The sequence below is a fragment of the Meriones unguiculatus genome, chromosome 5 (genome assembly GCF_030254825.1).
Source record: "Meriones unguiculatus strain TT.TT164.6M chromosome 5, Bangor_MerUng_6.1, whole genome shotgun sequence".
In the NCBI taxonomy this organism is placed as follows: domain Eukaryota; kingdom Metazoa; phylum Chordata; class Mammalia; order Rodentia; family Muridae; genus Meriones; species Meriones unguiculatus.
Genome location: NC_083353.1, coordinates 74,423,300 through 74,567,478, shown reverse-complemented (window position 1 = coordinate 74,567,478; position 144,179 = coordinate 74,423,300).

Here is a 144,179-nt window from a genome sequence, read left to right as displayed (position 1 = left end):
CAAAAAATTTTCTTCCAAGGAAATTACTCCAGAACACAAAAAATTCACTTGCAACGAAATCTTCTGAGAACACAAATATTCGCTTCCAACGAAATCACCCCAGAGCACAAAAAATTTGCTTCCAACGAAAGGACTCCAGAGCACAGAAAACACGCTTCCAACAAAATGACCTCCTACCTCAAAAATTTGCTTCCATCGAAAAAACCAGAAAACACAAAAAATTCTCTTCCAACGATATTACCCCATAAGACAAAAACTTCTTTTCCAATGAAACCTCCTGAGAACACAGATATTCGCTTCCAAAGATATCATCCCAGAGGACAAAAAATTGGCTTCCAACGAAATAACCCTAGAACACAAAAATTCTCTATCATGGAAATCACCCAAGAACACAAAAAATTCGCTTCCAAAGAAATTATCGCAGAACACAAAAAATTCGCTTCCAACGTAATGACTCCAGAGCACAGAATACACACTTCCAACGAAATGACCCCCTACTTCAAAAATTTGCTTCCATCGAAAAAACCGGAGAACACAAAAAATTCTCTTCCAATGATATTACCCCAGAAGGCAAAAAATTCTTTTCCAACGAAATCTCCTGAGAACAAAAATATTCGCTTCCAAAGATATCATCCCAGAGCACAATATATTCGCTTCCAACAAAATTACACTAGAATACAAAAATTCCCTTTTCAACGAAATCACCCTGAGAACACAAAAATTCACTTTCAATGAAATCACCCGAGAATACAAAAAATTGACTTCCAACGGAATCATCCCAGAGCACAAAAATTCGCTTCCAACAAAATTATCCTAGAACACAAAATTTCCCTTTCAACGAAATGACCTGAGAACACAAAAAATTCGCTTCCAACGATATTACCCCAGAAGACAAAAAATTGTTTTCAAACGAAATCTCATGAGAACACAAATATTCGCTTCCAAAGATATCATCCCAAAGCACAAAAAATTCAATTCTAATGAAATGACTCCAGAGCACCAAAAACATGCTTCCAACGAAATAACCCCCATCTTCAAAAATTTGCTTCCATCGAAAAAACCGGAGAACACAAAGAATTCTCTTCCAACGATATTACCCCAGAAGGCAAAAAATTCTTTTCCAATGAAATCTTCTGAGAACACAAATATTCGCTTCCAAAGATATCATCCCAGAGCACAAAAAATTTGATTCCAACGAAATCACCCTAGAACACAATAATTCCCTTTCAACAAAATCACGCGAGAACACAAAAAATTCGCTTCCAAAGAAATCACCCCAGAACACAAAAAATTCGCTTCCAACGAAATCACCACAGAGCACAAAAAATTCATTTCCAACGAAATGACTCCAGAGCACAGAAAACACGCTTCCAACGAAATGACCCCCTATTTCAAAAATTTGCTTCCATCGAAAAAAACGGAGAACACAAAAAATTCTCTTCCAACTATATTACCCCAGAAGGCAAAAAATTCTTTTCCAATGAAATCTTCTGAGAACACAAATATTCGCTTCCAACGAAATCACCCCAGAGCACAAAAAATTCGCTTCCAATGAAATCACCCTACAACACAAAAACTCCCTTTCAACGAAATCACCCGAGAAAACAAAAAACTCGCTTCCAACAAAATTACACCAGAACACAAAAAAATCGCTTTCAACGAAATTGTTCCAGAGCACAGAAAACATGCTTCCAACTAAATGACACGTTACTTCAAAATTTGTTTCCATCGAAAAAACCGGAGAACACAAAAAAATCTCTTCCAACGATATTACCCCAGAAGGCAAAAAATTCTTTTCCAACGAAATCTCCTGAGAACACAAATATTCGCTTCCAAAGATATCATCCCAGAGCAAAAAAATTCACTTCCTATGAAATCACCCTAGAACACAAAAATTCCCTTTCATGGAAATCACCCGAGAACACAAAAAATTTTCTTCCAAGGAAATTACTCCAGAACACAAAAAATTCACTTGCAACGAAATCTTCTGAGAACACAAATATTCGCTTCCAACGAAATCACCCCAGAGCACAAAAAATTTGCTTCCAACGAAAGGACTCCAGAGCACAGAAAACACGCTTCCAACAAAATGACCTCCTACCTCAAAAATTTGCTTCCATCAAAAAAACCAGAAAACACAAAAAATTCTCTTCCAACGATATTACCCCATAAGACAAAAAATTCTTTTCCAATGAAACCTCCTGAGAACACAGATATTCGCTTCCAAAAATATCATCCCAGAGGACAAAAAATTGGCTTCCAACGAAATCACCCTAGAACACAAAAATTCTCTATCATGGAAATCACCCGAGAACACAAAAAATTCGCTTCCAAAGAAATTATCGCAGAACACAAAAAATTCGCTTCCAACGTAATGACTCCAGAGCACAGAATACACACTTCCAACGAAATGACCCCCTACTTCAAAAATTTGCTTCCATCGAAAAAACCGGAGAACACAAAAAATTCTCTTCCAACTATATTACCCCAGAAGACAAAAATTCTTTTCCAACGAAATCTCCTGAGAATATAAATATTCGCTTCCAAAGATATCATCCCAGAGCACAAAAAATTCGCTTCCAACGAAATCATCCCAGAGCACAAAAAATTTGCTTCCAAAGAAATGACTCCAGTACACAGAAAACACGCTTCCAGTGAAATGACCCTAGAAAACAAAAATTTCGCTTCCATCGAAATCACCGCAAAACACTAAAATTCACGTCCAACGAAAAGACTCCAGAGCACGTAAAAAAACACGCTTCCAACGAAATGACCCCCTATTTCAAAAATTTGCTTCATTCGAAAAAACCGGAGACACAAAGAATTCGCCTTCCACGAAATCACCCCAGAACACAAAAAATTCGCTTCCAACGATATTACCCCAGAAGAAAAAAAAATTTGCTTCCAATGAAATCACCTAAGAACACAAATATTCGCTTCCAAAGAAATCACCCTTAGCACAAAAAATTTGCTTCCAAAGAAATCACCCCAGAGTACAAAAATTCCCTTCCAACAAAATCACCCGAGAACACAAATATTGGCTTCCTTTGAAATCACCCCAGAACACAAAAATTTCTCTTGCAACGAAATGACTCCAGAGCACAGAAAACACGCTTGCAACGAAATGACCCCCTACTTCAAAAATTTCCTTTAATCAAAAAAACCGGAGAACACAAAAAATTCTCTTCCAACGATATTACCGCAGAAGACAAAAAATTCTTTTCCAAAGAAATCTCCTGAAAACACAAATATTCGTTTCCAAAGATATCATCCCAGAGCACAAAAAAATTCGCTTCCAACAAAATCACCCGATGACACAAAAAATTCAAGTCCAACGAAATTATCACAGAACAGAAAATTTTGCTTTCATCGAAATCACCCCATAATACAAAAAATTTGCTTCCAACCAAATCATGCTAGAACACAAAAAATTAGCTTTTTCAACGAAATCACCCGAGAACACAAAAAATTCACTTGCAATGAAATCACCCGAGAGCACAAAAAATTCCCTTAAAAGGAAATGACTCCAGGGCACAGAAAATACGCTTCCAACGAAATGACCCCCTACTTCAAAAATTTGTTTTCATCGAAATCACCTGAGAACAGAAAAAATTCACTTCCAACGAAATCACCTCAGAACACAAAAAATTCGCTTGCAACGAAATCTCCTGAGAACACAAATATTCGCTTCCAGCGAAATCACACCAAAGCACAAAAAATTCGCATCCAACGAAGTGACTCCAGAGCACAGAAAACACGCTTGCAACGAAATGACCAACTACTTCAAAAATTTGCTTCCAGCGAATAAACCGGAGAACACAAAAAATTCTCTTCAAAAGAGATTACCCCAGAAGACAAAAAATTCTTTTCCAATGAAATCTCCTGAGAACACAAATATTCGCTTCCAAAGAAATAATCCCAGAGTACAAAAAAATTCGCTTCCAACGAAAGCACCCGATAACACAAAAAATTCACGTCCAACGAAATTATCACAGAACAGAAAAAAATTTGCTTCCATCGAAATCACCCCAGAATAAAAAAAATTTGCTTCCAACAAAATCACGCTAGAACACAAAAAATTAGCTTTTTCAACGAAATCACCCGAAAACTCAAAATTTCCTTTCAAAGAAATCACGTGAGAACACAAAAAATTCGCTTGCAATGAAATCTCCTGAGAACACAAAAATTCGCTTCCAACGAAATCGTCCCAGAGCACAAAAAATTCGCTTCCAACGAAATTACCCTAGAACACAAAAATTCCCTTTCAATGAAATCACCCAAGAACACAAAAAATTCGCTTCCAATGAAAACACCATAGAACAAAAAAAAAAAAAAAAAAAAAATAGCTTCCATCGAAATCACCACAGAAGACAAAAAATTCTCTTCCAATGATATTACCCCAGAAGACAAAAACTTCTTTTCAAACGAAATCTCGTGAGAACACAAATATTCGCTTCCAAAGATATCATCCCAGAGCACAAAAAATTCCCTTCGAACGAAATCACCCAAGAGCACGAAAAATTCGCTTCCAAAGAAATGACTCCAGAGCACAGAAAATACGCTTCCAATGATATGACCCCATACTTCAAAAATTTGCTTCAATCGAAATCACCCCTGAACACAAAAAATTAGCTGCCAACGAAATCACCCTAGAACACAAAACATTCCCTTTCAACGAAATCACCCGAGAACACAAAAAAAATAGCTTCCAACGAAATGACTCCAGAGCACAGAAAATTCGCTTCCAAAGAATTCACCCTAGAACACAAAAAATTTCCTTTCAACAAAATCACCTGAGAACACAAAAAAGTCACGTCCAACGAAATTACCACAGAACAGAAAAAATTTGCATCCATCGAAATCACCCGAGAACACAAAAAATTCTCTTCCAAAGAAATTACGCTAGAACCCAAAAAATTAGCGTTCAATGAAATCACCCCTGAGCACAAAAAATTCTCTTCCAACGAAATGACTCCAGAGCACATAAAACACGAATCCAACGAAATGACCCCCTACTTAAAAAATTTGCTTCCATCGAAAAAGCGGAGAACATAAAAAATTCGCTTTCAAAGAAATTACCCCAGAACACAAAAAATTCGCTTGCAACGAAATTTTCTGAGAACACATATATTCGCTTCCAACGAAATCACCCCAGAACAAAAAAATTCGAAAATTTCTGAGAACACAAATATTCGCTTCCAACGAAATTACCACAGAACACAAAAAATTCGCTTGCAACGAAATTTTCTGAGAACACAAAAATTTGCTTCCGACGAAATCACACCAGAACACAAAAAATTCGCTTCCAACGAAATTACTCCAGAGCACAGAAAACATGCTTTCAACAAAATGATCTCATACTTCAAAAATTTGCTTCCATCGAAATCACCAGAGAACACAAAAAATTCGCTTCCAACGAAATGACTCCAGAGCACAGAAAACACGCTTCAAACGAAATGACCCCCTACTTAAAAAATTTGCTTCCATCGAAAAAACCGGAGAACACAAAAATACGCTTCCAACGAAATTACCCCAGAACACAAAAAATTCGCTTGCAACGAAATCTCCTGAGAACACAAATATTCGCTTCCAAAGCAATCACCCCAGAGCACAAAAAATTCGCTTTCAACGAAATCTTCTGAGGACACATATATTCGCTTCCAACGAAAGCACCCGATAACACAAAAAATTCACGTCCAACGAAATTATCACAGAACAGAAAAAAATTTGCTTCCATCGAAATCACCCCAGAATAAAAAAAAATTTGCTTGCAACGAACTCACGCTACAACACAAAAAATTAGCTTTTTCAAATAAATCACCCGAAAACACAAAATTTCCTTTCAAAGAAATCACCCGAGAACACAAAAAATTCGCTTCCAATGAAATCACCCCAGAACACAAAAAATTCGCTTCCAACGAAATCACCACAGAGCACAAAAAATTCGCTTCCAATGAAATCACCCTAGAACGCAAAAATCCCCTTTCAATGAAATCACCCGAGAACACAAAAAAATTGCTTCCTACGAAATCACTCCAGAGCACAAAATATTCCCTTCCAACGAAAGGACTCCAGAGCACAGAAAACACGATTCCAACGAAATGTCCCCCATTTCATATATTTGCTTCCATCGAAATCACCCGAGAACACAAAAAATTCGCTTCCAACGAAATTACCCCCGAAGACAAAAATTTCTTTTCCAATGAAACCTCCTGAGAACACAAATATTCGCTTCCAACGAACTCACCCCAGAGCACAAAAAATTCGCTTCCAAAGAAATCACCCTAGAATAAAAAAATTCGCTTTCAACGATATCACCTGAGAACACAAAAAATTCGCTTCCAAAGAAATTACCCCAGAACACAAAAAATTCGCCTGCAACGAAATCGTCTGAGAACACATATAATCGCTTCCAACGAAATCACCCCAGAACACAAAAAATTCGCTTCCAATGAAATGACTCCAGAGCACAGAAAACACACTTCCAATGAAATGACCCCCTATTTCAATAATTTGCTTCCATTGAAAAAACCAGAGAACACAAAACATTTGCTTCCAACGAATTTAACCCAGAACACAAAAAATAGGCTTCAAATGAAATGACTCCAGAGCAAAGAAAACGAGCTTCCAACGAAATGATCCCATACTTCAAAAATTTGCTTCCATTGAAATCACCCGAGAACACAAAAAATTCCCTTCCAACGAAAGGACTCCAGAGCACAGAAAACACGATTCCAACGAAATGACCCCCTATTTCAAATATGTTTCCATCGAAATCACCCGAGAACACAAAAAATTCGCTTCCAACGAAATTATCCCAGAACACAAAAAATTCGCTTGCAATGAAATCTCCTGAGAACACAAATATTCGCTTCCAGCGAAATCACACCAAAGCACAAAAAATTCGCATCAAAAGAAATGACTCCAGAGCACAGAAAACACGCTTGCAACGAAATGACCCCCTAATTCAAAAATTTGCTTCCATCGAATAAACCAGAGAACACAAAAAATTCTCTTCCAACGAGATTACCCAAGAAGACAAAAAATTCTTTTCCAACGAAATCTCCTGAGAACACAAATATTCACTTCCAAAGAAATCATCCCAGAGCACAAAAAATTCGCTTCCAACGAAAGCACCCCAGAGCACGAAAAATTCGCTTCCAAAGAAATGACTCCAGAGCACAGAAAACATGTTTCCAACGATATGACCCCATACTTCAAAAATTTGCTTCCATCGAAATCACCCGAGAACACAAAAAATTCGCTTCCAAAGAAATCATCCCAGAGCACAAAAAATTCGCTTCCAACGAAATCACCATAGAACACAAAAAATTCCCTTTCAACGAAATCACCCGAGAACACAAAAAATTCACGTCCAACAAAATTACCACAGAACAGAAAAAATTTGCTTCCATCGAAATCACCCCAGAGCACAAAAAATTCCCTTCCAACGAAATGACTCCAGAGCACAGAAAACACGATTCCAACGAAATGACCCCCTACTTCAAAAATTTTCTTCCATCGAAAAACCAGAGAACATAAAAAATTCGCTTCCAACGAAATTACCCCAGAACACAAAAAATTCGCTTGCAACGAAATTTTCTGAGAACAAAAATATTCGCTTCCAACGAAATCTCCCCAGAACACAAAAAATTTGCTTCCAACGAAATTACTCCAGAGCACAGAAAACAAGCTTTCCACGAAATGACCCGATATTTCAAAAATGTGCTTCCATCGAAATCACCCAGGAACACAAATAATTCCCTTCCAACAAAATTACCCCAGAACACAAAAAAATTCGCTTCGAACGAAATCTCCTGAAAACACAAATATTCGCTTCCAAACAAATCATTCCAGAGTACAAAATTATTCGCTTCCAATAAAATCACCCTCTAACACAAAAAATTCCCTTTCGACGAAATCACCTGAGAACACAAACGATTCACATCCAACAAAATTACCATAGAACAGAAAAAATTTGCTTCCATCGAAATCACCCAGGAACACAAAAAAATCGCTTCCAAGGAAATCATGCTAGAACACAGAAAATCAGTTTTCAACGAAATCACCCAAGAACACAAAAAATTCGCTTCCACCGAAATCACTACAGAGCACGAAAAAATTCACTTCCAAAGTAATCAACCCAGAACACAAAAAATTCTCTTCCAAACAAGTGACTCCAGAGCACAGAAAACACGCTTCCAACAAAATGACCCCCTACATCAAAAATTTGCTTCCATCAAAAAAACCGGAGAACATAAAAAATTCTATTCAAACAATATTACCCCAGAAGACAAAAAATTCTTTTCCAACGAAATCTCCTGAGAACACAAATATTCCCTTCCAAAGATATGATCCCAGAGTACGAAAAATTCGCTTCCAAAGAAATTACCCTAGAACACAAAAAATTCGCTTGCAATGAAATCTCCTGTGAACACAAATATTCGGTTCCAACAAAATCACCCAAGAGCACGAAAAATTTGCCTGCAACGAAATCTCCTTAGAACACCAATATTCGCTTCCAACGAAATCACCCGAGAACACAAAAAATTCGCTTCCAACGAAATCACCGTAGAACATAAAAAATTCGCTTCCATCGAAATCACCCCAGAACACAAAAAATTTGCTTCCAATGAATTTATCCCAGAACACAAAAAATTCCCTTTCAACGATATCACCCAAGAACACAAAAAATTCCCTTCCAACGAAATCACCGCAGAACACAAAAAATTTGCTTGCAACAAAATCTCCTGAGAACACAAATATTTGCTTCCAACAAAATGACCTCAGAGCACTAAAAATTCGCTTCCAACGAAATGACTCCAGAGCACAGAAAACATACTTCCAACGAAATGACCTCCTATTTCAAAAATTTGCTTCCATCAAAAAGACCCGAGAACACAAAAACTTCGCTTCCAACGAAATCACCGTAGAACATAAAAAATTCCCTTCCATCGAAATCACCACAGAAGACAAAAAATTTGCTTCCAACCAAAGCACCCCACAGCAGAAGAAATTCACTTCCATCGAAATCACCCGAGAACACAAAAAATTCGCTTCCAAATAAAATACCCCAGAACACAAAAAAATCGCTTCCAACGAAATCTCCTGGGAACACAAATATTCGCTTCCAAAGAAATCATCCCAGAGCACAAAAAAATCGCTTCCAACGAAATCACCCTAGAACACAAAAAAATTCCCTTTCAACGAAATCACCGGAGAACACAAAAAATTCACGTCCAACGAAATTACCACAGAAGAGAAAATATTTGCTTCCATCGAAATAACCCAACAACACAAAATTTCGCTTCCAATGAAATCACGCTAGAACACAAAAAATTCGCTTCCAAAGAAATCAGCCCAAAGCACAAAAAATTCCGTTCCAACGAAATTACTCCAAAGCATAGAAAACAAGCTTCCAACGAAATGACCCCCTACTTCAAAAATTTGCTTCCATCGAAAAAACCTGAGAACTCAAAAAATTCGCTTGCAACAAAATCGTCTGAGAACACAAATATTCGCTTCCAACAAAATGACTCCAGAGCATAGAAAACACGCTTCGAACGAAATGATACCATACTTCAAAAATTTGCTTCCATTGAAATGACCCGAGAACACAAAAAATTGCTTCCAACGAAATTACCCCAGAACACTAAAAATTTGCTTCCATGAAATCACCCCAAAACACAAAAAATTCGCTTCCAACGAAATGACTCCAGAGCATAGAAAACACACTTCCAACGAAATGAACCCCTGATTCAAAAATTTGCTTCCATTGAAAAAAACAGAGAAAACAAAACATTCGCTTCCAACGAAATCTTCTGAGAACACGAATATTCGCTTCCAACGAAATCACCCCAGAACACAAAAAATTCGCTTTTAAACGGAATGACTCCAGAGCACAGAATACACGCTCCCAAAGAAATGATCCCATACTTCAAAAATTTGCTTCCATTGAAATCACCTGGGAACACAAAAAATTTGCTTTCAACGAAATCACCCCAGAACACAAAAAATTTGCTTCCAACGAAATCACACCAGAACACAAAAAATTCTCTTCCAACAAAATGACCCCAGACACAAAAAAATCGCTTCTATCGAAATTACCCCAGAACTCACAAAATTCGCTTCCAACGAAATCACCCCAGAACACAAAAAAATCGCTTCCAACGAAATCACTCCAGAGCACCAAAATTCTCTTCCAACCAAGTGACACCAGAGCACAGAAAACACGCTTCCAACAAATTGACCCCCTACTTCAAAAATTGGCTTCCATCGAGAAAACCGGAGAACACAAAAAATTTGCTTCCAACAAAATTTCCACAAAACACAAAAAATTCGCTTCCAACGAAATCACCCCAGAACAGAAAAAATACGCTTCCAACGAAATGACTCCAGAGCACAGAAAACAGGCTTCCAAAGAGATGACCCCAGAACACAAATAATTCCCTTTCAACGAAATCACCCGAGAACACAAAAAATTCACTTCCAACATAATCACCACAGATACAAAATATTCGCTTCCAACGAAATGACTCCAGAGCACAGAAAACATGCTTCCAACGAAATGACACACTATTTCAAAATTTGCTTCCATCGAAAAGACCAGAGAACACAAAAAATTCTCTTCCAACCATATTACCCCAGAAGACAAAAAATTCTTTTCCAACGAAAACTCCTGAGAACACAAATATTCGCTTCCAAAGATATCATCCCAGAGCACAAAAAATTCGCTTCCAACGAAATCACCCTAGAACGCAAAAATTCCCTTTCAACGAAATCACCCTAGAACACAAAAATTTCGCTTCCAATGAAATGACTCCAGTGGACAGAAAACAATATACCAATGAAATGACCCGAGAACACAAAAAATTCGCTTCCAAAGAAATCACTGTAGAACATAAAAAATTCGCTTTCAACGAAATCACCCAAGAATAGAAAAAATTCGCTTCCAACGTATTCACCCCAGAGCACAAAATATTCACTGCCAAAGAAATGACTCCAGAGCACAGAACACACGCTTCCAACGAAATGACCCTCTACTTAAAAAATTTGCTTCCATCGAAAAAACCGGAGAACACAAAAAATTCGCTTCCAACGAAATTACCCCAGAACACAAAAAATTTGCTTGCAACGAAATATCCTGAGAACACAAATATTAGCTTCCAATCAAATCACCCCAGAGCACAAAAAATTCGCTTCCAACGAAATCACCCCAGAACACAAAAAATTCGCTTCCAACGAAATGACTCCAGAGCACAGAAAACTCGTTTCGAACGAAATGACCCCTTACTTCAAAAATTTGCTTCCATTGAAGAAACCGGAGAACACAAAAAATTCTCTTCCAACGATATTACCCCAGAAGAGAAAAAGTTCTTTTCCAACGAAATCTCCTGAAAACACAAATATTCGCTTCCAAAGATATCATCCCAGAGCACAAAAATTTCGCTTCCAACGAAATCACCCTAGAACACAAAAATTCCCTTTTAAAGAAATCACCCAAGAAAACAAAAAATTCTCTTCCAACGAAATCACCCCAGAGCACAAAAAATTCGCTTCCAACGAAATGACTCCACAGCACACAAAGCACACCTCCAACGAAATGACCCCCTGCTTCAAAAATTTGCTTCCATCAAAAAAACAGGAGAAAACCAAAAATTCACATCCAACCAAATTACCACAGAACAGAAAAAAATTGCTTCCATCGAAATCACCACAGAACACAAAAAATTCGCTTCCAACAAAATCACCCTAGAAGACAAAAAATTCCCTTTCAACGAAATCACACAAGAACACAAAAAATTCGCGTCCAAAGAAATCAGCCCAAAGCACAAAAAATTCCTTTCCAACGAAATTACTCCAGAGCACAGAAAACAGGCTTCCAACGAAATGAAACCCTACTTCAAAAATTTGCTTCCATCGAAAAAACCGGAGAACACAAAAAAGTCGCTTGCAACGAAATCGTCTGAGAACACAAATATTCGCTTCCAACGAAATGACTCCAGAGCACAGAAAACACGCTTCGAACGAAATGATACCATACTTCAAAAATTTGCTTCCATTGAAATGACCCGAGAACACATAAAATTCACTTCCAACGAAATTACCCCAGAACACAAAAAATTTGCTTCCAACGAAATGACCCCAGAACACAAAAAATTCGCTTCCAACGAAATTACCCCAGAACACAAAAAGTTTGCTTCCATGAAATCACCCCAGAACACAAAAAATTCGCTTCCAACGAAATGACTCCATAGCACAGAAAACACACTTCCAATGAAATGACCCCCTGCTTCAAAAATTTGCTTCCATCGAAAAAACCGGAGAAAACAAAAAATTCGCTTCCAACGAAATCACCCCAGAATACAAAAAATTCGCTTTTAAACGGAATGACTCCAGAGCACAGAAAACACGCTTCGAACGAAATGATACCATACTTCAAAAATTTGTTTCCGTTGAAATCATCTGAGAACACAAAAAATTCGCTTCCAACGAAATGACCTCCTACTTCAAAAATTTACTTCCATCGAAAAAACCGGAGAACAGAAAAAATTCGCTTGCTACGAAATCTTCTGAGAACACAAATATTCGCTTCCAACGAAATCTCCCCAGAACACAAAATATTCGCTTCCAACGAAATGACTCCAGAGCACAGAAAACACGCTTCGAACGAAATGATACCATACTTCAAAAATTTGTTTCCCTTGAAATCATCTCAGAAAACAAAAAATTCGCTTCCAAAGAAATGACTCCAGAGCACAGAAAACTCGTTTCGAACGAAATGACCCCTTACTTCAAAAATTTGCTTCCATTGAAGAAACCGGAGAACACAAAAAATTCTCTTCCAACGATATTACCCCAGAAGAGAAAAAGTTCTTTTCCAACGAAATCTCCTGAAAACACAAATATTCGCTTCCAAACAAATCATTCCAGAGTACAAAATTATTCGCTTCCAATAAAATCACCCTCTAACACAAAAAATTCCCTTTCGACGAAATCACCTGAGAACACAAACGATTCACATCCAACAAAATTACCATAGAACAGAAAAAATTTGCTTCCATCGAAATCACCCAGGAACACAAAAAATTCGCTTCCAAGGAAATCATGCTAGAACACAGAAAATCAGTTTTCAACGAAATCACCCAAGAACACAAAAAATTCGCTTCCAACGAAATCACTACAGAGCACGAAAAAAATTCACTTCCAAAGTAATCAACCCAGAACACAAAAAATTCTCTTCCAAACAAGTGACTCCAGAGCACAGAAAACACGCTTCCAACAAAATGACCCCCTACATCAAAAATTTGCTTCCATCAAAAAAACCGGAGAACATAAAAAATTCTATTCAAACAATATTACCCCAGAAGACAAAAAATTCTTTTCCAACGAAATCTCCTGAGAACACAAATATTCCCTTCCAAAGATATGATCCCAGAGTACGAAAAATTCGCTTCCAAAGAAATTACCCTAGAACACAAAAAATTCGCTTGCAATGAAATCTCCTGTGAACACAAATATTCGCTTCCAACAAAATCACCCAAGAGCACGAAAAATTTGCCTGCAACGAAATCTCCTTAGAACACCAATATTCGCTTCCAACGAAATCACCCGAGAACACAAAAAATTCGCTTCCAACGAAATCACCGTAGAACATAAAAAATTCGCTTCCATCGAAATCACCCCAGAACACAAAAAATTTGCTTCCAATGAATTTATCCCAGAACACAAAAAATTCCCTTTCAACGATATCACCCAAGAACACAAAAAATTCCCTTCCAACGAAATCACCGCAGAACACAAAAAATTTGCTTGCAACAAAATCTCCTGAGAACACAAATATTTGCTTCCAACAAAATGACCTCAGAGCACTAAAAATTCGCTTCCAACGAAATGACTCCAGAGCACAGAAAACATACTTCCAACGAAATGACCTCCTATTTCAAAAATTTGCTTCCATCAAAAAGACCCGAGAACACAAAAACTTCGCTTCCAACGAAATCACCGTAGAACATAAAAAATTCCCTTCCATCGAAATCACCACAGAAGACAAAAAATTTGCTTCCAACCAAAGCACCCCACAGCAGAAGAAATTCACTTCCATCGAAATCACCCGAGAACACAAAAAATTCGCTTCCAAATAAAATACCCCAGAACACAAAAAAATCGCTTCCAACGAAATCTCCTGGGAACACAAATATTCGCTTCCAAAGAAATCATCCCAGAGCACAAAAAAATCGCTTCCAACGAAATCACCCTAGAACACAAAAAAATTCCCTTTCAACGAAATCACCGGAGAACACAAAAAATTCACGTCCAACGAAATTACCACAGAAGAGAAAATATTTGCTTCCATCGAAATAACCCAACAACACAAAAAATTCGCTTCCAATGAAATCACGCTAGAACACAAAAAATTCGCTTCCAAAGAAATCAGCCCAAAGCACAAAAAATTCCGTTCCAACGAAATTACTCCAAAGCATAGAAAACAAGCTTCCAACGAAATGACCCCCTACTTCAAAAATTTGCTTCCATCGAAAAAACCTGAGAACTCAAAAAATTCGCTTGCAACAAAATCGTCTGAGAACACAAATATTCGCTTCCAACAAAATGACTCCAGAGCATAGAAAACACGCTTCGAACGAAATGATACCATACTTCAAAAATTTGCTTCCATTGAAATGACCCGAGAACACAAAAAATTGCTTCCAACGAAATTACCCCAGAACACTAAAAATTTGCTTCCATGAAATCACCCCAAAACACAAAAAATTCGCTTCCAACGAAATGACTCCAGAGCATAGAAAACACACTTCCAACGAAATGAACCCCTGATTCAAAAATTTGCTTCCATTGAAAAAAACAGAGAAAACAAAACATTCGCTTCCAACGAAATCTTCTGAGAACACGAATATTCGCTTCCAACGAAATCACCCCAGAACACAAAAAATTCGCTTTTAAACGGAATGACTCCAGAGCACAGAATACACGCTCCCAAAGAAATGATCCCATACTTCAAAAATTTGCTTCCATTGAAATCACCTGGGAACACAAAAAATTTGCTTTCAACGAAATCACCCCAGAACACAAAAAATTTGCTTCCAACGAAATCACACCAGAACACAAAAAATTCTCTTCCAACAAAATGACCCCAGACACAAAAAAATCGCTTCTATCGAAATTACCCCAGAACTCACAAAATTCGCTTCCAACGAAATCACCCCAGAACACAAAAAAATCGCTTCCAACGAAATCACTCCAGAGCACCAAAATTCTCTTCCAACCAAGTGACACCAGAGCACAGAAAACACGCTTCCAACAAATTGACCCCCTACTTCAAAAATTGGCTTCCATCGAGAAAACCGGAGAACACAAAAAATTTGCTTCCAACAAAATTTCCACAAAACACAAAAAATTCGCTTCCAACGAAATCACCCCAGAACAGAAAAAATACGCTTCCAACGAAATGACTCCAGAGCACAGAAAACAGGCTTCCAAAGAGATGACCCCAGAACACAAAAAATTCCCTTTCAACGAAATCACCCTAGAACACAAAAAATTCACTTCCAACATAATCACCACAGATACAAAATATTCGCTTCCAACGAAATGACTCCAGAGCACAGAAAACATGCTTCCAACGAAATGACACACTATTTCAAAATTTGCTTCCATCGAAAAGACCAGAGAACACAAAAAATTCTCTTCCAACCATATTACCCCAGAAGACAAAAAATTCTTTTCCAACGAAAACTCCTGAGAACACAAATATTCGCTTCCAAAGATATCATCCCAGAGCACAAAAAAATTGCTTCCAACGAAATCACCCTAGAACGCAAAAATTCCCTTTCAACGAAATCACCCTAGAACACAAAAATTTCGCTTCCAATGAAATGACTCCAGTGGACAGAAAACAATATACCAATGAAATGACCCGAGAACACAAAAAATTCGCTTCCAAAGAAATCACTGTAGACATAAAAAATTCGCTTTCAACGAAATCACCCAAGAATAGAAAAAATTCGCTTCCAACGTATTCACCCCAGAGCACAAAATATTCACTGCCAAAGAAATGACTCCAGAGCACAGAACACACGCTTCCAACGAAATGACCTTCTACTTAAAAAATTTGCTTCCATCGAAAAAACCGGAGAACACAAAAAATTCGCTTCCAACGAAATTACCCCAGAACACAAAAAATTTGCTTGCAACGAAATATCCTGAGAACACAAATATTAGCTTCCAATCAAATCACCCCAGAGCACAAAAAATTCGCTTCCAACGAAATCACCCCAGAACACAAAAAATTCGCTTCCAACGAAATGACTCCAGAGCACAGAAAACTCGTTTCGAACGAAATGACCCCTTACTTCAAAAATTTGCTTCCATTGAAGAAACCGGAGAACACAAAAAATTCTCTTCCAACGATATTACCCCAGAAGAGAAAAAGTTCTTTTCCAACGAAATCTCCTGAAAACACAAATATTCGCTTCCAAAGATATCATCCCAGAGCACAAAAATTTCGCTTCCAACGAAATCACCCTAGAACACAAAAATTCCCTTTTAAAGAAATCACCCAAGAAAACAAAAAATTCTCTTCCAACGAAATCACCCCAGAGCACAAAAAATTCGCTTCCAACGAAATGACTCCACAGCACACAAAGCACACCTCCAACGAAATGACCCCCTGCTTCAAAAATTTGCTTCCATCAAAAAAACAGGAGAAAACCAAAAATTCACATCCAACCAAATTACCACAGAACAGAAAAAAATTGCTTCCATCGAAATCACCACAGAACACAAAAAATTCGCTTCCAACAAAATCACCCTAGAAGACAAAAAATTCCCTTTCAACGAAATCACACAAGAACACAAAAAATTCGCGTCCAAAGAAATCAGCCCAAAGCACAAAAAATTCCTTTCCAACGAAATTACTCCAGAGCACAGAAAACAGGCTTCCAACGAAATGAAACCCTACTTCAAAAATTTGCTTCCATCGAAAAAACCGGAGAACACAAAAAAGTCGCTTGCAACGAAATCGTCTGAGAACACAAATATTCGCTTCCAACGAAATGACTCCAGAGCACAGAAAACACGCTTCGAACGAAATGATACCATACTTCAAAAATTTGCTTCCATTGAAATGACCCGAGAACACATAAAATTCACTTCCAACGAAATTACCCCAGAACACAAAAAATTTGCTTCCAACGAAATGACCCCAGAACACAAAAAATTCGCTTCCAACGAAATTACCCCAGAACACAAAAAGTTTGCTTCCATGAAATCACCCCAGAACACAAAAAATTCGCTTCCAACGAAATGACTCCATAGCACAGAAAACACACTTCCAATGAAATGACCCCCTGCTTCAAAAATTTGCTTCCATCGAAAAAACCGGAGAAAACAAAAAATTCGCTTCCAACGAAATCACCCCAGAATACAAAAAATTCGCTTTTAAACGGAATGACTCCAGAGCACAGAAAACACGCTTCGAACGAAATGATACCATACTTCAAAAATTTGTTTCCGTTGAAATCATCTGAGAACACAAAAAATTCGCTTCCAACGAAATGACCTCCTACTTCAAAAATTTACTTCCATCGAAAAAACCGGAGAACAGAAAAAATTCGCTTGCTACGAAATCTTCTGAGAACACAAATATTCGCTTCCAACGAAATCTCCCCAGAACACAAAATATTCGCTTCCAACGAAATGACTCCAGAGCACAGAAAACACGCTTCGAACGAAATGATACCATACTTCAAAAATTTGTTTCCCTTGAAATCATCACAGAAAACAAAAAATTCGCTTCCAAAGAAATGACTCCAGAGCACAGAAAACTCGTTTCGAACGAAATGACCCCTTACTTCAAAAATTTGCTTCCATTGAAGAAACCGGAGAACACAAAAAATTCTCTTCCAACGATATTACCCCAGAAGAGAAAAAGTTCTTTTCCAACGAAATCTCCTGAAAACACAAATATTCGCTTCCAAAGATATCATCCCAGAGCACAAAAATTTCGCTTCCAACGAAATCACCCTAGAACACAAAAATTCCCTTTTAGAGAAATCACCCAAGAAAACAAAAAATTCTCTTCCAACGAAATCACCCCAGAGCACAAAAAATTCGCTTCCAATGAAATGACTCCAGAGCACAGAAAATTCGTTTCGAACGAAATGACCCCTTACTTCAAATATTTGCTTCCATTGAAGAAACCGGAGAACACAAAAAATTCTCTTCCAACGATATTACCCCAGAAGAGAAAAAATTCTTTTACAATGAAATCTCCTGAGAACACAAATATTCGCTTCCAAAGATATCATCCCAGAGCACAACAAATTCCCTTCCAACGAAATCACCCTAGCACACAAAAATTCCCTTTTAGAGAAATCACCCTGGAACACAAAATATTCCCTTTCAACGAAATCACCAGAGAACACAAAAAGTTTATGCCCAACGAAATTACCACAGAACAGAAAATATTTGCTTCCATTGAAATCAAAGCAGAACACAAAATATTTATTTCCAAAGACATCACCCTAGAACACAAAAAATTCCCTTTCAACGAAATCACCAGATAACACAAAAAATTCGCTTCCAACGAAATTACCCCAGAACACAATAAATTCGCTTCCAAAGAAATCACCCCAGAACACAAAAAATTTACTTCCAACGAAATGACTCCAAAACACAGAAAACACGCTTCCAACGAAATGACTCCCTACTTTAAAAATTTGCTTCCATCGAAAAATCCTGAGCACACAAAAATTTCTCTTCCAACGAAATTACCCCAGAACACAAAAAATTTGCTTCCAACGAAATTTCCTGAGAACACAAATATTCGCTTCCAAAGAAAACATCCTGGGGCACGAAAAATTTGCTTCCAACGAAATCACCCCAAACACAAAAAATTCCCTTTCAACGACATCACCCCAGAACACAAAAAATTCGCTTCCAACGAAACCAACCCAGAGCACAAAAAATTCGCTTCCAACGAAAAAACTCCAGAGCACAGAAAACATGCTTCCAACGAAATGACCACCTACTTCAAAAATTTACTCCCATTGAAAAAAACGGAGAACACAAAAGTTCTCTTCCAACGATATTACCCCAGAACACAAAAAATTCACTTGCAACGAATTCTCCTGAGAACACCAATATTCGCTTCCAACGAAATCACCCCAGAGCACAAAAAATTCGCTTCCAACGAAATGACTCCAGAGCACAGAAAACACACTTCTAACGAAATGACCCCCTACTTAAAAAATTTGCTTCCATCGAAAAAACTGGAGAACACAAAAAATTCTCTTCCAATGATATTACCCCAGAGGACAAAAATTCTTTTCCAACGAAATCTCCTGAGAACACAAACATTCGCTTCCAAAGATATCATCCCAGAGCACAAAAAATTCGCTTCCAACGAAATCACCCTATAGCACAAAAATTCCCATCCAACGAAATCACCCGAGAACAAAAAAATTCGCTTCCAACGAAATCACCCCAGAACACAAAAAATTCGCATGCAACGTAATCTCCTGAGAACGCAAATATTCGATTCCAACGAAATCACCCCAGAGCACAAAAAATTTGCTTCCAACGAAATGACTCGAGAGCACGGAAAACGAAATATCGTTGAGAACACAAATATTTGCTTCAAACGATATCATTCCAGAGTAGAAAAAATTCGCTTCCAACGAAATCACCCTAGAACATAAAAAATTCGCTTCCATCGAAATCACCACAGAAGACAAAAAATTCCCTTCCAACCAAATCACCCCAGAACACAAAAAATAAGCTTGGAACGAAATCAGCCTAGAACATAAAAAATTCGCTTTCAACGAAATCACCCGAGAACACAAAAAATTCGCTTCCAACGAAATCACCCCAGAGCACAAAAAATTCCCTTCCAACGAAATGACTCCAGAGCACAGAAAACACATTCCAATGAAATGACCCCAGAACACAAAAATTTCCCTTCCAACGAAATCACCCTAGAACATAAAAAAATCGCTTCCATCGAAATCACCACAGAGACAAAAAATTCGCTTCCAACCATATCACCCCAGAGCACAATAAATTCGCTTCCAACAAAATCACCCCACAGCAGAAAAAATTTGCTTCCAACGAAATGACCGTATACTTCAAATATTTGCTTCCATTGAAATCACATGAGGAAACAAAAAATTCGCTTCCAAATCAATTTCCCCAGACCACAAATAAGTCGCTAGCAACGAAATCTTCTGAGAACACAAATATTTGCTTCCATCGAACTCACCCCAGAACACAAAAAATTCGCTTCAAACGAAATGACTCCAGAGCACAGAAAACACACTTCCAACGAAATGATCCCATACTTCAAAAATTTCCTACAATCGAAATCACCCCAGAACACAAAAAATTCGCTTCCAACGAAGTTACCCCAGAACACAAAAAATTTGCTTCCAACGAAATGACTCCAGAGCACAAAAACACGCTTCCAAGGCAATGACCCCATATTTTAAAAATTTGCTTCCATCGAAATACCGGAGAACACAAAAAATTCTCTTCCAACAAGATTACCCCAGAAGACAAAAAATTCTTTTCCAACGAAATCTCCTGAGAACAAAAATATTCGCTTCCAAAGATATCATCCCAGAGCACAAAAAATTCGCTTCCAACGAAAGCACCCTTGAACACAAAAATTCCCTTTCAAAGAAATCATCCGAGAACAAAAAAAATTCGCTTCCAACGAAATTACCCCAGAACACAAAAAATTCGCTTGCAACGAAATCACCCGAGAACACAATAAATTCGCTTCCAACGAAATTACCCCAGAACACAAAAAATTTGCTTCCAACGAAATGACTCCAGAGCACAGAAAACATGCTTCCAACGCAATGACCCCCTACTTCAAAATTTGCTTCCATCGAAATACCGGAAAACACAAAAAAAAATTCTTTTCTAATGATATTACCCCAGACGACAAAAAATTCTTTTCCAACGAAATCTCCTGAGAGCACAAATATTTGCTTCCAAAGATATCATCCCAAAGCACAAAAAATTTGCTTCCGACGAAATCACCCTAGAACACAAAAAATTCGCTTGCAACGAAATCTCCTGAGAACACATATATTCGCTTCCAACGAAATCACCCCAGAGCACAAAAAAATTCGCTTCCAACAAAATGACTCTAGAGCACAAAAAACAGGCTTCCAACGAAATGACCCCCTACTTCCAAAATTTGCTTCCATCGAAAAAACCGGAGAATACAAAAATTCGCTTCCAAAGAAATTACCCCAGAACACAAAAAATTCGCAACCAACCCAATGACCCCGGAAAACAAAAAATTCGCTTGCAACGAAATCTTCTGAGAACACATATTCACTTCCCAAGATATCATCCCAGAGCACAAAAAATAAGCTTCCAACGAAATCACCCTAGTACACAAAAATTCCCTTTTAACGAAATCACCCCAGAACACAAAAAATTCGCTTCCAACGAAATTACCCCAGAACACAAAAAATTTGATTCCAACGAAATTACCCCAGAACACAAAAAATTCGATTCCAACAAAATCACCCCAGAACACAAAAAATTCGCATGCAACGTAATCTCCTGAGAACACAAATATTCGATTCCAACGAAATCACCCCAGAGCGCAAAAAATTTGCTTCCAACGAAATGACTCGAGAGCACGGAAAATGAAATATCGTGAGAACACAAATATTTGCTTCAAAAGATATCATTCCAGAGTAGAAAAAATTCGCTTCCAACGAAATCACCCCAGAACATAATAAATTCGCTTCCATCGAAATCACCACAGAAGACAAAAAATTCGCTTCCAACCAAATCACCCCAGAGCACAAAAAATAAGCTTGGAACGAAATCAGCCAGGAACATAAAAAATTGGCTTTCAACGAAATCACCCGAGAACACAAAAAATTCCCTTCCAACGAAATGACTCCAGAGCACAGAAAACACACTTCCAATGAAATGACCCCAGAACACAAAAAATTCCCTTCCAACGAAATCACCCTAGAACATAAAAAAATCGCTTCCATCGAAATCACCACAGAGACAAAAAATTCGCTTCCAACCAAATCACTCCAGAGCACAATAAATTCGCTTCCAACAAAATCACCCCACAGCAGAAAAAATTTGCTTCCAACGAAATGACCATATACTTCAAAAATTTGCTTCCATCGAAATCACATGAGGACACAAAAAATTCGCTTACAAATCAATTTCCCCAGATCACAAAAAAGTCGCTAGCAACGAAATCTTCTGAGAACACAAATATTTGCTTCCATCGAACTCACCCCAGAACACAAAAAATTCGTTTCAAACGAAATGACTACAGAGCACAGAAAACACACTTCCAACGAAATGATCCCATACTTCAAAAATTTCCTACAATCGAAATCACCCCAGAACACAAAAAATTCGCTTCCAACGAAGTTACCCCAGAACACAAAAAATTTGCTTGCAACGAAATCACCCGAGAACACAATAAATTCGCTTCCAACGAAATTACCCCAGAACACAAAAAATTCGCTTCCAATGAAATGACTCCAGAGCACAGAAAACATGCTTCCAACGCAATGACCCCCTACTTCAAAAATTTGCTTCCATCGAAATACCGGAAAACACAAAAAAATTCTTTACTAATGATATTACCCCAGAAGACAAAAAATTCTTTTCCAACGAAATCTCCTGAGAGCACAAATATTTGCTTCCAAAATTATCATCCCAAAGCACAAAAAATTCGCTTCCGACGAAATCACCCTAGAACACAAAAAATTCGCTTGCAACGAAATCTCCTGAGAACACATATATTCGCTTCCAACGAAATCACCCCAGAGCACAAAAAAATTCGCTTCCAACAAAATGACTCTAGAGCACAGAAAACAGGCTTCCAACGAAATGAACCCCTACTTCAAAAATTTGCTTCCATCGAAAAAACCGGAGAACACAAAAAAAATCTTCCAACAATATTACACAAGAAGACAAAAAATTCTTTTCCAACAACATCTCCTGAGAACACGAATATTCGTTTCCAAAGATATCATCACAGAGCAGAAAAGAATCGCTTCCAAAAAAATCACCCTAGAACACAAAAATTCCCTTTCAACAAAATCCCCCGAGAACACAAAAAATTTCCTTCCAACGAAATCACCCCAGAGCACAAAAATTCGCTTCCAAAGATATGACTCCAGAGCACAGAAAGCACGCTTCCAATGAAATGACCCCTGAACACAAAAAATTCGCCTCCAACGAAATCACCCTAAAACATAAAAAATTCGCTTCCATAGAAATCACCACAGAACACAAAAAATTCGCTTCTAACGAAATCTCCTGAGAACACAAATATTCGCTTCCAAAGAAATCATCCCAGAGCCCAAAAATCAGTTCCAAAGAAATCAGCCCATAGCGCAAAAAAATTCCCTTCCAAAGAAATGATACCAGAGCACAGAAAACACGATTCCAACGAAATGACCCCCTACTTCAAAAATTTGCTTCCATCGAAAAAACCGGAGAATACAAAAAATTCGCTTCCAAAGAAATTACCCCAGAACACAAAAAATTCGCTTCCAACCCAATGACCCCTGAAAGCAAAAAATTCGCTTGCAGCGATATCTTCTGAGAACACATATTCGCTTCCCAAGATATCATCCCAGAGCACAAAAAATTAGCTTCCAACGAAATCACCCTAGTACACAAAAATTCCCTTTCAACGAAATCACCCCAGAACACAAAAAATTTGCTTCCAACGAAATTACCCCAGAACACAAAAAATTCGATTCCAACGAAATTACCCCAGAACACAAAAAATTTGATACCAACAAAATCACCCTAGAAAACAAAAAATTCCCTTTCAACGAAATCACCTGGTAACACAAATATTCACGTGCAACGAAATTACCACAGAACAGAAAAAAATTTGCTTCGATCGAAATCACCCCAGAGCATAAAATATTTGCTTCCAACGCAATCACGCTAGAACACAAAAAATTAGCTTTAAACGAAATCACCCTAGAACACAAAAATTCCCTTTCAACAAAATCCCCCGAGAACACAAAAAATTTCCTTCCAACGAAATCACCCCAGAGCACAAAAATTCGCTTCCAAAGATATGACTCCAGAGCACAAAAAACACGCTTCCAATGAAATGACCCCTGAACACAAAAAATTCACCTCCAACGAAATCACCCTAAAACATAAAAACTTCGCTTCCATCGAAATCACCAAAGAAGACAAAAAATTCGCTTCCAACCAAATCACACCAGAGCACAAAATTCGCTTCGAACGAAATCACCCCAGAGCATAAAAAATTCGCTTCCAACGAAATGACTCCAGAGCACAGAAAACACGCTTCCAATGAAAAGACCATCTACTTCAAAAATTTGCTTCCATTGAAAAAACAGGAGAACACAAAAAATTCTCTTCCAAAGATATTACCCCTGAAGACAAAAATTCTTTTCCTACAAAATCTCCTGAGAACACAAATATTCACTTCCAAAGATATCATCCCAAAGCACAAAATATTTGCTTCCAACAAAATCACCCTAGAACAAAAAAATTCCCTTTCATGAAATCACCCGAGAACACAAAAAATTCACGTCCAACGAAATTACCACAGAACAGAAAATATTTGCTTCCATCGAAATCACCTGAGATCACAAAGAAATCGCTTTCAACGGAATCAAGACAGAGCACAAAATATTCGCTTCCAATGAAATTACTCCAAAGCACAGAAAACACGCTTCCAATGAGAGGATCCCAGAACACAAAAAAATCGCTTGCAACGAAATCTTCTGAGAACACATATATTCACTTCCAACCAAATCACCCCAGAACACAAAAAATTCACTTCCCACAAAATGACTCTAGATCACAGAAAACACGCTTCCAACGAAATGACCCCCTACTTCAAAAATTTGCTACCATCGAAAAAACCGGAGAACACAAAAAAATCTTCCAACAATATTACCCCAGAAGACAAAAAATTCCTTTCCAACGAAATCTCCTGACAACAAAAATATTCACTTCCAATGATATCATCACAGAATAGAAAAAAATCGCTTCCAACGAAATCACCTTAGAACACAAAAATTCCCTTTCAATGAAATCCCCCAAGAACACAAAAAATTACTTCGAAAGAAATCACCCCAGAACAGAAAAAATTTGCTACCATGGAAATCACCCCAGAACACAAAAAATTCGCTTCCAACGAAATTACCCCAGAACACAAAAAATTCGATTCCAACCAAATCACCGCAGAACACAAAAAATTCATTTCGAACGGAATGACTCCAGAGCAGAGAAAACACGTGTCCAACGAAATGACCCTTAACTTCAAAAATTTGCTTCCATCGAAAAGACCGGAAAACACAAAAATGTCTCTTCCAACGATATTACCCCAGAAGAAAAAAAAATTCTTTTCCAACGTAATCTCCAGAAAACACAAATATTCGCTTCCAAAGATATCATCCCAGAGTGCAAAAAATTCGCTTCCAACGAAATCACCCTAGAACACAAAAATTCCCTTTCAAGAAAATCACCCGAGAACACAAAAAATTCGCTTCCAACGAAATCTCCCCAGAACACAAAAAATTCGCTTTCAACAAAATCAACCCAGAACACAGAAAATACGCTTGCAATGAAATCTCCGGAGAACACAAAAATTCGCTTCCAACGAAATCACCACAGAGCACAAAAAATTCGCTTCCAACGCAATCACGCTAGAGCACAAAAAATTAATTTTAAACAAAATCACCTGAGAACACAAAAAATTCGCTTCCAACGGAATCACCACAGAGCACAAAAAAATTCACTTCCTCGAAATCACCCTGGAACACAAAAAATTCGCTTCCAATGAAATGACTCCATAGCACAGAAAACATGCTTCCAACGAAATGACCCCCTACTTCAAAAATTTGCTTCCATCGAAAAGACCGGAGAACACAAAAAATTATCTTCCCACAATATTACCCCAGAAGACAATAAATACTTTTCCAACGAAATCTCCTGAGAACACAAATATTCGCTTCCAAAGATATCATCCCAGAGCACAAAAAATTTGCTTCCAACAAAATCACCCTAGAACACAAAAATTCCCTTTCCACGAAATCACCCGAGAACACAAAAATTTTGCTTCCAAGGAAATCAACCCAGAACACAAAAAATTCGCTTGCAACGAAATCTCTTGAGAACACAAATATTGGCTTTCAACGAAATCACCCCAGAGCACAAATATTCACTTCCAAAGATTTCATCCCAGAGCACAAAAAATTTGCTTCCAACGAAATCTCCCCAGAGCACAAAAAATTCGCTTCCAACGAAATGACTCCAGAGCACAGAAAACACGCTTCCAAAGAAATGACCCCCTACATCAAAACTTTGCTTCCTTCGAAAAGACCGGAGATCACAAAAAATTTTCTTCCAACGAATTTACCCCAGAAGACAAAAAATTCTTTTCCAACGAAATCTCCTGAGAACACAAATATTCGCTTCCAAATATATCATTCCCTAGTACAAAAAATTTGCTTCCAAAAAAATCACCCTAGAACACAAAAATTTCCTTTCAACGAAATCACCCGAGAACACAAAAATTTTGCTTCCAAGGAAATCACCCCAGAACACAAAAAATTCGCTTGCAACGAAATCTTCTGAGAACACATATATTCACTTCCAACCAAATCACCCCAGAACACAAAAAATTCGCTTCCATAGAAATGACTCCAGAGCACAGAAAACACGCTTCCAACGAAATGACCCCCTACTTCAAAAATGATATCTTTGGAAGCGAATATTTGTCTTCTCAGGAGATTTCGTTGGAGAAGAATTTTTTGTGTTCTGGGGTAATATCGTTGGAAGCGAATTTTTTGAGTTCTCCGGTTTTTTCGATGGAAGCAAATTTTTGAAGTAGTGGGTCATTTCGTTGGAAGCGTGTTTTCTGTGCTCTGGAGACATTTCGTAGGAAGGGAATTTTTTGTACTCTGGGTTGATTTCGTTGGAAGCGAATGTTTGTGTTCTCAGGAGATTTCGTTGCAAGTGAATTTTTTGTGTTCTGGGGTAATTTCGTTGGAAGCGAATTCTTTGTATTCTCACGTGATTTCTTTGAACGGAAATTTTTGTGTTCTAGGGTGATTTCGTTGGAAGCCAAATTGTTGTGCTCTGGGATGATATCTTTGGAAGCAAATATTTGTGTTCTCAGGTGATTTCGTTGGAAAAGAATTTTTTTGTCTTCTGGGGTAATGTCGTTGGAAGAGAATTTTTTGTATTCTCTGGTTTTTTCGATGGAAGCAATTTTTTGAAGTCGGGGGTCATTTCGTTGGAAGCATGTTTTCTGTGCTCAGGAGTCATTTCGTTGGAAGCGAATTTTTTGTGCTCTGGGGTGATTTCATTGGAAGCGAATTTTTTGGGTTCGGGTGATTTCGTTGAAAGGGAATTTTGTGTTCTGGAGTAATTTTGTTGGAAGTGAATTTTTTGTGTTCTCGGGTGATTTCGTTGAAAGGGAATTTTTGTGTTCTAGGGTGATTTCGTTGAAAGAGAATTTTTTGTGCTCTGGGATGATATCTTTGGAAGCGAATATTTGTCTTCTCAGGAGATTTCGTTGGAGAAGAATTTTCTGTGTTCTGGGGTAAATTCGTTGGAAGCGAATTCTTTGTATTCTCACGTGATTTCTTTGAACGGAAATTTTTGTGTTCTAGGGTGATTTCGTTGGAAGCGAAATTGTTGTGCTCTGGGATGATATCTTTGGAAGCAAATATTTGTGTTCTCAGGTGATTTCGTTGGAAAAGAATTTTTTGTCTTCTGGGGTAATGTCGTTGGAAGAGAATTTTTTGTATTCTCTGGTTTTTTCGATGGAAGCAATTTTTTGAAGTCGGGGGTCATTTCGTTGGAAGCATGTTTTCTGTGCTCAGGCGTCATTTCGTTGGAAGCGAATTTTTTGTGCTCTGGGGTGATTTCATTGGAAGCGAATTTTTTGGGTTCGGGTGATTTCGTTGAAAGGGAATTTTGTGTTCTGGAGTAATTTTGTTGGAAGTGAATTTTTTGTGTTCTCGGGTGATTTCGTTGAAAGGGAATTTTTGTGTTCTAGGGTGATTTCGTTGAAAGAGAATTTTTTTGTGCTCTGGAATGATATCTTTGGAAGCGAATATTTGTCTTCTCAGGAGATTTCGTTGGAGAAGAATTTTTTGTGTTCTGGGGTAATATCGTTGGAAGCGAATTTTTTGTGTTCTCCGGTTTTTTCGATGGAAGCAAATTTTTGAAGTAGTGGGTCATTTCGTTGGAAGCGTGTTTTCTGTGCTCTGGAGACATTTCGTAGGAAGGGAATTTTTTGTACTCTGGGTTGATTTCGTTGGAAGCGAATGTTTGTGTTCTCAGGAGATTTCGTTGCAAGTGAATTTTTTGTGTTCTGGGGTAAATTCGTTGGAAGCGAATTCTTTGTATTCTCACGTGATTTCTTTGAACGGAAATTTTTGTGTTCTAGGGTGATTTCGTTGGAAGCGAAATTGTTGTGCTCTGGGATGATATCTTTGGAAGCAAATATTTGTGTTCTCAGGTGATTTCGTTGGAAAAGAATTTTTTGTCTTCTGGGGTAATGTCGTTGGAAGAGAATTTTTTGTATTCTCTGGTTTTTTCGATGGAAGCAATTTTTTGAAGTCGGGGGTCATTTCGTTGGAAGCATGTTTTCTGTGCTCAGGCGTCATTTCGTTGGAAGCGAATTTTTTGTGCTCTGGGGTGATTTCATTGGAAGCGAATTTTTTGGGTTCGGGTGATTTCGTTGAAAGGGAATTTTGTGTTCTGGAGTAATTTTGTTGGAAGTGAATTTTTTGTGTTCTCGGGTGATTTCGTTGAAAGGGAATTTTTGTGTTCTAGGGTGATTTCGTTGAAAGAGAATTTTTTTGTGCTCTGGAATGATATCTTTGGAAGCGAATATTTTTCTTCTCAGGAGATTTCGTTGGAGAAGAATTTTTTGTGTTCTGGGGTAATATCGTTGGAAGCGAATTTTTTGTGTTCTCCGGTTTTATCGATGGAAGCAAATTTTTGAAGTAGTGGGTCATTTCGTTGGAAGCGTGTTTTCTGTGCTCTGGAGACATTTCGTAGGAAGGGAATTTTTTGTACTCTGGGTTGATTTCGTTGGAAGCGAATGTTTGTGTTCTCAGGAGATTTCGTTGCAAGTGAATTTTTTGTGTTCTGGGGTAAATTCGTTGGAAGCGAATTCTTTGTATTCTCACGTGATTTCTTTGAACGGAAATTTTTGTGTTCTAGGGTGATTTCGTTGGAAGCGAAATTGTTGTGCTCTGGGATGATATCTTTGGAAGCAAATATTTGTGTTCTCAGGTGATTTCGTTGGAAAAGAATTTTTTGTCTTCTGGGGTAATGTCGTTGGAAGAGAATTTTTTGTATTCTCTGGTTTTTTCGATGGAAGCAATTTTTTGAAGTCGGGGGTCATTTCGTTGGAAGCATGTTTTCTGTGCTCAGGCGTCATTTCGTTGGAAGCGAATTTTTTTGTGCTCTGGGGTGATTTCATTGGAAGCGAATTTTTTGGGTTCGGGTGATTTCGTTGAAAGGGAATTTTGTGTTCTGGAGTAATTTTGTTGGAAGTGAATTTTTTGTGTTCTCGGGTGATTTCGTTGAAAGGGAATCTTTGTGTTCTAGGGTGATTTCGTTGAAAGAGAATTTTTTGTGCTCTGGGTTGATGTCTTTGGAAGCGAATATTTGTCTTCTCAGGAGATTTCGTTGGAGAAGAATTTTTTGTGTTCTGGGGTAATATCGTTGGAAGCGAATTTTTTGAGTTCTCCGGTTTTTTCGATGGAAGCAAATTTTTGAAATAGGGGGTCATTTCGTTGGAAGCGTGTTTTCTGTGCTCTGGAGACATTTCGTAGGAAGGGAATTTTTTGTACTCTGGGTTGATTTCGTTGGAAGCGAATGTTTGTGTTCTCAGGAGATTTCGTTGCAAGTGAATTTTTTGTGTTCTGGGGTAATTTCGTTGGAAGCGAATTCGTTGTATTCTCACGTGATTTCTTTGAACGGAAATTTTTGTGTTCTAGGGTGATTTCGTTGGAAGCAAAATTGTTGTGCTCTGGGATGATATCTTTGGAAGCAAATATTTGTGTTCTCAGGTGATTTCTTTGGAAAAGAATTTTTTGTCTTCTGCGGTAATGTCGTTGGAAGAGAATTTTTTGTATTCTCTGGTTTTTTCGATGGAAGCAATTTTTTGAAGTCGGGGGTCATTTCGTTGGAAGCATGTTTTCTGTGCTCAGGCGTCATTTCGTTGGAAGCGAATTTTTTGTGCTCTGGGGTGATTTCATTGGAAGCGAATTTTTTGGGTTCGGGTGATTTCGTTGAAAGGGAATTTTGTGTTCTGGAGTAATTTTGTTGGAAGTGAATTTTTTGTGTTCTCGGGTGATTTCGTTGAAAGGGAATTTTTGTGTTCTAGGGTGATTTCGTTGAAAGAGAATTTTTTGTGCTCTGGGATGATATCTTTGGAAGCTAATATTTGTGTTCACTGGAGATTTCGTTTCAAGCGAATTTTTGTGTTCTGGGGTAATTTCTTTGGAAACCAATTTTTTGTGTTCTCTGGTGATTTCGTTGAAAGGGAATTTTTGCATTCTAAGGGGATTTTGTTGAAATGATTTTCTTGTGCTCTGGGATGATATCTTTGGAAGTGAATATTTGTGTTCTCAGGAGATTTCGTTGGAAAAGAATTTTTTGTCTTCTGGGGTAATATCGTTGGAAGCTAATTTTTTGTGCTCTGGGATGATATCTTTGGAAGCGAATATTTGTGTTCTCAGGAGATTTCGTTGGAAAAGAATTTTTTGTCTTCTGGGGTAATGTCGGTGGAAGAGAATTTTTTATGTTCTCCGGTTTTTTCGATGCAAACAATTTTTTGAAGTAGGGGGTCATTTCTTTGGAAGCATGTTTTCTGTGCTCTGGAATCATTTCGTTGGAAGCGAATATTTGTGTTCTCAGGAGATTTCGTTGCAAGCGAATTTTTTGTGTTCTTTGGTTTATTCGATGGAAGCAAATTTTTGAAGTAGGGGGTCATTTCGTTGTAAGCGTGTTTTCTGTGCTCAGGAGTCATTTCGTAGGAAGCAAATTTTTTGTGCTCTGGGATGATATCTTTGGAATCGAATATTTGTGTTGTCAGGTGATTTCCTTGGAAAAGAATTTTTTGTCTTCTGGGGTAATGTCATTGGAAGAGAATTTTTTGTGTTCTCCGATTTTTTCGATGGAAGCAATTTTTTGAAGTAGGGGGTCATTTCGTTGGAAGCATGTTTTCTGTGCTCAGGAGTCATTTCGTTGGAAACGAATTTTTTGTGTTCTTGAGTGATATCGTTGAAAGGGAATTTTTGTGTTCTAGGGTGATTTCGTTGGAAGCGAATTTTTTGGGTTCTCGGGTGATTTCGTTGAAAGGGAATTTTTGCGTTCTAAGGTGATTTTGTTGAAATGATTTTTTTGTGCTCTGTGATGATATCTTTGGAAGTGAATATTTGTGTTTTCAGGAGATTTCGTTGGAAAAGAATTTTTTCTCTTCTGGGGTAATTTCTTTGGAAGTGAATTTTTTGTGTTCTCGGTTGATTTCCATGGAAGCAAATTTTTGAAGTATGGGATCATTTCGTTGGAGGGATGTTTTCTGTGCTCTGGAGTCATTTCGTTGGAAGCGAATTTTTTGTATTCTCAGGGGATTTTTTTGAAAGGGAATTTTTTTGTTCTAGTGTGATTTCGTGGGAATTAAATTATTTGTGCTCTGGGATGATATCTTTGGAAGCGAATATATGTGTTCTCAGGAGATTTCGTTGGAAAAAATTTTTTGTCTTCTTGGGTAATATCGTTGGAAGAGAATTTTTTGTGTTCTCTTTTTTTTTTCGATGGAAGCAAATTATTGAAGTAGGGTTCATTTCGTTGGAAGCAAATTTTTTTGTGCTCTGGGGTGATTTCATTGGAAGCGAATATGTGTGTTCTCAGGAGATTTCGTTGCAAGCGATTTTTTTGTGTTTTGGGTTCATTTCGTTGGAAGCGAATTTTTTGTGTTCTCGGGTGATTTCGATGGAAGCAAATTTTTGAAGTAGGGTTTCATTTTGTTGGAAGTATGTTTTTTGTGCTCTGGAGTCATTTCGTTGGAAGCGAATTTTTTGTGTTCTTGGGTGATTTCGTTGAAAATTAATTTTTTGTGTTCTACCATAATTTCGTTGGAAGCGAATTTTTGTGTTCTGTGGTGATTTCGAAGGAAGGAAATTTTTTCTGTTCTGTGGTAATTTCGTTGGACGTGAATTTTTTGTGTTCTCAGGAGAATTCGTTGAATGGGAATTTTTTATGTTCTAGGGTGATTTGTTTTAAGTGAATTTTTTTTTTCTCTGGGATGATTTTTGGAAGCAAACATTTGTGTTCTCAGGAGATTTCGTTGGAAATGAATTTTTTGTGTTATGGGGTAATATCGTTTAAAGAGAATTTTTTGAGTTCTCCGGACTTTTCGATGGAAGCAAATTTTTGAAGTAGGGGGTCATTTCGTTGGAAGCGTGTTTTCTGTGCTCTGGGGTCATTTCGTTGGAAGCAAATTTTTTGTGCTCTGTGGTGATTTCGTTGGAAGCGAATATTTGTGTTCTCAGGAGATTTCGTTCCAAGCGAACTTTTTGTGTTCTGGGGTGATTTCGTTGAAAAATAATTTTGTGTTCTAGCATGATTTCGTTGGAAGCGAATTTTTTGTGTTCTGGGGTGATTTCGAAGGAAGGAAATTTTTTCTGTGCTGTGGTAATTTCGGTGGACGTGAATTTTTTGTGTTCTCGGGAGATTTCGTTGAAAGGGAATTTTTTGTGCTCTGGGATGATATCTTTGGAAGTGAATATTTGTGATCTCAGGAGATTTCTTGGGAAAAGGATTTTTGTCTTCTGGGGTAATATCGTTGGAAGAGAATTTTTTGAGTTCTCCGGTTTTTTCGATGGAAGCAATTTTTTGAAGTAGGGGGTCATTTCGTTGGAAGCGTGTTTTCTGTGCTCTGGAGTCATTTTGTTGGAAGCGAATTTTTTGTGCTCTGGGGTGATTTCGTTGGAAGCGAATTTTTTGTGTTCTCGGGTGATTTCTTTGAAAGGGAATTTTTGTGTTCTAGGGTGATTTCGTTGGAAGGGAATTTTTTGTGCTCTGGGATGATATCTTTGGAAGCGAATATTTGTGTTCTCAGGAGATTTCTGTGGAAAAGAGTTTTTTGTGTTCTCCGGTTTTACGATAGAAACAAATTTTTGAAGTAGGGGGTCATTTCGTTGAAAGCGTGTTTTCTGTGTTCTGGAGTCATTTCGTTGGAAGCCAATTTTTTGTACTTGGGGTGATTTCGTTGGAAGCCAATATTTGTGTTCTCAGGATATTTCGTTGGAAGTGAATTTTTGTGTTCTGGGGTGATTTCGTTGGAAGCGAATTATTTGTGTTCTCATGTGATTTTTTTGAAAGGGAATTTTTGTTTTCTAGGGTGATTTCATTGGAAGCGAATTTTTTGTGCTCTGGGATGATATCTTTGGAAGCGAATATTTGTGTTCTCAGTAGATTTCGTTGGAAAAAAAATTTTTGTCTTCGGGGGTAATTTCTTTGGAAGTGAATTTTTTGTGTTCTCGGGTGATTTCCATGGAAGCAAATTTTTGAAGTATGGGATCATTTCGTTGGAGGCATGTTTTCTGTGCTCTGGAGTCATTTCGTTGGAAGCAAATTTTTTGTATTCTCAGGGGATTTTTTTGAAAGGGAATTTTTTTGTTCTAGTGTGATTTCGTGGGAATTAAATTATTTGTGCTCTGGGATGATATCTTTGGAAGCGAATATATGTGTTCTCAGGAGATTTCGTTGGAAAAAATATTTTGTCTTCTTGGGTAATATCGTTGGAAGAGAATTTTTTGTGTTCTCTTTTTTTTTTCGATGGAAGCAAATTATTGAAGTAGGGTTCATTTCGTTGGAAGCAAATTTTTTTGTGCTCTGGGGTTATTTCGTAGGAAGCGATTTTTTGTGTTCTCGGGTGATTTCGTTGAAAGGGAATTTTTGTGTTCTAGGGTGATTTCGTTGGAAGGGAATTTTTTGTGCTCTGGGATGATATCTTTGGAAGCGAATATTTGTGTTCTCAGGAGATTTCTGTGGAAAAGACTTTTTTGTGTTCTCCGGTTTTACGATAGAAACAAATTTTTGAAGTAGGGGGTCATTTCGTTGGAAGCGTGTTTTCTGTGTTCTGGAGTCATTTCGTTGGAAGCGAATTTTTTTGTTCTTGGGTGATTTCTTTGAAAGGGAATTTTTGTTTTCTGAGGTGATTTCGTTGGAAGCAAATTTTTTGGGTTCTCAGGTGATTTCCTTGAATGGGAATTTTTGTGTTCTAGGGTGATTTATTTGGAAGCGAAGTTTTTGTGCGCTGGGATGATATCTTTGGAAGCAAGTATTTGTGTTAACAGGAGATTTCGTTGGAAAAGAATTTTTTGTCTTCTGGGGTAATATCGTTGGAAGAGAATTTTTTGTGTTCTCCAGTCTTCTCGATGGAAGCAAATTTTTGAAGTAGGGGGTCATTTCGTTGGAAGCGAGTTTTCTGTGCTCTGGAGTCATTTCTTTGGAAGCAAATTTTTTGTGTTCTGGGGTAATTTCGTTGGAAGCGAATTTTTTCTGTTCTCGGGTGATTTCGATGGAAGCAAATTTTTGAAATATTTCATCATTTCGTTGGAAGCGAATTTTTTGTGTTCTGGGGTGATTTCGATGGTATAGAAATATTTATGCTCTCAGGATTTTTCGATGGAAGCAAATTTTTGAAGTAGGGAGTCATTTCGTTGGAAGCGTGTTTTCTGTGCTCTGGAGTCATTTCGTTGTAAGCGAATTTTTTGTGCTCTGGGGTGATTTCGTTGGTAGCGCATTTTCTGTGTTCTGGGATAATTTCGTTAGAAGTGAATTTTTTGTGTTCTCGGGTGATTTCGATGGATGCCATTTTTTGAAGTATGGGAACATTTCCTTGGATGCGTGTTTTCTGTGCTCTGGAGTCATTTCGTTGGAAGAGAATTTTTTGTGGTTTGTGATGATTTTGTTGGAAGCGAAATTTTTGTGTTCTAGGGTAATTTCGTTGGAAGCAAATTTCTTGTGTTCTGGGTTAATTTAGTTGGACGTGAATTTTTTGTGTTCTCGGGTGATTTCTTTGAAAGGAAATTTTTTATGTTCGAGGGTGATTTTGTAGGAAGAGAATTTTTTTGTGCTCTGGGATGATTTCTTAGAAGTGAATATTTGTGTTCTCAGAAGATTTCGTTGGAAGCAAATTTTTTTGTGTTCTGGGGTCATTTCTTTGGAAATGAATTTTTTGTGTTCACCGGTTTGTTTGATGGAAGCAAATTTTTGAAGGAAGGGGTCATTTCGTTGGAAGCATGTTTTCTGTGCTCTGGAGTCATTTCATTGGAAGTGAATTTTTTGTCCTCTGGGGTGATTTCGTTGGAAGTGAATTTTTTGTGTTCTCGGGTGATTTCCTTGAAAGGGAATTTTTTGTGTTCTGGGGTCATTTCGTTGGAAGCGAATTTTTTGTGCTCTGGAGTGATTTCGTTGGAAACGAATATTTTGTTTTCTGGGGAGATTTTGTTGGAAGCGAATTTTTTGTGCTCTGGGATGTTTTCTTTGGAAGCGAATATTTGTGTTCTCAGGAGAATTCTTTGAAAACGAAATTTTTGTGTTCTGGGGTAATTTCATTGAAAGGGAATTTTATGGAGTGATTTGGTTGGAAGCGATTTTTTTGTCTTCTATGGTGATTTCGATGGAAGCGAATATTTTATGTTCTAGAGTGATTTCGTTGAAAGCGAATTTTTTGTGTTCTGGGGTCATTTCATTGGAAGCATGTTTTCTGTGCTCTGGAGTCAATTTGTTGGAAGCGAATTTTTTTTGCTCTGGGTTGATTATGTTGGAAGCGAATTTTTTGTATTCTTAGGTGATTTCGTTGAAAGGGCATTTTTTGTGTTCTAGGGTGATTTTGTTGGAAGCGAATTTTTTGTGCTCTGGGATGATTTCTTTAGAAGTGAATATTTGTGTTCTCAGAAGATTTCATTGGAAGCGAATTTTTTGTGTTCTGGGGTAATTTCGTTGATGGAAGCAAATTTTTGAAGTAGGGAGTCATTTCGTTGGAAGCGTGTTTTCTGTATTCTGGAGTGATTTCGTTGGAAGCGAATATTTTGTGTTCTGGGGAGATTTCGTTGGAAGCGAATATTTGTGTTCTCAGAAGATTTCTTTGCAAGCGAATTTTTTCTGTTCTCCGTTTTTTTCGATGGAAGTAAATTTTGAAGTAGGAGGTCATTTCGTTGGAAGCATGTTTTCGGAGCTCCGGAGTCATTTCGTTGGAAGCGAATTTTTTGTGATCTGGGATGTTTTCTTTGGAAGCGAATATTTGTGTTCTCAGGAGATTTCGTTGCAAGCGAATTTTTTGTGTTCTCGGTAATTTAATTGAAAGGGAATTTTTTGTGTTCTAGGGTGATTTCGTTGGAAGCGAATTTTTTGTGCTCTGGGATGTTTTCTTTGGAAGCGAATATTTGTGTTTTCAGGAGATTTCGCTGGAAGCGAATTTTTTGTGTTCTGGGGTAATTGCGTTGGAATAGAAATTTTTGTGCTCTCAGGATTTTTCGATGGAAGCAAATTTTTGAAGTAGGGAGTCATTTCGTTGGAAGCGTGTTTTCTGTGCTCTGGAGTAATTTCGTTGGAAGCGAATTTTTTGTGCTCTGGAGTCATTTCGTTGGAAGCGAATTTTTTGTGTTCTGGGGTGATTTCGTTGGAAGCGAATATTTTGTGTTCTCGGGTGATTTCAGTGGAAACAAATTTTTGAAGTATGGTATCATTTCGTTCGAAGCGTGTTTTCTGTGCTCTGGAGTCATTTCGTTGGAAGCGAATTTTTTGTGTTCTTGGGTGACTTCCTGGAAGCGAATATTCGTGTTCTCAGAAGATTTCGTTGCAAGCGAATTTTTTTGTTGATCTGGGGTAATGTTGTTGGAAGCGAATTTTTTGTGTTCTCAGGTTTTTTCGATGGAAGCAAATTTTTGATGTACGGGGTCATTTCGTTGGAAGCGTGTTTTCTGTGCTCTGGATTCACTTCGTTCGAAGGGAATTTTTGTTGCTCTGGGGTGATTTCGTTGGAAGTGAATTTTTTGTGTTCTCGGGAGATTTCGTTAAAAGGGAATTTTTTGTGTTTTGGGGTCATTTCGTTGGAAGCGTGTTTTCTGTGCTCTGGAGTCATTTCGTTGGAAGCGAATTTTTTGTGTTCTGGGGTGATTTCGTTGGAAGCAATTTTTGTCTTCTGGGGAAATTTCGTTGGAAGCGAACTTTTTGTGTTCTCGGGTGATTTCGATGGAAGCAAATTTTTGAAGTATGGTATCATTTCGTTGGAAGCATGTTTTCTGTGCTCTGGAGTCATTTCGTTGGAAGCGAATTTTTTGTTTTCTCGGGTGATTTTGTTAAAAGGGAATTTTTGTGTTCTGTGGTCATTTCGTTGGAAGCCTGTTTTCTGTGCTCTGGAGTCATTTCGTTGGAAGCGAATTTTTTGTGCTCTGGGGTGATTTTGTTGGAAGCTCAATTTTTGTGTTCTCGGGTAATTTCGTTGGAAGCGATTTTCTTGTGTTCTGGGGTAATTTCGTTGGACGTGAATTTTTTTTGTTCTAGGGTGAATTTTTGTGTTCTAGGGTGATTTCGATGGAAGCGAATTTTTTGTGGTCTGGGATGATATCGTTGTTAGCGAATTTTTTGAAGTATGGGGTGATTTATTTGGAAGCGTGTTTCCTGTGCTCTGGAGTCATTTTGATGGAAGCGAATTTTTTGTGTTCTGGGTTGATTTCTATCGAAGCGATTTTTTTGTGTTCTGGGGAGGTTTCCGTGGGAGCAAATTTTTGGTGTTCTGGGGTAATTTTGTTGGAAGAAAGTTTTATGTCCTTTGTAGTCATTTCATTGGAAGCGAATTTTTCTCTGTTCTGGTGTGATTTTGTTGGAAACGCATTTTTTTTGCTCTGGAATGTTTTTGTTGTAAGAGAATGTTTTGCGTTCTGGGGTAATTTCATTGGAAGCGAATTTTTTTGTGTGTGTGTTCTGGGGTGATTTCATTGGAAGGGAATTTTTTGTGATCGGGGGTAATTTTGTTGGAAGCAGGTTTTATGTCCTTTGGAGTCATTTCGTTAAAAGTGAATTTTTCTCTGTTCTGGTGTGATTTCGTTGGAAATGAAGATTTTGTGATCTGGGGTGATTTCGTTGGTAGCGAATTTTTTGTGGTCTGGTGTGATTTCTTTGGCAACAAACTATTTGTGTTCTAGGGTGATTTTGATGGAAGCGAATTTTTTGTGTTCTGGGGTCATTTCTTTGGTAGCGTGTTTTCTATGCTCAGGAGTCATTTCGTTGGAAGCGAATTTTTTGTGTTCTCGGTTGATTTCGATGGAAGCATATTTTTGAAGTATGGTATCATTTTGTTCGAAGCCTGTTTTCTGTGCTCTGGAGTCATTTCGTTGGAAGCGAATTTTTTTGTGTTCTTGGGTAATTTCGTTGGAAGCAAATTTTTTGTGTTCTAGGGTGATTTTGATGGAAGCAAATTTTTGAAGTAGGGGGCCATTTTGTTGGAAGCGTGTTTTCTGTGCTCTGGAGTCATTTCGTTGGAAGTTAATTTTTTGTGCTCTGGGGCAATTTCGTTGGAAGCAAATAGTTTGTGTTCTCGGGTTATTTCGTTGGAAGCCAATTTTTTGTGTTCTTGGGTGATTTCCATGAAAGCAAATTTTTTGTGTTCTGGGGTAATTTCGTTGGAAGCGAATTTTTTGTGTTCTCGGGTGTTTTCGATGGAAGCAAATTTTTGAAGTATGGGATCATTTTGTTGGAAGCGTGTTTTCTGTGCTCTAGAGTCATTTCGTTGGAAGCGAATTTTTTGTGTTCTTGGGTGATTTCGTTGGAAGCGAATATTCATGTTCTCAGAAGATTTCATTGCAAGCGAATTTTTTTGTGTTCTGGGGTAATTTCGTTGGAAGCGAATTTTTTGTGTTCTACGGTTTTTTCGATGAAAGCAAATTTTTGAAGTAGGGGGTCATTTCGTTGGAAGCGTGTTTTCTGTGCTCTGGAGTCACTTCATTGGAAAGGAATTTATGGTGCTTTGGTGTGATTTCTTTGGAAGCAAATTTTTTGTTTTCTGGGGTAATTACGTTGGAAGCGAATTTTTTGTGTTCTAGGGTGATATCGTTGAAAGGGAATTTTTAGTGTTCTGGTGTCATTTCGTTGGAAGAGTGTTTTCTGTGCTCTGGATTCATTTCTTTGGAAGCAAATTTTTTGTTTTCTGGGGTGATTTCGTTGGAAGCGAATTTTTGGTGGTCTGGGGTGATATAGTTGGAAGCGTGTTTTCTCTGGTCTGGGGTGATTACTTCGGAAGCGAATATTTGTGTTCTCAGGAGATTTCGTTGGAAGCGAATATTTTGTGTCCTGGGGGTGATATTGTTGGAAGCGAATTTTTTGTGTTCTGGGGTGATATAGTTGAAAGTGAATTTTTTGTTTTCTGTGGTAATATTCTTGGAAGCGTGTTTTATGTCCTTTGGAGTCATTTTGTTAAAAGCGAATTTTTCTCTGTTCTGGTGTGATTTCTTTGGAAATGAAGTTTTTGAGATCTGGGGTGATTTCATTGGAAGTGAATTTTTTGTGTTCTGGGGTAATATCTTTGGAAGCAAATTTTTTGTGTTCTCTGGTGATTTCGTTGAAAGGGAATTTTTAGTGTTCTGGCGTCATTTCGTTGGAAGCGTGTTTTCTGTGCTCTGGATTCATTTCGTTAGAAGCGAATTTTTTGTGCTCTGGGGTGATTTTGTTGGAAACAAATTTTTTGTGTTCTGTGGTGATTTCGTTGAAAGGGAATTTTTTGTGTTCTGGGGTCATTTCGTTGGAAGCGTGTTTTCTGTGCTCTGGAGTCATTTTTTTGGAAGCGAATTTTTTGTGTCCTGGGGTGATTTCGTTAGAAGCGAATTTTTCTGTTCGGGGGTAATTTCGTTGGAAGCGAATTTTTTGTGTTCTGGGGTGATTTCCTTGGAAGCGAATTTGTTCTGTTCTGGGGTAATTTCTTTGGAAGCGAACTTTTTGTGTTCGGGTATGATTTCGATGGAAGCGAATATTTTGTGTTCAGGGTTGATTTTTTTGGAAGAGAATTTTTTGTGTTCTGGGGCAATTTCGTTGGAAGCGAATTTTTTGGAAGTATGGGGTGATTTCGTTGAAAGCGTGTTTTCTGTGCTCTGGAGTCATTTCATTGGAAGCAAATTTTTTATGTTCTGGGTTGATTTCATTGGAAGCAAATTTTTTGTGTTCTGGAGTGATTTCGTTGGAAGCGTGTTTTCTGTGCTCTGGAGTCATTTCGTTGGAAGCGAATTTTTTGTGCTTTGGGCTGATTTCGTTGGAAGCGAATTTTTTGTGTTCTCGGGTCATTTCAAAATGGAAGCAAATTTTTGAAGTATGGTATCATTTCGTTCGAAGCGTGTTTTCTGTGCTCTGGAGTCATTTCGTTGGAAGCGAATATTTGTGTTCTCAGACGATTTCGTTGCAAGCGAATTTTTTGTGTTCTCCGGTTTTATCGATGGAAGCAAATTTTTGAAGTAGGTGGTCATTTCGTTGGAAGCTTGTTTTCTGTGCTCTGGAGTCATTTCGTTGGAAGCGAATTTTTTGTGCTTTGGGCTGATTTCGTTGGAAGCGAATTTTTTGTGTTCTAGTGTGATATCGTTGAAAGGGAATTTTTTGTGTTCTAGGGTGATTTTGTTGGAAGCGAATTTTTTGTGTTCTGTGGTGATTTCGATGGAAGCAAATTTTTGTGTTCGGGGGTAATTTCGTTGGAAGCGAATTTTTTGTGTTCTCGGGTGATTTCGATGGAAGCAAATTTTTGAAGTATGGTATCATTTCGTTCGAAGCGGGTTTCCTGTGCTCTGGAGTCATTTCGTTGGAGCGAATTTTTTGTGTTCCTGGGTGATTTCGTTGGAAGCGAATTTTTGGTGTTTTGCGGTGATTTAGATGGAAGCAAACTTTTTCTGTTCTCTGGTAATTTCGTTGGAGGTGAATTTTTTGTGTTCTCGGGTGATTTCTTTGAAAGGGAATTATTTGTGTTCTAGGGTGATTTCGTTGGAAGCGAATTTTTTGTGCTCTGGGATGTTTTCTTTGGAAGCGAATATTTGTGTTTTCAGGAGATTTCGCTGGAAGCGAATTTTTTGTGTTCTGGGGTAATTGCGTTGGAATAGAAATTTTTGTGCTCTCAGGATTTTTCGATGGAAGCAAATTTTTGAAGTAGGGAGTCATTTCGTTGGAAGCGTGTTTTCTGTGCTCTGGAGTAATTTCGTTGGAAGCGAATTTTTTGTGCTCTGGAGTCATTTCGTTGGAAGCGAATTTTTTGTGTTCTGGGGTGATTTCGTTGGAAGCGAATATTTTGTGTTCTCGGGTGATTTCAGTGGAAACAAATTTTTGAAGTATGGTATCATTTCGTTCGAAGCGTGTTTTCTGTGCTCTGGAGTCATTTCGTTGGAAGCGAATTTTTTGTGTTCTTGGGTGACTTCCTGGAAGCGAATATTCGTGTTCTCAGAAGATTTCGTTGCAAGCGAATTTTTTTGTTGATCTGGGGTAATGTTGTTGGAAGCGAATTTTTTGTGTTCTCAGGTTTTTTCGATGGAAGCAAATTTTTGATGTACGGGGTCATTTCGTTGGAAGCGTGTTTTCTGTGCTCTGGATTCACTTCGTTCGAAGGGAATTTTTGTTGCTCTGGGGTGATTTCGTTGGAAGTGAATTTTTTGTGTTCTCGGGAGATTTCGTTAAAAGGGAATTTTTTGTGTTTTGGGGTCATTTCGTTGGAAGCGTGTTTTCTGTGCTCTGGAGTCATTTCGTTGGAAGCGAATTTTTTGTGTTCTGGGGTGATTTCGTTGGAAGCAATTTTTGTCTTCTGGGGAAATTTCGTTGGAAGCGAACTTTTTGTGTTCTCGGGTGATTTCGATGGAAGCAAATTTTTGAAGTATGGTATCATTTCGTTGGAAGCATGTTTTCTGTGCTCTGGAGTCATTTCGTTGGAAGCGAATTTTTTGTTTTCTCGGGTGATTTTGTTAAAAGGGAATTTTTGTGTTCTGTGGTCATTTCGTTGGAAGCCTGTTTTCTGTGCTCTGGAGTCATTTCGTTGGAAGCGAATTTTTTGTGCTCTGGGGTGATTTTGTTGGAAGCTCAATTTTTGTGTTCTCGGGTAATTTCGTTGGAAGCGATTTTCTTGTGTTCTGGGGTAATTTCGTTGGACGTGAATTTTTTTTGTTCTAGGGTGATATCGTTGAAAGGGAATTTTTGTGTTCTAGGGTGATTTCGATGGAAGCGAATTTTTTGTGGTCTGGGATGATATCGTTGTTAGCGAATTTTTTGAAGTATGGGGTGATTTATTTGGAAGCGTGTTTCCTGTGCTCTGGAGTCATTTTGATGGAAGCGAATTTTTTGTGTTCTGGGTTGATTTCTATCGAAGCGATTTTTTTGTGTTCTGGGGAGGTTTCCGTGGGAGCAAATTTTTGGTGTTCTGGGGTAATTTTGTTGGAAGAAAGTTTTATGTCCTTTGTAGTCATTTCATTGGAAGCGAATTTTTCTCTGTTCTGGTGTGATTTTGTTGGAAACGCATTTTTTTTGCTCTGGAATGTTTTTGTTGTAAGAGAATGTTTTGCGTTCTGGGGTAATTTCATTGGAAGCGAATTTTTTTGTGTGTGTGTTCTGGGGTGATTTCATTGGAAGGGAATTTTTTGTGATCGGGGGTAATTTTGTTGGAAGCAGGTTTTATGTCCTTTGGAGTCATTTCGTTAAAAGTGAATTTTTCTCTGTTCTGGTGTGATTTCGTTGGAAATGAAGATTTTGTGATCTGGGGTGATTTCGTTGGTAGTGAATTTTTTGTGGTCTGGTGTGATTTCTTTGGCAACAAACTATTTGTGTTCTAGGGTGATTTTGATAGAAGCGAATTTTTTGTGTTCTGGGGTCATTTCTTTGGTAGCGTGTTTTCTATGCTCAGGAGTCATTTCGTTGGAAGCGAATTTTTTGTGTTCTCGGTTGATTTCGATGGAAGCATATTTTTGAAGTATGGTATCATTTTGTTCGAAGCCTGTTTTCTGTGCTCTGGAGTCATTTCGTTGGAAGCGAATTTTTTTGTGTTCTTGGGTAATTTCGTTGGAAGCAAATTTTTTGTGTTCTAGGGTGATTTTGATGGAAGCAAATTTTTGAAGTAGGGGGCCATTTTGTTGGAAGCGTGTTTTCTGTGCTCTGGAGTCATTTCGTTGGAAGTTAATTTTTTGTGCTCTGGGGCAATTTCGTTGGAAGCAAATAGTTTGTGTTCTCGGGTTATTTCGTTGGAAGCCAATTTTTTGTGTTCTTGGGTGATTTCCATGAAAGCAAATTTTTTGTGTTCTGGGGTAATTTCGTTGGAAGCGAATTTTTTGTGTTCTCGGGTGTTTTCGATGGAAGCAAATTTTTGAAGTATGGGATCATTTTGTTGGAAGCGTGTTTTCTGTGCTCTAGAGTCATTTCGTTGGAAGCGAATTTTTTGTGTTCTTGGGTGATTTCGTTGGAAGCGAATATTCATGTTCTCAGAAGATTTCATTGCAAGCGAATTTTTTTGTGTTCTGGGGTAATTTCGTTGGAAGCGAATTTTTTGTGTTCTACGGTTTTTTCGATGAAAGCAAATTTTTGAAGTAGGGGGTCATTTTGTTGGAAGCGTGTTTTCTGTGCTCTGGAGTCACTTCATTGGAAAGGAATTTATGGTGCTTTGGTGTGATTTCTTTGGAAGCAAATTTTTTGTTTTCTGGGGTAATTACGTTGGAAGCGAATTTTTTGTGTTCTAGGGTGATATCGTTGAAAGGGAATTTTTAGTGTTCTGGTGTCATTTCGTTGGAAGAGTGTTTTCTGTGCTCTGGATTCATTTCTTTGGAAGCAAATTTTTTGTTTTCTGGGGTGATTTCGTTGGAAGCGAATTTTTGGTGGTCTGGGGTGATTTCGTTGGAAGCGTGTTTTCTCTGGTCTGGGGTGATTACTTCGGAAGCGAATATTTGTGTTCTCAGGAGATTTCGTTGGAAGCGAATATTTTGTGTCCTGGGGGTGATATTGTTGGAAGCGAATTTTTTGTGTTCTGGGGTGATATAGTTGAAAGTGAATTTTTTGTTTTCTGTGGTAATATTCTTGGAAGCGTGTTTTATGTCCTTTGGAGTCATTTTGTTAAAAGCGAATTTTTCTCTGTTCTGGTGTGATTTCTTTGGAAATGAAGTTTTTGAGATCTGGGGTGATTTCATTGGAAGTGAATTTTTTGTGTTCTGGGGTAATATCTTTGGAAGCAAATTTTTTGTGTTCTCTGGTGATTTCGTTGAAAGGGAATTTTTAGTGTTCTGGCGTCATTTCGTTGGAAGCGTGTTTTCTGTGCTCTGGATTCATTTCGTTAGAAGCGAATTTTTTGTGCTCTGGGGTGATTTTGTTGGAAACAAATTTTTTGTGTTCTGTGGTGATTTCGTTGAAAGGGAATTTTTTGTGTTCTGGGGTCATTTCGTTGGAAGCGTGTTTTCTGTGCTCTGGAGTCATTTTTTTGGAAGCGAATTTTTTGTGTCCTGGGGTGATTTCGTTAGAAGCGAATTTTTCTGTTCGGGGGTAATTTCGTTGGAAGCGAATTTTTTGTGTTCTGGGGTGATTTCCTTGGAAGCGAATTTGTTCTGTTCTGGGGTAATTTCTTTGGAAGCGAACTTTTTGTGTTCGGGTATGATTTCGATGAAAGCGAATATTTTGTGTTCAGGGTTGATTTTTTTGGAAGAGAATTTTTTGTGTTCTGGGGCAATTTCGTTGGAAGCGAATTTTTTGGAAGTATGGGGTGATTTCGTTGAAAGCGTGTTTTCTGTGCTCTGGAGTCATTTCATTGGAAGCAAATTTTTTATGTTCTGGGTTGATTTCATTGGAAGCAAATTTTTTGTGTTCTGGAGTGATTTCGTTGGAAGCGTGTTTTCTGTGCTCTGGAGTCATTTCGTTGGAAGCGAATTTTTTGTGCTTTGGGCTGATTTCGTTGGAAGCGAATTTTTTGTGTTCTCGGGTCATTTCAAAATGGAAGCAAATTTTTGAAGTATGGTATCATTTCGTTCGAAGCGTGTTTTCTGTGCTCTGGAGTCATTTCGTTGGAAGCGAATATTTGTGTTCTCAGACGATTTCGTTGCAAGCAAATTTTTTGTGTTCTCCGGTTTTATCGATGGAAGCAAATTTTTGAAGTAGGTGGTCATTTCGTTGGAAGCTTGTTTTCTGTGCTCTGGAGTCATTTCGTTGGAAGCGAATTTTTTGTGCTTTGGGCTGATTTCGTTGGAAGCGAATTTTTTGTGTTCTAGTGTGATATCGTTGAAAGGGAATTTTTTGTGTTCTAGGGTGATTTTGTTGGAAGCGAATTTTTTGTGTTCTGTGGTGATTTCGATGGAAGCAAATTTTTGTGTTCGGGGGTAATTTCGTTGGAAGCGAATTTTTTGTGTTCTCGGGTGATTTCGATGGAAGCAAATTTTTGAAGTATGGTATCATTTCGTTCGAAGCGGGTTTCCTGTGCTCTGGAGTCATTTCGTTGGAAGCGAATTTTTTGTGTTCTTGGGTGACTTCCTGGAAGCGAATATTCGTGTTCTCAGAAGATTTCGTTGCAAGCGAATTTTTTTGTTGATCTGGGGTAATGTTGTTGGAAGCGAATTTTTTGTGTTCTCAGGTTTTTTCGATGGAAGCAAATTTTTGATGTACGGGGTCATTTCGTTGGAAGCGTGTTTTCTGTGCTCTGGATTCACTTCGTTCGAAGGGAATTTTTGTTGCTCTGGGGTGATTTCGTTGGAAGTGAATTTTTTGTGTTCTCGGGAGATTTCGTTAAAAGGGAATTTTTTGTGTTTTGGGGTCATTTCGTTGGAAGCGTGTTTTCTGTGCTCTGGAGTCATTTCGTTGGAAGCGAATTTTTTGTGTTCTGGGGTGATTTCGTTGGAAGCAATTTTTGTCTTCTGGGGAAATTTCGTTGGAAGCGAACTTTTTGTGTTCTCGGGTGATTTCGATGGAAGCAAATTTTTGAAGTATGGTATCATTTCGTTGGAAGCATGTTTTCTGTGCTCTGGAGTCATTTCGTTGGAAGCGAATTTTTTGTTTTCTCGGGTGATTTTGTTAAAAGGGAATTTTTGTGTTCTGTGGTCATTTCGTTGGAAGCCTGTTTTCTGTGCTCTGGAGTCATTTCGTTGGAAGCGAATTTTTTGTGCTCTGGGGTGATTTTGTTGGAAGCTCAATTTTTGTGTTCTCGGGTAATTTCGTTGGAAGCGATTTTCTTGTGTTCTGGGGTAATTTCGTTGGACGTGAATTTTTTTTGTTCTAGGGTGATATCGTTGAAAGGGAATTTTTGTGTTCTAGGGTGATTTCGATGGAAGCGAATTTTTTGTGGTCTGGGATGATATCGTTGTTAGCGAATTTTTTGAAGTATGGGGTGATTTATTTGGAAGCGTGTTTCCTGTGCTCTGGAGTCATTTTGATGGAAGCGAATTTTTTGTGTTCTGGGTTGATTTCTATCGAAGCGATTTTTTTGTGTTCTGGGGAGGTTTCCGTGGGAGCAAATTTTTGGTGTTCTGGGGTAATTTTGTTGGAAGAAAGTTTTATGTCCTTTGTAGTCATTTCATTGGAAGCGAATTTTTCTCTGTTCTGGTGTGATTTTGTTGGAAACGCATTTTTTTTGCTCTGGAATGTTTTTGTTGTAAGAGAATGTTTTGCGTTCTGGGGTAATTTCATTGGAAGCGAATTTTTTTGTGTGTGTGTTCTGGGGTGATTTCATTGGAAGGGAATTTTTTGTGATCGGGGGTAATTTTGTTGGAAGCAGGTTTTATGTCCTTTGGAGTCATTTCGTTAAAAGTGAATTTTTCTCTGTTCTGGTGTGATTTCGTTGGAAATGAAGATTTTGTGATCTGGGGTGATTTCGTTGGTAGTGAATTTTTTGTGGTCTGGTGTGATTTCTTTGGCAACAAACTATTTGTGTTCTAGGGTGATTTTGATAGAAGCGAATTTTTTGTGTTCTGGGGTCATTTCTTTGGTAGCGTGTTTTCTATGCTCAGGAGTCATTTCGTTGGAAGCGAATTTTTTGTGTTCTCGGTTGATTTCGATGGAAGCATATTTTTGAAGTATGGTATCATTTTGTTCGAAGCCTGTTTTCTGTGCTCTGGAGTCATTTCGTTGGAAGCGAATTTTTTTGTGTTCTTGGGTAATTTCGTTGGAAGCAAATTTTTTGTGTTCTAGGGTGATTTTGATGGAAGCAAATTTTTGAAGTAGGGGGCCATTTTGTTGGAAGCGTGTTTTCTGTGCTCTGGAGTCATTTCGTTGGAAGTTAATTTTTTGTGCTCTGGGGCAATTTCGTTGGAAGCAAATAGTTTGTGTTCTCGGGTTATTTCGTTGGAAGCCAATTTTTTGTGTTCTTGGGTGATTTCCATGAAAGCAAATTTTTTGTGTTCTGGGGTAATTTCGTTGGAAGCGAATTTTTTGTGTTCTCGGGTGTTTTCGATGGAAGCAAATTTTTGAAGTATGGGATCATTTTGTTGGAAGCGTGTTTTCTGTGCTCTAGAGTCATTTCGTTGGAAGCGAATTTTTTGTGTTCTTGGGTGATTTCGTTGGAAGCGAATATTCATGTTCTCAGAAGATTTCATTGCAAGCGAATTTTTTTGTGTTCTGGGGTAATTTCGTTGGAAGCGAATTTTTTGTGTTCTACGGTTTTTTCGATGAAAGCAAATTTTTGAAGTAGGGGGTCATTTTGTTGGAAGCGTGTTTTCTGTGCTCTGGAGTCACTTCATTGGAAAGGAATTTATGGTGCTTTGGTGTGATTTCTTTGGAAGCAAATTTTTTGTTTTCTGGGGTAATTACGTTGGAAGCGAATTTTTTGTGTTCTAGGGTGATATCGTTGAAAGGGAATTTTTAGTGTTCTGGTGTCATTTCGTTGGAAGAGTGTTTTCTGTGCTCTGGATTCATTTCTTTGGAAGCAAATTTTTTGTTTTCTGGGGTGATTTCGTTGGAAGCGAATTTTTGGTGGTCTGGGGTGATTTCGTTGGAAGCGTGTTTTCTCTGGTCTGGGGTGATTACTTCGGAAGCGAATATTTGTGTTCTCAGGAGATTTCGTTGGAAGCGAATATTTTGTGTCCTGGGGGTGATATTGTTGGAAGCGAATTTTTTGTGTTCTGGGGTGATATAGTTGAAAGTGAATTTTTTGTTTTCTGTGGTAATATTCTTGGAAGCGTGTTTTATGTCCTTTGGAGTCATTTTGTTAAAAGCGAATTTTTCTCTGTTCTGGTGTGATTTCTTTGGAAATGAAGTTTTTGAGATCTGGGGTGATTTCATTGGAAGTGAATTTTTTGTGTTCTGGGGTAATATCTTTGGAAGCAAATTTTTTGTGTTCTCTGGTGATTTCGTTGAAAGGGAATTTTTAGTGTTCTGGCGTCATTTCGTTGGAAGCGTGTTTTCTGTGCTCTGGATTCATTTCGTTAGAAGCGAATTTTTTGTGCTCTGGGGTGATTTTGTTGGAAACAAATTTTTTGTGTTCTGTGGTGATTTCGTTGAAAGGGAATTTTTTGTGTTCTGGGGTCATTTCGTTGGAAGCGTGTTTTCTGTGCTCTGGAGTCATTTTTTTGGAAGCGAATTTTTTGTGTCCTGGGGTGATTTCGTTAGAAGCGAATTTTTCTGTTCGGGGGTAATTTCGTTGGAAGCGAATTTTTTGTGTTCTGGGGTGATTTCCTTGGAAGCGAATTTGTTCTGTTCTGGGGTAATTTCTTTGGAAGCGAACTTTTTGTGTTCGGGTATGATTTCGATGAAAGCGAATATTTTGTGTTCAGGGTTGATTTTTTTGGAAGAGAATTTTTTGTGTTCTGGGGCAATTTCGTTGGAAGCGAATTTTTTGGAAGTATGGGGTGATTTCGTTGAAAGCGTGTTTTCTGTGCTCTGGAGTCATTTCATTGGAAGCAAATTTTTTATGTTCTGGGTTGATTTCATTGGAAGCAAATTTTTTGTGTTCTGGAGTGATTTCGTTGGAAGCGTGTTTTCTGTGCTCTGGAGTCATTTCGTTGGAAGCGAATTTTTTGTGCTTTGGGCTGATTTCGTTGGAAGCGAATTTTTTGTGTTCTCGGGTCATTTCAAAATGGAAGCAAATTTTTGAAGTATGGTATCATTTCGTTCGAAGCGTGTTTTCTGTGCTCTGGAGTCATTTCGTTGGAAGCGAATATTTGTGTTCTCAGACGATTTCGTTGCAAGCAAATTTTTTGTGTTCTCCGGTTTTATCGATGGAAGCAAATTTTTGAAGTAGGTGGTCATTTCGTTGGAAGCTTGTTTTCTGTGCTCTGGAGTCATTTCGTTGGAAGCGAATTTTTTGTGCTTTGGGCTGATTTCGTTGGAAGCGAATTTTTTGTGTTCTAGTGTGATATCGTTGAAAGGGAATTTTTTGTGTTCTAGGGTGATTTTGTTGGAAGCGAATTTTTTGTGTTCTGTGGTGATTTCGATGGAAGCAAATTTTTGTGTTCGGGGGTAATTTCGTTGGAAGCGAATTTTTTGTGTTCTCGGGTGATTTCGATGGAAGCAAATTTTTGAAGTATGGTATCATTTCGTTCGAAGCGGGTTTCCTGTGCTCTGGAGTCATTTTGTTGGAGCGAATTTTTTGTGTTCCTGGGTGATTTCGTTGGAAGCGAATTTTTGGTGTTTTGCGGTGATTTAGATGGAAGCAAACTTTTTCTGTTCTCTGGTAATTTCGTTGGAGGTGAATTTTTTGTGTTCTCGGGTGATTTCTTTGAAAGGGAATTATTTGTGTTCTAGGGTGATTTCGTTGGAAGCGAATTTTTTGTGCTCTGGGATGTTTTCTTTGGAAGCGAATATTTGTGTTTTCAGGAGATTTCGCTGGTAGCGAATTTTTTGTGTTCTGGGGTAATTGCGTTGGAATAGAAATTTTTGTGCTCTCAGGATTTTTCGATGGAAGCAAATTTTTGAAGTAGGGAGTCATTTCGTTGGAAGCGTGTTTTCTGTGCTCTGGAGTAATTTCGTTGGAAGCGAATTTTTTGTGCTCTGGAGTCATTTCGTTGGAAGCGAATTTTTTGTGTTCTGGGGTGATTTCGTTGGAAGCGAATATTTTGTGTTCTCGGGTGATTTCAGTGGAAACAAATTTTTGAAGTATGGTATCATTTCGTTCGAAGCGTGTTTTCTGTGCTCTGGAGTCATTTCGTTGGAAGCGAATTTTTTGTGTTCTTGGGTGACTTCCTGGAAGCGAATATTCGTGTTCTCAGAAGATTTCGTTGCAAGCGAATTTTTTTGTTGATCTGGGGTAATGTTGTTGGAAGCGAATTTTTTGTGTTCTCAGGTTTTTTCGATGGAAGCAAATTTTTGATGTACGGGGTCATTTCGTTGGAAGCGTGTTTTCTGTGCTCTGGATTCACTTCGTTCGAAGGGAATTTTTGTTGCTCTGGGGTGATTTCGTTGGAAGTGAATTTTTTGTGTTCTCGGGAGATTTCGTTAAAAGGGAATTTTTTGTGTTTTGGGGTCATTTCGTTGGAAGCGTGTTTTCTGTGCTCTGGAGTCATTTCGTTGGAAGCGAATTTTTTGTGTTCTGGGGTGATTTCGTTGGAAGCAATTTTTGTCTTCTGGGGAAATTTCGTTGGAAGCGAACTTTTTGTGTTCTCGGGTGATTTCGATGGAAGCAAATTTTTGAAGTATGGTATCATTTCGTTGGAAGCATGTTTTCTGTGCTCTGGAGTCATTTCGTTGGAAGCGAATTTTTTGTTTTCTCGGGTGATTTTGTTAAAAGGGAATTTTTGTGTTCTGTGGTCATTTCGTTGGAAGCCTGTTTTCTGTGCTCTGGAGTCATTTCGTTGGAAGCGAATTTTTTGTGCTCTGGGGTGATTTTGTTGGAAGCTCAATTTTTGTGTTCTCGGGTAATTTCGTTGGAAGCGATTTTCTTGTGTTCTGGGGTAATTTCGTTGGACGTGAATTTTTTTTGTTCTAGGGTGATATCGTTGAAAGGGAATTTTTGTGTTCTAGGGTGATTTCGATGGAAGCGAATTTTTTGTGGTCTGGGATGATATCGTTGTTAGCGAATTTTTTGAAGTATGGGGTGATTTATTTGGAAGCGTGTTTCCTGTGCTCTGGAGTCATTTTGATGGAAGCGAATTTTTTGTGTTCTGGGTTGATTTCTATCGAAGCGATTTTTTTGTGTTCTGGGGAGGTTTCCGTGGGAGCAAATTTTTGGTGTTCTGGGGTAATTTTGTTGGAAGAAAGTTTTATGTCCTTTGTAGTCATTTCATTGGAAGCGAATTTTTCTCTGTTCTGGTGTGATTTTGTTGGAAACGCATTTTTTTTGCTCTGGAATGTTTTTGTTGTAAGAGAATGTTTTGCGTTCTGGGGTAATTTCATTGGAAGCGAATTTTTTTGTGTGTGTGTTCTGGGGTGATTTCATTGGAAGGGAATTTTTTGTGATCGGGGGTAATTTTGTTGGAAGCAGGTTTTATGTCCTTTGGAGTCATTTCGTTAAAAGTGAATTTTTCTCTGTTCTGGTGTGATTTCGTTGGAAATGAAGATTTTGTGATCTGGGGTGATTTCGTTGGTAGCGAATTTTTTGTGGTCTGGTGTGATTTCTTTGGCAACAAACTATTTGTGTTCTAGGGTGATTTTGATGGAAGCGAATTTTTTGTGTTCTGGGGTCATTTCTTTGGTAGCGTGTTTTCTATGCTCAGGAGTCATTTCGTTGGAAGCGAATTTTTTGTGTTCTCGGTTGATTTCGATGGAAGCATATTTTTGAAGTATGGTATCATTTTGTTCGAAGCCTGTTTTCTGTGCTCTGGAGTCATTTCGTTGGAAGCGAATTTTTTTGTGTTCTTGGGTAATTTCGTTGGAAGCAAATTTTTTGTGTTCTAGGGTGATTTTGATGGAAGCAAATTTTTGAAGTAGGGGGCCATTTTGTTGGAAGCGTGTTTTCTGTGCTCTGGAGTCATTTCGTTGGAAGTTAATTTTTTGTGCTCTGGGGCAATTTCGTTGGAAGCAAATAGTTTGTGTTCTCGGGTTATTTTGTTGGAAGCCAATTTTTTGTGTTCTTGGGTGATTTCCATGAAAGCAAATTTTTTGTGTTCTGGGGTAATTTCGTTGGAAGCGAATTTTTTGTGTTCTCGGGTGTTTTCGATGGAAGCAAATTTTTGAAGTATGGGATCATTTTGTTGGAAGCGTGTTTTCTGTGCTCTAGAGTCATTTCGTTGGAAGCGAATTTTTTGTGTTCTTGGGTGATTTCGTTGGAAGCGAATATTCATGTTCTCAGAAGATTTCATTGCAAGCGAATTTTTTTGTGTTCTGGGGTAATTTCGTTGGAAGCGAATTTTTTGTGTTCTACGGTTTTTTCGATGAAAGCAAATTTTTGAAGTAGGGGGTCATTTCGTTGGAAGCGTGTTTTCTGTGCTCTGGAGTCACTTCATTGGAAAGGAATTTATGGTGCTTTGGTGTGATTTCTTTGGAAGCAAATTTTTTGTTTTCTGGGGTAATTACGTTGGAAGCGAATTTTTTGTGTTCTAGGGTGATATCGTTGAAAGGGAATTTTTAGTGTTCTGGTGTCATTTCGTTGGAAGAGTGTTTTCTGTGCTCTGGATTCATTTCTTTGGAAGCAAATTTTTTGTTTTCTGGGGTGATTTCGTTGGAAGCGAATTTTTGGTGGTCTGGGGTGATTTCGTTGGAAGCGTGTTTTCTCTGGTCTGGGGTGATTACTTCGGAAGCGAATATTTGTGTTCTCAGGAGATTTCGTTGGAAGCGAATATTTTGTGTCCTGGGGGTGATATTGTTGGAAGCGAATTTTTTGTGTTCTGGGGTGATATAGTTGAAAGTGAATTTTTTGTTTTCTGTGGTAATATTCTTGGAAGTGTGTTTTATGTCCTTTGGAGTCATTTTGTTAAAAGCGAATTTTTCTCTGTTCTGGTGTGATTTCTTTGGAAATGAAGTTTTTGAGATCTGGGGTGATTTCATTGGAAGTGAATTTTTTGTGTTCTGGGGTAATATCTTTGGAAGCAAATTTTTTGTGTTCTCTGGTGATTTCGTTGAAAGGGAATTTTTAGTGTTCTGGCGTCATTTCGTTGGAAGCGTGTTTTCTGTGCTCTGGATTCATTTCGTTAGAAGCGAATTTTTTGTGCTCTGGGGTGATTTCGTTGGAAACAAATTTTTTGTGTTCTGTGGTGATTTCGTTGAAAGGGAATTTTTTGTGTTCTGGGGTCATTTCGTTGGAAGCGTGTTTTCTGTGCTCTGGAGTCATTTTTTTGGAAGCGAATTTTTTGTGTCCTGGGGAGATTTCGTTAGAAGCGAATTTTTCTGTTCGGGGGTAATTTCGTTGGAAGCGAATTTTTTGTGTTCTGGGGTGATTTCCTTGGAAGCGAATTTGTTCTGTTCTGGGGTAATTTCTTTGGAAGCGAACTTTTTGTGTTCGGGTATGATTTCGATGGAAGCGAATATTTTGTGTTCAGGGTTGATTTTTTTGGAAGAGAATTTTTTGTGTTCTGGGGCAATTTCGTTGGAAGCGAATTTTTTGGAAGTATGGGGTGATTTCGTTGAAAGCGTGTTTTCTGTGCTCTGGAGTCATTTCATTGGAAGCAAATTTTTTATGTTCTGGGTTGATTTCATTGGAAGCAAATTTTTTGTGTTCTGGAGTGATTTCGTTGGAAGCGTGTTTTCTGTGCTCTGGAGTCATTTCGTTGGAAGCGAATTTTTTGTGCTTTGGGCTGATTTCGTTGGAAGCGAATTTTTTGTGTTCTCGGGTCATTTCAAAATGGAAGCAAATTTTTGAAGTATGGTATCATTTCGTTCGAAGCGTGTTTTCTGTGCTCTGGAGTCATTTCGTTGGAAGCGAATATTTGTGTTCTCAGACGATTTCGTTGCAAGCGAATTTTTTGTGTTCTCCGGTTTTATCGATGGAAGCAAATTTTTGAAGTAGGTGGTCATTTCGTTGGAAGCTTGTTTTCTGTGCTCTGTAGTCATTTCGTTGGAAGCGAATTTTTTGTGCTTTGGGCTGATTTCGTTGGAAGCGAATTTTTTGTGTTCTAGTGTGATATCGTTGAAAGGGAATTTTTTGTGTTCTAGGGTGATTTTGTTGGAAGAGAATTTTTTGTGTTCTGTGGTGATTTCGATGGAAGCAAATTTTTGTGTTCGGGGGTAATTTCGTTGGAAGCGAATTTTTTGTGTTCTCGGGTGATTTCGATGGAAGCAAATTTTTGAAGTATGGTATCATTTCGTTCGAAGCGGGTTTCCTGTGCTCTGGAGTCATTTCGTTGGAGCGAATTTTTTGTGTTCCTGGGTGATTTCGTTGGAAGCGAATTTTTGGTGTTTTGCGGTGATTTAGATGGAAGCAAACTTTTTCTGTTCTCTGGTAATTTCGTTGGAGGTGAATTTTTTGTGTTCTCGGGTGATTTCTTTGAAAGGGAATTATTTGTGTTCTAGGGTGATTTCGTTGGAAGCGAATTTTTTTGTGCTCTGGGATGATTTCTTTCGAAGCGAATATTTGTGTTCTCAGGAGATTTCGTTGGAAGCGAATATTTTGTGTTCTGGGGTAATTTCGTTGAAAGCGAATTTTTTGTGTTCTCGGGTGATTTCAATGGAAGCAAATTTTTGAAATATGGGGTCATTTCGTTGGAAGCTCGTTTTCTGTGCTCTGGAGTCATTTCGTTGGAAGCAAATTTTTGGTGCTCGTGGGTGATTTCGTTGGAAGCGAATTTTTTGTGTTCTTGGGTGATTTCGTTGAAAGTGAATTTTTTAGTGTTCTGGCATCATTTCATTGGAAGCGTGTTTTCTCTGCTCTGGAGTCATTTCGTTGGAAGCGAATTTTTTTGTGCTCTTGGGTGATTTCGTTGGAAGCAAATTTTTTGGGTTCTCAGGTGATTTCGTTGAAAGGGAATTTTTTGTTTTCTGGGCTCATTTCGGTGGAAGCGTGTTTTCTGTGCTCTGGAGTCATTTCGTTGGAAGGGAATTTTTTGTGCTCTGGGGTGATTTCGTTGGAAGCGAATATTTTGTGTTCTCGGGTGATTTCATTGAAAGGGAATTTTTTGTGTTCTAGGGTGATTTCGTTGAAAGTGAATTTTCTGTGTCCTGGGGTGATTTCGATGGAAGTGAATTTTTTGTGTTCTCCGGTTTTTTCGATCGAAGCAAATTTTTGAAGTAGCAGGTCATTTCGTTGGAATCGTGTTTTCTGTGCTCTGGAGTAATTTCGTTGGAAGGGAATTTTTTGTTCTCCGGGGTGATTTCGTTGGAAGCAAATTTTTTTGTTCTCGGGTGATTTCGTTGAAAGGGAATTTTTCGTGTTCAAGGTTGATTTCGTTGGAAGCGAATTTTTTGTGTTCTGGGGTAATTACATTGGAAGCGAAATTTTTATGTTCTCGGGTGATTTCTTTGGCCGCGAATTTTTAGTGTTCTGGGGTCTTTTATTTGGAAGCGTGTTTTCTGTGCTCTGGAGTCATTTCGTAGGAAGCGAATATTTTGTAATCTGGGGTGATTTCGTTGGTAGCAAATTTTTTGTGTTCTGGGGTGATTTCGTTGGCAACGAATTTTTTGTGTTCAGGGGTGATTTCGATGGAAGCAAAATTTTTGGGTTCTGTGGTAATTTGGTTGGACTTGAATTTTTTGTGTTCTCGGGTGATTTGTTTGAAAGGGAATTTTTTGTGTTCCAGGGTGATTTTGTTGGAAGCGAATATTCGTGTTCTCAGAAGATTTCATTGCAAGCGAATTTTTTTTCTGTTCTGGGGTAATTTCGTTGGAAGCGAATATTTTGTTTTCTCCGGTTTTTTCTATGGAAGCAAATTTTTGAAGCAGGGGGTCATTTCGTTGGAAGTGTGTTTTCTGTGCTCTGGAGTCATTTCGTTGGAAGCGAGTTTTTTGTGTTCTGGGGTGTTTTCATGGAAGCAATTTTTTTGTGTTCTGGGGTAATTTCGTTGGAAGCGAATTTTTTGTGCGCTGGAGTGATTTGATTGGAAGCTAATATTTGTGTTCTCAGGATATTTCGTTGCAAGCGAATTTTTATGTTCTGGGGTAATTTCTTTGGAAGCGATTATTTTGTGTTCTCCGGTTTTTCGATGGAAGCAAATTTTTTAAGTAGAGGGTTTTTCGTTGGAAGCGTGTTTTCTGTGCTCTGGAATCATTTCTTTGGCAGTGAATTTTTTGTGTTCTTGGGTGATTTCGTTGGAAGCGAATTTTTTCTATTTTCGGGTGATTTCGTTGAAAGCTAATTTTTTATGTTCTAGGGTGATTTCGTTGGAAGCGAATTTTTTGTGCTCTGGGGTGATTTGGTTAGAAGGGAATTTTTTGTCTTCTGTGGTTATTTCGATGGAAGAAAATTTTTTATGTTCTACGGTGATTTCGTTGGAAGCGAATTTTTTGTGCTCTGGGATGATATCTTTGGAAGCGAATATTTGTGTTCTCAGGAGTATTCGTTGAAAAAGAATTTTTTGTCTTCTGGGGTAATATCGTTGGAAGAGAATTTTTTGTGTTCTCCGGTCTTTTCGATGGAAGCAAATTTCGAAATAGTGTGTCATTTCGTTGGAAGCATGTTTTCTGTGCTCTGGTGTCATTTCGTTGGAAGCGAATTTTTTGTGTTCTGGGGTGATTTCGTTGAAAGCGAATTTTTTGTGTTCTGTGGAAATTTTGTTGGAAGCGAATTTTTTGTGTTCTCCGGTTTTTTCGATGGAAGCAAATTTTTGAAGTAGGGGGTCATTTTGTTGGAAGCATGTTTTCTGTGCTCTGGAGTCACTTTGTTGGAAGAGAATTTTTTGTGCTCTGGGGTGATTTCGTTGGAATCAAATTTTTTGTTTTCTCAGATGATTTCGTTCAATGGGAATTTTTTGTGCTCTTGGGTGATTTCGTTGGAAGCCAATATCCGTGTTCTCAGGAGTTTTCATTGCAGGCAAGTTTTTTGTGTTCTGGGGTGATTTCCGTGAAAGCAAATTTTTTGTGTTCTCAGGTGATTTCGTTGAAAAAGAATTTTTGTGTTCTAGGGTAATTTCTTTGGAAGCGAATTTTTCGTACTCTGGGATCATATCTTTGGCAGGGAATATTTGTGTTCTCAGGAGATTTCGTTGGAAAAGAATTTTTTGTCTTCTGGGGTAATATCGTTGGAAGAGAATTTTTTATGTTCTCCGGTTTTTTCGATGGAAGCAAATTTTTGATGTAGGGGGTCATTTCGTTGGAAGCGTGTTTTCTGTGCTCTGGAGTCATTTCGTTGGAAGCGAACGTTTGTGTTCTCAGGAGATTTCGTTGCAAGCAAATTTTTTGTGTTCTGGGGTAATTTCGTTGGAAGCGAATTTTTTGTGTTCCTGGGTGATTTCGATGGAAGCAAATTTTTTCTGTTCTGTGGTAATTTTGTTGGACGTGAATCTTTTGTGTTCTCAGGTGATTTCGTCGAAAGGGAATTTTTTGTGTTATGGGTGATTTCGTTGGAAGCCAATATTTGTGTTCTCAGGAGTTTTCATTGCAGGCAAGTTTTTTGTGTTCTGGGGTGATTTCGTTGAAAGCAAATTTTTTGTGTTCTCAGGTGATTTCGTTGAAAAAGAATTTTTGTGTTCTAGGGTAATTTCTTTGGAAGCGAATTTTTCGTACTCTGGGATCATATCTTTGGAAGGGAATACTTGTGTTCTCAGGAGATTTCGTTGGAAAAGAATTTTTTGTCTTCTGGGGTAATATCGTTGGAAGAGAATTTTTGTGTTCTCCAGTTTTCTCGATGGAAGCAAATTTTGAAGGAGGGGGTCATTTTGTTGGAAGCGTGTTTTCTGTGCTCTGGAGTCATTTCGTTGGAAATAAATTTTGTGTGTTCTCGGGTGATTTCGTTGAAAGGGAGCTTTTGTGTTCTGGGGTGATTTCTTTGGAAGTGAATTTTTCTTGCTCTGGGATGATATCTTTGGAAGCGAATATTTGTATTCTCAGGAGATTTCGTTGTAAAAGAATTTTTTGTCTTCTGGGATAATATCGTTGAAAGGGAATTTTTTATGTTCTCCGATTTTTTTGATGGAAGCAAATTTTTGAATTAGGAGGTCGTTTCGTTTGAAGTATGTTTTCTGTGCTCTGGAGGCATTTCTTTGGAAGCGAATTTTTTGTGCTCTGGGGTAATGTCGTTAGAAGCGAGTATTTGTGGTCTCAGGAGATTTCGTTGCAAGTAAATTTTTGTGCTCTGGGGTGAATTCGTTGGAAGCAAACTTTTTGTGTTCCCGGGTGATTTCATTGAAAGGGAATTTTTGTGTTTTACGGTGATTTTGTTCGAAGCGAAATTTTTGTGCTCTGGGATGATATCTTTGGAAGCGTATATTTGTGTTCTCAGGAGATTTCATTGGAAAAGAATTGTTTCTCTTCTATGGTAATATCGTTGGAAGAGAATTTTTGTGTTCTCCGGTCTTTTCGAAAGAAGCAAATTTTTGAAGTACGGGGTCATTTTGTTGGAAGCATGTTTTCTGTGCTCTGGAGTCATTTCGTTGGAAGCGAATTTTTTGTGCTCTTCGGTGATTTGGTTGGAAGCGAATTTTTTTTCTTCTGTGATGATTTCGATTCAAGCGAGTTTTTTATATTCTAGGATGATTTTGTTGGAAGGTAATTTTTTGTGTTCTGGGGTCATTTCATTGAAATGGAATTTTTTTTTTCTAGGGCGATTTCGTTGTAAGCGAATTTTTTTGCTCTGGGATGATATCTTTGGGAGCGAATATTTGTGTTCTCAGGAGATTTCGTTGGAAAAGAATTTTTTGTCTTCTGGGGTAATATCGTTGGAAGCTAATTTTTTGTGTTCTCCGGTTTTTTCGATGGAAGCAAATTTTTGAAGGAGGGGGTCATTTCGTTGGAATCGTGTTTTCTGTGCTCTGGAGTCATTTCGTTTCAAGGGAAAGTTTTGTGCTCTGGGGTGATTTCATTGGAAGTGAATTTTTTGTGTTCTCGGGTGATTTCGTTGAAAAAGCTAATTTTTTCTGTTCTAGCATGATTTGGTTGGAAGCAAATTTTTTGTATTATGGGGTGATTTTGATGGATGCAAATTTTTCTGTTCTATGATAATTTCGTTGGACGTGAATTTTTTGTGTCATCGGGTGATTTTCTTGGAAGCGAATTTTTTTGTGCTCTTTGATGATTTCTTTGGAAGCGAATATTTGTGTTCTCAGGAGATATCGTTGGAAAAGAATTTTTTGTCTTCTGGGGTAATCTCGTTGGAAGAGAATTTTTTGTGTTCTCCGGTTTATTCGATGGAAGCAAATTTTTGAAGTAGGGGGTTATTTCGTGGCAAGCGTGTTTTCTGTGCTCTGGAGTCATTTCTTTGGATGCGAATTTTTTGTGCTTTGGCGTGATTTCGCTGGAAGCGATTATTTGTGTTCTCAGGAGATTTCGTTGCAAGCGAATTTTTTGTGTTCTGGGGTTATTTCGTTGGAAGCAAATTTTTTGTGTTCTCCGGGTTTTTCGATGGAAGCAAATTTTTGAGATAGGGGGTCATTTCGTTGGAATCGTGTTTTCTGTGCTCTGGAGTCATTTCGTTTCAAGGGAATTTTTTGTGCTCTGGGGTGATTTCATTGGAAGTGAATTTTTTGTGTTCTCGGGTGATTTCGTTGAAAAAGCTAATTTTTTCTGTTCTAGCATGATTTGGTTGGAAGCAAATTTTTTGTATTATGGGGTGATTTCGATGGATGCAAATTTTTCTGTTCTATGATAATTTCGTTGGACGTGAATTTTTTTGTGTCATCAGGTGATTTCGTTGGAAGCGAATTTTTTTGTGCTCTGGGATGATATCTTTGGAAACGAATATTTGTGTTTTCAGGAGATTTCATTGGAAAAGAATTTTTTGTCTTCTGGGGTAATATTGTTGGAAGAGAATTTTTTGTGTTCTTCGGTTTTTTCGATGGAAGCAAATTTTTGAAGTAGGGGGTCATTTCGTTGCAAGCGTGTTTTCTGTGCTCTGGAGTCATTTCGTTGGATGCGAATTTTTTGTGCTTTGGTGTGATTTCGTTGGAAGCGAATATTTGTGTTCACAGGAGATTTCGTTGCAAGTGAATTTTTTGTGTTCTGGGGTGATTTCGTTGGAAGGGTGTTTTTCGAGCTCTGGAATGATATCTTTGGAAACGAATATTTGTGTTTTCAGGAGATTTCATTGGAGAAGAATTTTTTGTCTTCTGGGGTAATCTCGTTGTAAGATAATTTTTTCTGTTCTCCGGTTTTTTCGATGGAAGGACATTTTTGAAGTAGGGGGTCATTTCGTTGCAAGCGTGTTTTCTGTGCTCTGGAGTCATTTCGTTGGAAGAGAAATTTTTGTGTTCTGGGGTGATTTCAATGGAAGCCAATATTTGTGTTCTCGGGTGATTTTGTTGGAAGGGAATTTTTGTACTCTGGGGTGATTTCTTTGGAAGCAAATTTTTTGTGCTCTGGGATGATTTCTTTGGAAGCCAATATTTGTATTCTCAAGAGATTTCTTTAGAAGTGAATTTTTTGTGTTCAGGGGTAATTTCGTTGGAAGCGAATTTTATCTGTTCTCTGCTCTTTTCGATGGAAGAAAATTTTTGAAGTCTGAGGTCATTTCTTTGGAAGCGAATTTTTTGTGCTTTGGGGTGATTTTGTTGGAAGCGAATTTTTTGTGTTTTCGGGTGATTTCGATAGAAACAAATTTTTGAAGTATGGGGTCATTTCTTTGCAAGCGTGTTTTCTGTGCTCTGGAGTCACTTCGTTGTAAGCGAATTTTTTGTGCTCTGGTGTGATTTCTTTGGAAGCGAATATTTGTGTTCTCCGGAGATTTGGTTGCAAGCGAATTTTTTGTTTTCTTGGGTAATTTCGTTGGAAGCGAATTTTTTGTGTTCTACTGTTTTTCGATGGAAGAAAATTTTTGACGTAGGGGGTCATTTCGTTGGAAGAGAATTTTTTGTTCTCTGGGGTGATTTCGTTGGAAGCGAATTTTTTTGTATCCCCTGTTCATTTTCTTGAAAGCGAATTTTTTATGTTCCAGGGTGATTTCGTTGTAAGCAAATTTTTTGCGCTCTGGGGTGATTTGGTTGGAAGCGCATATTTTGTCTTCTCTGGTGATTTCGATTTAAGCGAATTTTTTATGTTCTAGGGTCATTTTACGGGAAGCGAATTTTTTGTGCTCTGTGGTGATTACGTTGGAAGTGAATTTTTTTTTCTCGGGTGATTTTGTTGAAAGCGAATTATTTGTGTTCGAGGTGATTTTGTTGGTAGCGAATTTTTTGTGTTCTGGGGTCATTTCTTTGGAAGCGTGTTTTCTGTGCTCTGGAGTCATTTCGTTGGAAGCTAATTTTTGTGCTCTGGTGTGATTTTGTTGAAAGCGAATTATTTGTGTTCGAGGTGATTTTGTTGGCAGCAAATTTTTTGTGTTCTGGGGTGATTTCGTTGAAAGAGAATTTTTTGTGTTCTCGGGTGATTTCGTTGAAAGGGAATTTTTTGTGTTGTAGGGTGATTTCGTTGGAAGCGAGTTTTTTGTGCTCTGGGGTGAGTTCGTTGGAAGCGAATATTTGTGTTCTCAGGAGGTTTCGTTGGAAAATAAATTTTTGTCTTCTGGGGTAAATTCATTGGAAGCGAATTTTTTGTGTTCTCGAGTGATTTCGATGGAAGCAAGTATTTGAAATAGGGGGTCATTTCATTGGAATCGCGTTTTCTGTGCTCTGGAGTCCTTTCGTTGGAAGTGAATATTTATGTTCTCAGGAGATTTCATTGCAAGCTAATTTTTTGTGCTCTGGGGTGATTTCATTATAAGCGAATTTTTTGTGTTCTCGGGTGATTTCGTTGAAAAAGCTAATTTTTTGTGTTCTAGCGTGATTTCATTGGAAGCGAATTTTTTGTGTTCTGGTGTGATTACATTGGGAACGAGTATTTCGTGCTCTGTGGTGACTACGATAGAAGCATATTTTTTCTCTCCTGGGATAATTTCGTTGAAAGGGAATTTTTTGTGTTCTAGGATGATTTCGTTGATATCGAATTTTTTGTGCTTTAGGGTGATTTCGTTGGTAGCGAATTTTTTATGCTCTGGAGTGATTTCGTTGGAAGCAAATGTTTTCTGCTCTGGGATAATTTCGTTGGACGAGAATATTTTTAAGTATGGGGTGATTTCGTTAGAAGCGTGTTTTCTGTGCTCAGGAGTCATTTCGTTGGAAGCGAATGTTTTATGTTCTGGGGTGATTTCGTTGGAAGCGAATTTTTTGTGTTCACAGGTGATTTCGATGGAAGCAAATGTTTGAAGTAGGGGGTCATTTCGTTCGAAGCGTGTTTTCTAGCTATGGAGTCATTTCGTTGGAAGCAAATTTTTTGTGCTCTGGGGTGATTTCGTTGGAAGCTAATTTTTTGTGTTCTGGGGTAATTTCGTTGGAAGCAAATTTTTTTTTGTTCACGGGTGATTTTGTTGAAAGCGAATTTTTTGTGTTCCAGGGTGATTTCGTTGGAAACGAATTTTTTTGTGTTCTGGGGTGATTTCGTTGAAAGGAAAAGATGTTGTTCTGGGGTGATTTTGTTGGAAGCGAATTTTTTTGAAGTATGGGGTTCTTTCGTTGGTAGGGTGTTTTCTCTAGAGTAATTTTTTGGAATCAAATTTTTTGTGTTCTGGGGTGATTTTGTTGGAGGCGAATTCTTTGTGTCTCCGGTTTTTTTGAATGAAGCAAATTTTTGAAATAGGGGGTCATTTCGTTGAAAGCATGTTTTCTGTGCTCTGGAGTCTTTTCGTTGGATGTGAATTTTTGGGTTTTACGGTGATTTCGATGGAAGCTAAATTTTTGTTTTCTGGGGTCGTTTCATTGGAAGCATGCTTTCTGTGCTCTGGAGTCATTTCGTTCGATGCGAATTTTTTGTGTTCTAGGATGATTTCGTTGGAAGCGAATTTTTTGTGTTCTCGGGTGATTTCGTTGGTAGCGGTTTTTCTGTGTTCTGGAGTCATTTCGTTGGAAGCGAAATTTTTGTGTTCTGCGGTGATTTCTTTGGGAGCAAATTCTTTGTGTTCTGGGGTGATTTTGTTGGAAGCAAATTTTTGTGTTCTGGGGTGATTTCTTTGGAAGCAAAGTTTTGTGTTCTGGGGTGATTTCGATGGAAGCAAATATTTTCAGCTCTGGGGTAATTTCGTTGGAAGCCAATATTTGTGTTCCTGGGTGATTTTGTTGGATGGGAATTTTTTGCGGTCTGGGTTGATTTGGTTGGAAGTAATTTTTTTCTATTCTGGGTTAATTTCGTTGGATGCGAATTTTTTGTGTTCTTCGGTGATTTCGTTGGAAACGAATATTTGTGTTCTCAGGAGATTTCGTTGCAAGCTAATTTTTTGTGTTTTGCCGTAATTTCATTGGAAGCGAGTTTTTTGTGTTCTCCGGTTTTTTCGATGGAAGCAAATTTTTAAATACGGGGTCATTTCTTTGGAAGCGTGTTTTCTGTGCTCTGGAGTCATTTCGTTGGATGCGAATTTTTTGTGCTTTGTTGTGATTTCGCTGGAAGCGAATATTTGTGTTCTCAGGAGATTTCGTTGCAAGCGAATTTTTTGTGTTCTGGGGTGATTTCGTTGGAAGCGAATTTTTTGTGTTCTCAGGTGATTTCGATGGAAACAAATTTTTGAAGTAGGGGGTAATTTCGTTGGAAACGTGTTTTCTGTGCCCTGGAATCATTTCGTCGGAAACGAGTTTTTTGTGCTCTGGGGTTTTTTCATTGGAAACGAATATTTGTGTTCTCAGGAGATTTCGTTGGAAAAGAAATTTTTGTCTTCTGAGGTAATTTCAGTGGAAGCAAATTTTTGAAGTATGGGATCATTTCTTGGAAGCTTGTTTTCTGTGCTCTGGAGTTATTTCGTTGGAAGCCTATTTTTTGTGTTCTGGGGTAATTTCGTAGGAAGTTAATTTTTTGTGTTCTTCGGTTTTTTCAATGGAAGCAAATTATTGAAATAAGGGGTCATCTCGTTGGAAGCGTGTTTTCTGTGCTCTGGAGTCATTTCATTGGAAGCGAATTTTTTGTGTTCTGGGGTAATTTCTTTGGAAGCGAAATTTTTGTGTTCTCGGTTGATTTCGTTGAAAGGGAATTTTTGTGTTCTAGGGTGATTTCGTTGGAAGTGATTTTTTTCTACTTTGGGATGATATCTTTGGAATCGAATATTTGTGTTCTCAGGAGATTTCGTTGGAAAAGAATTTTTTGTCTTCTGGGGTAATATCGTTGGAAGAAAATTTTTTGTGTTCTCCGGTGTTTTCGATGGAAGCAAATTTTTGAAGTAGGGGGTCATTTCGTTGGAAGCATGTTTTAAGTGTTCTAGAGTCATTTCGTTGGAAGCAAATTTTTTGTGTTCTTGGGTAATTTCTTTGGAAGCGAATTTTTTGTGTTCTTGGGTAATTTCGTTGAAAGGGAATTTTTGTGTATTAGGGTGATTTCGTTGGAAGCGAATTGTTTTTTGCTCTGGGATGATTTCTTTGGAAGCAAATATATATTTTCTCAGGAGATTTCGTTGGAAGCGATTTTTTTGTGTTCTCGGGTGATTTCGATGGAAGCAAATTTTTGAAGTGTAGGGTCATTTCGTTGGAATCGTGTTTTCTGTTCTCTGGAGTCATTTCGTTGGAAGTGAATTTTTTGTATTCTCAGAAGATTTCGTTGCAAGTGAATTTTATGTGTTCTGGGGTAATTTGTTAGAAGCGAATTTTTTCTCTTCTCTGGTGATTTCAATGAAAGCAAATTTTTGAAGTATGGGGTCATTTTGTTGGAAGCATGTTTTCCATGCTCTGGAGTCATTTCGTTGGAAGCAAATTTTTTGTGTTCTGGAGTGATTTTGATGGAAGCAAATTTTTTCTGTTCTGTGGTAATTTCGTTAGACGTGAATTTTTTTGTGTTCTCCGGTGTTTTCTTTGAAAGGGAATTTTTTGTGTTCTAGGATGATTTTTTTGGAAGCGAATTTTTTTGTGCTCTGGGATGATTTCTTTGGAAGCGAATATTTGTGTTATCAGGAGATATCGTTGGAAGCGAATTTTTTGTATTCTGGGGTAATTTCGTTGGAAGCAAATTTTTTGTGTTCTCGGGTGATTTCAATAGAAGCACATTTTTGAAGTATGGGGTCATTTCGTTGGAAGCGTGTTTTCTGTGCTCTGGACTCATTTCGTTGGAAGCAAATTTTTGTGCTCTGGGGTGATTTCGTTGGAAGTGAATTTTTTGTCTTCTGTGGTGATTTCGATGGAAGCGAATATTTTATGTTCTAGGGTGATTTAGTTGGAGGCGAATTTTTTGTGTTCTGGGTCATTTCATTGGAAGCGTTTTTTCTGTGCTCTGGAGTCATTTCGTTGAAAGCGAATTTTTTGTGCTCTGGGGTGATTTCGTTGGAAGCAAATTTTTTTTTGTTCTCGGGTGATTTCGTTGAAAGGGAATTTTTTGTGTTCTAGGGTCATTTCTTTGGAAGCCTATTTTCTGTGCTCTGGAGTCATTTCGTTGAAAGCGAATTTTTTGTGCTCTGGGGTGATTTCGTTGGAAGCAAATTTTTTTTTGTTATCGGATGATTTCGTTGAAAGGGAATTTTTTGTGTTGTAGGGTGATTTCGTTGGAAGTGAATTTTCTCTGTTCTGGGATGTTTTCGTTGGAAGCGAATATTTGTGTTCTCAGGAGATTTTGTTGGAAGCGAATTTTTTGTGTTTTGGGGTAATTTCGTTGGAAGCGAATTTTTTGTTTTCTCCGGTTTTTTCGATGGAATCAAATTTTTTAAGTAGGGGTCATTTCTTTGGAAGCGTGTTTTCTGTGCTCTAGAGTCATTTCGTTCGAAAATATTTTTTTGTGCTCTGGGATTAATTTCATTGGAAGTGAATATTTGTGTTCTCAGAAGATTTCGTTGCAAGCGAATTTTTTGTGTTCTCGAGTGATTTCCATGGAAGCAAATTTTTGAAGTATGGGATCATTTCGTTGGAAGCGTGTTTTCTGTACTCCTGAGTCATTTCGTTGGAAGCGAATTTTTTGTGTTCTCAGGTGATTTCGTTGAAAGGTAATTTTTGTGTTCTAGGGTGATTTCATTGGAAGTGAATTTTTTCTACTTTGGGATGATATTTTTGGAAGTGAATATTTGTGTTCTCAGGAGATTTCGTTGGAAAAGAATTTTTTGTCTTCTGCGGTAATATCGTTGGAAGAAAATTTTTTGTGTTCTCCGGTGTTTTCAATGGAAGCAAATTTTTGAAATAGTGGGTCATTTCGTTGGAAGCGTGTTTTAAGTGTTCTGGAGTCATTTCGTTGAAAGGGAATTTTTTGTGCTCTGAGGTGATTTCGATGGAAGCCAATATTTGTCTTCTCACGAGATTTCATTGCAAGCGAATTTTTTGTGTTCTGGGGTGATTTGCATGGTAGCAAATTTTTGAAGAATGGGGTCATTTCGTTGGAAGCGTGTTTTCTGTGCCCTGGAGTCATTTCGTTGGAAGCGAATTTTTTGTGCTCTGAGTTGATATCGTTGGAAGCGAACTTTTTGTGCTCTGGGATGTTTTCTTTGGAAGTGAATATTTGTGTTCTCCGGAGATTTCATTGCAAGCGAATTTTTTGTGTTCCGGGGTAATTTCATTGGAAGTGAATTTTTGTGTTCTCAGAAGATTTCATTGCAAGCGAATTTTTTGTGTTCTTGGGTGATTTTGATGGAAGCAAATCTTTGAAGTAGGCGGTCATTTCGTTGGAAGCGTTTTTTCTGTGCTCTGGGGTGATTTCGTTGGACGCGAATATTTGTGTTCTCAGGAGATTTCATTGGAAAAGAATTTTTTGTGTTCTGGGGTAATTTCGTTGTATGCGAATTTTTTGTGCTCTGGGGTGATTTCGTTGGAAGCGAATATTTGTGTTCTCAGGAGATTTCGTTGCAAGCGAATTTTTTGTGTTCTGTGGTGATTTCCATGGTAGCAAATTTTTGAAGTATGGGGTCATTTCGTTGGAAGCGTGTTTTCTATGCTCTGGAGTCATTTCTTTGGAAGCAAAATTTTTGTTCTCTGGGGTGATTTCGTTAGAAGCGAATATTTGTGTTCTCAGGAGATTTCGTTTCAAGCGAATTTTTTGTGTTTTGTTGTAATTTCGTTGGAAGCGAATTTTTGGTGTTCTCAGGTGATTTCAATGGAAACAAATTTTTGAAGTAGGGGGTCATTTCGTTGGAAGCGTGTTTTCTGTGCCCTGGTAGTCATTTCATTGGAAGCGAATTTTTTGTGCTCTGAGTTGATTTCGTTGGAAGCGAATTTTTTGTGTTCTCGGGTGATTTCGTTGAAAGGGAATTTTTTGTGTTGTAGGGTGATTTCGTTGGAAGCGAACTTTTTGTGCTCTGGGATGCTTTCTTTGGAAGCGAATATTTGTGTTCTCAAGAGATTTCATTGGAAGCGAATTTTTTGTGTTCTGTGTTAATTTCCTTGTAAGTGAATTTTTTGTGTCTTGGGTGATTTTGATGGCAGCAAATTTTTGAAGTATGGGGTCATTTCGTTGGAAGCGTGTTTTCTGTGCTCTGGAGTCATTCCTTTGGAAGCGAATTTTTTGTGTTCTGGGTTGATTTTGTTGGAAGCGAATTTTTTGTGTTCTCTGGTGATTTCGTTGAAAGCGAATTTTTTATGTTCTAGTGTGATTTCGTTGGAAGTCAATTGTTTGTGTTCTGGGGTCCTTTCATTGGAAGTGTGTTTTCTGTACTCTGGAGTCATTTCATTGGAAGTGAATTTTTTGTGCTCTGTGGTGATTTCGTTGGGAGCGAATATTTTATGTTCTCAGGTGATTTCCTTTAAAGTTAATTTTTTGTGTTCTAGCGTGATTTCATTTGAAGCGAATTTATTGTGTTCTGGGGTGATTTCGATGGAAGCAATTTTTTCTGTTCTGTGGTAATTTCGTTGTACGTGAATTTTTTGTGTTCTCGGCTGATTTCGTTGAAAGGGAATTTTTTGTGTTCTGGGGTAATTTCATTGGAAGCGAATTATTTTGTGTTCTTCGGTGATTTCGATGGAAGCAAATTTTTGAAATATCGGTCATTTCTTTGGAAGCATGTTTTCTGTGCTCTGGAGTCATTGCGTTGGAAGCAAATTTTTGGTGCTCCGGGGTGATTTCGTTGGAAGTGAATTTTTTGTGTTCTCGGGGTATTTCGTTGAAAGCGAATTTTTTAAGTTCTAGGGTGATTTCGTTGGAGTCGAATTTTTTGTGTTCTGGGGTCATTTCATTGGAAGCGTGTTATTTGTGCTCTGGAGTCCCTTTGTAGCAAGCAAATTTTTTGTCCTCTGGAATTATTTCGTGGAAGCGAATTTTTTTGTGTTCTCGGGTGATTTCATTGAAAGGGAATTTTTGTGTTCTAGGGTGATTTCATTGGATGCGATATTTTCTACTCTTGGATGATATCTTTGAAAGCGAATATTTGTGTTCTCAGGAGATTTTGTTGGAAAAGAATTTTTTGTCTTCTGGGGAAATATTGTTGGAAGAGAATTTTTTGTGTTCTCCGGTTTTTAAGATGAAAGCAAATTTTTGAAGTAGGGGGTCATTTTTTAGGAAGCGTGTTTTGTGTGCTCTGGAGTCACTTCATCGGAAGCGAATTTTTTGTGCTCTGGGGTTTTTTTGTTGGAAGCGAATATTTGTGTTCTCAGGAGATTTCGTTGCAAGCGAATTTTTTCTCTTCTGGGGTAATTTCGTTGGAAGTGAATTTTTTGTGTTTCCCGGTTATGTCGATGGAAGCAAATTTTTGAAGTATGGGGTCATTTCGTTGGAAGCGAATTTTTGTGGTTTGGGGTGATTTCTTTGGAAGCAAATTTTTTTGCTCTGTGGTGATTTCGTTGGAAGGAATTTCTTGTGTTCTGGGGTAATTTCGTTGGCATCGAAATTTTTGTGTTCTCGGGTGATTTCGTTGAAAGGGAATTTTTTGTGTTATAGTGTGATTTGTTTGGAAACGAATTTTTTGTGTTCTGGGGTGATTTCGTTGGAAGCGAATATTTGTATTCTCAGAAGATTTCGTTGCAAGCGAATTTTTTCTCTTCTGGGGTAATTTCGTTGGAAGTGAATTTTTTGTGTTGTCCGGTTTTTTCGATGGAAGCAAATTTTTGAAGTATGGGGTCATTTCTTTGGAAGCGTGTTTTCTGTGCTCTGGAGTCATTTCGTTGGAAGCGAATTTTTTGTGCTTTGGGGTGATCTCGTTGGAAGCAAATATTTGTGTTCTCAGTAGATTTCGTTGCAAGCGAATTTTTTTGTGTTCAGGGGTAACTTCGTTGGAAGCACTTTTTTTGTGTTCTCATGTGATTTCGATAGAAACTAATTTTTGAAGTAGGGGGTCATTTCATTTGAAGCGTGTTTTCTGTGCGCTGGAGTCATTTCGTTGGAAGCGAATTTTTTGTGCTCTGGGGTTTTTTCGTTTGAAGCGAATATTTGTGTTCTCAGGAGATTTCGTTGCAAGCGAATTTTTTGTGTTCTGAGGTGATTTTTTTGGAAGCGAATTTTTTTTCTCTGGTATGATTTCTTTGGAAGCAAATATTGGTGTTATCAGGAGATTTCGTTGGAAAAGAATATTTTGTTTTCTGGGGTAATATCGTTGGAAGCGAATTTTTTGTGTTCTCGGGTGATTTCGATGGAAGGAAATTTTTGAAATATGGTTTCCTTTCGTTGGATGTGTGTTTTCTGTGCTCTGGAGTTATTTCGTTGGAAGCGAATTTTTTGTGCTCTGAGGTGATTTCGTTGGAAGCGAATATTTGTGTCCTCACAAGATTTCGTTGCAAGCGAATTTTTTTGTGTTCTGGGGTGATTTCCATGGTAGCAAATTTTTGAAGTATGGGGTCATTTCATTGGAAGCGTGTTTTCTGTGCTCTGGAGTCATTTCGTTGGAAGCGAATTTTTTGTGCTCTGGGGTGATTTCGTTGTTAGCGAATTTTTTGTGTTCTCGGGTGATTTCGATTGAAGCAAATTTTTGAAGTATTGGGTCTTTTCGTTGGAAGCGTGTTTTCTGTGCTCTGGAGTCTTTTCGTTGGAAGCGTATTTTTTCTGCTCTGGGGTGATTTTGTTGGAAGCAAATTTTTTGTGTTCTGGGTTAATTTCGTTGGAAGCGAATTTTTTGTGCTCTGTGGTGATTTCGGAGGAAGCGAATTTTTTGTGTTCTGGGATAATTTCGATGGAAGCGAATATTTTGTGTTCTGGGGTGATTTCGTTGAAAGCGAATTTTTTATGTTCTAGGGTGATTTCATTGGAAGCGAATTTTTTGTGCTCTGGGGTGATTTGGTTGGAAGCAAATTTTTTGTCTTCTGTGGTGATTTCGATGGAAGCGATTTTTTTATGTTCTAGGGTGATTTGGTTGGAAGTGAATTTTTTGTGTTCTGGGATGATATTTTTGGAAGCTAATATTTGTGTTCTCGGGTGATTTCGATGGAAGCAAATTTTTGAAGTAAGGGGTCATTTCGTTGAAAGCGAATTTTTGTGGTTTGGGGTGATTTCTTTGGAAGCAAATTTTTTTGCTCTGTGGTGATTTCGTTGGAAGGAATTTCTTGTGTTCTGGGGTAATTTCGTTGGCATCGAATTTTTTGTGTTCTCGGGTGATTTCGTTGAAAGGGAATTTTTTGTGTCATAGTGTGATTTGTTTGGAAGCGAATTTTTTGTGCCCTGAGGTGATTTCGTTGGAAGCAAATATTTGTGTCCTCACAAGATTTCGTTGCAAGCGAATTTTTTGTGTTCTGGGATGATTTCCATGGTAGCAAATTTTTGAAGTATGGGGTCATTTCGTTGGATCGTGTTTTCTGTGCTTTGGAGTCATTTCGTTGGAAGCGAATTTTTTGTGCTTTGGGGTGATTTCGTTGGAAGCGAATTTTTTGTGTTCTCGGGTGATATCGTTCAAAGTGAATTTTTTGTGTTCTAGGATGATTTTTTTGGAAGCGAATTTTTTTTTCTCTGGTATGATTTCTTTGGAAGCAATTATTGGTGTTATCAGGAGATTTCGTTGGAAAAGAATTTTTTGTGTTCTGGGGTAATATCGTTGGAAGCGAATTTTTTGTGTTCTTGGGTGATTTCGATGGAAGGAAATTTTTGAAATATGGGGTCCTTTCGTTGGATTGTGTTTTCTGTGCTCTGGAGTTATTTCGTTGGAAGAGAATTTTTTGTGCTCTGAGGTGACTTCGTTGGAAGCGAATATTTGTGTCCTCACAAGATTTCGTTGCAATCGAATTTTTTGTGTTCTGGCGTGATTTCCATGGTAGCAAATATTTGAAGTATGGGGTCATTTCGTTGGAAGCGTGTTTTCTGTGCTTTGGAGACATTTCGTTGGAAGCGAATTTTTTGTGCTCTGGGGTGATTTCGTTGGAAGCGAATTTTTTGTGTTCTCGGGTGATTTCGATTGAAGCAAATTTTTGAAGTATGGGGTCTTTTCGTTGGAAGCGTGTTTTCTGTGCTCTGGAGTCTTTTCGTTGGAAGCGAATTTTTTCTGCTCTGGGGTGATTTTGTTGGAAGCAAATTTTTTGTGTTCTGGGTTAATTTCGTTAGAAGCGAATTTTTTGTGCTCTGTGGTGATTTCGGAGGAAGCGGATTTTTTGTGTTCTGGGATAATTTCGTTGGAAGCGAATATTTTGTGTTCTGGGGTGATTTCGTTGAAAGCGAATTTTTTATGTTCTAGGGTGATTTCATTGGAAGCGAATTTTTTGTGTTATGGGGTGATTTCTTTGGAAGCAAATTTTTTGTCTTCTGTGGTGATTTCGATGGAAGCGATTTTTTTATGTTCTAGGGTGATTTCTTTGGAAGCGAATTTTTTGTGTTCTGGGATGATATCTTTGGAAGCTAATATTTGTGTTCTCAGGTGATTTCGATGGAAGCAAATTTTTGAAGTATGGGGTCATTTCGTTGGAAGCGAATTTTTTGTGCTTTGGGGTGATTTCTTTGCAAGCAAATTTTTTTGCTCTGTGGTGATTTCATTGGAAGGAATTTCTTGTGTTCTGGGGTAATTTCGTTGGCATCGAATTTTTTGTGTTCTCAGGTGATTTCCTTGAAAGGGAATTTTTTGTGTTATAGTGTGATTTGTTTGGAAGCGAATTTTTTGTGTTCTGGGGTGATTTCGTTGGAAGCAAATATTTGTATTCTCAGAAGATTTCGTTGCAAGCGAATTTTTTCTCTTCTGGGGTAATTTCGTTGGAAGTGAATTTTTTGTGTTGTCCGGTTTTGTTGATGGAAGCAAATTTTTGAAGTATGGGGTCATTTCTTTGGAAGCGTGTTTTCTGTGCTCTGGAGTCATTTCGTTGGAAGCGAATTTTTTGTGCTCTGGGGTGATCTCGTTGGAAGCAAATATTTGTGTTCTCAGTAGATTTCGTTGCAAGCGAATTTATTTGTGTTCAGGGGTAATTTCGTTGGAAGCAAATTTTTTGTGTTCTCATGTGATTTAAAACGAAAATAATTTTTGAAGTAGGGGGTCATTTCATTTGAAGCATGTTTTCTGTGCCCTGGAGTCATTTCGTTGGAAACGAATTTTTTGTGCTCTGGGGTGATTTCGTTGGAAGCGAATATTTGTGTTCCCAGGAGAATACGTTGGAAAAGAAATTTTTGTTTTCTGGGTAATTTCGTTGGAAGCGAATTTTTTGTGTTCTCCGGTTTTTTCGATGGAAGCAAATTATTGAAATAGGGGGTCATTTTGTTAGAATCGTGTATTCTGTGCTATTGAGTCATTTCGTTGGAAGCGAATTTTTTGTGTTCTGGGGTGATTTCGTTGGAAGCGAATTTTTTGTGTTCTTGGGTGATTTCGATGGAAGCAAATTTTTGAAATATGGGGTCATTTCTTTGGAAGCGTGTTTTCTGAGCTCTGGAGTCATTTCGTTGGAAGCAAATTTTTTGTGCTCTGGGGTGATTTCGTTGGAAGCAAATTTATGTGTCCTTGGGTGATTTCGTTGAAAGGGAATTTTTGTGTTCTAGGGTGATTTTGTTGGAAGCGATATTTCTACTCTGGGATGATACCTTTGGAAGCTAATATTTGTGTTCTCAGGAGATTTCATTGGAAAAGAATTTTTGTCTTCTGTGGTAATATTGCTGGAAGAGAATTTTTTGTGTTCTCCGGTTTTTTCAATGGAAGCAATTTTTTGAAGTAGGGTGTCATTTCGTTGGAAGCGTGTTTTCTGTTCTCTGGAGTCATTTCGTTTGCAGCGAAATTTTGTGCTCTGGGGTTTTTTCGTTGCAAGCGAATATTTGTGTTCCCAGGAGATTTCGTTGCAAGCGAATTTCTTGTGTTCTGAGGTGATTTCTTTGGGAGCGAATTTTTTGTGTTCTAGGATGATTTCTTTTGAAGCGAATTTTTTTTACTCTGGGATGATTTCTATGGAAGCAAATATTTGTGTTATCAGGAGATTTTGTTGTAAAAGAAATTTTTGTGTTCTGGGGTAATATCGTTGGAAGCGAATTTTTTGTGTTCTCAGGTGATTTCGATTGAAGCAAATTTTTGAAGTATGGGGTCTTTTCGTTGGAAGCGTGTTTTCTGTGCTCTGGAGTCATTTCATTGGAAGCGAATTTTTTGTGCTCTGGTGTGATTTTGTTGGAAGCGAATTTGTTGTGTTCTGGGTTAATTTCGTTGGAAGCGAATTTTTTGTGCTCTGTGTTGATTTCGGAGGAAGCGAATTTTTTGTGTTCTGGGATAATTTCGTTGGAAGCGAATATTTTGTGTTCTGGGGTGATTTCGTTGAAAGCGAATTTTTTATGTTCTAGGGTGATTTCATTGGAAGTGAATTTTTTGTGCTCTGGGGTGATTTGGTTGGAAGCAAATTTTTTGTCTTCTGTGGTGATTTCCATGGAAGCGATTTTTATATGTTCTAGGGTGATTTCGTTGGAAGCAAATTTTTTTGTGTTCTGGGATGATATCTTTGGAAGCGAATATTTGTGTTCTCGGGTGATTTCGATGGAAGCAAATTTTTGAAGTATAGGATCATTTTGTTGGAAGCGTGTTTTCTGTGCTCCTGAGTCATTTCGTTGTAAGCGAATTTTTTGTGTTCTGGGGTGATTTCGTTGAAAGGGAATTTTTGTGTTCTAGGGTGATTTCGTTGGAAGCGAATTTTTTCTACTCTGGGATGATATCTTTGGAAGCGAATATTTGTGTTCTCTGGAGATTTCGTTGGAAAAGAATTTTTTGCCTTCTGGGGTAATATCGTTGGAAGAAAATTTTTTGTGTTCTCCGGTTTTTTCGATGGAAGCAAATTTTTGAAGTAGGGGGTCATTTCGTTGGAAGCGTGTTTTCTATGCTCTGGAGTCATTTCGTTGGAAGCGAATTTTTTGTGCTCTGAGGTGATTTCGCTGGAAGCGAATATTTGTGTTCTCACGAGATTTCGTTGCAAGAGAATTTTTTTGTGTTCTGGGGTGATTTCCATGGTAGCAAATTTTTGAGGTATGGGGTCATTTCGTTGGAAGCGTGTCTTCTGTGCCCTGGAGTCATTTCGTTGGAAGCGAATTTTTTGTGCTCTGAGTTGATTTCTTTGGAAGCGAATTTTTTGTGTTCTCGGGTGATTTCGTTGAAAGGGAAATTTTGTGTTGTAGGGTGATTTCGTTGTAAGCGAAGTTTTCGTGCTCTGGGATGCTTTCTTTGGGAGCGAATATTTGTGTTCTCAAGAGATTACAATGGAAGCGAATTTTTTGTGTTCTGGGGTAATTTCGTTGGAAGAGAAATTTTTGTGTTCTCAGGATTTTTCGATGGAAGCAAATTTTTGAAATAGGCGATCATTTCGTTGGAAGCGTGTTTTCTGTGCTCTGGGGTGATTTCGTTGGATGCGAATATTTGTGTTCTCAGGAGATTTCGTTGGAAAAGAATTTTTTGTGTTCTGGGGTAATTTCATTGGATGCGAATTTTTTATGCTCTGGGGTTATTTCGTTGGAAGCGAATATTTGTGTTCTCAGGAGATTTCGTTGCAAGCGAATTTTTTGCGTTTTGTTGTAATTTCGTTGGAAGCGAATTTTTGGTGTTCTCAGGTGATTTCAATGGAAACATATTTTTGAAGTAGGGTGTCATTTCGTTGGAAGCGTGTTTTCTGTGCCCTGGAGTCATTTCGTTAGAAGCGAATTTTTTGTGCTCTGAGTTGATTTCTTTGGAAGCGAATTTTTTGTGTTCTCGGGTCATTTCGTTGAAAGGGAATTTTTTGTGTTGTAGGGTGATTTCGTTGTAAGCGAAGTTTTCGTGCTCTGGGATGCTTTCTTTGGAAGCGAATATTTGTGTTCTCAAGAGATTTCAATGGAAGCGAATTTTTTGTGTTCTGAGGTAATTTCGTTATAAGTGAAATTTTTGTGTCTCGGGTGATTTCGATTGAAGCAAATCTTTGAAATATGGGGTCATTTCGTTGGAAGCGTGTTTTCTGTGCTCTGGAGTCATTTCTTTGGAAACGAATTTTTTGTGTTCTGGGTTGATTTGGTTGGAAGCGAATATTTTGTGTTCTCGGGTGATTTCGTTGAAAGCGAATTTTTTATGTTCTACTGTGATTTCGTTGGAAGTGAACTTTTTGTGTTCTGGGGTCCTTTCATTGGAAGTGTGTTTTCTGTGCTCTGGAGTCATTTCATTGGAAGTGAATTTTTTGTGCTCTGGGGTGATTTTGTTGGAAGCGAATTTGTTGTGTTCTCAGGTGATTTCCTTTAAAGCTAATTTTTTGTGTTCGGGGTAATTTCGTTGGAAGCGAATATTTTGTGTTCTCGGGTGATTTCGTTGAAAGCAAAATTTTTGTGCTCTGGATGATTCCTTTGGAAGCGAATATTGGTGTTATCAGGAGATTTCGTTGGAAGCGAATTTTTTGTGTTCTGGGTTAATTTCGTTGGAAGCGAATTTTTTGTGTTCTTGGGTGATTTCGTTGGAAGCGAATATTTGTGTTCTCAGGAGATTTCGTTGGAAAAGAATTTTTTGTGTTCTGGGGTAATTTCGTTGGATGCGAATTTTTTATGCTCTGGGGTTATTTCGTTGGAAGCGAATATTTGTGTTCTCAGGAGATTTCGTTGCAAGCGAATTTTTTGTGTTTTTTTGTAATTTCGTTGGAAGCGAATTTTTGGTGTTCTCAGGTGATTTCAATGGAAACATATTTTTGAAGTAGGGGGTCATTTCGTTGGAAGCGTGTTTTCTGTGCCCTGGAGTCATTTCGTTGGAAGCGAATTTTTTGTGCTCTGAGTTGATTTCTTTGGAAGCGAATTTTTTGTGTTCTCGGGTGATTTCGTTGAAACGGAATTTTTTGTGTTGTAGGGTGATTTCGTTGTAAGCGAAGTTTTCGTGCTCTGGGATGCTTTCTTTGGAAGCGAATATTTGTGTTCTCACGAGATTTCAATGGAAGCGAATTTTTTGTGTTCTGGGGTAATTTCGTTGGAAGAGAAATTTTTGTGTTCTTAGGATTTTTCGATGGAAGCAAATTTTTGAAATAGGCGATCATTTCGTTGGAAGCATGTTTTCTGTGCTCTGGGGTGATTTCGTTGGAAGCGAATATTTGTGTTCTCAAGAGATTTCGTTGGAAAAGAATTTTTTTGTGTTCTGGGGTAATTTCGTTGGATGCGAATTTTTTATGCTCTGGGGTTATTTCGTTGGAAGCGAATATTTGTGTTCTCAGGAGATTTCGTTGCAAGCGAATTTTTTGTGTTTTGTTGTAATTTCGTTGGAAGCGAATTTTTGGTGTTCTCAGGTGATTTCAATGGAAACATATTTTTGAAGTAGGGGGTCATTTCGTTGGAAGCGTGTTTTCTGTGCCCTGGAGTCATTTCGTTGGAAGCGAATTTTTTGTGCTCTGAGTTGATTTCTTTGGAAGCGAATTTTTTGTGTTCTCGGGTGATTTCGTTGAAAGGGATTTTTTTGTGTTGTAGGGTGATTTTGTTGTAAGCGAAGTTTTCGTGCTCTGGGATGCTTTCTTTGGAAGCGAATATTTGTGTTCTCAAGAGATTTCAATGGAAGCGAATTTTTTGTGTTCTGAGGTAATTTCGTTATAAGTGAATTTTTTGTGTCTCGGGTGATTTCGATGGAAGCAAATCTTTGAAATATGTGGTCATTTCGTTGGAAGCGTGTTTTCTGTGCTCTGGAGTCATTTCTTTGGAAACGAATTTTTTGTGTTCTGGGTTGATTTGGTTGGAAGCGAATTTTTTGTGTTCTCGGGTGATTTCGTTGAAAGCGAATTTTTTTGTGTTCGGGGTAATTTCGTTGGAAGCGAATATTTTGTGTTCTCGGGTGATTTCGTTGGAAGCGAATTTTTTGTGTTCTTGGGTGATTTCGTTGAAAGGGAATTTTTGTGTTCTTGGGTGATTTCGTTGGAAGCGAATTTTTTGTGTTCTGTGTTAATTTCGTTGGAAGCGAATTTTTTGTGTTCTTGGGTGATTTCGTTGGAAGCGAATTTTTTGTGTTCTTGGGTGATTTCGTTGAAAGGGAATTTTTGTGTTCTAGGGTGATTTCATTGGAAGCGATATTTTCTACTCTGGGATGATACCTTTGGAAGCAAATATTTGTGTTCTCAGGAGATTTTGTTGGAAAATAATTTTTTGTCTTCTTGGGTAATATTGTTGGAAGAGAATTTTTTGTGTTCTCCGGTTTTTTCGATGGAAGCAAATTTTTGAAGTATGGGGTCTTTTCGTTGGAAGCGTGTTTTCTGTGCTCTGGAGTCTTTTCGTTGGAAGCGAATTTTTTCTGCTCTGGGGTGATTGTGTTGGAAGCAAATTTTTTGTGTTCTGGGTTAATTTCGTTAGAAGCGAATTTTTTGTGCTCTGTGGTGATTTCGGAGGAAGCGAATTTTTTGTGTTCTGGGATAATTTCGTTGGAAGCGAATATTTTGTGTTCTGGGGTGATTTCATTGAAAGCGAATTTTTTATGTTCTAGGGTGATTTCATTGGAAGCGAATTTTTTGTGTTATGGGGTGATTTCTTTGGAAGCAAATTTTTTGTCTTCTGTGGTGATTTCGATGGAAGCGATTTTTTTATGTTCTAGGGTGATTTCTTTGGAAGCACATTTTTTGTGTTCTGGGATGATATCTTTGGAAGCTAATATTTGTGTTCTCAGGTGATTTCGATGGAAGCAAATTTTTGAAGTATGGGGTCATTTCGTTGGAAGCGAATTTTTTGTGCTTTGGGGTGATTTCTTTGGAAGCAAATTTTTTTGCTCTGTGGTGATTTCATTGGAAGGAATTTCTTGTGTTCTGGGGTAATTTCGTTGGCATCGAATTTTTTGTGTTCTCGGGTGATTTCGTTGAAAGGGAATTTTTTTGTGTTATAGTGTGATTTGTTTGGAAGCGAATTTTTTCTCTTCTGGGGTAATTTCGTTGGAAGTGAATTTTTTGTGTTGTCCGGTTTTGTCGATGGAAGCAAATTTTTGAAGTATGGGGTCATTTCTTTGGAAGCGTGTTTTCTGTGCTCTGGAGTCATTTCGTTGGAAGCGAATTTTTTGTGCTCTGGGGTGATCTCGTTGGAAGCAAATATTTGTGTTCTCAGTAGATTTCGTTGCAAGCGAATTTTTTTGTGTTCAGGGGTAATTTCGTTGGAAGCAAATTTTTTGTGTTCCCATGTGATTTAAAACGAAAACAATTTTTGAAGTAGGGGGTCATTTCATTTGAAGCGTGTTTTCTGTGCCCTGGAGTCATTTCGTTGGAAACGAATTTTTTGTGCTCTGGGGTGATTTCGTTGGAAGCGAATATTTGTGTTCCCAGGAGAATACGTTGGAAAAGAAATTTTTGTTTTCTGGGTAATTTCGTTGGAAGCGAATTTTTTGTGTTCTCCGGTTTTTTCGATGGAAGCAAATTATTGAAATAGGGGGTCATTTTGTTAGAATCGTGTATTCTGTGCTATTGAGTCATTTCGTTGGAAGCGAATTTTTTGTGTTCTGGGGTGATTTCGTTGGAAGGGAATTTTTGTGTTCTAGGGTGATTTTGTTGGAAGCGATATTTCTACTCTGGGATGATACCTTCGGAAGCTAATATTTGTGTTCTCAGGAGATTTCATTGGAAAAGAATTTTTTGTCTTCTGTGGTAATATTGTTGGAAGAGAATTTTTTGTGTTCTCCGGTTTTTTCAATGGAAGCAATTTTTTGAAGTAGGGTGTCATTTCGTTGGAAGCGTGTTTTCTGTGCTCTGGAGTCATTTCGTTTAAAGCGAAATTTTGTGCTCTGGGGTTTTTTCGTTGCAAGCGAATATTTGTGTTTTCAGGAGATTTCGTTGCAAGCGAATTTCTTGTGTTCTGAGGTGATTTCGTTGGGAGCGAATTTTTTGTGTTTTAGGAAGATTTCTTTGGAAGCGAATTTTTTTTTCTCTGGGATGATTTCTATGGAAGCAAATATTTGTGTTATCAGGAGATTTCGTTGTAAAAGAATTTTTTGTGTTCTGGGGTAATATCGTTGGAAGCGAATTTTTTGTCTTCTCGGGTGATTTCGATTGAAGCAAATTTTTGAAGTATGGGGTCTTTTCGTTGGAAGCGTGTTTTCTGTGCTCTGGAGTCATTTCGTTGGAAGCGAATTTTTTGTGCTCTGGTGTGATTTTGTTGGAAGCGAATTTGTTGTGTTCTGGGTTAATTTCGTTGGAAGCGAATTTTTTGTGCTCTGTGGTGATTTCGGATGAAGCGAATTTTTTGTGTTCTGGGATAATTTCGTTGGAAGCGAATATTTTGTGTTCTGGGGTGATTTCGTTGAAAGCGAATTTTTTATGTTCTAGGGTGATTTCATTGGAAGTGAATTTTTTGTGCTCTGGGGTGATTTGGTTGGAAGCGAATTTTTTGTGTTCTCGGGTGATTTCGTTGAAAGCGAATTTTTTATGTTCTACTGTGATTTCGTTGGAAGCGAATTTTTTCTACTCTGGGATGATATCTTTGGACGAGAATATTTGTGTTCTCTGGAGATTTCGTTGGAAAAGAATTTTTTGCCTGTGGGGCAATATCGTTGGAAGAAAATTTTTTTTGTTCTCCGGTTTTTTCGATGGAAGCAAATTTTTGAAGTAGGGTGTCATTTCGTTGGAAGCGTGTTTTCTGTGCTCTGGAGTCATTTCGTTTGAAGTGAATTTTTTGTGCTCTGAGGTGATTTCGTTGGAAGCGAATATTTGTGTTCTCACGAGATTTCGTTGCAAGCGAATTTTTTGTGTTCTGGGGTGATTTCCATGGTAGCAAATTTTTGAGGTATGGGGTCATTTCGTTGGAAGCGTGTTTTCTGTGCCCTGGAGTCATTTCGTTGGAAGCGAATTTTTTGTGCTCTGAGTTGATATAGTTGGAAGCGAACTTTTTTTGCTCTGGGATGTTTTCTTTGGAAGCGAATATTTGTATTCTCAGGAGATTTCATTGTAAGCGAATTTTTTGTGTTCTGGGGTAATTTCGTTGGAAGAGAAATTTTTGTGTTCTCAGGATTTTTCGATGGAAGCAAATTTTTGAAATAGGCGATCATTTCGTTGGAAGCGTGTTTTCTGTGCTCTGGGGTGATTTCGTTGGAAGCGAATATTTGTGTTCTCAGGAGATTTCGTTGGAAAAAAATTTTTTGTGTTCTGGGGTAATTTCGTTGGATGCGAATTTTTTATGCTCTGGGGTTATTTCGTTGGAAGCGAATATTTGTGTTCTCAGGAGATTTCGTTGTAAGCGAATTTTTTGCGTTTTGTTGTAATTTCGTTGGAAGCGAATTTTTGGTGTTCTCTGGTGATTTCAATGGAAACATATTTTTGAAGTAGGGTGTCATTTCGTTGGAAGCGTGTTTTCTGTGCCCTGGAGTCATTTCGTTGGAAGCGAATTTTTTGTGCTCTGAGTTGATTTCTTTGGAAGCGAATTTTTTGTGTTCTCCGGTGATTTCGTTGAAAGGGAATTTTTTGTGTTGTAGAGTGATTTCGTTGTAAGCGAAGTTTTCGTGCTCTGGGATGCTTTCTTTGGAAGCGAATATTTGTGTTCTCAAGAGATTTCAATGGAAGCGAATTTTTTGTGTTCTGGGGTAATTTCGTTATAAGTGAATTTTTTGTGTCTCGGGTGATTTCGATGGAAGCAAATCTTTGAAATATGGGGTCATTTCGTTGGAAGCATGTTTTCTGTGCTCTGGAGTCATTTCTTTGGAAACGAATTTTTTGTGTTCTGGGTTGATTTGGTTGGAAGCGAATTTTTTGTGTTCTCGGGTGATTTCGTTGAAAGCGAATTTTTTATGTTCTACTGTGATTTCGTTGGAAGTGAACTTTTTGTGTTCTGGGGTCCTTTCATTGGAAGTGTGTTTTCTGTGCTCTGGAGTCATTTCATTGGAAGTGAATTTTTTGTGCTCTGGGGTGATTTTGTTGGAAGCGAATTTGTTGTGTTCTCAGGTGATTTCCTTTAAAGCTAATTTTTTGTGTTCGGGATAATTTCGTTGGAAGCGAATATTTTGTGTTCTTGGGTAATTTCGTTGAAAGCAAAATTTTTGTGCTCTGGATGATTCCTTTGGAAGCGAATATTGGAGTTATCAGGAGATTTCTTTGGAAGCAAATTTTTTGTGTTCTGGGTTAATTTCGTTGGAAGCGAATTTTTTGTGTTCTTGGGTGATTTCGTTGGAAGCGAATTTTTTGTGTTCTTGGGTGATTTCGTTGAAAGGGAATTTTTGTGTTCTAGGGTGATTTCATTGGAAGCGATATTTTCTACTCTGGGATGATACCTTTGGAAGCGAATGCTTGTGTTCTCAGGAGATTTTGTTGGAAAAGAATTTTTTGTATTCTTGGGTAATATTGTTGGAAGAGAATTTTTTGTGTTCTCCGTTTTTTTCGATGGAAGCAAATTTTTGAAGTAGGGGGTCATTTCGTTAGAAGTGTGTTTTCTGTGCTCTGGAGTCATTTCGTTGGAAGCGAATTTTTGTGCTCTGGGGTTTTTTTCGTTGCAAGTGAATATTTGTGTTCTTAGGAGATTTCGTTGCAAGCGAATTTTTTGTGTTCTGAGGTGATTTCGTTGGGAGCAAATTTTTTGTTTTCTAGGATGATTTTTTGGAAGCGAATTTTTTTTTCTCTGGGATGATTTCTATGGAAGCAAATATTTGTGTTATTAGGAGATTTCGTTGTAAAAGAATTTTTTGTGTTCTGGGGTAATATCGTTAGAAGCGAATTTTTTGTGTTCTTGGGTGATTTCGATGGAAGGAAATTTTTGAAATATGGGGTCCTTTCGTTGGATGTTTGTTTTCTGTGCTCTGGAGTTATTTCGTTGGAAGCGAATTTTTTGTGTTCTGTGGTAATTTTGTTGGATGTGAATATAGGTGTTCTCAGAAAATTTCGTTGCAAGCGAATTTTATGTGTTCTGGGGTAATTTCGTTAGAAGCAAATTTTTTGTGTTTTCGGTTGATTTCGATGAAAGCAAATTTTTGAAGTATGGGGTCATTTCGTTGGAAGCATGTTTTCTGTGCTATGGAGTCATTTCGTTGGAAGCAAATTTTTTTTGCTCTGGGGTGATTTCATTGGAAGCGAATTTTTTGTGTTCTCGGGTGATTTCGATTGAAGCAAATTTTTGAAGTATGGGGTCTTTTCGTTGGAAGCGGGTTTTCTGTGCTGTGGAGTCATTTCGTTGGAAGCTAATTTTTTGTGCTCTGGGTTAATTTCCACGCATCCAAGGAAATGACCCCAGAACACAAAAAATTCCCTTCAAACTAAATCACCCTGAAACATAAAAAAAATCGCTTCCATCGAAATCACCACAGAAGACAAAAAATTAGCTCCGAACCAAATCACCCCTGAACACAAAAAATTCGCTTCCAACAAAAATACCCCAGAACACAAAAAATTCGCTTCAAACGAAATCACCCTAGAACATAAAAAAATCCCTTCCATCGAACTCACCACAGAAGACAAAATACTCGCTTCCATCGAAATCACCCCAGAGCACAAAAAATTCGCTTCCAACGAAATGACTCCAGAGCACAGAAAACACGCTTCCAACGAAATGACCCACTACTTCAAAAATTTCTTTTCATCGAAAAAAACCAGAGAACACAAAAATTCTCTTCCAACGATATTTCCCCAGAAGACAAAAAATACTTTTCGAACGAAATCTCCGGAGAACACAAATATTCGCTTCCAAAGATATCATCCCAGAGCACAAAAAATTCGATTCCATCGAAATCACCCTAGAACACAAACATTCCCTTTCAATGAAATCACCCGAGAACACAAAAAATTCCCTTCCAACGAAATCACCCAGAGCACAAAAAAATTCGCGTCCAAAGAAATGACTCCAGAGCACAGAAAACACGCTTCCAATGAAATGACCCCAGAACACAAAAAATTCCCTTCCAACGAAATCACCCTAGAACATAAAAAACTCGCTTCCATCGAAATCACCATAAAAGACAAAAAATTCGCTTCCAAAGAAATCACCCTAGAACATAAAAAATTCGCTTTCAACGAAATCACCGGAGAACACAAAAAATTCACTTCCAAAAAATCACCCCAGAATACAAAAAATTCGCTTTCACTGAAATGACTCCAGAGCACAAAAAACACGCTTCCAACGAAATGACCCCATACTTCAAAAATTTGCTTCCATCGAAATCACATGAGAACAAAAAAAATTCGCTTCCAAAGAAATCACCCCAGAGCACAAAAAATTCCCTTTCAACAAAATCACCCCAGAAGACAAAAATTTCACTTGCATCGAAATCTCCTGAGAACACAAATATTCGCTTCCAACAAAATCACCGCAGAGCACAAAAAATTCGCTTCCAACGAAATGACTCCACAGCACAGAAAACACGCATCCAAGGAAATGACCGCAGAACACAAAAAATTCCCTTCAAACGAAATCACCATGAAACATAAAAAAAATCGCTTCCATCGAAATAACCACAGAAGACAAAAAATTCGCTCCGAACCAAATCACCCCTGAACACAAAAAATTCGCTTTCAACGAACTCACCCGAGAACACAAAAAATTCACTTCCAACGAAAATACCGGAGAACACAAAAAATTAGCTTTCAATGAAATGACTCCAGAGCACAGAAAACATGCTTCCAACAAAATGATCAGATACTTCAAAAATTTGCTTCCATCGAAATCACACGAGAACACAAAAAATTCGCTTCCAAAGAAATTAACCCAGAAAACAAAAAATTCTTTTCAAGGAAATCTCCTGAGAACACAAATATTCGCTTCCAAAGATATCATCCCAGAGCACAAAAAATTCGCTTCCAACGAAATCACAACAAAGCACAAAAAATTCGCTGCTTACGAAATCACCCTAAAACACAAAAAAATTGCTTTCAACAAAAATCACCCGAGAACACAATAAATTCACTTCCAAGGAAATCGCCCCAGAGCACAAAAATTCCCTTCCAACGAAACGACTAAAGAGGACAGAAAACACACTTCTAACTAAAGCCCTCCAGAACACAAAAAATCGCTTCCAACAAAATCACCCGGGAACACAAACATTCGCTTCCAACGAAATCACCACAGAGCACAAAAAATTCGCTTCCAAAGAAATCACCCTAGAACATAAAAAATTCGCTTCCATCAAAATCACCCCAGAACAAAAAAATTTGCTTCCAAAGAAATTACCCCAGAACACAAAAATTCCCTTTCAACGAAATCACCCTAGAACACAAAAAATTCTCTTTCAACGAAATCAACCGAGAACACAAAAAATTGGCTTCCAAGTTAATTACAACAGAATACAAAAAATTCGCTTCCAAAGAAATCATCCCAGAACACAAAAAATTTGCTTCCAAAGAAATCACCCCAGAACACAAAAATGTCCATTCCATCGAAATGAATCCAGAACAGAGAAAACAGGCTTCCAACGAAATCATCCCAGAACACAAAAAATTCGCTTCCAAAAATATTACCCCAGAACACAAAAAATTTGATTCTAACAAAATTACCCCAGAACACAAAAAAATTCGCTTCCAAAGAAATTACCCCAGAACACAAGAAATTCGCTTCCAACGAAATCACCACAGAACCCCAAAAATTTGCTTCCAACGAAATGACTCCAGAGCACAGAAAACACGCTTCCAACGAAATGACCCCCTACTTCAAAAATTTGCTTACATCGAAAAAACTGAAGAACACAAAAAAATTCTCTTCCAACGATATTACCCAAGAAGACAAAAATTCTTTTCCAACGAAGTCTCCTGAGAACACAAATATTCATTTCCAACGAAATCACCCCAGAGCACAAAAAATTGGCTTCCAAACAAATGACTCCAGAGCACAGAAAACACGCTTCCAATGAAATGACCCCAGAACACAAAAAATTCACTTCCAAAAAATCACCCCAGAACACAAAAAATTCGCTTTCACTGAAATGACTCCAGAGCACAAAAAACACGCTTCCAACGAAATGACCCCATACTTCAAAAATTTGATTCCAACGAAATCACCCGAGAACACAAAAAAATTGCCTCCAAAGAAATCACCCCAGAGCACAAAAAATTCCCTTTCAACTAAATCACCCCAGAGCACAAAAAATTCCCTTTCGACGAAATCATTATAGAACACAAAAATTCCCCATCAACGAAAACACCCGATAACACAAAAAATTCTCTTCCAACAAAATCACCCCAGAAGACAAAAATTTCGTTTGCATCGAAAATTCCTGAGAACACAAATATTCGCTTCCAACAAAATCACCGCAGAGCACAAAAAATTCGCTTCCACCGAAATGACTCCAGAGCACAGAAAACACGCATCCAAGGAAATGACCCCAGAACACAAAAAATTCCCTTCAAACGAAATCACCATGAAACATAAAAAAAATCGCTTCCATCGAAATCACCACAGAAGACAAAAAATTCGCTCCGAACCAAATCACCCCTGAACACAAAAAATTCGCTTTCAACGAACTCACCCGAGAACACAAAAAATTCGCTTCCAACGAAAATACCGGAGAAGACAAAAAATTAGCTTTCAATGAAATGACTCAAGAACAAAAAAATTTGCTTCCAAAGAAATTACCCCAGAACACAAAAATTCGCTTCCAATGAAATCACCCCAAAACACAAAAATTCGCTTCCAAAGAAAACACCCTAGAACACAAAAATTTCGCTTCCAACTAAATCACCCCAGAGAACAAAAAATTCGCTTCCAACGAAATGTCTCTAGAGCACAGAAAACACGCTTCCAATGAAATGACCCCATATTTCAAAAATTTGCTTCCAACGATATCACCCGAGTACACAAAAAATTCGCCTCCAACGAAATCACCCCAGAACACAAAAAAATTCCCTTTCAACAAAATCACCCGAGAACAAAAATATTGGTTTCCAATGAAATTACCCCAGGACAGAAAAAAATTGCTTCCATCGAAATCACCCCAGAACACAAAAAATTCACTTCCAAAGAAATTACCCCAGAACACAAAAATTCCCTTTCAACGAAATCACCCTAGAACACAAAAAATTCTCTTTCAACGAAATCAACCGAGAACACAAAAAATTGGCTTCCAAGTTAATTACAACAAAATACAAAAAATTCGCTTCCAACGAAATCATCCCAGAACAGAAAAATTTGCTTCCAAAGAAATCACCCCAAAACACAAAAATTCCCTTTCAACGAAATCACCCTAGAACACAAAAAATTCTCTTTCAACGAAATCAACCGAGAACACAAAAAATTGGCTTCCAAGTTAATTACAACTGAATACAAAAAATTCGCTTCCAACGAAATCATCCCAGAACACAAAAAATTTGCTTCCAAAGAAATCACCACAGAACACAAAAATTTCCATTCCATCGAAATGAATCCAGAACAGAGAAAACAGGCTTCCAACGAAATCATCCCAGAACACAAAAAATTCGCTTCCAACAATATTACCCCAGAACACAAAAAATTTGATTCCAACAAAATTACCCCAGAACACAAAAAAATTCGCTTCCAAAGAAATTACCCCAGAACACAAGAAATTCGCTTCCAACGAAGTCACCCCAGAACCCCAAAAATTTGCTCCCAACGAAATGACTCCAGAGCACAGAAAACATGCTTCCAACGAAATGACCCCCACTTCAAAAATTTGCTTACATCGAAAAAACCGAAGAACACAAAAAAATTCTCTTCCAAAGATATTACCCAAGAAGACAAAAAATTCTTTTCCAACGAAGTCTCCTGAGAACACAAATATTCATTTCCAACGAAATCACCCCAGAGCACAAAAACTTGGCTTCCAAACAAATGACTCCAGAGCACAGAAAACACGCTTAGAACGAAATGACCCCCTACTTCAAAAATTTGCTTCCATCGAAATCACCCGAGAACACAAAAAATTCGCTTCCAAAGAAATTACCCCAGAACACAAAAAATTCGCTGCCAACGACATCATTGTAGAACACAAAAAATTCGCTTTCAACAAAATCACCCGAGAATACAAAAAAATTGCTTCCAACGTAATTACCTCAGAACACAAAAAATTCGCTTCCGACAAAATCACCTGGGAACACAAACATTCGCTTCTAACGAAATAACCCGAAAGCACAAAAAAATTCGCTTCCAAAGAAATCACCCTAGAACATAAATAATTATCTTCCATCGAAATCACCCCAGAACCAAAAAATTTGCTTCCAAAAAATTACCCAGAACACAAAAATTCGCTGCCAATGAAACCGCCCTACAACACAAAAAATTTGCTTCCAAAGAAATCACCCTAAAACACAAAAATTTCGCATCCAACGAAATGACTCCAGAACACTGAAAACACAATTCCAACGAAATCACCCCCGAGCACAAAAAATTTGCTTCCAACAAAATTAACCCAGAACACAAAAAAATTCGCTTCCTTAGAAATTACCCCAGAAGACAAGAAAGTCGCTTCCAACGAAATCACCCCAGAGCACAAATTATTCGCTTCCAAAGAAATGACCCCATACTTCAAAAATTTGCTTCCATCGAAATCACATAAGAACACAAAAAATTCGCTTCCAACAAAATTACCCCAGAACACAAAAAATTCGCTTCCAACGAAATGACCCAAGAATCCCAAAAAATTGCTTCCAATGAAATGACTCCAGAGCACAGAAAACCCGCTTCCAACGAAATGACCCCCTACTTCAAAAATTTGCTTTCATCGAGAAAAATGGAGAACACAAAAAATTCGCTTCCAAAAAAAATCACCTGGAAACACAAACATTCGCTTCCAACGAAATCACCCCAGAAAAAAAAATTTGCTTCCAAAGAAATTACCCCAGAACACAAAAATTCGCTTCCAACGAAATCACCCCAGAACAGAAAAAATTCGCTTCCAAAGAAATCACCCTAGAACACAAAAATTTCTCTTCCAAAGAAATGACTCCATAACACTGAAAACACGCTTCCAACGAAATCACCACAGAACACAAAAAATTCTCTTCCAAGGAAATTACCCCAGAACACAAAAAATTCGCTTCCAACGAAATCAATCCAGAAAACAAAAAAATTTCCTTCCATCGAAATCACCTGAGAACAGAAAAAATTCGCTTCAATCGAAATCACCAGAGAACACAGAAAAATTCAATTCCAACAAAATTACCCCAGAACACAAGAAAATCGCTTCCAACGAAATGACCCCATACTTCAAAACTTTGTTTCCATCGAAATTACCTGAGAACACATAAAATTCGCTTCCAACGAAATTACCCCAGAAAACAAAAAATTCGCTTCCAACGAAATTACCCCAGAACACAAGAAAATCGCTTCCAATGAAATCACCCCAGAGCACAAAAAATTCGCTTCCAACGAAATCACCCTCGAAAACAAAAAAATTCGCTTTCAATGAAATAACCCAAAAAAAACCAAAAAATTTGTTTCCAAATAAATCACCCCAGAGCACAAAAAATTTGCTTCCAACGAAATGACTCCAGTGCACAGAAAACACGCTTCCAAGGAAATGACCCACTACTTCAAAAATTTGCTACCATCGAAAAAAACGGCGAACACAAAAAATTCGCTTCCAACGAAATTACCCCAGAACACAAAAAATTCGCTTGCAACGAAATCTCCTGAGAACACAAATATTCGCTTCCAACGAAATCACCCCAGAGAACAAAAAATTCGCTTCCAACGAAATCACCCCAGAGAACCAAAAATTCGCTTCCAACGAAATGTCTCCAGAGCACAGAAAACACGCTTCTAACGAAATGACCCCATACTTCAAAATTTTGCTTCCATCGAAATCACCCGAGAACACAAAAAATTCGCTTCCAACAAAATTACCGGAAACACAAATATTCGCTTCCAACGAAATCACCAGAGAACACAAATATTGCCTTCCATCGAAATCACCCCAGAAGACAAAAAAATTCGCTTCCAAAGAAATTAACCCAGAACACAAAAATTCACTTCCAACGAAATAGCCCCAGAAATCAAAAATTTCGCTTCCAACGAAATTACCACAAAACACAAAAAATTCCCTTCCAACGAAATCACCGGTGAACACAAATATTTGCTTACAAAGAAATCACCGCAGAACACAAAAATTTAGCTTCCAATGACATGACTCCAGAGCACAGAAGACACGCTTCCAAGGAAATTACCGGAAACACAAATATTCGCTTCCAACGAAATCACCAGAGAACACAAATATTGCCTTCCATCGAAATCACCCCAGAACACAAAAAATTTGCTTCCAAGAAATCACCCCAGAACACAAGAAATTTGCTTCCAACAAAATCACCACAAAGCACAAAAAATTTGCATCCAACGAAATCCTCCGAGAACATAAAAAATTCGCTTGCAACGAAACGACTCTAGAGCACAGAAAACATGCTTCCAACCAAATGACCCCCTACTTCAAAAATTTCCTTCCATCAAAAAAACCGGAGAACACAAAAAATTCGCTTCCAACAAAATTACTAAGGAACACAAATATTCGCTTCCAATGAAATCACCACAGAGCACAAAAAATTCACCTCCAACGAAATCCCCCTAAAACATAAAAAATTCGTTTCCATCGAAATCACCCGAGAACACAAAAAATTCGCTTCCAAAGAAATTACCTCAGAAGTCAAGAAATTCGCTTCCAAAAAATCACACCAAAGTACAAAAAATTCGCTTCCAACGAAATAACCCTAAAACACAAAAAATTCGCTTTTAATCAAATCACCCGAAAACACAATAAATTCGCTTCCAAAGAAATAACCCCAGAGCACAAAAAATTCCCTTCCACCAAAATCACTCGAGAACACAAATATAGACTTCCAACGAAATTACCCCAGAACACATAAAATTTGCTTCCAAAGAAATCACCCCAGAACACAAAATATTCGCTTCCAAAGCAACGATTCCAGAGCACAGAAAACACGCTTCCAACAAAATGACCCCCTACTTGAAAAATTTGCTTCCATCGAAATCACCCGAGAACACAAAAAATTCGCTTCCAAAGAAATTACCCCAGAACACAAAAAATTCGCTGCCAACGACATCATTGTAGAACACAAAAAATTCGCTTTCAACGAAATCACCCGAGAATACAAATAAATTTGCTTCCAACGTAATTACCTCAGAACACAAAAAATTCGCTTCCTACAAAATCACCCAGGAACACAAACATTTGCTTCTAACGAAATCACCCCAAAGAACAAAAAATTCGCTTCCAAAGAAATCACCCTAGAACATAAAAAATTATCTTCCATCGAAATCACCACAGAACAAAAAAAATTTGCTTCCAAAAAATTACCCCAGAACACAAAAATTGGCTTCCAACAAAACCTCCCCAGAAAACAAAAAATTTGCTTCCAAAGAAATCACCCTAGAACACAAAAATTTCGTGTCCAACGAAATGACTCCAGAACACTGAAAACACGCTTCCAAGGAAATCACGCCAGAACACAAAAAATTCGCTTCCAACGAAATCACCCCCGAGCACAAAATATTTGCTTCCAACAAAATTAACCCAGAACACAAAAAAATTCGCTTCCTTAGAAATTACCCCAGAAGACAAGAAATTCGCTTCCAACGAAATCACCCCAGAGCACAAATTATTCCCTTCCAAATAAATAACCCCATACTTCAAAAATTTGCTTCCATCGAAATCACCCGAGAACACAAAAAATTCGCTTCCAACGAAATTACCCCAGAACACAAAAAAATTCGCTTGCTACGTAATGTCCTGAGAACACAAATATTTGTTTCAAACAAAATCAGCCCAGAGCACAAAAAATTCGCTTCCAACGAAATCAATCCAGAAAACAAAAAAATTTCCTTCCATCGAAATCACCTGAGAACAGAAAGAATTCGCTTCAATCGAAATCACCAGAGAACACAGAAAAATTCAATTCCAATGAAATTACCCCAGAACACAAGAAATGCGCTTCCAACGAAATGACCCCATACTTCAAAACTTTGTTTCCATCGAAATCACCCGAGAACAGAAAAAATTCGCTTCCAACGAAATTACCCCAGAACACAAAAAATTCGCTTTCAACGAAATCACACTAGAACACAAAAAATTTGCTTTCAACGAAATCACCTGAGAACACAAAAAATTGGCTTCCAACGTAATTATCCCAGAATAGAAAAAATTTGCTTCCATCCAAATCACAACAGAACACAAAAAATTCGCTTCCAACGAAATCACCCCAGAACAGAAAAAAATCACTTCCAAAGAAATCACCCTAGAACACAAAAATTTTGCTTCCAACGAAATGACTCCATAACACTGAAAACACGCTTCCAAAGAAATCACCCCAGAACACAAAAAATTCGCTTCCAACGAAATCAATCCAGAAAACAAAAAAAATTCCTTCCATCGAAATCACCTGAGAACAGAAAAAATTCTCTTCAATCTAAATCACCAGAGAACACAGAAAAATTCAATTCCAATGAAATTACCCCAGAACACAAGAAATTCGCTTCCAACGAATAGACCCCATACTTCAAAACTTTGCTTCCCTCGAAATCACCCGAGAACAGAAAAAATTAGCTTCCAACGAAATTACCCCAGAACACAAAAAATTCGCTTCCAACGAAATTACCCCAGAACACAAGAAAATCGCTTCCAATGAAATCACCCCAGAGCACTAAAAATTCGCTTCCAACAAAATCACCCTCGAACACAAAAAATTTGCTTTCAATGAAATCACCCAAGAAACAAAAAATTCGCTTCCAAATAAATCACCCCAGAGCACAAAAAACTCGCTTCCCACGAAATGACTCCAGAGCACAGAAAACACGCTTCCAATGAAATGACCCCCTACTTCAAAAATTTGCTTCCATCGCAAAAAACGGCGAACACAAAAAATTCGCTTCCAACGAAATTACCACAGAACACAAATAATTCGCTTGCAACGGAATCTCCTGAGAACACAAATATTCGCTTCCAACGAAATCACCCCAGAGAACAAAAAATTCGCTTCCAATGAAATCACCCCAGAGAACAAAAAATTCGCTTCCAAAGAAATGTCTCCAGAGCACAGAAAACACGCTTCCAACGAAATGACCCCATACTTCAAAATTTTGCTTCCATCGAAATCACCTGAGAACACAAAAAATTCGCTTCCAACAAAATTACCGGAAACACAAATATTCGCTTCCAACGAAATCACCAGAGAACGCAAATATTGCCTTCCAACGAAATCACCCCAGAAAACAAAAAAATTCGCTTCCAAAGAAATTACCCCAGAACACAAAAATTCACTTCCAACAAAATAGCCCCAGAAATCAAAAATTTCGCTTCCAACGAAATTACCACAAAACACAAAAAATTCGCTTCCAACGAAATCACCGGTGAACACAAATATTTGCTTGCAAAGAAATCACCGCAGAAGACAAAAATTTAGCTTCCAATGACATGACTCCAGAGCACAGAAAACACGCATCCAAGGAAATCACCCCAGAAAACAAAAAATTCACTTCCAACGAAATTACCCCAGAAGACAAAAAATTCTTTTCCAACGAAATCTCCTGAGAACACAAATATTCGCTTCCAACGAAATCAACCCAGAGCACAAAAATTTAGCTTCCAACGAAATGACTGCAGAGCACAGAAAACATCTTCCAAGGAAATCACCCCAGAACACAAAAAATTCTCTTCCAACGAAATCAACCCAGAACACAAAAAAATTTGGTTCCATCGAAATCACCCGAGAATACGAAAAGTTCGCTTCCAATGAAATTGCCCCAGAACACAAAAAATTCGCTTCCAATGAAATCACCCCAGAACACAAAAAACTCACTTCCAACGAAATTACTCCAGAGCACAGAAAACATGCTTCCAACGAAATGACCCACTACTTCAAAAATTTGCTTCCATCGAAAAAAATGGAGAACAAAAAACTACGCTTCCAACGAAATTACCTGAGAGCACAAAAAATTCGCTTTCAACGAAATCACCCGAGAACACAAAAAAATGGCTTCCAACATAATTATCCCAGAACAGAAAAAATTTGCTTCCATCCAAATCACAACAGAACACAAAAAATTTGCTTCCAAAGAAATCACCCCAGAACACAAAAATTCGCTTCCAACGAAATCACCCCAGAACAGAAAAAATTCGCTTCCAAAGAAATCACCCTAGAACACAAAAAATTATCTTCCAAGGAAATTACCTCTGAACACAAAAAATTTGCTTCCAACGAAATCAATCCAGAAAACAAAAAAATTTCCTTCCATCGAAATCACCTGAGAACAGAAAAAATTCGCTTCAATCGAAATCACTAGAGAACACAGAATAATTTAATTCCAACGAAATTACACCAGAACACAAGAAATTCGCTTCCAACGAAATGAACCCATACTTCAAAACTTTGTTTTGATTGAAATCACCTGAGAACACAAAAAATTCGCTTCCAACGAAATTCCCCAGAACACAAAAAATTCGCTTCCAACGAAATTACCCCAGAACACAAGAAAATCGCTTCCAATGAAATCACCCCAGAGCACAAAAAATTTGCTTCCAACGAAATCACCCTCGAACACAAAAAATTCGCTTCCAACGAAATCACCCCAGAGCACAAAAAATTTGCTTCCAACGAAATGACTCAGGAGCACAGAACACACGCTTCCAACGAAATGACCCCCTACTTCAAAAATTTGCTTCCAACGAAAAAAACGGCGAACACAAAAAATTCGCTTCCAACAAAATTACCCCAGAACACAAAAAATTCGCTTGCAACGAAATCTCCTGAGAACACAAATATTCGCTTCCAACAAAATCACCCCAGAGAACAAAAAATTCGCTTCCATCGAAATCACCAGAGAACACAAAAAATTCGCTGCCAACGACATCACTGTAGAACACAAAATATTCGCTTTCAATGAAATCACCCGAGAATACCAAAAAAATTGCTTCCAATGTAATTACCTCAGAACACAAATAATTCGCTTCCTTCAAAATCACCCGGGAACACAAACATTCGCTTCCAACGAAATCACCCCAAAGCACAAAAAATTCGCTTCCAAAGAAATCACCCTAGAACATAAAAACTTCTTTTCCAATAAAATCACCCAAGACAAATATTGGCTTCCAACTAAATCACCCCAGAGAACAAAAAATTCGCTTCCAAAGAAATCACCCAAGAACACAAAAAATTCCCTTACAACGAAATCACGCGAGAACACAAAAAATTCGCGTCAAACGAAATTACCACAGAATAGAGAAAATTTACTTCCAACCAAATCAACGCAGAGCACATAAAATTCCCTTCCAACAAAATCACCGGAGAACACAAATATTGGCTTCCAATAAAATTACCCAGAACAGAAAAAAATTTGCTTCCAAAGAAATCACTCCAGAGCACAAAAAATTCCCTTCCACCAAAATCAACGGAGAACACAAATATTGGCTTCCAACGAAATTACCCCAGAACAGAAAAAATTTGCTTCCAAAGAAATTACCACAGAGCACAAAAAACTCGCTTCCAACGAAATGACTCCAGAGCACAGAAAAAAAACTTCCAATGAAATGACACCCTACTTCAAATATTAGCTTCCATCGAAAAAACAGGAGACAAAAAAAAAATCGCTTCCAATGAAATCACCCTAGAACACAAAAAATTTGCTTTCAACGAAATCACTCGAGAAAAAAAATTGGCTTCCAACGTAATTATCCCAGAACAGAAAAACTTTGCTTCCATCCAAATCACAACAAAACACAAAAAAAGTGCTTCCAAAGACATCAGCCCAGAACACAAAAAATTGCTTCCAACGAAATCACCCCAGAACACAAAAAATTAGCTTCCTAAGAAATCACCCAAGATCACAAAAATTTCGCTTCCAACGAAATGACTCCAGAACACAGAAAACACGCTACCAACGAAATAACCCGAGAACACAAAAAATTCGCTACCAAAGAAATGACTCCAGAGCAAAGAAAACATGCTTCCAATGAAATGACCCCCAACTTCAAAAATTTGATTCCATCGAAATCACAGGAGAACACAAAAAAATTCGCTTCCAACAAAATTACCCCAGAACACAAAAAATTCGCTTCCAATGAAATCACCCTAGAACACAAAATATTCGCTTCCAATGAAATCACCCTAGAACACAAAATATTCGCTTTCAACGAAATCACCCGAGAACACAAAATTTGGCTTCCAACGATATTACCCCAGAACAGAAAAAATTTGCTTCCAATGAAATCACTCCAGAACATAAAAAATTCGCTTCCAACGAAATGACTCCAGAGCACAGAAAACATGCTTCTAACAAAATCACCCCATACTTGAAAAAATTTGCTTCCAACGAAATTACCACAGAACAGAAAAAATTTGCTTGCAACGAAATCACCCCAGAGCACAAAAAATTCGCTTCCGAAGTAATCACCCTAGAGAACAAAAAATTCGCTTTCAAAGAAATCACCTCAGAACACAAAAAGTTTGCTTCCAAGAATATTACCCAAGAACAGAAAACATTCTATTCTATCGTAATGAACCCGGAGCACAAAAAATTCGTTCCCAACGAAATCACACCAGAACACAAAAAATTCGCTTCCAACGAAATCATCACAGAAGACACAAAATTTGCTTTCAAAGAAATGACTCCAGAGTACAGAAAACAGCTTAAAACGAAATTACCCCATACTTCAAAAAAATTCGCTTCCAACAAAATAGCCCCAGAACACAAAAAATTCTCTTCCAACGAAATCAACCCAGAACACAACATATTCGCTTGCATCAAAATCACAACAGAAATCAAAAAATACGCTTCCAAAGAAATTACCCCGGAACACAAAAATACGCTTCCAACGAAATGACTCCAGAGCACAGAAAACACGCTTCGAACAAAATCAACCTGAAGATAAAAAATTCGCTTCCAACGAAATTACCCAAGAACACAAAACATTAAAGTAAAAAATTTACTTCCAAACAAATCAACCAAGAGCACAAAAAATTCCCTTCCAAAAAAATCAGCCGAGAACACAAATATTGGCTTCCAACGAAATTACCCCAGGACAGAAAAAATTTGCTTCCAAAGAAATCACCACAGAGGACAAAAAATTCACTTTCAACGAAATGACCCTAGAACAAAAAAACTACGCTTTCAACGAAATCACCTGAGAACACAAAAAATTTGCTTCCAAAGAAATTACCAGAGAACAGAAAATATTTGTTTCCAAAGAAATCACCCCAGAACATAAAAAAATCGCTTCGAACGAAATGACTCCAGAGCACAGAAAACACGCTTCTAACGAAATCACCCCATACTTCAAAAAATTTCCTTCCAACGAAACCACCCCAGAGCACAAGAAATTCTCTTCCAACAAAATTACCCCAGAACACAAAAAAATTCGCTTCCAATGAAATTACCCCAGAACACAAGACATAAGCTTCCAACGAAATCACCCCAAAGCACAAAAAATTCGCTTCCAATGAAATGACGCCCTACTTCAAAAATTTGCTTCCATCGAAAAAACAGGAGAACACATAAAATTCGCTTTCAACGAAATTACCCCAGAACATAAAAAATCGCTTCCATCGAAATCACCACAGAAGACAAAAAAATTTGCTTCCAACCAAATCACCCCGAGCACAAAAAATTCGCTTCCAACGAAATCACCCTAGAACATAAAAAATTCGCTTTCAACGAAATCACCCGACAACACAAAAAATTTGCTTCCAACGATATTACCCCAGAACACAAAAAAGACGCTTCCAACGAAATGGCCCCCTACGTCAAAAATTTGCTTCCATCGAAAAAACCGAAGAACACAAAAAATTCTCTTCCAACGATATTATCCAAGAAGACAAAAAATTATTTTCCAACGAAATCTCCTGAGAACACAAATATTCGCTTTGAAAGATATCATTCCAGAGCACGAAAAATTGTTTCCAACGAAATCACCCTAGAACACAAAAATTCCCTTTCAACGAAATTTCCGGAGAACATGAAAAATTCGCTTCCGACGAAATCACCCCAGAACACAAAAAATTCACTTGCAACGAAATCTCCTGAGTACACAAATATTCACTTACAACGAAATCTCCCCAGAGCACAAAAAATTCGCTTCCAACGAAATGACTCCTGAGCACAGAAAATACGCTTCCAACGAAATGACCCCCTACTTCAAAAACTTGCTTCCATCGAAAAAACAGGAGAACACAAAAAATTCTCTTCCAACGATATTACCCCAGAAGACAAAAAATAATTTTCCAACGAAATCTCCTGAGAACACAAATATTCGCTTCCAAAAATATCATCCCAGAGCACAAAAATTCGCTTCCAACGAAATCACCCTAGAACACCAAAATTCGCTTCCAACGAAATCACCCCAAAACACAATAATTCCCTTTCAACGAAATCAACCGAGAACACAAAAAAATTCGCTTCCAACGAAATCACGCCAGAGCACAAAAAATCGCTTCCAACGAAAATGACTCCAGAGCAAGAAAATACGCTTCCAATTAAATGACCCCAGAACAGGAAGAATTCCCTTCCAACGAAATCACCCTAGAACAAAAAAAAAATCGCGTCCATGGAAATCACCACAGAAGACAAAAAATTCGCTTCCAACCAAACCACCCCAGAGCACAAAAAATTCGCTTCCAATGAAAACACCCTAGAACATAAAAAATTCGCTTCCAACGAAATTCCCCCAGAACACAAAAAATTCACTTCCAACGAAATGACTCCAGAGCACAGAAAATATGCTTCCAACGAAATGATCCCATACTTCAAAAATTTGCTTCCATCAAAAAAACCGGAGAAAACAAAAAATTTGCTTCCAACCCAATTACCCCAGAACACAAAAAATTCGCTTCCAACGAAATGACTCCAGAGCACAGAAAACACGCTTCCAACGAAATGATCCCATACTTCAAAAATTTGCTTCCATCGAAATCACCCGAGAACACAAAAAATTCGCTTGCAACGAAATTATCCCAGAAGACAAACATTCTTTTCCAACGAAATCTCCTGAGAACACAAATATTCGCTAGCAAAGATATCATCCCAGAGCAGAAAAAATTCGCTTCCAACGAAATCACAAGAGAACACAAAAAATTCGCTTCCAACGAAATCACCCCGGAGCACAAAAAATTCACTTCAAACAAAATGACTCCAGAGCACAGAAAACACGCTTCCAACAAAATGACCCCCTACATCAAAAATTCGCTTCCATCGAAAAAACCGGAGAACACAAAATCTTCTATTCCAACGATATTACGCCAGAAGACAAAAAATTCTTTTCCAACGAAATCTCCTGAGAACAAAAATTTCGATTCGAAAGATATCATCCCAGAGCACGAAAAATACGCTTCCAATGAAATCACCCTAGAACACAAAAATTCCCTTTCAATGAAATCACCCGAGAACCCCAAAAATTGGCTTCCAACAATTCACCCCAGAACACAAAAAATTCGCTTGCAACGAAATCTCCTCAGTACACAAATATTCACTTACAACGAAATCACCCCAGAGCACAAAAAATTCGCTTCCATCGAAATGACCCCAGAGCACAGAAAACACGCCTCCAAAGAAATGACCCCGTACTACAAAAATTTGCTTCCATCGAAAAAACCAGAGAACACAAAAAATTCTCTTCCAAAGATATTACCCCAGAAGACAAAAATTCTTTTCCAACGAAATCTCCTGAGAACACAATTATTCGCTTCCAAAGATATCATCCCAGAGCACAAAAAATTCGCTTCCAACAAAATCACCCTAGAACACAAAAATTCCCTTTCGACGAAATCACCCGAGAACACAAAATTTTGGTACCAACAAAATCACCCCAGAACACAAAAAATTCGCTTCCACCGAAATCACCCCAGAGCAAAAAAAATTCGCTTTCAACAAAATGACTCCAGAGAACAGAAAATATGCTTCCAATGAAATGAACCCAGAACACAAAGAATTCCCTTCCAACGAAATCACCCTAGAACATAAAAAAATCTCTTCCATCGAAATCACCACAAAATACAAAAAATTTGCTTCCAACCAAATCACCCCAAAGCACAAAAAATTTGCTCCCAACGAAATCACCACAGAGCACAAAAAATTCGCTTTCAACAAAATGACTCCAGAGCACAGAAAACACGCTTCCAACGAAATGACCCCCTACTTCAAAAATTTGCTTACATCGAAAAAACCGGAGAACACAAAAAATTCTATTCCAACAATATTACCCCAGAAGACAAAAAATTCTTTTCCAAAAAAAATCTCCAGAAGACAAAATAATCTTTTCCAACAAAATCTCCGGAGAACACAAATATTCGCTTCCAAAAATATCATCCCAGAGCAGAAAAAATTCGCTTTTAACGAAATTACACGAGGACACAAAAAATTCGCTTCCAACGAAATGACTCCAGAGCACAGAAAACACGCTTCCAACGAAATGACCCCCTACTTCAAAAATTTGCTTACATCGAAAAAACCGGAGAACACAAAAAATTCTATTCCAACAATATTACCCAAGAAGACAAAAAATTCTTTTCCAAAAAAAATCTCCTGAGAACACAAATATTCGCTTCCAAAAATAACCCAGAGTAGAAAAAATTCGCTTCAAATGAAATCACCTGAGAACACAAAAAATTCGCTTCCAACGAAATCACCCCAGAGCACAAAAAATTCGCTTTGAACAAAATGACTCCAGAGCACAGAAAACACGCTTCCAACAAAATGACCCACTACTTCAAAAATTTGCTTCAATCGAAAAACCCGGCGAACACAAAAAATTCTCTTCCAACGATATTACCCCAGAAGACAAAAAATTCTTTTCCAACGAAATCTCCTGAGAACACAAATATCCGCTTCCAAGGAAATCACCCCAGAGCACAAAAAATTTGCTTCCAACGAAATGACTCCAGAGCACAGAAAACACGCTTCCACCAAAATGACCCCCTAATTCAAAAATTTGCTTCCATCGAAAAAACCGGAGAGCACAAAAAATTTTCTTCCAAAGATATTACTCCAGAAGACAAAAAATTCTTTTCCAACGAAATCTCTTGAGAACACAAATACTTGCTTCCAACGAAATCATCCCAGAGCAGAAAAAATTCTCTTCCAACGAAATGACTCCAGAGCACATAAAACATGCTTCCAAAGAAATGACCCCCTACTACAAAAATTTGCTTCCATCGAAAAAACTGGAGAACACAAAAAATTCTCTTCCAACGATATTACCCCAGAAGACAAAAACTTCTTTTCCAACGAAATCTCCTGAGAACACAAATATTCACTTCGAAAGATATCATCCCAGAGCACAAAAAATTCGCTTCCAATGAAATCACCCTAGAACACAAAAATTCCCTTCCAACGAAATCACCATAGAACATAAAAAATCTCTTCCATCGAAATCACCACAGAAGACAAAAAATTCGCTTCCAACCAAATCACAACAGAACACAAAAAATTTGCTTCCAACGAAATCACCCTAGAACATAAGAAATTCGCTTCCAACGAAATCACCCGAGAACACAAAAAATTCGCTTCCAACCAAATCACCCCAGAGCACAAAAAATTCGCATCCAACAAAATCACCCGAGAACACAAAAAATTCGGTTCCAACGTAAATACACCAAAACACAAAAAATTCAGTTGCAACAAAATCTTCTGAGAACACATATATTCGCTTCCAACGAAAACACTCCAGAACACAAAAAATTCACTTCCAACGAAATAACTCCTGAGCACAGAAAACACGCTTCAAACAAAATGACCCCCTACTTCAAAAATTTGCTTCAATCGAAAAAACCGGAGAGCACAAAAAATTCTCTTCCAAAGATATTACCGCAGGAGACAAAAAATTCTTTTCCAACGAAATCTCTTAAGAACACAAATATTCGCTTCCAAATATATCATCCCAGAGCAGAAAAAATTCGCTTCCAAAGAAATCACCCGAGAACACAAAAATTCCCTTTCAATGAAATCATCCGAGAACACAAAGATCGCTTCCAACGAAATCACCACAGAACACAAAAATTTTGCTTGCAACTAAATCTCCTGAGAACACAAATATTTGCTTCCAACGAAATCAGCCCGAGCACAAAAAATTCGCTTCCAACGAAATGACTCCAGAGCACAGAAATCACGCTTCCAATGAAATGACCCCCTACTTCAAAAATTTGCTTCCATTGAAAAAACAGGAGAACACAAAAAATTCTCTTCCAACGATATTACCCCAGAAGACAAAAAATTCTTTTCCAACGAAATCTCCTGAGAACACAAATATCCGCTTCCAACGAAAACACCCCAGAGCACAAAAAATTTGCTTCCAACGAAATGAATCCAGAGCACAGAAAACACGCTTCCACCGAAATGACCCCCTAATTCAAAAATTTGCTTCCATCAAAAAAACCGGAGAGCACAAAAAATTTTCTTCCAAAGATATTACTCCAGAAGACAAAAAATTCTTTTCCAACGAAATCTCGTGAGAACACAAATATTTGCTTCCAAAGATATCATCCCAGAGCACAAAAAATTCACTTCCAACGAAATCACCCTAGAACACAAAAATTCCCTTTCAACGAAATCACCCGAGAATACAAAAAATTCACTTCCAACGAAATCACCCCAAAACAAAAAAATTTGGCTCGCAACGAAATCTCCTGAGAACACAAATACTTGCTTCCAACGAAATCATCCCAGAGCACAAAAAATTCGCTTCCAATGAAATGACTCCAGAGCAAATAAAACACGCTTCCAAAGAAATGACCCCCTACTATAAAAATTTGCTTCCATCGAAAAAACCGGAGAACACAAAAAATTCTCTTCCAACGATATTACCCCAGAAGACAAAAACTTCTTTTCCAACGAAATCTCCTGAGAACACAAATATTCACTTCCAAAGATATCATCCCAGAGCACAAAAAGTCGCTTCCAAAGAAATCACCCTAGAACTCAAAAATTCCCTTTCAACGAAATCACCCGAGAACACAAAAACTTCGCTTCCAACAAAATCACCCGAGAACACAAAAAATTCGGTTCCAACATAATTACACCAAAACACAAAAAATTCATTTGCAACAAAATCTTCTGAAAACACATATATTCGATTCCAACGAAATCACTCCAGAACACAAAAAATTAACTTCTAACGAAATGACTCCAGAGCACAGAAAACACGCTTCAAACAAAATGACCCCCTACTTCAAAAATTTGCTTCAATCGAAAAATCCGGAGAGCACAAAAAATTCTCTTCCAACGAGATTACCCCAGAAGACAAAAAATTCTTTTCCAATGAAATCTCTTGAGAACACAAATATTCGCTTCCAAATATATCATCCCAGAGCAGAAAAAATTCGCTTCCAACGAAATCACCCGAGAACAAAAAAATTCCCTTTCAATGAAATCATCCGAGAACACAAAGATCGCTTCCAACGAAATCACCACATAGCACAAAATATTCGCTTCCAACGAAATGACGCCAGAGCACAGAAAACACGCTTTCAATGAAATGACCCCCTACTTCAAAAATTAGCTTCCATCGAAAAGACCGGAGAACACAAAAAATTCTCTTCCAACGATATTACCCCAGAAGACAAAAAATTCTTTTCCAACAAAATCTCCTGAGAACACAAATATTCGATTCAAAAGATATCATCCCAGAGCACAAAAAATTCACTTTCAAACAAATCACGCTAGAACACAAAAATTCCCTTTCAACGAAATCTCCCGTGAACACCAAAATTCGCTTCCAACAAAATGACTCCAGAGCACAGAAAACACGCTTCCAACGAAATGACCCCCTATTTCGAAAATTTGCTTTCACCAAAAAAACCGAAGAACAAAAAAAATTCGCTTCCAATGAAGTGACACCAGACCACAGAAAACACGCTTCCAATTAAATGATCCAATACTTTAAAAATTTTGGTTCCATCGAAATCAACCGAGAACTGAAAAAAATTCGCTTGCAACAAAATTACCCCAGAAGACAAAAAATTCTTTTAGACCGAAATCTCATGAGAACACAAATATTCGCTTCCAACGAAAACACCTGAGAACACAAATAATTCGCTTCCAACGTAATCACCCCAGAGCACAAAAATTCGCTTCCAACGAAATCACCCCAGAGCACAAAAAATTTGGTTCCAACAAAATTACCCCAGAACACAAAAAATTCGCTTGCAACGAAATCTTCTCAGAACACATATATTCGCTTCCAAAGAAATCACCACAGAACACAAAAAATTCGCTTCCAATAAAATGACTCCAGAGCACAGAAAACACGCTTCCAACGAAATGACCCCCTATTTCAATAATGTGCTTCCATCGAAAAAAACGGAGAACACAAAAAATTCGCATCCAACGATATTACCCAGAACACAAAAAAATTCGCTTCCAACGAAGTGACTCCAGGGCACAGAAAACAGGCTTCCAACAAAATGATCCCATACTTCAAAAATTTACTTCCATCGAAATCACCAGAGAACACAAAAAATTCGCTTGCAACGAAATTACCCCAGAAGACAAAAAATTCTTTTCCCATGAAATCTCCTGAGAACACAAATATTCGCTTCCAACAAAATCACACGAGAACACAAAAAATTCGCTTCTATCAAAATTAATCCAGGGAACAGAAAACACGCTTGCAACGAAATGACCCCCTACTTCAAAAATTTGCTTCCATCGAAAAGACCGGAGAACACAAAAAATTATTTTCCAACGATATTACCCAGGAAGACAAAAAATTCTTTTCCAACGAAATCTCCTGAGAACACAAATATTCGATTCAAAAGATATCATCCCAGAGCAAAAAAAATTCGCTTTCAACCAAATCACGCTAGAACACAAAAATTCCCTTTCAACGAAATCTCTCGAGAACACAAAAATTCGCTTCCAACGAAATCACCGCAGAACACAAAAAATTCGCTTGCAATGAAATCTCCTGAGAACACAAATATTCACTTCCAACAAAATCACCCCAGAGCACTAAAAATTCGCTTCAAAAGAAATCACCCTAGAACACAAAAAATTCGCTTCCAACGAAATTACCCAGAACACAAAAAAATCACTTCCGACGAAATGACTCCAGAGCACAGAAAACACGCTTCCAAAGAAATGACCCCATACTTCAAAAATTTGCTTCCATCGAAAAGACTGGAGAACACAAAAATTCTCTTCCAACGATATTACCCAGGAAGACAAAAAATTGTTTTCCAACGAAATCTCCTGATAACACAAATATTCGATTCAAACGATATCATCCCAGAGCACAAAAAATTCGCTTTCAACCAAATCACGCTAGAACACAAAAATTCCCTTTCAACGAAATCTCTCGAGAACACAAAAATTCGCTTCCAACGAAATCACCGCAGAACACAAAAAATTCGCTTGCAACAAAATCTCCTGAGAACACAAATATTCACTTCCAACAAAATCACCCCAGAGCACAAAAAATTCGCTTCGAACGAAATGACTCCAGAGCACAGAAAACATGCCTCCAAAGAAATGACCCCCTACTACCAAAATTTGCTTCCATCGAAAAAACCTGAGAACACAAAAAATTCTCTTCCTACGAGATTACCCCAAAAGACAAAAAATTCTTTTCCAACGAAATCTCCTGAGAACACAATTATTCGCTTCCAAATATATCATCCCAGAGCAGAAAAAATTCGCTTCCAAAGAAATCACCCAAGAACATAAAAAATTCGCTTTCAATGAAATGCCTCCAGAGCACAGAAAATACGCTTCCAATGAAATGACCCCAGAACACAAAAAATTCCCTTCCAACGAATTCAACCTAGAACATAAAAAAATCTCTTCCATCGAAATCACCACAGAAGACAAAAAATACGCTTCCAACCAAATCACCCCAGAGCACAAAAAATTCGCTTCCAATGAAATCAACCTAGAACATAAAAAATTCGCTTCCAACTAAATCACCAGAGAACACAAAAAATTCGGTTCCAACGAAATTACCCCAGAACACAAAAAATTCGCTTGCAACGAAATGACTCCAGAGCAAAGAAAACACGCTTCCAATGAAATGACCCCCTATTTCAATAATGTGCTTCCATCGAAAAAACCGGAGAACACCAAAAATTCGCTTCCAACGATATTATCCAGAACACAAAAAATTCGATTCCTACGAAATGACTCCAGGGCACAGAAAACACGCTTCCAACGAAATGACCCCATACTTCAAAAATTTGCTTCCATTGGAAAAACCCAAGAGCACAAAATATTATATTCCAACGATATTACCCCAGAACACAAAAAATTCTTTTCCAACGAAATCTCCTGAGAACACAAATATTCGCTTCCAACAAAATCACCCGAGAACACAAAAAATTCGCTTCCAACGAAATCAACAAGGAGCACAAAAAATTCGCTTCCAACGAAATGACTCCAGAGCAAAGAAAACACGCTTCCAACGAAATGACTCCAGAGCACAGAAAACACGCTTCGAACGAAATGACCCCCTACTTCAAAAATTTGCTTCCATCGAAAAGACCGGAGAACACAAAAAATTCTCTTCCAACGATATTACCCCAGAAGACAAAAAATTCTTTTCCAAGGAAATCTCCTGAGAACACAAATATTCGCTTCCAAAGATATCATCCCAGAGCACAAAAAATCGCTTCCAACGAAATCACCCTAGAATACAAAAATTCCCTTTCAACGAAATCACCCGAGAACACAAAAAATTCGCTTCCAACAAAATCACCCTCGAACACAAAAATTCCTTTTCAACGAAATCACCCTAGAACACAAAAAATTCGCTTCCAACGAAATTACCCCAGAGCACAAAAAATTCGCTTCGAACGAAATGACTCCAGAGCACAGAAAACATGCCTCCAAAGAAATGACCCCCTACTACCAAAATTTGCTTACATCGAAAAAACTGGAGAACACAAAATATTCACTTCCAAAGATATCATCCCTGAGCACAAAAACTTCTTTTCCAACGAAATCTCCTAAGAACACAATTATTCGCTTCCAAATATATCATCCCAGAGTAGAAAAAATTCGCTTCCAACGAAATCACCCGAGAACACAAAAAATTCGCTTTCAACGAAATGACTCCAGAGCACAGAAAATACGCTTCCAATGAAATGACCCCAGAACACAAAAAATTCCCTTCCAACGAAATCACCCTAGAACATAAAAAAATCTCTTCCATCGAAATCACCACAGAAGACAAAAAATTCGCTTCCAACCAAATCACCCCAGAGCACAAAAAATTCGCTTCCAACGAAATCACCCTAGAACATAAAAAATTCGCTTCCAATGAAATCACCAGAGAACACAAAATATTCGGTTCCAACGAAATTACCCCAAAACACAAAAAATTCGCTTGTAACGAAATGACTCCAGAGCACAGAAAACACGCTTCCAACGAAATGACCCCCTATTTCAATTATGTGCTTCCATCGAAAAAACCGGAGAACACAAAACGTTCGCTTCCAACGAAATCACCCTAGAACATAAAAAATTCGCTTCCAACGAAATCACCGGAGAACACAAAATATTCGGTTCCATCGAAATTACCCCAGAACACAAAAAATTCGCTTGCAACGAAATGAATCCAGAGCACAGAAAACACGCTTCCAACGAAATGACCCCCTATTTCAATAATGTGCTTCCATCGAAAAAACCGGAGAACACAAAAAATTCGCTTCCAACGAAATGACTCCAGGGCACAGAAAACACGCTTCCAACGGAATGATACCCTACTTCAAAAATTTGCTTCCATCGAAATCACCCGAGAACACAAATGATTCGCTTGCAATGACATTACCCCAGAAGACAAAAAATTCTTTTCCAACGAAATCTCCTGAGAACACAAATATTCGCTTCCAACGAAATCACCCGAGAATACAAAAAATTCGCTTCCAAGGACAGCAACACTGAGCACAAAAAATTGGCTTCCAACGAAATGACTCCAGAGCACAGAAAACACACTGCCAACGAAATGACCCCATACTTCAAAAATTTGCTTCCATTGAAAATACCCAAGAACACAAAAAATTATATTCCAACGATATTAAACCAGAATACAAAAAATTCTTTTCCGACGAAATCTCCTGAGAATGCAAATATTCGCTTCCAAAGATATCATCCCAGAGCACAAAAAGTCGCTTCCAAAGAAATCACCCTAGAACACGAAAATTCCCTTTCAACGAAATCACCAGAGAACACAAAAAATTCGCTTCCAACGAAATCACCCCAGAACACAAAAATTTGCTTTTAACAAAATGACTGCAAGGCACAGAAAACACGCTTGCAACGAAATGAACCCCTACATCAAAAATTTGCTTCTGTTGAAAATAACCGGAGATCGAAAAAATTCTCTTCCAACGAGATTACCCCAGAAGACAAAAAATTCTTTTCCAACGAAATCTCCTGAGAACACAAATATTCGCTTCCAATGATATCATCCCAGAGCAGAAAAAATTCGCTTCCAACGAAATCACCGCAGAGCACAAAAAATTCGCTTCCAACAAAATGACTCCAGAGCACAGAAAACACGCTTCCAAAGAAAAGACCCCCTACTACAAAAATGTGCTACCATCGAAAAAAACGGAGAACACAAAAAATTCTCTTCCAAAGATATTACCACAGAAGACAAAAACTTCTTTTCCAACGAAATCTCCTGAGAACAAAATTATTCGCTTCCAAAGATATCATCCCAGAGCACGAAAAATTTGCTTCCAACGAAATCACCCGAGAATACAAAAAATTCGCGTCCAAAGAAATCACCCCAGAACACAAAAAATTCGCTTGCAACGAAATCTCCTGAGTATACAAATATTTGCTTCCAAAGAAATCACCCCAGAGCACAAAAAATTCGCTTCCAACGAAATGACACCAGAGCACAGAAAACACGCCTCCAAAGAAATATCCCCCTACTACCAAAATTTGCTTCCATCGAAAAAACCGGAGAACACAAAAAATTCTCTTCCAACGACATTACCCCAGAAGACAAAAACTTCTTTTCCAACGAAATCTCCTGGGAACACAATTATTTGCATCCAAAGATATCATCCCAGAGCACAAAAAATTCGCTTCCAACTAAATTACCCTAGAACACAGAAATTTCCTTTCAACAAAATCACCCGAGAACACAAAAAATTCGCTTCCAATGAAATCACCCCAGAGCACAAAATATTCACTTCCAACGAAATGACGCCTGAACACAGAAAACAAGCTTCCAACGAAATGATCCGATACTTCAAAAATTTGGTTCCATCGACATCAAACAAGAACACAAATAATTCGCTTGCAACAAAATTACCCCAGAAGACAAAAAATTCTTTTAGAACAAAATCTCATGAGAACACAAATATTCGCTTTCAACGAAATCACCCTAGAACACAAAAAATTCACTTCCCACAACATTACCCAGAACCCAAAAAATTCGCTTCCCACGAAATGACTCCAGAGCAAAGAAAACACGCTTCGAACGAAATGATACCATACTTCAAAAATTTGCTTCCATCAAAATCACCCGAGAATTTCTTGTGTTCTGGGTTATTTCCTTGGAAGCGAATTTTTGGTTGCATCGAAATCAACCAAGAACACAAAAAATTGGCTTGCAACAAAATTACCCCAGAAGACAAAAAATTCTTTTAGAACGAAATCTCATGAGAACACAAATATTTGCTTCCAATGAAATTACCTGAGAACACAAAAAATTCGCTTCCAACGAAAACACCCCAGAGCACAAAAAATTCGCTTCCAACGAAATCTCCTGAGAACACAAATGTTCGCTTCCAAAGATATCATCCCAGAGCAGAAAAATTCGCTTCCAATGAAATCACCCGAGAACACAAAAAATTCGCTTCCCAGGAAATCAACCCAGACCACAAAAAATTCGCTTCCATTGAAATCAACCCAGACCACAAAAAATTCGCTTCCATCGAAATCACCCAAAAACACAAAAAAAATGCTTCCAACGAAATTACCCCAGAACACAAAAAAATTTGCTTCCAACGAAATCACCCCAGAGCACAAAAAATTCGCTGCAATCGAAATCACCCTAGAACACAAAAAATTCACTTTCAACGAAATCACCCGAGAACACAAAAAATTTGCTTCCAACGTAATTACCCCAGAACTAAAAAAATTTGCTTCCACCAAAATCACCTGGGAACACAAATAATTTGCGTCCAACGAAATTCCCCCAGAATAGAAAAAATTTACTTCCAACCAAATCAACCCAGAGCACAAAAATTCCCTTCCAACAAAATCACCCGAGAACACAAATATTGGCTTCCAATGAAATAACCCCAGAACAGAAAAAATTTGCTTTCAACGAAATTACCCCAGAACAGAAAAAATTTGCTTCCAACAAAATCACCCCAGACCACAGAAAATCCCTTCATTGAAATTAAATCAGAACACAATATATTCGCTTCGAACGAAATCAACCCAGAACACAAAATATTCACTTCCATCGAAATGATTCCAGAGCACAGAAAACACGCTTCCAACGAAATCACCCCATACTTCAAAAAATTCACTAACACGAAATCACCCCAGACCATGAAAAAATTCGTTTCCAACGAAATTACCCCAGAACACAAAATAATTCGCTTCCAACGAAACTACCCCAGAACACAAAAATTTCGCATCCATTGAAATGACTCCAGAGCACAGAAAACACGCTTCCAACGAAATCACCCCCTACTTCAAAAATTTGCTTCCATCGAAAAAACCGGAGAACACAAAAAATTCTCTTCCAACGATATTACTCCAGAAGACAAAAAATTCTTTTCAAAGGAAATCTCCTGAGAACACAAATATTCGCTTCCAATGAAATCACCCCAGAGCACAAAAAATCTCTTCTTTGAAATTACACCAGATCATAAAAAATTTGCTTTGAACGAAATCAACCCAGAACACAAAAAAATTCACTTCCAACGAAATTATCCCCGAAAACAAAAAATTAGCTTCCAAAGGCATTTCCCCAGAACATAAAAAATTCGCTTCCCAGGAAATCAACCCAGACCACAAAAAATTCGCTTCCATTGAAATCAACCCAGACCACAAAAAATTCGCTTCCATCGAAATCACCCCAAAACACAAAAAATTTGCTTCCAACGAAATTACCCCAGAACACAAAAAATTCGCTTCCAATGAAATCAACCTAGAACATAAAAAATTCGCTTCCAACTAAATCACCAGAGAACACAAAAAATTCGGTTCCAACGAAATTACCCCAGAACACAAAAAATTCGCTTCCAACGATATCACCCCGATCTCAAAAACTTCATTTCCAACGAAATCAACCCAGATCACAAGAAATTTGCTTCCATCGAAATCACCCGAGAACACAGAAAATTCGCTTCCAACGAAATCACCCCAGATCACAAAAACATCATTTCCAAAGAAATTACACCAGAACAGAGAAAAATTGGCTTCTAACTAAATGACTTCAAAGGACATAAAACCCGCTTCCAAAGACATTAACCCAGAGCACAAAAAAATTCCCTTCCAACAAAATCACCAGAGAACAAAAATATTGGCTTCCAAAGAAATTACTCCAGAACAGAAAAAATTTGCTTCCAACAAAATCACCTCAGAGCACAAAAAATTCCCTTCCAACAAAATCACCCAAGAACACAAATATTGGCTTGCCAAGAAATGACCCCAGAACGGAAAAATTTGCTTCCATCGAAATCACCCCAGAACACAAAAAATTCGCCTCCAAAGAAATTACCCAAGAACACATAAAAATTGCTTCCAAAGAAATCACCCCAGACACAAAAATTTGCTTCCAAAAAAATTACTCCAGAACACAGAAAACAGGCTTCCAATGAAATCACCCCAGAACACAAAAAATTCGCTTCCAATGAAATCACCCTAGAACACAAAAAATTCGCTTCCAATGAAATTACCCCAGAACACAAAAAATTTGCTTGCACTGAAATCTCCTGAGAACACAAATATTCGCTTCCAAAGAAATCAACACAGAACACAAAATATTCGCTTCCATCAAAATCACCCCAGAACACAAAAAAAATTCGCATCCAACAAAATTACCCCAGAACGCAAGAAATTCGCTTCCAACGAAATCACAGCAAAGCACAAAAAAATCGCTTCCAACGAAATGTCCCCATAATTCAAAAATTTGCTTCCAACGAAATCACCCTAGAACACAAAAAATTTGCTTCCAATGAAATTACCCCAGAACACAAAAAATTCGCTTGCACCAAAATCTCCTGAGAACACAAATATTCGCTTCCAAAGAAATCAACACAGAACACAAAATAATTCGCTTCCAACGAAACTACCCCAGAACACAAAAATTTCGCTTCCAATGAAATCACCCCTGAACACAAAAAATTAGCTACCAACGAAATGACCCCCTACTTCAAAAATTTTCTTCCATCGAAAAAACCGGAGAACCCAAAAAAGTTCACTTCCAACGAAATTACCCCAGAACACAAAAAATTTGCTTACAACGAAATCTCCTGAGAACACAAATATTCGCTACCAAAGAAATCACCCCAGAGCACAAAAAATTAGCTTCCAACGAAATGACCCCCTACTTCAAAAATTTGCTTCCATCGAAATCACCCGAGAACACAAAAAATTCGATTCAACTGAAATCACCCCAGAACACAAAAAATTTGCTTCCAGAGAAATGACTCCAGAAAACAGAAAACATGCTTCCAACGATATCACCCCAGAACACAAAAAATTCGCTTCCAAAGAAATTACGTCAGAACACAAAAAATTTGCTTCCATCAAAATCACCCCAGAACAGAAAAAATTCGCTTCCAACGAAATTACCCAAGAACAGAAAAAATTTGCTTCCAACAAAATCACCCAAAGCACAAAAAATTTTTTTCCAAAGAAATCACACTAGAATACAAAAATTTTGCTTGCAATGAAATCTTCTGAGAATACAAATATTCGCTTCCTACGAAATCACCTCAGAGTACAAAAAATTCATTTCCAACGAAATGACTCTAGATCCCAGAAAGCATGCTTCCAAGGAAATGACCCCATACTTCAAAAATTTGCTTCCATCGAAATCACCCCAGAACACAAAAAATTCGCTTCAAACGAAATTACCCCAGAATAGAAATAATTTACTTCCAACCGAATCAACCTAGATCAAAAAAATTCACTTCCCACGAAATCACCCCAGAACACAAAAATTTCGCTTCCAATGATATCACCCCAGAAAACAAAATTTCGCGTCCAACAAAAAAACTCCAGAGCACAGAAAACAGGCTTCCAACGAAATCACCCCATACTACAAAAAATTTGCTTCTAATGAAATCATCCCAGAGTACAAAAAATTCGCTTCCAACAAAATCATGCTAGAACATAAAAAATACGCTTCCATGGAAATCACCCAAGAACACAAAAGATTTGCTTCCTACGAAATCACACCAGAGTACAAAAAATTCGATTCCAACGAAATAACTCTAGATCCCAGAAAGCATGCTTCCAAGGAAATGACCCCATACTTCAAAAATTTGCTTCCATCAAAATCACCAAGAACATAAAAATTCGCTTCCAACAAAATCACCCCATAACACAAAAAATTCGCTTCCAGCGAAATTACCCCAGAATAGAAACAATTTACTTCCAACCAAATCAACCCAGATCACAAAAAATTCACTTCCAACGAAATCACCCGAGAACAAAAATATTGGCTTCCAACGAAATGAGTCCAGAGCACAGAAAACACGCTTCCAACGAAATGACCCCCTACTTCAAAAATTTGCTTCCATCGAAAAAACCTGAGAACACAAAAAATTTGCTTCCAACAAAATCACCCTAGAACACAAAAAATTCGCTTCCAAAAAAATCACCCCTGAAAACAAAAAATTCGCTTCCAACAAAATCTCCTGAGAACACAATTATTCGCTTCCAAAGAAATCACCACAGAGCACAAAAAATTCGCTTACATCGAAATCACTCGAGAACATAAAAAATTTGCTTCCAACGAAATGACTCCAGAGCACAGAAAACACGCTTCAAACGACATGACAACACACTTCAAAAATTTGCTTCCATGAAATCACCCCAAAACACAAAAAATTCGCTTCCAACGAAATGACTCCACAGCACATGAAATACGCTTCCAACGAAATGACCCCCAACTTCAAAAATTTGCTTCCATCGAAAAAACCGGAGAACACAAAAAATTCGATACCAACGAAACAACCCTAGAACACAAAAAATTCGGTTCCAACGAAATTACCCCAGAACACAAAAAATTCACTTGCAACGAAATCTTCTGAGAACACATATATTTGCTTCCAACGAAATCACCCCAGAACACAAAAAATTTGCTTCCAAAGAAATGATTCCAGAGAACAGAAAAAACGCTTCCAACGATATCACCCTATACTTCAAAAAAATTCGCTTCCAATGAAATCTCCCCAGAACACAAAAAATTTGCTTCCAAAGAAATGACTCCAGAGAAGAGAAAACAAGCTTCCAACGAAATCACCCAATACTTCAAAAAAATTCGCTTCTAACGAAATCACCCCAGAACACAAAAATTTTCCTTCGAAAGAAATGACTCTAGAGTCATGCTTCCAAAGAAATCACGCCAAAACACAAAAAAATTCGCTTCCAAGGAAATCTCCTGAGAACACAAATATTCGCTTCCAAAGAAATCACCCCAGTGCACAAAAAATTCCTTTCCAACGAAATCACCCTAGAACAAAAAAATTCCCTTTCAACAAAATTACCTGAAAACACAAAAAGTTCGGGTCCAACGAAATTACTCCAGAATAGAAAAAATTTACTTCCAACAGAATCAACCCAGAGCACAAAAAATTCCCTTAAAACAAAATCACCCAAGAACACAAATATTGGCTTCCAACGAAATTACCCCAGAACACAAAAATTTCGCTTCCAACAAATCACCCCAGAACACAAAAAATTTGATCCAACGAAATGACACCATAGCACATGAAACACGCTTCCAACGAAATTACCCCAGAACAGAAAAAATTCATTTCTATCGTAATCACCCCAGAGCACAAAATATTCATTCCTAACGAAATCACAGCAGAACACAAAAAATTTGCTTACAACGAAATCAACCCAAAACACAAAAGATTCGCTTCCATCGAAATCACCCGAGAACAAAAAAAATGGCTTCCAATGAAATCACCCCAGAACACAAAAAATTCGCTTCCAACGTAATCACCACAGTGCACAAAAAATTTACTTCCAACGAAATGACTCCAGAGCACAGAAAACACGCTTCCAACGAAATCGCCCCAGAAAACACAAAATTCGCTTCGAAAGTAATTACCCCAGAAAACAAAAAATTCGCTTCCATCGAAAAAAACGGAGAACACAAAAAATTCGCTTCCAGCGAAATTACCCCAGAACAAAAAAAATTCGCTTGCGACTAAATCTCCTGAGAACACAAATATTTGCTTCCAATTAAATCACCCCAGAGCACAAAAAAATTCGCTTCCAACCAAATGACTCCAGAGCACAGAAAACACGTTTCCAATGAAATGACCCCCTACTTCAAAAATTTGCTTCCATCGAAAAAACCGGAGAACAAAAAAAATTCACTTCCAACAAAATTACCCCAGAACACAAAAAATTCGCTTCCAACGAAATGACTCCATAGCACAGAAAACACGCTTCCAACGAAATGACCACCTACTTAAAAAATTTGCTTCCATCAAAAAAAAAAACGGAGAACACAAAAATATCGCTTCCAACGAATTTACCCCAGAACACAAAAAATTAGCTTGCAACGAAATCTTCTGAGAACACAAATATTCGCTTCCAACGAAATCACCCCAGAGCACAAAAAATCGCTTCCAATGAAATGACTCCAGAGCACAGAAAACATGCTTGCAACGAAATGACCCAATACTTCAAAAATTTGCTTCCATCGAAATCACCCGAGAACACAAAAAATTCGCTTCCAATGAAATTACCCCAGAACACAAAAAATTCACTTCCACCGAAATCACCGAACAACACAAAAAATTCGCTTCCAAAGAAATGACTCCAGAGCACAGAAAACAAGCTTCCAAAGAAATGACCCCATACTTGAAAAATTTGCTTCCATCGAAATCACCTGAGAACACAAAAAATTCGCTTCCAACGAAATTACCACAGAATACAAAAAATTCGCTTCCAACTAAATCGCCTGAGAACACAAATATTTGCTTCCAAAGAAATCACCCCAGAGCACAAAAAATTTGCTTCCAAAGAAATCACAAAAGAACACAAAATATTCGCTTCCAAAGAAATCACCCGAGAACACAAAAAATTCGCGTCCAAAGAAATTACCCCTGAATAGAAAAAATTTACTTCCAACCAAATCAACCCAGAGCACAAAAAATTCCCTTCCAACAAAACCACCCGAGAACACAAATATTGGCTTCCCACGAAATTACCCCAGAACGGAAAAAGTTTGCTTCCATCAAAATCACCCCAGAACACAAAAAATTCGCTTCCAAAGAAATCACCCCAGAACACAAAAATTTCCCTTCCAACGAAGTGATTCTAGAACACAGAAAACACGCTTCCAACAAAATCACCCCAGAACAAAAAAATTCGCTTCCAACGAAATCTACCCAGAACACAAAAAATTTCCTTCTGTCGAAATCACCCAAGAACTGAAAAAATTTGCTTCCAACAAAATTACCCCAGAACACAAAAAAATTCGCTTCCAACAAAATCACCACGGAACACAAATATTCGCTTCCAACGAAATCACCCCAGAAAGCAAAACATTAGCTTCCAACGAAATTACCCCAGAACAGAAAATATTCGCTTCCAACGAAATTACCCCAGAACACAAGATATTCGCTTCCAACGAAATCACCCCAAAGCACAAAAAAAATTCGCTTTCAACGAAATGACCCTATACTTCAAAAATTTGCTTCCATCGAAAAAAACGGAGAACACAAAAAATTCACTTCCAACGAAATTACCCCAGAACACAAAAAATTCGCTTGCAACGAAATCTCCTGAGAAGACAAATATTCGTTCCAAAGAAATCACCCCAAAGCACAAAAAATTCCCTTCTAACGAAATGAACCCATATTTCAAAAATTTGCTTCCATCGAAATCACCTGAGAACACGAAAAATTCGATTCCAACAAAAATGCCCCAGAACACAAAAAATTCTCTTCCAACAAAATCAACCCAGCACACAAAATATTCGCTTCCATAGAAATCACCCCAGAACACAAAAAGTTCGCTTCCAAAGAAATCACTCCAAAACACAAAAAAATCGCTTCCAATGAAATGACTCCAGAGCACAGAAAACACGATTCTAACGAAATCACCCGAAAACACAAAACATTCTCTTCCAACGTAATTACATCAGAACACGAAAAATTTGCTTCCAACAAAATCAAGCCAGAACACAAAAAATTTGCTTCCCTCGAAATCACCCGAGAACAGAAAAAATTCGCTTCCAACGAAATCACAAAAGAAGACAAAAAATTCGCTTCCAAAGAAATCACCCGAGAACACAAAATTTCGCGTCCAACGAAATTACCCCAGAATAGAAAAAAATTACTTCCAACCAAATCAACCCAGAACACAAAAAATTCCCTTCCAACAAAATCACCGGAGAACACAAATATTAGCTTCCCACGAAATTACCCCAGAACGGAAAAGGTGTGCTTCCATCGAAAACACCCCAGAACACAAAAAATTCCCTTCCAAAGAAATCACCCCAGAACACAAAAATTTCCCTTCGAACGAAGTGATTCCAGAACACAGAAAACACGCTTCCAACGAAATCACCCCAGAACACAAAAAATTCGCTTCCAACGAAATCAACACAGAACACAAAAAATTTGCTTCTGTCGAAATCATCCAAGAACAGAAAAAATTTGCTTCCAACAAAATTACCCCAGAACACAAAAAAATTCGCTTCCAATGAAATCACCTGGGAACACAAATATTCGCTTCCAACGAAATCACCCTAGAACATAAAAAATTCGCTTCCATCAAATTAACCCAAGAACACAAAAAATTCGCTTCCAACGAAATTGCCCCAGAACACAAGATATTCGCTTCCAACGAAATCACCCCAAAGCACAAAAAAATTCGCTTTCAACGAAATGACCCCCTAATTCAAAATTTGCTTCCATCGAAAAAAACGGAGAACACAAAAAATTTGCTTCCCACGAAATTACCCCAGAACACAAAAAATTCGCTTGCAACGAAATCTCCAGAGAAGACAAATATTCATTACAAAGAAATCACCCCAAAGAACAAAAAATTCTCTTCCAAAAAAATCAAACCAGCACACAAAATATTCGCTTCCATTGAAATCACCCCAGAACACAAAAAATTCGCTTTCAAAGAAATTAACCCAGAACACAAAAATTCTCTTCCAACAAAATCACCCCAGAACACAAAAAATTCGCTTCCAAAGAAATCACCCCAAAACACACAAAAAAATCACTTCCAATGAAATGACTCCAGAGCACAGAAAACACGCTTCCAACGAAATCACCCCAAAACACAAAACATTCTCTTCCAACGTAATTACATCAGAACACAAAAAATTTGCTTCCCTCGAAATCACCCGAGAACAGAAAAAATTCGCTTCCAACGAAATCACAAAAGAACACAAAAAATTCGCTTCCAAAGAAATCACCCGAGAACACAAAATTTCGCGTCCAACGAAATTACCCCAGAATAGAAAAAATTTACTTCAAAAAAAAATCAACCCAGATCATAAAAAATTCCCATCCAACAAAATCACCCGAGAACACAAATATTGGCTTCCCACAAAATTACCCCAGAACGGAAAAAGTTTGCTTCCATCGAAATCACCCCAGAACACAAAAAATTTGCTTCCACCGAAATGACTCCCGAGCACAGAAAAAACGCTTCCAACAAAATGACCCCCTACTTCAACAATTTGCTTCCATGGAAAAACCGGAAAACACAAAAAATTCTCTTCCAACGAAATCAACCCAGAACACAAAAAATTTGCTTCTGTCGAAATCACCCAAGAACAGAAAAAATTTGCTTCCAACAAAATTACCCCAGAACACAAAACATTCACTTCCAACGAAATCACCGGGGAACACAAACATTCGCTTCCATCGAAACCACCCCAGAACACAAAAAATTCGCTTCCAACAAAATTACCCCAGAAGACAAGAAATTCGCTTCCAATTAAATCACCCCAAAATACAAAAAATTCGCTTACAACGAAATCACCCTAAAACACAAAAAATTCGCTTTCAACCAAATCACCCGAGAACACAAAAAATTCGATTCCTAGGAAATCACCCCAGAGCACAAAAATTCCCTTCCAACAAAATCACTCGAAAACACAAATATAGACTTCCAAAGAAATTACCCCAGAACACAAAAAATTCGCTTCCAACGAAATCACCCCAGAGCACAAAAAATTCGCTTCCAACGAAACGAATCCAGAGCACAGAAAACACGCTTCCAACGAAATGACCCCCTACTTGAAAAATTTGCTTCCATTGAAATCACCAGAGAACACAAAAAATTCGCTTCCAACAAATTACCCCAGAACACAAAAAAATTTGCTTGCAACGAAATCTCCTGAGAAGACAAATATTCGCTTCCAACAAAATCACCCCAGAGCACAAAAAATTCGCTTCCAACGAAATCACCCCAGAACACAAAAAATTCGCTTCCAACGAAATCACCCCAGAACACAAAAAATTAGCTTCCAGCGAAACGACTCCAGAGCACAGAAAACATGCCTCCAACGAAATGACCCCCTACTTGAAAAATTTGCTTCCACCGAAATCACCAGAGAACACAAAAAATTCGCTGCCAACAAAATCAGCCCAAAACACAAAAAATTCGCTTCCAACAAAATCACCAGGGAACACAAACATTCGCTTACAACAAAATCACCCCAGAGCACAAAAAATTCGCTTACCAGGAAATCACCCAGAACAAAAAAATTTGCTTCCAAAGAAATTACCCCAGAACACAAAAATTCACTTCCAACGAAATCACCCCAGAACACAAAAAAAATCCCTTCCAAAGAAATGACTCCAGATCACAGAAAACATGCTTCCAATGAAATGACCCCCTACTTCAAAAATTTGCTTCCAACGAAATAACTCCAGAACACACAAAATTCGCTTCCAACGAAATCACCCTAGAACACAAAAATTTCGCTTTCAAAGAAATGACTCCATAACACTGAAAAAACGCTTCCAACGAAATCAACCGAGGACACAAAAAATTCGCTTCCAACGAAATACCCCAAGAACACAAAAAATTCGCTTCCAACTCAACTACCCCAGAACACAAGAAATTCGCTTCCAACGAAATCACCCCAAAGCACAAAAAAATTTGCTTCCAACCAAATCACCTGAGAACACAAAAAATTCGCTTCCAAGGAAATCACCCCAGAGCACAAAAAATGCGATTCCAAAGAAATCACCTTGGAACATAAATATTTGCTTCCATCGAAATCACCACAGAACACAAAAAATTCGCTTCCAACGAAATTACTCAGGAACACAAATATTCGCTTCCAATGAAATCACTCCAGAGCACAAAAAAATTCGCTTCCAAAGAAATTACCCCAGATCACAAGAAATTCGCTTCCAACGAAATCACCCAAGAGCACAAACTATTTGCTTCCAACGAAATTACCCCATACTTCAAAAATTTGCTTCCATCGAAATCACCTAAGAACACAAAAAATTCGCTTCCAATGAAATTACCCCAGAACACAAAAATTTCGCTTCCAACGAAATGACTCCATAACACTGAAAAAATGCTTCCAACGAAATCACCCGAGAACACAAAAAATTCGCTTCCAACGAAATTACCCCAGAACACAAGATATTCGCTTCCAACGAAATCACCCCAAACCACAAAAAAATTGCTTCCAACCAAATCACCTAAGGACACAAAAAATTCGCTTCCAAGGAATTCACCCCAGAGCACAAAAAATGCGCTTCCAAAGAAATCACCCTAGAACATAAATTTTCGCTTCCATTGAAATCACCCCAGAAAACAAAAAATTCACTTGCAATGAAATCTCCTGAGAACACAAATATTCGCTTCCAAAGAAATCACCCAAAGCACAAAAAATTCGCTTCCAACAAAATCACCCCAGAACACAAAAAATTCGCTTCCAACGAAAGGACTCCAGAGCACAGAAAACATGCTTCCAATGAAATGACCCCAGAACACAAAAAATTCGCTTCCAACAAAATTACTAAGGAACACAAATATTCGCTTCCAATGAAATCACTCCAGAGCACAAAAAAATTCGCTTCCAAAGAAATCACCCCAAAACACAAAAAATCGCTTCCAATGAAATGACTCCAGAGCACAGAAAACACGCTTCCAACGAAATCACCCCGAAACACAAAAAATTTGCTTCCCTCGAAATCACCCGAGAACAGAAAAAATTCGCTTCCAACGAAATCAACCGGAAACACAAATATTAGCTTCCAACGAAATCATCCTAAAACACAAAAAATTGGCTTCCAACTAAATGACTCCAGAGCACAGAAACCACGCTTCCAACGAAATGACCCCCTACTTCAAAAATTTGCTTCCATCGAAAAAACCAGAGAACACAAAACATTAGCTTCCAACGAAATTACCCCAAAACAAAAAAATTCGCTTCCAAAGAAATTACCCCAGAACACCAAAAATTCGCTTCCAAAGAAATCTCCAGAGAACACAAATATTCGCTTCCAAAGAAATCACACAGAGCACAAAAAATGCGCTTCAAACCAAATCACCCCAGAACACAAATATTCGCTTCCAACGAAATCAACCCAGAACGCAAAACATTAGCTTCCCACGAAATTACCCCAGAAGAGAAATATTCGCTTCCAAAGAAATTACCCCAGAATAGAAAAAATTCGCTTCCAAAAAATCCCCGCAGAACACAAAAAAGTTACTTCCAATGAAATCACCCTAGAATACAAAAAATTCGATTCCAACAAAATCACCCCAGAACACAAAAAATTTGCTTCCAAAGAAATGACTCCAGAGCAGAGAAATCACACTTCCAACGAAATCAACTCATACTTCAAAAAAAATTCGCTTCCAACAAAATTGCCCCACGACACAAAAAATTCGCTTCCAAAGAAATCACCCCAGAACACAAAAAATTCACTTCCAACGAAATGACTCCAGAGCAGAGAAAAAACAGTTCCAACGAAATGACCCCCTACTTCAAAAATTTGCTTCCACCAAAAAAACCTGAGAACACAAAAAATTCTCTTCCAACCACATCATCCCAGAACCCAAAAAATTTGCTTCCATTGAAATCACCCGAGAACAGAAAAAATTCGCTTCTAACTACATGACCCATACTTCAAAAATTTGCTTCCATCGAAATCACCTGAGAACATAAAAAATTCGCTTCCAATGAAATTACCCCAGAACACAAAAAATTCGCTACCAACGAAATGACTCCAGAGCACAGAAAACACGCTTCCAACGAAATGACCCCCTACTTAAAAAATATGCTTCCGTCGAAAAAACCAGAGAACACAAAAAATTCGCTTCCAAAGAAATTACCCCAGAACACAAAAAATTGCTTGCAACAAAATCTCCTTAGAACACAAATATTCGCTTCCAAGGAAATCACCCCAGAACACAAAAAATTCGCTTCCAACGAAATGACTACAGAGCACAGAAAACACGCTTCCAACGAAATTACCCCAGAATAGAAATAATTTACTTCGAACCAAATCAACTCAGAGCACAAAAAATTCCCTTCTAACAAAATCACCCGAGAACACAAATATTGGTGTCCAACGAAATTACCCCAGAACAGAAAAAATTTGCTTCCGTCGAAATCACCCCAGAAGACAAAAAATTCGCTTCCAACGAAATCACCGCAGAGCACAAAAAATTCGCTTCCAACGAAACGACTCCAGAACACAGAAAACACACTTCCAACGAAATGACCACCTACTTGAAAAATTTGTTTCCATCGAAATCACCAGAGAACACAAATAATTCGATTCCAAGGAAATCAGCCCAGAGCACAAAAATTCCCTTCCAACAAAATCACTCGAAAACACAAATATAGACTTCCAAAGAAATTACCCCAGAACACAAAAATTCGCTTCCAACGAAATCACCCCAGAGCACAAAAAATTCGCTTCCAACGAAACGACTCCAGAGCACAGAAAACACGCTTCCAACGAAATGACCCCCTACTTGAAAAATTTGCTTCCATCGAAATCACCAGAGAACACAAAAAATTCGCTGCCAATGAAATCAGCCCAAAACATAAAAAATTCACTTCCAACAAAATCACCCGGGAACACAAACATTCGCTTCCAACGAAATCACCCCAGAGCACAAAAAATTCGCTTCCAACGAAATCACCCCAGAACAAAAAAATTTGCTTCCAAAGAAATTACCCCAGAACACAAAAATTCGCTTCCAACGAAATCACCCCAGAACACAAAAAAATCCCTTCCAAAGAAATGACTCCAGAGCACAGAAAACACGCTTCCAATGAAATGACCCCCTACTTGAAAAATTTGCTTCCATCGAAATCACCAGAGAACACAAAAAATTCGCTTCCAACGAAATTACCCCAGAACACAAAAAAAATTGCTTGCAACGAAATCTACTGAGAAGACAAACATTCGCTTCCAACGAAATCACCCAAGAGCACAAAAAATTCGCTTCCAACGAAATCACCCCAGAACACAAAAAATTTGCTTCCAACGAAATCTCCCCAGAACACAAAAAAATTCGCTTCCAACGAAACGACTCCAGAGCACAGAAAACACGCTTCCAACTTAATGACCCCCTACTTGAAAAATTTGCTTCCATCGAAATCACCAGAGAACACAAAAAATTCGCTTCCAAGGAAATCACCCCAGAGCACAAAAAATTCCCTTCAAACAAAATCACTCGAGAACACAAATATAGACTTCCAAAGAAATGACCCCAGAACACAAAAAATTCGCTTCCAACAAAATCACCCCAGAGCACAAAAAATTCCCTTCCAACAAAATCACCAGAGAACACAAATATTGGCTACCAACAAAATTACCCCAGAACAGAAAAAATTTGATCCCATGGAAATCACCCCAGAAAACAAAAAATTCGCTTCCAAAAAATTACCCCAGAGCACAAGAAATTTGCTTCCAACAAAATCACCACAAAGCACAAAAAATTCGCTTCCATAAATATCACCGTAGAACATAAAAAATTCGCTTCCTTCGAAATCAACCAAGAAAAAAAAATTTGCTTCCAACGAAATCACCCCAGAACACAAAAAATTCTCTTCCAAGGAAATTACCCCAGAATACAAAAAATTCGCTTCCAACGAAATCAACCAAGAAAACAAAAAAATTTGCTTCCATCGAAATCACCCGAGAACAGAAAAAATTCGCTTCAATCGAAATCACCCGAGAACACAGAAAAATTCAATTCCAACGAAATTACCCCAGACACAAGAAATTCGCTTCCAACGAAATCACCCCAAAGCACAAAAAAATTTGCTGCCAACGAAATGACCCCATACTTCAAAACTTTGTTTCCATCGAAATCACCTGAGAACAAAAAAAATTCGCTTCCAACGAAATTACCCCAGAACACAAAAAATTCACTTCCTACGAAATTACCCCAGAACACAAGAAAATCGCTTCCAACGAAATCACCCCAGAGCACAAAAAATTTGCTTTCAAGGAAAACACCCAAGAAAACAAAAAATTCGCTTCCAAATAAATCACCCCAGAGCACAAAAAATTCGCTTCCAACGAAATAAATCCAGAGCACAAAAAACATGCTTCCAACAAAATGACCCCCTACTTCAAAAATTTCCTTCCATCAAAAAAAAACGGAAAACACAAAAAATTCGCTTCCAACGAAATTATCCCAGAACATAAAAAATTCGCTTACAACCAAATCTCCTGAGAACACAAATATTCGCTTCCAAAGAAATCACCCCAGAGAACAGAAAATTCGCTTACAACCAAATCTCCTGAGAACACAAAAAATCCCTTCCAAAGAAATGACTCCAGGGCACAGAAAAACGCTTCCAATGAAATGACCACCTACTTCAAAAATTGCCTTCTAACGAAATCACCCTAGAACACAAAAAATTCGCTTCCAACAAAATCACTCTAGAACACAAAAAATTCCCTTTCTACAAAATCACCCAAAAACAAAAAAATTCGCGTCCAACGAAATTACCACAGAATAGAAAAAATTTGATTCCAACCAAATCAACCCAGAGCACAAAAAATTCCCTTCCAACAAAATCACCCGAGAACACAAATATTAGCTTCCAACATAATTACCCAGGACAGAAAAAATTTGCTTCCAAAGAAATCACCCCAGAGCACAAAAAATTCCTTTCCAACAAAATCACCCGAAAACACAAATATTGGCTTCCAACGAAATGATCCCATACTTCAAAAATTTGCTTCCATCGAAAAACCGGAGAAAACAAAAAATGCGCTTCCAACGAAATTACCCCAGAACACAAAAAAAATTCCCTTGCAAAGAAATCTAATGAGAACACAAATATTCGCTGCCAACAAAATCACCCTAGAACACAAAAAATTCTCTTTCAACTAAATGACCTGAGAACACAAAAAATTGGCTTCCAACTTAATTACAACAGAATACAAAAAATTCGCTTCCAAAGAAATCACCCCATAACACAAAAATTTCGCTTCCAACGAAATGACTCCAGAACACAGAAAACAGGCTTCCAGCAAAATCACCCCAGAACAAAAAAATTCGCTTCCAATGAAATGACTCCAGAGCACAGAAAACACGCTTCCAACGAAATGACCCGAGAACACAAAAAATTCACTTCCAACAAAATTACTCACGAACACGAATATTCGCTTCCAATGAAATCACTCCAGAGCACAAAAAATTCGCTTCCAAAGAAATTACCCCAGAACACAAGAAATTCGCTTCCAACGAAATCACCCAAGAGCACAAACTATTTGCTTCCAACGAAATGACCCCATACTTCAAAAATTTGCTTCCATCGAAATCACCTAAGAACACAAAAAAATCGCTTCCAATGAAATTACCCCAGAACACAAAAAATTCGCTTCCAAAGAAATGACCCCAGAGCCCCAAAATTTTGCTTCCAACGAAATGACTCCAGAGCAAAGAAAACACGCTTCCAACGAAATGACCCCCTACTTCAAAAATTTGCTTCCATCGAAAAAACCAGAGAACACAAAAATTCGCTTCCAACAAAATTACTCAGGAACACAAATATTCGCTTCCAATGAAATCACTCCAGAGCACAAAAAATGCACTTCCAACGAAATCCCCCTAGAACATAAAAAATTTGCTTCCATCTAAATCACCCGAGAACACAAAAAATTCGCTTCCAACGAAATCACACCAGAGCACAAAAAATTCGCTTCCAACAAAATCCCCCTAGAACATAAAAAATTCGCTTCCATCGAAATCACCCAAGAACACAAAAAATTCGCTTCCAACAAAATTACCCCAGAAGACAGGATATTCGCTTCCAATGAAATCACCCCAAAATACAGAAAATCGCTTCCAACGAAATCACCCTAAAACAAAAAAATTCGCTTTCAACCAAATCACACAAGAACACAAAAATTCCCTTCCAACGAAATGACTCCAGAGCACAGAAACACGCTTCCAATGAAATGACCCCCTACTTGAAAAATTTGCTTCCATCGAAATCACCAGAGAACACAAAAAATTCGCTTCCAACGAATTACCACAGAACACAAAAAAATTCGCTTGCAACGAAATCTCCAGAGAAGACAAATATTCGCTTCCACGAAATCACCCCAGAGCACAAAAAATTCGCTTCCAACGAAATCACCCCAGAACAAAAAAATTTGCTTCCAAAGAAATTACCCCAGAACACAAAAATTCGCTTCCAACGAAATCACACCAGAACACAAAAAAATCCCTTCCAAAGAAATGACTCCAGAGCACAGAAAACATGCTTCCAATGAAATGACCCCCTACTTCAAAAATTTGCTTCCAACAAAATCACCCCAGAACACAAAAAATTCGCTTCCAAAGAAATCACCCTAGAACACAAAAATTTCGCTTCCAAAGAAATGACTCCATAACACTGAAAAAACGCTTCCAACGAAATCACCCGAGAACACAAAAAATTTGCTTCCAACGAAATTACCCCAGAACACAAGAAATTCGCTTCCAAAGAAATCATCCAAAAGCACAAAAAATTCGCTTCCAACGAAATACCCCGAGAACACAAAAAATTCGCTTCCTACGCAACTACCCCAGAACACAAGAAATTCGCTTCCAACGAAATCTCCCCAAAGTACAAAAAAATTTGCTTCCAACCAAATCACCTGAGAACACAAAAAATTCACTTCCAACGAAATTACCCCAGAACACAAAAAATTCGCTTCCAAAGAAATCACCCCAGAGCACAAAAAATGCGCTACCAAAGAAATCACCCTAGAACATAAATTTTCGCTTCCATCGAAATCACCCCAGAAAACAAAAAATTCGCTTGCAACGACATCTCCTGAGAACACAAATATTCGCTTCCAAAAAATCACCCAGAGCACAAAAAATTCGCTTCCAACAAAATTACCCCAGAACACAAAAAATTCGCTTGCAAAGAAATCTAATGAGAACACAAATATTCGCTTCCAACTAAATCACCCCAGAACACAAAAAATTCGCTTCCAACGAAATGACTCCAGAGCACAGAAAACACGCTTCCAACGAAATGACCCCAGAACAAAAAAAATTCGCTTCCAATACAATTACTCAGGAACACAAATATTCGCTTCCAATGAAATCACTCCAGAGCACAAAAAAATTCGCTTCCAAAGAAATCACCCAAGAACACAAGAAATTCGCTTCCCAACGAAATCACCCAAGAGCACAAACTATTTGCTTCCAACGAAATGACCCCATACTTCAAAAATTTGCTTCCATCGAAATCACCTAATAACACAAAAAATTCGATTCCAAAGAAATGACCCCAGACCCCAAAATTTTGCTTCCAACGAAATGACTCCAGAGCAAAGAAAACACGCTTCCAACGAAATGACCCCCTACTTCAAAAATTTGCTTCCATCGAAAAAACCAGAGAACACAAAAATTTCGCTTCCAACAAAATTACTCAGGAACACAAATATTCGCTTCCAATGAAATCACTCCAGAGCACAAGAAATTCGCTTCCAAAGAAATTCCCCTAGAACATAAAAAATTTGCTTCCATCGAAAACACCCGAGAACACAAAAAATTCTCTTCCAAGGAAATTACCCAGAATAAAAGAAATTCGCTTCCAACGAAATCACGCAAGAGCACAAAAAATTCGCTTCCAACGAAATGACTCCAGAACCCCAAAATTTTGCTTCCAACGAAATGACTCCAGAGCAAAGAAAACACGCTTCCAACGAAATGACCCCCTACTTCAAAAATTTGCTTCCATCGAAAAAACCGGAGAACACAAAAAATTCGCTTCCAACAAAATTACTCAGGAACACAAATATTCGCTTCCAATGAAATCACTCCAGAGCTTCCAATGAAATCCCCCTAGAACATAAAAAATTTGCTTCCATCGAAATCACCCGAGAACACAAAAAATTCGCTTCCAAGGAAATTACCCAGAACACAAGAAATTTGCTTCCAACGAAATCACGCCAGAGCACAAAAAATTCGCTTCCAACGAAATCCCCCTAGAACATAAAAAATTCGCTTCCATCGAAACCACCCAAGAACACAAAAAATTCGCTTCCAACAAAATTACCCCAGAAGACAAGAAATTCGCTTCCAATGAAATCACCCCAAAATACAAAATATTCACTTCCAACAAAATCACCCTTAAACACAAATTTCCCTTGCAACCAAATCACCCGAGAACAAAAAAAAAATCGATTCCAAGGAAATCACCCCAGAGCACAAAAAATTCCCTTCCAACAAAATCACTCGAGAACACAAAAATAGACTTCCAAAGAAATCACCCCAGAACACAAAAAATTTGATTCCAACGAAAAAACTCCAGAGCACAGAAAACACGCTTCCAACGAAATGGCCCCCTACTTGAAAAATTTGCTTCCATCGAAATCACCAGAGAACACAAAAAATCCGCTTCCAACGTAATTACCCCAGAACACAAAAAATTCGCTTCCAACAAAATCACCCGGAACACAAACATTCGCTTCCAACGAAATCACCCCAGAGCACAAAAAATACGCTGCAAATGAAATCAGCCCAGAATACAAAAAATTCACTTTCAACGAAATCACCCGAGAATACAAAAAATTCGCTTCCAACGAAATTAACCCTGAACACAAAAAATTCGCTTCCAACAAAATCACCCTAGAACATAAAAAATTTGCTTCCATGGAAATCACCACAGAACAAAAAAATTTGCTTCCAAAGAAATTACCCCAGAACACAAAAATTCGCTTCCAACGAAATCACCCCAGAACAAAAAAAAATCCCTTCGAAAGAAATGACTCAACAGCACAGAAAACATGCTTCCAATGAAATGACCACCTACTTCAAAAATTCGCTTCCAAAGAAATCACCCTAGAACACAAAAATTTTGCTTGCAACGAAATGACTCCATAACACTGGAAAAACGCTTCCAACGAAATCACCCCAGAACACAAAAAATTCTCTTCCTAGGAAATTACCCCAGAACACAAAAAATTCGCTTCCAGCGAAATGACCCCAGAGCCCCAAAATTTTGCTTCCAACGAAATGACTCCAGACCAAAAAAAAACACGCTTCCAACGAAATGACCCCCTACTTCAAAAATTTGCTTCCATTGAAAATACCAAGGAGAGCACAAAAATTCGCTTCCAACAAAATTACTCAGGAACACAAATATTCGCTTCCAATCAAATCACTCCAGAGCACAAAAAATTTGCTTCCAACGAAATCCCCCTAGAACATAAAAAATTTGCTTCCATCAAAATCACCCGAGAACAAAAAAAATTCGCTTGCAACAAAATTACCCCAGAAGATAAGAAATTCGCTTCCAATTAAATCACCCCCAAATACAAAAAATTCGCTTCCAACGAAATCACCCTAAAACACAAAAAATTCGCTTTCAACCAAATCACCCGAGAACACAAAAAATTCGATTCCAAGGAAATCACCCCAGAGCACAAAAATTCCCTTCCAACAAAATCACTCGAAAAAACAAATATAGACTTCCAAAGAAATTAACCCAAAACACAAAAAAATCGCTTCCAACGAAATCACCCCAGAGCACAAAAAATTCGCTTCCAACGAAACGACTCCAGAGCACAGAAAACACGCTTCCAACGAAATGACTCCCTACTTGAAAAATTTGCTTCCATCGAAATCACCAGAGAACACAAAAAATTCGCTTCCAACGAAATTACCCCAGAACACAAAAAAATTTGCTTGCAATGAAATCTCCTGAGAAGACAAATATTCACTTCCAACGAAATCACCCCAGAGCACAAAAAATTCGCTTCCAACGAAATCACCCCAGAACACAAAAAATTTGCTTCCAACGAAATCACCCCAGAACACAAAAAAATTCGCTTAAAACGAAACGACTCCAGAGCACAGAAAACACGCTTCCAATGAAATGACCACCTACTTCAAAAATTTGCTTCCAACGAAATCACCCCAGCACACAAAAAATTGGATTCCAAAGAAATCACCCTAGAACACAAAAATTTCGCTTCCAAAGAAATGACTCCATAACACTGAAAAAACGCTTGCAACAAAATCACCTGAGAACACAAAAAATTCGCGTCCAACGAATTACCCCAGAACACAAGAAATTCGCTTCCAAAGAAATCACCCCAAAGCACAAAAAATTCGCTTCCAACGAAATACCCCGAGAACACAAAAAATTTGCTTCCAACGCAACTACCCCAAAACACAAGAAATTCGCTTCCAACGAAATCACCCCAAAGTACAAAAAAATTTGCTTCCAACCAAATCACCTGAGAACACAAAAAATTCGCTTAAAACAAAACGACTCCAGAGCACAGAAAACACGCCTCCAACGAAATGACCCCCTACTTGAAAAATTTGCTTCCATCGAAATCACCAGAGAACACAAAAAATTCGCTGCCAACGAAATCAGCCCAAAACACAAAAAATTTGCTTTCAACAAAATCACCCGGGAACACAAACATTCGCTTCAAACGAAATCACCCCAGAGCATAAAAAATTCGCTTCCAACGAAATCACCCCAGAACAAAAAAATTTGCTTCCAAAGAAATTACCCCAGAACACAAAAATTGGCTTCCAACGAAATTACGCCAGAACACAAAAAATCCCTTCCAAAGAAATGATTCAAGAGCACAGAAAACACGCTTCCAATGAAATGACCCCCTACTTCAAAAATTTGCTTCCATCGAAAAAACCGGAGAACACAAAAAATTCGCTTCCAAGGAAATTACCCAGAACACAAGAAATTCGCTTCCAACGAAATCACGCCAGAGCACAAAAAATTCGCTTCCAACGAAAAGACCCCATACTTCAAAAATTTGCTTGCATCGAAATCACCTAAGAACACAAAAAATTCGCTTCCAATGAAATTACCCCAGAACACAAAAAATTCGCTTCCAACGAAATGACTCCAGAACCCCAAAATTTTGCTTCCAACGAAATGACTCCAGAGCAAAGAAAACACGCTTCCAACGAAATGACCCCCTACTTCAAAAATTTGCTTCCATCGAAAAAACCGGAGAACACAAAAAATTCGCTTCCAACAAAATTACTCAGGAACACAAATATTCGCTTCCAATGAAATCACTCCAGAGCTTCCAAAGAAATCCCCCTAGAACATAAAAAATTTGCTTCCAACGAAATCACGCCAGAGTACAAAAAATTCGCTTCCAACGAAATCCCCCTAGAACATAAAAAATTCGCTTCCATCGAAACCACCCAAGAACACAAAAAATTCGCTTCCAACAAAATTACCCCAGAAGACAAGAAATTCGCTTCCAATGAAATCACCCCAAAATACAAAATATTATCTTCTAACAAAATCACCCTAAAACACAAAAAATTCGCTTGCAACCAAATCACCCGAGAACAAAAAAAAAATCGATTCCAAGGAAATCACTCCAGAGCACAAAAAATTCCCTTCCAACAAAATCACTCGAGAACACAAATATAGACTTCCAAAGAAATCACCCCAGAACACAAAAAATTTGATTCCAACGAAAAAACTCCAGAGCACAGAAAACACGCTTCCAACGAAATGGCCCCCTACTTGAAAAATTTGCTTCCATCGAAATCACCAGAGAACACAAAAAATTTGCTTCCAACGAAATTTCCCCAGAACACAAAAAAAAATTTGCTTACAACAAAATCTCCTGAGAACACAAATATTCGCTTCCAACGAAATCACCCCAGAGCACAAAAATTTCGCTGCAAATGAAATCAGCCCAGAATACAAAAAATTCACTTTCAACGAAATCACCCGAGAATACAAAAAATTCGCTTCCAACGTAATTACCCCTGAACACAAAAAATTCGCTTCCAACAAAATCACCCTAGAACATAAAAAATTTGCTTCCATGGAAATCACCACAGAACAAAAAAATTTGCTTCCAAAGAAATTACCCCAGAACACAAAAATTCGCTTCCAACGAAATCACCCCAGAACAAAAAAAAATCCCTTCGAAAGAAATGACTCAACAGCACAGAAAACATGCTTCCAATGAAATGACCACCTACTTCAAAAATTTGCTTCCAACGAAATCACCCCAGAACACAAAAAATTGGATTCCAAAGAAATCACCCTACAACACAAAAATTTCGCTTCCAACGAAATGACTCCATAACACTGAAAAAACGCTTCCAACGAAATCTCCCGAGAATACAAAAAATTCGCTTCCAACGTAATTACCCCAGAACACAAAAAATTTGCTTCCAACAAAATCACCCGGAAGACAAATATTCGCTTCCAACGAAAACACCCCAGAGCACAAAAAATTTGCTTCCAAAGAAATCACCCTAGAACATAAAAATTTCGCTTCCATCGAAATCACCCCAGAACAAAAAAATTTGCTTCCAAAGAAATTACCCCAGAACACAAAAATTCACTTCCAACGAAATCTCCCCAGAACACAAAAAATTCGCTTCCAAAGAAATCACCCTAGAACACAAAAATTTCGCTTCCAACGAAATGACTCCATAACACTGAAAAAACGATTCCAACGAAATCACCCCAGAACACAAAAAATTCTCTGCTTAGGAAATTACCCCAGAACACAAAAAATTTGCTTCCAACGAAATCAATTCACAAGAGAAAAAAATTTGCTTCCATCGAAATCACCACAGAACACAAAAAATTCGCTTCCAACGAAATGTCTCCAGAGCACAGAAAACACGCTTCCAACGAAATGACCCCAGAACACAAAAAATTCACTTCCTACAAAATTACTCAGGAACACAAATATTCGCTTCCAATGAAATCACTCCAGAGCACAAAAAAATTCGCTTCCAAAGAAATTACCCAAGAGCACAAACTATTTGCTTCCAACGAAATGACCCCCTACTTCAAAAATTTGCTTCCATCGAAATCACCCGGGAACACAAAAAATTCGCTTCCAACGAAATTACCCTAGAACACAAGAAATTCACTTCCAACGAAATCACGCCAGAGCACAAAAAATTCGATTCCAACGAAATCCCCCTAGAACATAAAAAATTCGCTTCCATCAGAATCACCCAAGAACACAAATTTCGTTGGAAGTGAATTTTTTGTGTTCTCGGGTGATTTCGTTGAAAGGGAATTTTTGTGTTCTAGGGTGATTTCTTTGGAGGAGAAGTTTGTGCTCTGGGATGATATCTTTGGAAGCGAATATTTGTGTTCTCAGGAGATTTCGTTGGAAAATAATTTTTTGTCTTCTAGGGTAATATCGTTGGAAGAGAATTTTTTGTGTTCTCCGGTTTTTTCGATGGAAGCAAATTTTGAAGTAGGGTGTCATTTCATTGGAAGCATGTTTTCTGTGCTCTGGAGTCATTTCATTGGAAGCGAATTTTTTGTGCTCCGGGGTGATTTCGTTGGAAGCGAATTTGGCTTCTGGGGTAATGTCGTTGGAAGAGAATTTTTTGTGTTCTCCGGTTTTTTCGATGGAAGCAAATTTTGGAAGTAGGGGGTCATTTCGTTGGAAGCGTGTTTTCTGTGCTCTGGAGTCATTTCGTTAGAAGCTAATTTTGTGTGCTCTGGGGTGATTTCGTAGGAAGCGAATATTTGTGTTCTCAGGAGATTTCGTTGCAAAGGAATTTTTTGTGTTCTGGGTTAATTTCGTTGGAAGCGAATTTTTTGTGTTCTCTTGTGATACCGTTGAAAGGGAATTTTTGTGTTCTAGGGTGATTTCCTTGGAAGCGAATTTTTTGTGCTCTGGGATGATATCTTTGGAAGCGAATATTTGTGTTCTCAGGAGATTTAGTTGGAAAAAAGAATTTTTTGTAGTCTGGGGAAATATTGTTGGAAGAGCATTTATTGTGTTCTCCGGTTTTTTCGATGGAAGCAAATTTTGAAGTAGGGTGTCATTTCTTTGGAAGCATGTTTTCTGTGCTCTGGAGTCATTTCGTTGGAAGCGAATTTTTTGTGCTCTAGGGTGATTTCGTTGGAAGCGAATATTTGAGTTCTCAGGAGATTTCGTTGCAAGTGAATTTTTTGTGTTCTGGGGTAATTTCGTTGGAAGCGAATTTTTTGTGTTCTCGCGTGATTTATTTGAAAGGGAATTTTTGTGTTCTGGGGTGATTTAGTTGGAAGCGAATTTTTTGTGCTCTGGGATGATATCTTTGGAAACGAATTTTGTGTTCTCAGGAGATTTCGTTGGAAAAGAATTTTTTGTCTTCTGGGGTAATATCGTTGGAAGAGAATTTTTTGTGTTCTCCGGTTTTTTCGATGGAAGCAAATTTTTGAAGTAGGGGGTCATTTCATTGACACCATGTTTTCTGTGCTCTGGAGTCATTTCGTTGGAGCGAATTCTTTGTGCTCTGCGGTCATTTCGATGGAAGCGAATTTTTGTCTTCTCAAGAGATTTCGTTGCATCTGAATTTTTTGTGTTCTGGAGTAATTTCGTTGGAAGCGAATTTTTTTGTGTTCTCAGGTGATTTCGTTGAAAGGGAATTTTTGCGTTCTAGGGTGATTTTGTTGGAAGCGAATTTTTTGTGCTCTGGGATGATATCTTTGGACGCGAATATTTGTGTCCTCAGGAGATTTCGTTGGAAGCGAATTTGGCTTCTGGGGTAATGTCGTTGGAAGAGAATTTTTTGTGTTCTCCGGTTTTTTCGATGGAAGCAAATTTTTGAAGTAGGGGGTCATTTCGTTGGAAGCGTGTTTTCTGTGCTCTGGAGTCATTTCGTTGGAAGCGAATTTTTTGTGCTCTGGGGATATTTCATTGGATGCGAATATTTGTGTTCTCAGAAGATTTCGTTGCATGCGAATTTTTTGAATTCTTGGGTAATTTCGTTGGAAGCGAATTTTTTGTGTTCTCAGGTGATTTCTATGGAAACAAATTTTTGAATAAGGGGTCATTTCGTTGGAAGCTTGTTTTCTGTGCCCTGGATTCATTTCGTTGGAAACGAGTTTTTTGTGCTCTAGGGTGATTTCGTTGGAAGCAAATATTTGTGTTCTCAGGAGATCTCGTTTGAAAAGAAATTTTTGTCTTCTGGGGTAATTTTGTTGGAAGCAAGTTTTTTGTGTTCTTGGGTGATTTCGATGGAAGAAAATTTTTGAAGTAGGGGGTCATTTCGTTGGAAGCGTGTTTTCTGTGCTCTGGAATCATTTCGTTGGAAGTGAATTTTTTGTGCTCTGGGGTGATTTTGTTGGAATGTAATTTTTTTTGCTCTGGAATGATATCTTTGGAAGCGAATTTTTGGTGGTCTGGGGTGATTTCGATGGAAGGAAATTTTTTCTGTTCTGTGGTAATTTCGTTGAACGGGAATTTTTTGTGTTCTAGGGTGATTTCGTTGGAAGCAATTTTTTTTGTGCTCTAGGATGACTTTTGGAAGCAAACATTTGTGTTTTCAGGAGATTTCGTTTGAAGAGAATTTTTTGTGTACCTGGGTAATATTGTTGGAAGCGAATTTTTTGTGTTCTCAGGTGATTTCCTTGAAAGGGAATTTTTGTGTTCTAGGGTGATTTCTTTGGAAGCGAAGTTTTTGTGCGCTGGGATGATATCTTTGGAAGCAAGTATTTGTGTTATCAGGAGATTTCGTTGGAAAAGAATTTTTTCTCTTCTGTTTTAATATTGTTAGAAGAGAATTTTTTGTGTTCTCCGGTCTTTTCGATGGAAGCAAATTTTTGAAGTATGGGGTCATTTCGTTGGAAGCGTATTTTCTGTGCTCTGGAGTCATTTCGTTGGAAGCGAATTTTTTGTGTTCTGGGGTGATTTCGTTGGAAGCAAATTTTTGTGTTCTCGAGTGATTTCGATGGAAGCAAATTTTTGAAGTATGGGATCATTTCGTTGGAAGGGAACTTTTGTGTTCTGGGGTGATTGCGTTGAAAGGGAATTTTTGTTTTCTTGGGTGATTTCGATGGAAGCAAATTTTTTGTGCTCTGGGGTGATTTGTTTGGAAGCGAATTTTTTGTATTCTGTGGTGATTTCAATAGAAGCGAATTTTCAGTGTTCTCGGGTGATTTCCTTGGAAGCGTGTTTTCTGTTCCCTGGAGTCATTTCGTTGGAAGCGAATATTTTGTGTTTTGGGTGATTTCGTTGGAAGCGAATTTTTTGTGTTCTGGGGTAATTGCTTTGGAAGCGAATTTGTTGTGTTCTAGGTGATTTCGTTGAAAGCAAATTTTTTATGTTCTAGGGTGATTCCGTTGGAAGCGAATTTTTTGTGCTCTGGGGTGATTTGTTTCGAAGCGATTTTTTTGTCTTCTGTGGTGATTTCAATAGAAGCGAATTTTCTGTGTTCTCGGGTGATTTCGTTGGAAGCGTGTTTTCTGTGCTCTGCAGTCATTTCGTTGGAAGCGAATTTTTTGTACTCTGGGGTGATTTTGTTGGAAGCGAATATTTGTGTTCTCAGGAGATTTCGTTGCAAGCGAATTTTTTGTGTTCTTGGGTGATTTCTTTGAAAAGGAATTTTTGTTTTCTAGGGTGATTTCGTTGGAACCGAATTTTTTGTGCTCTGGGATGATATCTTTGGAAGCGAATATTTGTGTTCTCAGGAGATTTCGTTGGAAAAGGATTTTTTGCCTTCTGGGGTAATATCGTTAGAAGAGAATTTTTTGTTTTCTCCGGTCTTTTCGATGGAAGCAAATTTTGAAGTATGGGGTCATTTCGTTGGAAGCGTGTTTTCTGTGCTCTGGAGTCATTTCGTTTGAAGCGAATTTGTTGTGTTCTCGGGTGATTTCGTTGAAAGCAAATTTTTTATGTTCTAGGGTGATTTCGTTGGAAGCAACTTTTTTGTGTTCTGGGGTGATTTGATTGAAAGCAAATTTTTTGTCTTCTGTGGTGATTTCAGTAGAAGCGAATTATCTGTGTTCTCAGGTGATTTCTTTGGAAGCGTGTTTTTTGTGCTCTGGAGTCATTTCGTTGGAAGCGAATTTTTTGTGCTCTGGGACGATATCTTTGGAAACGAATATTTGTGTTCTCAGGAGATTTCGTGGGAAAAGAATTTTTGTCTTCTGGGGTAATATCGTTGGAAGAGAATTTTTTGAGTTCTCCGGTTTTTTCGATAGAAGCAAATTTTTGAAGTAGGGGGTCATTTCGTTCGAAGCATATTTTCTGTGCTCTGAGGTGATTTCGTTGGAAGCGAATATTTGTTTTTCTCAGGAGATTTTTTTGAAAGGGAATTTTTTTGTTCTAGGGTGATTTCGTTGGAATCGAACTTTTTGTGCTCTGGGATGATATCGTTGGAAGCGAATATATGTGTTCTCAGGAGATTTCGGTGGTAAAGAGTTTTTTGTGTTCTCCAGTTTTGCGATAGAAGCAAATTTTTGAAGTAGGGGGTCATTTCATTGGAAGCGTGTTTTCTGTGTTCTGGAGTCATTTCGTTGGAAGCGAATTGTTTTTGTTCTCGGGTGATTTCTTTGAAAGGGAATTTTTGTTTTCTGAGGTGATTTCATTGGAAGCGAATTTTTTCTGCTCTGGGATGATATCTTTGGAATCGATTATTTGTGTTCTCAGGAGATTTCGTTGCAAAAGATTTTTTTGTCTTCTGGGGTAATGTCGTTGGAAGAGAATTTTTTCTGTTTTCCGGTATTTTCAATGGAAACAAATTTTTGAAGTAGGGGGTCACTTCGTTGGAAGCGTGTTTTCTGTGCTCTGGAGTCATTTCGTTGGAAGCGAATTTTGTGTGCTCTGGGGTGATTTCGTTGGAAGCGAATTTTTTGTTTTCTCAGGTGATTTTTTTGAAAGGGAATTTTTTTGTTCTAGGGTGATTTCGTTGGAATCGAATTTTTTGTGCTCTGGGATGATATCTTTGGAAGCGAATATATGTGTTCTCAGGAGATTTCGTTGGAAAAAATTTTTTGTCTTCTAGGGTAATATTGTTGGAAGAGAATTTTTTGTGTTCTCCGTTTTTTTCGATGGAAGCAAATTTTTGAAGTAGGGGTTCATTTCGTTGGAAGCGAATTTTTTTGTGCTCTGGGGTGATTTCGTTGGAAGCGAATATTTGTGTTCTCAGGAGATTTCGTTGGAAGCGAATTTTTTGTGTTCTCGGGTAATTTCCTTGAAAGGGAATTTTTGCGTACTATGGTGATTTCGTTGGAAGCGAATTTTTTGTGTTATGGGATGATATCTTTGGAAGCGAATATTTGTGTTCTCAGGAGATTTCGTTGCAAGCGATTTTTTTGTGTTCTGGCGTTAAGTCGTTGGAAGCGAAGCGAATTTTTGTGTTCTCAGGTGATTTCGATGGAAGCAAATTTTTGAAGTATGGGATCATTTCGTTGGAAGCGAATTTTTTATGTTCTGAGGTGATTTCTTTGGAAGCGAATTTTTTGTGTTCTTGGGTGATTTCGATGGAAAAAATTTTTGAAGTATGGGATAATTTCGTTGGAGGCGTGTTTTCTGTGCTTTGGAGTCATTTCATTGGAATCGAAATTTTTGTGTTTTGGGTGATTTCGTTGGTAGCGAATTTTTTGTGTTCTCGGGTGATTTCGTTTGAAGTGAGTTTTTATGGTCTAGGGTGATTTCGTTGCAAGCGAATTTTTTGTGTTCTGGGGTAATTTCTTTGGAAGCGAATTTGTTGTGTTCTCGGGTGATTTCGTTGAAAGCAATTTTTTTATGTTCTAGGGTGATTCCGTTGGAAGCGAATTTTCTGTGTTCTCGGGTGATTTCGTTGGAAGCGTGTTTTCTGTGCTCTGGAGTCATTTCGTTGGAAATGAATTTTTTGTGCTGTGGTGTGATTTCGTTGGAAGCGAATTTTTTGTGTTCTTGGGTGATTTCGTTTGAAGCGAGTTTTTTATGTTCTAGGGTGATTTCGTTGCAATCGAATTTTTTGTGTTTTGGGGTAATTTCTTTGGAAGCGAATTGGTTGTGTTCTCGGGTGATTTCGTTGGAAGCGTGTTTTCTGTGCTATGGAGTCATTTCGTTGGAAGCGAATTTTTTGTACTCTGGGGTGATTTCGTTGGAAGCGAATATTTTTGTTTTACGGAGATTTCATTGCAAGCGAAATTTTTGTGTTCTCGGGTGATTTCGTTGAAAGGGAATTTTTGTGTTCTAGGGTGATTTCTTTGGAAGCGAAGTTTTTGTGCTCTGGGATGATATCTTTGGAAGCGAATATTTGTGTTCTCAGGAGATTTCATTGGAAAAGAATTTTTTGTCTTCTGTTGTATTATCGTTAGAAGAGAATTTTTTGTGTTCTCCGGTCTTTTCGATGGAAGCAAATTTTGAAGTATGGGGTCATTTTGTTGGAAGCGTGTTTTCTGTGCTCTGGAGTCATTTCGTTGGAAGCGAATTTTTTGTGTTCTGGGGTGATTTCGTTGGAAGCGAATTTATTGTGTTCTGGGGTAATTTCGATGGAAGCAATTTTTTTCTTTTCTCGGGTGATTTCGATGGAAGCAAATTTTTGGAGTACGGGATCATTTCGTTGGAAGCAAATTTTTTATGTTTGGGGTAATTTCGTTGGAAGCGAATTTTTTGTGTTCTCGGGTGATTTCGTTGAAAAGGAATTTTTGTGTTCTAGGGTGATTTCGTTGGAAGCGAATTTTTTGGGCTTTGAGATGGTATCTTTGGAAGCGAATATTTGTGTTCTCAGGAGATTTCGTTGGAAAAGAAATTTTTGTCTTTGGGGGTAATTTCGTTGGAAGCAATTTTTTGTGCTGTGTTTTGATTTCGTTGGAAGCGAATTTTTTTGTGTTCTCGGGTGATTGGGTTGAAAGGGAATTTTTGTGTTCTAGGGTGATTTCGTTGGAAGCAAATTTTTGAAGTATGGGATAATTTGGTTGGAGGCGTGTTTTCTATGCTTTGCAGTCATTTCATTGGAAGCGAAATTTTTGTGTTTTGGGTGATTTCTTTGGAAGCGAATATTTTGTGTTCTCGGGTGATTTCGTTTGAAGCGAGATTTTTATGGTCTAGGATGATTTAGTTGCAAGCGAATTTTTTGTGTTCTGGGTTAATTTCTTTCGAAGCGAATTTGTTGTGTTTTCGGGTGATTTCGTTGAAAGCAAATTTTTCATGTTCTAGGGTGATTTCGTTGGAAGCAACTTTTTTGTGCTCTGGGGTGATTTGTTTGGAAGCGAATTTTTTGTCCTCTGTGGTGTTGTCAATAGAAGCGAATTTTCTGTGTTCTCGGGTGATTTCGTTGGAAGCGTGTTTTCTGTGCTCTGGAGTCATTTCGTTGGAAGCGAATTTTTTGTACTCTGGGGTGATTTCGTTCGAAGCGAATATTTGTGTTCTCAGGAGATTTCGTTACAAGCGAATTTTTTGTGTTCTCGGGTGATTACGTTGAAAGGGAATTTTTGTGTTCTAGGGTGATTTCTTTGGGAGGGAAGTTTTTGTGCTCTGGGATGATATCTTTGGAAGCAAATATTTGTGTTCTCAGAAGATTTCGTTGCAAGCAAATTTTTTGTGTTCTGGGGTAATTTCGTTGGAAGCGAATTTGTTGTGTTTTCGGGTGATTTCGTTGAAAGCAAATTTTTCCTGTTCTAGGGTGATTTCGTTGGAAGCAACTTTTTTGTGCTCTGGGGTGATTTGTTTGGAAGCGAATTTTTTGTCTTCTGTGGTGATGTCAATAGAAGCGAATTTTCTGTGTTCTCGGGTGATTTCGTTGGAAGCGAATTTTTTGTGCTCTGGGGTGATTTCGTTGGAAGCGAATATTTGTGTTCTCAGGAGATTTCGTTGCAAGCGAATTTTTTGTGTTCTGGGGAAATTTCGTTGGAAGTGAATTTTTTGTGTTCTCGGGTCATTTTGTTGGAAGCGAATATTTCTGTTCTCAGGAGATTTCGTTGGAAAATAATTTTTGTCTTCTGGGGTAATTTCGTTGGAAGCTAATTTTTTGTGTTCTTGACTGATTTCGATGGAAGCAAATTTTTGAAGTATGGGGTCATTTCGTTTGAAGCGTGTTTTCTGTGCTCTGGAGTCATTTCGTTGGAAGCGAATTTTTTGTGTTTTCGGGTGATTTCGTTGAAAGCAAATTTTTTATGTTCTAGGGTGATTTCGTTGGAAGCAACTTTTTTGTGTTCTGGGGTGATTTGTTTGGAAGCGAATTTTTTGTCTTCTGTGGTGATTTCAATAGAAGCGAATTTTCTGTGTTCTCGGGTGATTTCGTTGGAAGCGTGTTTTCTGTGCTCTGGAGTCATTTCGTTGGAAGCGAATTTTTTGTGCTCTGGGATGATATCTTTGGAAGCGAATATTTGTGTTCTCAGGAGATTTCGTTGGAAAAGAATTTTTTGTCTTCTGGGGTAATGTCGTTGGAAGAGAATTTTTTGTGTTCTCCGGTTTTTTCGATGGAAGCAAATTTTGGAAGTAGGGGGTCATTTTGTTGGAAGCGTGTTTTCTGTGCTATGGAATCATTTCGTTGGAAGCGAATTTTTTGTGCTCTTGGGTGATTTCGTTGGAAGCGAATATTTGTGTTCTCAGGAGATTTCGTTGCAAGCGAATTTTTTGTGTTTTGTGGTAATTTCGTTGAAAGTGAATTTTTGTGTTCTCCTTTCAATTCATTGAAAGGGAATTTTTGCGTTGTAGGGTGATTTCGTTTGAAGCGAATTTTTTGTGCTCTGGGATGATATCTTTGGAAGTGAATATTTGTGTTCTCAGGAGATTTCGTGGGAAAAGAATTTTTGTCTTCTGGGGTAATATCGTTGGAAGAGAATTTTTTGAGTTCTCCGGTTTTTTCGATGGAAGCAAATTTTTGAAGTAGGGGGTCATTTCGTTGGAAGCATATTTTCTGTGCTCTGAGGTGATTTCGTTGGAAGCGAATATTTGTTTTTCTCAGGAGATTTTTTTGAAAGGGAATTTTTTTGTTCTAGGGTGATTTTTTGGAATCGAACTTTTTGTGCTCTGGGATGATATCGTTGCAAGCGAATATATGTGTTCTCAGGACATTTCGGTGGTAAAGAGTTTTTTGTGTTCTCCGGTTTTACGATAGAAGCAAATTTTTGAAGTAGGGTGTCATTTCGTTGGAAGCGTGTTTTCTGTGTTCTGGAGTCATTTCGTTGGAAGCGAATTTTTTTTGTTCTCGGGTGTTTTCTTTGAAAGGGAATTTTTTTGTTCTCGGGTGATTTCGTTGGAATCGAATTTTTTGTGCTCTGGGATTATATCTTTGGAAGCGAATATATGTGTTCTCAGGAGATTTCGTTGGAAAAAATTTTTTGTCTTCTAGGGTAATATTGTTGGAAGAGAATTTTTTGTGTTCTCCGTTTTTTTCGATGGAAGCAAATTTTTGAAGTAGGGGTTCATTTCGTTGGAAGCGAATTTTTTTGTGCTCTGGGGTGATTTCGTTGGAAGCGAATATTTGTGTTCTCAGGAGATTTCGTTGCAAGCGAATTTTTTGTCTTCTGGGATGATTTTGTTGGAAGTGAATTTTTTGTGTTCTCGGGTAATTTCCTTGAAAGGGAATTTTTGCGTTCTAGGGTGATTTCTTTGGAAGCGATTTTTTGTGCTCTGGGATGATATCTTTGGAAGCGAATATTTGTGTTCTCAGGAGATTTCGTGGGAAAAGAATTTTTTGTCTTCTGGGGTAATATCGTTGGAAGCGAATTTTTTCTGTTCTCGGGTGATTTCGATGGAATCAAATTTTTGAAGTATGGGATCATTTCGTTGGAAGCATGTTTTCTGTGCTCTGGAGTCATTTCGTTGGAAGTGAATTTTTTGTGTTCTGAGGTGATTTCATTGGAAGCGAATTTTTTGTCTTCTGGGGTAATTACGTTGGAAGCGAATTTTTTGTGTTCTTGGGTGATTTCGTTGAAAACTGATTTTTGTGTTCTAGCATGATTTCCTTGGAAGCGAATTTTTTGTGTTCTGGGGTGATTTCGATTGAAGGAATTTTTTTTCTGTTCTGTGGTAATTTCGTTGGACGTGAATTTTTTGTGTTCTCGGGAGATTTCATTGAAAGGGAATTTTTTGTGTTCTAGTGTGATTTCGTTGGAAGCAAATTTTTTTGTGCTCTAGGATGATTTTTTGGAAGCAAAAATTTGTATTCTCATGAGATTTCGTTGGAAGAGAATTTATTGTGTTCTGGGGTAATATTGTTGGAAGAAAATTTTTTGTGTTCCCCGGACTTTTGGATGGAAGCAAATTTTTGAAAGTGGGGGTCATTTCGTTGGTAGCGTGTTTTCTGTGCTCTGGAGTCATTTCGTTGGAAGCAAATTTTTCGTGTTCTGTAGTGATTTCATTGGAAGCGAATATTTGTGTTCTCAGGAGATTTCGTTGCAAGTGAATTTTTTGTGTTCTCAGGTGATTTCCTTGAAAGGGAATTTTTGTGTTCTAGGGTGATTTCTTTGGAAGCGAAGTTTTTGTGCGCGGGGATGATATCTTTGGAAGCAAGTATTTGTGTTATCAGGAGATTTCGTTGGAAAAGAATTTTTTGTCTTCTGGGGTAATACCGTTGGAAGAGAATTATTTGTGTTCTCCAGTCTTCTCGATGGAAGCAAATTTTTGAAGTAGGGAGTCATTTCGTTGGAAGCGTGTTTTCTGTGCTCTGGAGTCATTTTGTTGGAAGCAAATTTTTTGTGCTGTGTGGTGATTTTGTTGGAAGCGAATTTTTTGTGTTCTCGGGTGATTTCGTTGGAAGCGAATTTTTTGTCTTCTGGGGTAATTTCGTTGGAAGCAAATTTTTTCTGTTCTCAGGTGATTTCGATGGAAGCAAATATTTGAAGTATGGGATCATTTCGTTGGAAGCATGTTTTCTGTGCTTTAGAGTCATTTCGTTGGAAGTGAATTTTTTGTGTTCTGGGGTGATTTCGTTGGAAGCAAATTTTTTGTCTTATGGGGTAATTTTGTTGGAAGCGAATTTTTTGTGTTCTCAGGTGATTTCGTTGAAAGGTAATTTTTTGTGTTCCAGCATGATTTCATTCGAAGCAAATTTTTTTTGTGTTCTTGGGTAATTTCGATGGAAGGAAATTTTTCTGTTCTGTGGGAATTTCGTTGAACGTGAATTTTTTGTGTTCTCGGGTGATGTCGTTGAAAGTGAATTTTTTTTTGTTCTAGGGTGATTTCCTTGGAAGCGAATTTTTTTGTGCTCTGGGATGATGTCTTTGGAAGCGAATATTTGTGTTCTCAGGAGATTTCGTTGGAAGCGAATTTTTTGTGTTCTGGGTTAATATTGTTGGAAGAGAATTTTCTGTGTTCTCCGGACTTTTAGATGGAAGCAAATTTTTGAATTAGGGGGTCATTTCGTTGGATATGTGTTTTCTGTGCTCTGGAGTCATTTCGTTGTAAGCGAATTTTTTGTGGTCTGGGGTGATTTCGATGAAAGCGAATATTTGTATTCTCAGGAGATTTCGTTGCAAGCGAATTTTTTGTGTTCTGGGGTGATTTCGTTGGAAGCGAATTTTTTGTGTTCTCGGGTGATTTCGTTGAAAGGGAATTTTTGTGTTCTAGGGTGATTTCGTAGGAAGCGAATTTTTTGTGCTCTGGAATGATATCTTTGGAAGCGAATATTTGTGTTCTCAGGAGATTTCGTTGCAAGTGAATTTTTTGTTCTAGGGTGATTTCGTTGGAAGCGTATTTTTTGTGTTCTCCTGTGATTTCGTTGAAAGGGAATTTTTGTGTTCCAGGGTGATTTCGTTGGAAGCGAATTTTTTGTGCTCTGGGATGATATCTTTGGAAGCGAAT